The following is a 144,179-nucleotide window of genomic DNA, read 5'->3' as shown; positions in this document are numbered from 1 at the left end:
CCTTGTTAAAAGCATTGGAGGAAAGGTTGCAGCTGACAAAGGAAAGAAGATCATGATCATTTCAAAGAACGATCCTTCTGAAATCACAACATCAGAAGAATCAAGAGATCATGATATGGATGAAGTTCGCAAACGCAGACTGATGGCTAGATCAAATGTTCCACCTCCACGGAGCTACAAACGAGCAAATGAGGACCCCAACTAGATCATCTTACTAAGAAGACTGGAAAGCAAATTTCAGTCAAAGATCGGGGAAGAAACATCAGGAATCAAGAAGAATCTTCCTCACCAATCCAGGGAGAAGAAAGGCCACTTCAGTCAGAGACTGACATCAGTTCAGTTTCAGAAGGAAAAACATCCATGGAGACCAAGCAATGTTGAGTCCAGACGAGCCAAGCGACGTCCTCGACGACAAGCAACTGGACCTCAGTCAAGTCTCCATAAGTCTGCAAAGACTCGAGTATCTCTAGGAAGATACTTCGCCGAGCAAAGAAGACCTCAACCACTCATCAGACAGAACTGCTGCAAGAGTGAGGCCTTCAAAGGAATTTCTCAACAGAAGAATGCTCGTGTGCCAACTGAAGCGCTGATCTATGCTTAATTGTGCTAAATTTTGGGGTTTATATAAGCTTTATTTTAAGAGAATCTTCTGGAAATTGGTGCGTTTTATGGCTTGATTGATGCTTCGCAGGAGATTTAGGTTTTTAGATGGAAGAATATAATTTTGGAGATTTCGGGGCTAAAGAGGGTGTTTTTAGCATAACTCTGTAGCCAGACCAGAGAAGTCAGCCGAAGCCCCGCGTCAGCGAAATCACCAGTCAGAGCAGCGGAACCAATCGCCAGAGCAGCAGAGAAATGCCAGAGCAGAGAAGTCAGAGCAGCGAAATGGGAAGCCAGAGAAATCAACATATCACAAGTCAGAGCAGAGAAATCCGCGAAAGCGCCAGAGGAATCGAACTGCAGAGAAATCGAAGGCGCCAGAGAAATCAAAGCCAGAGAAATCAAGATGCCAGAGGAATCATAAGTGCCGGAGAGATCAAAAGCCAGAGCAGAGAAATCACCATTTCTCTTGAGCGACCCGTTCCCCTGGCGATAGCCATTTCTCTGGCGATGTCCGTTCCTCTGGCGAGAGCCGCGAATTCGGCCAGAATGGAGATGACTTGCAGCGCGCGTCACAGCTGGACTTACCTTCCTTTGCACGATTCTATTCCTTTTAGAGTCCGGCTTTGCATGGCAACTTCCATAGTGATCAAGAAGGATTTGAAGTCTATAAATAGGGCCTAGTTTTTCTTTCAGACACAATCTTTTGCCCTAATTTTCGTCCTTCCTGGAGATCAACTTTCCCTTAGCAGCCGCAAACTTTAGACTTAGATTTATTAGTTTACTTTGATTACGTTCATACTTTTGCTTTAGCTTTCAGTACCGACGATTTCTCTTTTCATTCCAGAGTAGTTATTTTATTGCGTTTTAATTTATTCTCTTGTTCTATGTTTACTTTTATTTCTTTGCTTGTTCTTAATTTAAGCATGAGTAGCTAAACTTGTAATTCGGCGAGAATAATGAAACTCTAGTTTAATTATCTGTGAGACCTAATTGGTTTAAAATTGATTCCGATTAATTCCTAGGTTCAATGATAATTCTGATTTTATTTAAGTCTGATCAACTTAGGTTTAATTGGATTATAGTCAATTAGCACCTCCAATCCGTAATTATTGGAATAGGGCTGATTAGTGACAAAACTACCATGTTTGTAGTAGGAATAAATTGGTGGATTAATTATTACTAGCGTATCTAGGATAATTGGTCTAAATTGGGTTCCTTCCTCTTAATGCTGTTAGAATATTAAATCTAAGACTGGCGTATCCAGCTAGGTTATATTTTAATAAGGGAAATAGACAAGACTAGCGTATCTAGCTGTTTATCGACATAGTAAGTAGGAATTGGGGTATGTCAGTGCGTATCACGGTATCCTATAACTGGTTGGTTGATAGGAATTGATTAATTATTGCGTCGAGGATCAGAGTTGAATCAGAGTGGATTTATTTGAGCCGAATTACCTTTTTATTGATTTACTTCAAGCGTATTTTATTTGATTTAATTATGCATTCTTAGTTTAATTAACTCCTCTTAAATTTAAGGCGTGGTGGCATCACCGAATTTATAGATTTAGGGATTTGAATGAGTTTTAACTGTTCTCTGTGGGATCGACCCTGCTTACCAATATACTAATTTATTTTGGTAATTCCGCAGGAATTATTTGGTGGTATACGACGTCCACCAAATTGGCGCCGTTGCCAGGGAGCGGTGTTAATCTAATTCTTTTCCCTTTGTCTATTTTTATTTTTTTTTATTTCTTTGTTTATGAGCAGATCGTCCAAGCCGAACCTCCTCTACGATAGTGAAATTGAGAAGACCGAGAAGAAGCTGAGAAAGGAGGCTAAGGCGAGGAAGTTGCTGGAACTGCTGGATTCGCAACTTGACCTGTCCGCCAACACGGAACAGTTCATTGAGGCGGAACCCAGTGCTGCTGCTGCTGACGAGACTCTGTTTGCCCAAACAGACCGTGAATCAGAGGCAGAAACTGATTGTGATGAGGAAGTTAACTCAAATTCCGACGAGAGCACCGGAGACGACATGGCTGACGATCCTAGACTATGTGACCTCTCCAGTCACGAGGCTGATGACCCACCCACCCCAATTCGTATGCCGGCAGCTGCTACCGGTATTGAGATTAAGCTTGGACTGCTTAATGTTCTCCCGAAGTACTATGGCAAGAAGGGAGAAGATCCGTACAATTTCTTGAGCGAATTCATAAAAACTTGCAAGGTCCAGAAGCGCCCTACTGATGTAACGGAGGAACACTTCAGATTAGCTGCTTTTCCCTTCACCATGACAGCAGAGGCGACTCTTGGTTCGCGAGTCTCCCACCTTATTCTATCGCTACGTGGGCGGAGATGAAGAGGCTATTCCTGGAGCACTTTTTCCCTCCCACCAAGACGAATGCGCTAAAGAAGGAGATCAGTGGTGCAAAGCAGGAGTATGATGAATCGTTAAGCGCCTACTGGACCAGATTTAGGAGATTGGTGGATAGTTGCCCGAACCATAAATTTTCCGAGGGAGATCTTCTGCAGTACTTCTACCAGGGGATGACAATAGAAAGCAGGAATTTGGTGAATTCAGCGAGTGGAGGAGGATTTTCCCAGAATACTGTAAGTGAAGCCAAACGATTGATTCAGCACTTGGTGGATGCAACGAGGGAGTATGATGAGCCACGCATTCAAATGCTCAAGAAAGCTGCGCAAACAAGCTCCTCAAATTTGGATGACAAGTTCGAAGAGAGATTGGGAAGGATAGAGAGAATGCTAAGCACTGTGGTGGAGAAGGTCGCAACGGCTGGACAACCATCAGAGAAGCCATGTGGAGCATGTGGTAATCCAAGCCACACCAGCCTGCAATGCACAGGAGATGAGGAAGAATATCAAGCCCAAGTGAATTCTTCCCATAATTTTTACAGCTGCGACGCGCCACTGCCCCCTTTGCCCAAACGGGACCAGTACTCAAACAATCACAATGCGCCATGGAGAAACCACCCCAACTTTGGTTGGAGGGATCCAGAGCAGAGGCAACAACAGCAGCAACCAGCGATGCAACCGCCGCAGCAGCAGAACTACCGTCCTTCTCATCAAAGGACGGGATATCAAGCTTCACAAGCTCAGCAACATCCTCCCGAGAAGCAAGGCAAGTCATTGGAGGAGATGATGGCGGACTTGATTGGTAATCAACAATTTTTGCAGAATAATGTGCAACAACTCCAACAATCCCAAGCCGAGCAGAAGGTGCAGATAGAGGGGTTAGCTCGCCAAGTGTCTCAGCTTGCAACGTCCGTGAATCAACTCAAGGGCCATAAAGGTAAATTGCCATCGCAAGTCCAATTGAATCCAATGGAGAACGTCAGTATGATTACTTTGAGGAGCGGTACAGAGGAATCGCCAGAGGAATCGCCAGAGAAATCAACAGTCAGAGCAGAGACGTGCTGCAGAGAAATGGATTCCCGCTCTAGCGACCTTCTCTTCTCTGCAGCGAACAGAGGTTCAACAGTTGAGCAGAAGGGCAAGTGAGCAGCACTTGAGTCCACCGAGGAGGAGCAAACCAAGGTCTCTAAACCTTCGAGCCTACCTGATCCTAAGGTTGCAATATCAGTTCCCTTCCCAGGACGATTAGCAAGGAAGAAGCCTGAGGAAGAGATCAATGACTTCATGAAGATATTTGGAAAGTTGGAGATTAATCATCCTTTCCTCCAAGCACTCAAACTCCCTCATCTGAGCAAGTTTTTGAAGGACTTCATCGATGGAAAGTCTAAGAAATCTGGAAAGATTGTGGTGGGCGAGAACGTGTCATTAGTGATACGAAAAGAGTTGCCGCCCAAATGCAAGGATCCAGGTATGTTTTCTCTGCCATGTTTCATCGGTGATACTAAGATTGAGCATGCTATGTGTGATCTAGGAGCTTCTATTAATGTCATGCCCTTAGCTGTTTATAATAACCTAATTGGTGTGAAGTTGGTGGCTACTAAAGTGGTGATTCAGTTGGCTGATGGGTCGCGTGTTCATCCTGAGGGTCTTCTAGAGAATGTCCTTGTGAAAGTGAATAATTTTGTTTATCCTGCTGATTTCTATGTGGTGAAAATGAGTGGTATGCAGTCGAAGGAGTCAGCTGGTGTTCTGTTAGGTCGTCCTTTCTTAAGACCACTAGGGCAGTCATTGATGTTTATAGTGGTACTATTTGTTTGGATTATCATGGAGAAAAGTTTACTTTCAACATTGATGATACCATGAAAAGTCCCCATGCTGTTAAAACTGTTTGTGCCACTGATGTTGCTGACCCTTTTGTCCAAGAACATCTTGAGACCAACTCTGTGCAGGACAAATTTCTTCATCTTGACCCAAAACTCGCAGGTTCTGGACATACGGACTGTTTGCCCAAACGGAAGCCACGCGACAGAAGGCTGCATTTTGATGTGGAACCACCCGACTTAAAAGATAAGTGTGTGGAGGAGCTTCGTCTTGAAGCTTATAACACCGAGATGTGGTATAAGGATCGCACCTCGAAGTGGCACGACAAGAACTTGCAAGGAAAAACATTTACAGTCGGCCAAAAAGTACTTTTGTTCCAGTCAAAGCTGCGATTGATGACCGGAAAATTGAAGATGAAATGGATTGGCCCCTTCGTAATACAGTCTGTTTGCCCAGACGGGGCGTTTGAGATTCGCAGTTTAGACACGGCTAAGATATTCACCGTGAATGGACAAAGTTTGAAGCCGTTTTATGATGCCTCTTCTTTAGTTCCAGCGGAGTCTGTTTCGCTGTTGGTTCCGGGCATTTTTTGACCTCGAAGATGCAGTCGAGCTGGCGACTTTCAAATCTAGCGCTTGGTGGGAGGCAACCCACCGTTGGTTTGTTTTTAGTTTTGTTCTTTGTTTTGTTTTTAGTTGGTGTTTTGTTCTTTGTCTTAAGTTAGGTTGCTATGCGGATACTATGCTTCTGGAGGTGTTCATGTTTCTGCAGCTCTCCTCTGCTATGCCAGCGCCACCACTCACTCCTCTGTCCTGCCAGCGCCGCCGTCTCTACTCTGCACCGACCACAAACTCCACTCTTCACCATCTCTCACGATGCTTCAGTTTCTCAAATGCCGATAATAAGGGACGTTTTCTCAACTCTTCCTATTTCTTTTGTGCCCTGAGGACATGGCATGCTTTAAGTGTGTGGGGGGGGGTGTTTTATTGTGTTTATGCTTTCAATTAGGCAAGATTAGTCTTTCTACGCTTAGTTTTTGGTCTCGAATCTTGCTAATTTTTATGAATTTGTGGAAGAGTAGATGATTTTTGATGCGCGTTTCGGGTTTGTGTTCGTTTGGTGGTTATTCTTGTTTTACCTTCGATATATTTTTCTTGATTGTGCAAAGAATTATGAGTTTTGTTGCAATATTTTTTGTAAGTTAGTAAAACGTGATTTGTCCGGTAGATGCTAGAAGGAGTGTTGTCATTGTGATTGCCTACGATCGTATCTTATTTGTGAAAATGTTGGACGAATTGCCAACTTTTGAATTGCCAGCTCTGAAACATCTGGCCTGCTCTGAAAATATGACAACTCTGAGTCTCTGCTCCTCTAGTTCAACTATGAGCATGGGAAACCACGTGAAAAAACTTTGGATTAAATCTAAATGGTTTTATTTCATGAATTATGGCTCAACCGTCGAAAATCTTAAGCACAAAAAGTGTGAAAAAATGGTGATATTGATTATAAAGGCGATCACATTAGGGAATTCACTTCTAGCGGAGAATTGGGTCTGATCGAATTACTTGCATTACACTTTTGTTGCTTCTTAAACTTTGAGTTACTTGCATGATCGAGAAGATGTGTGTTGATTGTAAAATCTTGAATTGACTTGTGAATGTTTGGATTGGAAATTAGCATTGTTGAAATCAATCTCTTCCTATGATTCATATGGATTTTGCTTGAGGACAACCAAAATGCTAAGTGTGGGGGGGTTGATCTAAGCTTTATTTTAAGAAAATCTTCTGGAAATTGGTGCGTTTTATGGCTTGTTTGATGCTTCGCAGGAGATTTAGGTTTTTAGATGAAAGAATATAATTTTGGAGATTTCGGGGCTAAAGAGGGTGTTTTTAGCATAACTCTGTAGCCAGACCAGAGAAGTCAGCCGAAGCCCCGCGTCAGCGAAATCACCAGTCAGAGCAGCGGAACCAATCGCCAGAGCAGCAGAGAAATGCCAGAGCAGAGAAATCAGAGCAGCGAAATGGGAAGCCAGAGAAATCAACATATCACAAGTCAGAGCAGAGAAATCCGCGAAAGCGCCAGAGGAATCGAACTGCAGAGAAATCGAAGGCGCCAGAGAAATCAAAGCCAGAGAAATCAAGATGCCAGAGGAATCATAAGTGCCGGAGAGATCAAAAGCCAGAGCAGAGAAATCACCATTTCTCTTGAGCGACCCGTTCCCCTGGCGATAGCCATTTCTCTGGCGAGGTTCGTTTCTCTGACGATAGCCGTTCCTCTGGCGAGAGCCGCGAATTCGGCCAGAATGGAGATGACTTGCAGCGCGCGTCACAGCTGGACTTACCTTCCTTTGCACGATTCTATTCCTTTTACAGTCCGGCTTTGCATGGCAACTTCCATAGTGATCAAGAAGGATTTGAAGTCTATAAATAGGGCCTAGTTTTTCTTTCAGACACAATCTTTTGCCCTAATTTTCGTCCTTCCTGGAGATCAACTTTCCCTTAGCAGCCGCAAACTTTAGACTTAGATTTATTAGTTTACTTTGATTACGTTCATACTTTTGCTTTAGCTTTCAGTACCGACGATTTCTCTTTTCATTCCAGAGTAGTTATTTTATTGCGTTTTAATTTATTCTCTTGTTCTATGTTTACTTTTATTTCTTTGCTTGTTCTTAATTTAAGCATGCGTAGCTAAACTTTTAATTCGGCGAGAATAATGAAACTCTAGTTTAATTATCTGTGAGACCTAATTGGTTTAAAATTGATTCCTATTGATTCCGATTAATTCCTAGGTTCAATGATAATTCTGATTTTATTTAAGTCTGATCAACTTAGGTTTAATTGGATTATAGTCAATTAGCACCTCCAATCCGTAATTATTGGAATAAGGCTGATTAGTGACAAAACTACCATGTTTGTAGTAGGAATAAATTGGTGGATTAATTATTACTAGCGTATCTAGGATAATTGGTCTAAATTGGGTTCCTTCCTCTTAATGCTGTTAGAATATTAAATCTAAGACTGGCGTATCCAGCTAGGTTATATTTTAATAAGGGAAATAGACAAGACTAGCGTATCTAGCTGTTTATCGACATAGTAAGTAGGAATTGGGGTATGTCAGTGCGTGTCACGGTATCCTATAACTGGCTGGTTGATAGGAATTGATTAATTATTGCGTCGAGGATCAGAGTTGAATCAGAGTGGATTTATTTGAGCCGAATTACCTTTTTATTGATTTACTTCAAGCATATTTTATTTGATTTAATTCTGCATTCTTAGTTTAATTAACTCCTCTTAAATTTAAGGCGTGGTGGCATCACCGAATTTATAGATTTAGGGATTTGAATGAGTTTTAACTGTTCTCTATGGGATCGACCCTGCTTACCAATATACTAATTTATTTTGGTAATTCCGCAGGAATTATTTGGTGGTATACGACGTCCACCAAATTGGCGCCGTTGCCAGGGAGCGGTGTTAATCTAATTCTTTTCTCTTTGTCTATTTTTATTTTTTTTTATTTCTTTGTTTATGAGCAGATCGTCCAAGCCGAACCTCCTCTACGATAGTGAAATTGAGAAGACCGAGAAGAAGCTGAGAAAGAAGGCTAAGGCGAGGAAGTTGCTGGAACTGCTGGATTCGCAACTTGACCTGTCCGCCAACACGGAACAGTTCATTGAGGCGGAACCCAGTGCTGCTGCTGTTGACGAGACTCTGTTTGCCCAAACAGACCGTGAATCAGAGGCAGAAACTGATTGTGATGAGGAAGTTAAGTCAAATTCCGACGAGAGCACCGGAGACGACATAGGCTGACGATCCTAGACTGTGTGACCTCTCCAGTCACGAGGCTGATGACCCACCCACCCTAATTCGTATGCCGGCAGCTGCTACCGGTATTGAGATTAAGCTTGGAATGCTTAATGTTCTCCCGAAGTACTATGGCAAGAAGGGAGAAGATCCATACAATTTCTTGAGCGAATTCATAAAAATTTGCAAGGTCCAGAAGCGCCCTACTGATGTAACGGAGGAACACTTCAGATTAGCTACTTTTCCCTTCACCATGACAGCAGAGGCGACTCTTGGTTCGCGAGTCTCCCACCTTATTCTATCGCTACGTGGGCGGAGATGAAGAGGCTATTCCTGGAGCACTTTTTCCCTCCCACCAAGACGAATGCGCTAAAGAAGGAGATCAGTGGTGCAAAGCAGGAGTATGATGAATCGTTAAGCGCCTACTGGACCAGATTTAGGAGATTGGTGGATAGTAAATGAAAAGAAGAGGTTAAACACCTTCGATAGCAAGGCTGATCCAGGTGTCTTCCTTGGATACTCTGGAACAGAACGTTCAAGCAAAGCCTATCGAGTGTTTAATTCTCAAACTCTTTGTGTTGAAGAAACACCTCATGTGATCTTTGATGAGTCTACAGATGATTTCAGGGAACAAGAAGCTGAAAAGTGCGTCCAAAACACTGAAGGTTCCAAAGCTGAAATCCACAACACCGAGCCCTCTACTGTCTTGGTGTGGGGACCAGGCAAAGATGAAGATACTGAGATGCTTCAGTATCAAAAGATCAGCCAAAGGTCTGAAGTTCAGACTGGAGCCAATGCAGATGGCGTCAGTCAAGGGGGAACTCCAGTTGCTGAAGATTGAGTTAAACGTGCAGAAGCAGCTCCAGCTCAACTCTCCCCTGCTCCAGAAGGTGCTCAACACCTCAGAACCATTCATGACCGAAGAAGCCCCACCATCTCCAGAAGAGATCAAGAAGTATCGAAGATGGTTTGAACTTCACTCAAAGGAGAACATCATTGGAGAACCATCAGATGGCGTCAAGACTCGGAGATCGATGTGCAACCTCGTCTTCGACATCAATCAGAACTGCATCAATGAAGATAAGATTTTCAGCTGTTTCTTATCATCTACAGAGCCCAAGGATATTGAAGAAGCTCTGAAGTCTACTCATTGGGTCATCGCAATGCTAGAAGAACTAAATGAATTCAACCGGAATTTAGTTTGGGAGCTTGTGGATCGACTAGACGATGCAAAGGTGATTGGCTTGAAATGGATTTTTAAGAACAAGGAAGACGAAGAAGGAAACGTTGTGAGAAACAAAGCAAGGCTTGTAGCTAAAGAATACAGTCAAGAAGAAGGAATCGACTACGACGAGACGTTCGCTCCAGTTGCCAGATTGGAAGCAGTCAGACTCTTCTTAGCCTTCGCAGCTCACAAAGGTTTCAAGGTACACCAAATGGATGTCAAGTGTGCATTTCTCAATGGAGTGCTCACAGATGAAGTCTATGTAGAACAACCTCCAGGGTTTGAGGTTGCTGGTCCAGAAAAGGTGTACAAGCTGAAGAAAGCGCTCTATGGATTGAAGCAAGCACCAAGAGCGTGGTATGATACTCTCTCGGAGTATCTTGTTGAACAAGGTTTCAAGAAAGGATCTGTGGAAAGAACTCTGTTCACTCTCAAAGAAGGAGAAGATCTCTTGCTTGTTCAGATTTATGTCGATGACATAATCTTCGGATCCAAATCCGAACGCATGTGCAAGAAGTTTGCTGACATCATGACCAACAAGTTTCAAATGTCCATGATGGGAGAAATAAATTTCTTTCTCGGATTGCAAGTCAAGCAGACCAACGAAGGAATACTGATCAGTCAGTCCAAGTATGCCAAGGAACTGATAGCCAAGTTCGGTATTCAGCACATGAAATCAGTCAAGATCCCAATGAACACAAACTGGAAAGTTGATCCAGGTTTAGAAGGAAAATCTGTCTCTTCGACGAAGTACAGAGAAAGCATTGGATCTTTGCTGTATTTGACTGCGAGCAGACCAGGCATCGCATTTGCAGTCGGGGTATATGCAAGATATCAATCAGATCCAAAGGAAGCTCATTTGGATGCAGCAAAGCGGATTCTAAGATATCTTAAAGGCACACCCAATCTAGGATTGTGGTATCCAGCAGACGACGACATCAAGCTCACCGGATATTCAGACTCAGACTTCGGTGGATGCAAGCTTGATCGCAAATCGACCTTCCGGAACATGTCAATTCATAGGCAACAAGCTCATCTCATGGTTTTCAAAGAAGCAGACTTCAGTCGCCACCTCTACAACTGAAGCTGAATATGTTGCTGCCGGAAGCTGCTGCTCATAAATCCTGTGGTTAGTCCATCAATTGAACGGACTATGGAATCGATGAAAAGGAAGTTCCTATCTATTGCGACAGCTCCAGTGCTATTGCAATCTCCCAGAATCCAGTTCATCACACCAGAGTTAAGCATATTGCTATTCGACATCACTTCATCCGTGATCATGTCGAAAAGAAGAATATCTCTGTGGAATGGATTCCCACTGCTATTCAGAGAGCGGACCTGCTGACCAAGGCTCTTCCAGATGAGAGGTTCAATGATCTATGTGGAAAGATCGGCCTCATCAACCCTGAAGAGTGATGCTGTGTTTGAAGACTTTCTCAAACAGTCATGCTGATTGGTGGTCAACCAACTGCTGATTCTACGATCGCCGATGTGGAAAGCAATAAAGTCTGAACGCTCATCTGAAGAAGAAGTCATCCTGATGAATCAACCAGGATCAAATGGTATCAACTGACTAAAATGTTCAGTTGATCAGTAAGTATTTTAAAAGCTTACTTTTTAAATCGGTTATTTCAGTTAAGAGTTTTGAGTTTCAGTTTAAAATCTTTCTCTAACTGATCAGTTTCTTTCAAAAACTTTAACTGATTGTTGGAAAATGGAATATCCGAGAAGGACAAGAGTTTTTAAAAGGGAAAATCTGTTTTGATGGAACTTGTCCTGATCTTTTACCAAAAATCTTTCCAACCTTTTTGCCTCTGTGATAAAATTTCTTGAGAAGCTCATTGACATGACAGAATGCAATGATGTCTCTCAACTTTTTGAAGTCTCAGTCCCTCGCAGTGACGGTGGACGTGAATTTTTCTTCAAATACATTTTAGGCACAGTTTTCGAAAAACCTTTTCATCTTCTTACATGGTTCACATCTTGTCTATTTGTACCATGTTGTCTTCACGATTTTTCTGCATCAACTAACAACTCTCCACAGCCTTCACTGTGAGAAAAATTTTCAATCTTTCCAAAGTTGCAGAGAAAATTTATTCCGACTAAAGGAGAAATCTATGACTGCAAAGTCATGGAGTGGAAGAATGACGCTCACATACCTGGTCTTCACCGGACCCTTCCACTGGATCTCAACGTCTCTCCGACGTCAAAGTTTGCTCTACCCTCACTTGTATCCAGCGAAGCGAGTGTCTTCCATCCTCATGCCCGGTACATCGGCTTGAAGTACCTGTCTGAAGAAGACAGACTTCACCTGGTCCTCAGGAAAGCCTCTCGCCTTTTGGTGAAGCTTCGATGTGGTGCAACAGCAATGAGCAGAAGCTCACTGCCATCCGGCGCAATATCGACAGTGCTAGTCCTCACGACTACCACTGATTCGATTGTTCATCTTCACCTCCTCCTTCCCCCATGTATGACGAGGCGCGCTTTGATATAATTCTTTCATCAAAGCCTCGCCATGCATTTCCTTCACTTCTTCTCCCCACTTCTCGCACTCTTATAATTCTTCTCTTCTCGTCTATCTATTCGCCCTCTGGATTGTATGCATAGCTGCATCTCATGTTTATCTCTAACATGCTATGCATACTTTCCTTTCCTTTACCCTACTCTTCTTCATCTCTCCGTCTCCATCGCTTCTCCGTCTCTCTTCTCATCTCTCCACCTCTCCACTGGCGTACTCTTCCTTCTGCATCTCGGGATCACTTTTCCATTTCCAAGCTCTCCCACGAATGCTTGGGAATCGGAATTGAAGTCCCATCCGATCATAGCTTTCCTCATCAGCTCTCTTTTTTATGTTGCCAAAAAGGGGGAAAGTCAGAAGTCAGAGAGAAACCTTCCCTAAGGTTGCTCCTGTCCTTTCTCTCTTGACTGATGATGGGACAGCAAAGGATCACCAGAAGTTGTAAGGACGACGTTCCAGTAAAGACCTCAAATCAACGGAACATAAGTGAGAGTGGAACAAGCTTAGGAACATGAAGACACGAAGACAGAAGATGAAGATCAAGAAGTTCAAGGCGCAGCCAAGCAGACTGCTGGAGTCCATGGGTTTCCCATGATGTTTTTGTTTTTTTTTACTCCAACGTAAGTCTTGCTCTGTACCTAGACTGATGGCTTATCAGTCTTTTATTAATGAAAAGAACTTCTTTTTGATCTCAACCTGAAGACAATGACTGTTTGTCCAGGCTCTGATTATGTTTTTCTGTCTTCTCCTTGTTCTGTTTAAGAACTGTTTCGTTCTTAACTCTAAGTACAAGCTTTTAGGTTCTATTGTTAAGGGGGAACTGTTTTCACCCCAGGTTTAGAACTTGTACTGTGAGTTCAGTCTTTTTGCTGTCTAGAACTGCTGTGTGGTTTTGGCATCATCAAAAAGGGGGAAATTGTTGGGAACCTTGTGGAATATCCTAATCCTTGTTTTGATGATACCAAAATTCATATAACTTAATTGTAATAGACTAGAATTATTTTGAACTCAAGTGTTAGAGTTCGGTTCTAGTTTAGCTTGCGGTGTCGAAGACTGAAGACTGAAGACTGAAGACTGCAAATACCAACTGAAGTATCAGTTGAAGAATCAGTTGAAGACTGATTACTTAATGCGCGCAATGGACTGATACTAAAGTCAAGTATCAGTTGAATATTCCTCCTCGGACTGATCTTCCAACGTTCAGAGGAAGCCACGTACTCACAAAGTACAGCCGCATTAAATGCAGAGATCTCAGGATCTTATCTCTGCAGAGGTCATTCCTATCTGGTGGTTACTTTTCAGAGACGTCACATCTCTTGTCCATCAAAGAGATCCGTTTCCACCCAGACAAGGAACCTCGAAGATTGAAGCCTCAGCCCAAATTCGAATTGCTCTCCAACGGAAGAAATCTTGAGGATGATTTACGCCAACGAATCTATTCAAGAGTTCTCCTACAAATAGCGCTCGAGGATCACTTCAACCTTCACCGATTCAACGACATAAGCTGAAGCTCTGCCGAAATTGCTACTCAGCCTTAAGCTTAAACTCCCCAAAACTTGAATCGAAGAAGAGAATTCCAAAGCCAAAATCAGTCACTGCTGATTACATACATTCTCTTAGACCTTAGGCAAAACTCTTTTTACCCAGAAGCCAAAGGTCAAACTTGTTTCAAAGAACTTGTTCTTTGTAAGTATAGTTGGCACTCGTTCAAACCTCCCCCCCCATAAGAGTGTTTTGAGTGATTCGGAGGTCAGAAGGGTTTTCTGTCTCTGAGAGTCTTAGTGCGTGTTGTGCTAAGCAAGAGAAATCCGACGCGAGTGAAGCGTGGGTACTAAAGAAGGGTTTTCTTCAGTGTACGGTTGTGTGCACCCGGCAAGCACACGGTTTGGTTTGCAGTGCACCTGTTAAGCACGTGCGGAGTGGATTGTTGGTCTGATCAACCAACCGTGGATGTAGGAAAGGGTTTTTCCGAACCACGTAAAAGTCTTTGTGTTGTTTACTGTTTTCAGTTTTACATTCTTACTTGTGTTATTTTAATTGATAAATTGAACACTGATTAACGGCAAAGAGAAACCATAACCAACAACTTGCTCCACCGAGGCTATTACGAAACTAAGTTTAATTTCCGCTGCGTATGATATCAGTCTGACTGATCTATCTTCTGATAGTCAGGAAGAGTGTTATCATCTCTGTTTTAGCAAACTCGACTGAAGCCCTTACTTGCATCAGTTAAGTTCCAGCAACTTAACTGATAACTCTTTACTGAAGAGCTTTCAGTATCAGTCGTCAACCCTGTTTGGTCAAAACTGATTTCAGTAAAACAGGCGTCTTTGTTTGCATGCAAAGTTTCGTTTTGATCTCTGACTGAGATCCCTCTGATTGAGGATTGTTGAAAAATAGCCCATAGGTGTATTCTCTCCCCCCCCCATACACCTATTCGAGACCATCAGGACCTAACAGATAGACAAAGATAACCTTGAACGCAGTGAAAATGTGTGTGTGTGTGTATTCAAAAATGATTTTATTTAAAAAAATATTACAAATATTTAAATTTAAATTCAAAAAAAATTATATGCTTATAGTAAGAAATATCAGTAAAAATTAAAAAAAAAATGAAAAATACTTAACGGTGTTAAATGTCCGTTAAGAGCATGAGGCATTTTGTACTCTTTATAATATGTTGAGGGGCTAACAGCCCAAAATCAAAAGATAGGGAGGTAAACGTGTTAGGGGGTTGTATGCTAGGGGCTATTTGCTACTTCTCTCTATATGAATAGATATAGTATATATCATCGCAGTCTGGCCTAAAACCGATATTAATACATATCCTCGAAGTCTGGCCTAAAATAGCTGGCTTTAGAGGTTATCTGGATAAATTTATATGAAATGATTAGTGTGTAAATCAGTTTAAATTTAATAGAGAATTAATTTACATCATTACATATAATAAATTTACGTTGTATTTATGATTATAATATATAAAATAGTTTATATATAAATTATTTTTTAATTAATTTGATTTGATAAAATTAATGTCATAGCCCGACGTCTAGCCAATGATAGCGTAGACCGCGTATCGGTACGACTAAATAAAATAATGGAGTAAAGAAGGAAGAACTAGCTAGATCTAACAACAAGCGGAAGCTGACAACAACACATGCAAAGGTGAACAGCTATTAACATTATTTCAAAGACACAAATATTATCGGTCTCATAAGTTCAAAAGTATTTGGATTCTCGACAGAGTTTACAAAGAGGACATAGTTAAATATTTATAAAGGTTTATAATTTACAGAGTCTCGCAAGAAAACGTGACCAGACTATATGTATGAAGACATATAACCGAGAGTGTATTTCCTGATTGAGTTCAAAATATAAACATCCAACCTCAAAAGCTACAGCATGAAAATAGAAATACGGTAAAAGAAACAATGACATCCAAATCAAGTCCCCACCAGCACCAGACCGATCTCCCTCCTCCTCGCTTATCCTACACGTTTAGAAATACATGCAGAGCTGAGTACAGAGTACCCAATGGACATATGCCGAAAAACAAAATAAAAGCTTGCTCTTAGAGCTATAAATTAAACTTGCCACGTTAAGCAACACACAGGGGTTTTAGTTAGAAAAGAACATGTGCATGCAATTTCGCAAATCATAACATCATAATAAAGTAACTGCGCAGTTTAAACATTCATCATGTATGTACCACATCCACTACTCATCATCAAAGGTACTGAGAAGTAGGCCTCCCTCTCAAATACCGTGACCGGCCGACCCGATAGATGGCTCACAGTCACCTCTGTGCACAAAATTCCACTCGTGGCAGGACCGAATTCGTCTCATCTCATTAGTAGAGGGTAACATACAAGCTCATTATCATAAAAATTGGCAAGTCAATTAGTTGAAACATAAAGTTAACTCAAGTCATAATCATACGTATCATATCATTTAAGAAAGCTCGTATAACAGGTATATCAAAATAGTGTCCACCTGACAAACTTAGCTTACTCTCGTAGTACTTGGGTGATCTTACTTCTGTCCTCTACTCGTATCTTCAGATGTCACAACATCGGAGTGGTTCATGAGATAAGATAAATGAAACTAGTTAGGAACTCCCTTATTATGTATATCATTCCTATTTCAATGCTATCCCATCACTCATCTTCTATATACTCCAACTATCTCAATCTACTCAGTATATATACATATATCCTGAGAAATAAAAAATCCTATTCTCGACTTATCACTCAAGTAGGGCTAGATTAATAACAATCAAGCAAATAGACATACATAGACACATAAGGCACATAGAATCACATATATAAGTTATCACATTCAAACACCATTCTGCACTGTCCTAACCCAAAAATTTAATTTGTTTCACCTCAGACCTCTCCTGGGTTTGAGACTCATATAATTGGAAATCTCTTTGAGTCTAGTTTCATTTAAAAAAAAAGTAGGTTGAAAAACTCCAAGTGGTTTAAGAGATATGGCTGTTCTCCTATAGTCTACCATATCCGGCAATTTTGGTCAACCGAAAGTTTTGATTATTTGAAAAATAGTAAACATTTCCCAAATGGCTTGAAATTTGGTGGATAGCTAGCTAACACAATAAATTCTTTACCATAAAAATTTGGAAGGTAAAACCTCATGGGAAGCTACTGAAAAGGGTGATTCTAGTGTCTGCCCATTAAAATTTTCGGTAGAAAGTTGCAGTTGGAGTTCTATATTTTGGAAAAATAGTAAATAAAATCCAAATAACTTTAAATTTTACAAGTATATTCAAGACTCTCATATATACTCACCATAAAAATTTTAAGACTTTTGGGTAACAAAATCCCGTCGAAAATAGTAGGTCAGTAGCTTTTGAAAAAGTTTTCAAATTTTCACATTAAGCTCTTATAGCATCTGCAATGGGCTTACTTGATAGCCTACTTGATAGCGTACTTGATAGTGGGGGACCACATTGAGTAAGTAGTGCTGCATTGGGGTTACCTGATAGCCTAGTTTTGATTTTTATGATTTTACATAAAAATAAAAACCACCTCTCGCTCGAGTATACCCGAAGACTTGAGCAACCCTCGAGTAACCCCTCCCCGCAGCGCCTTACTCGAGTGTAACACTCTACTCGAGTAAGTGATCGAGTAGAGCGTTGCAGGTGCTCTTATAATACCCAAGAACATAAATACATGATCAATCGACTCAAGAAAAATCAAACTCGACTTCCCCTTTCTCAACATCATTCTCGGTTCTCCACTAAAAGTTTTAAGGAATGTTCCGTTTCATCTCATATCACATATACATGATCAATTTCCTCAAATAGCCATATATGATCATATCTATCTCATAACTAAACACATTAGGGTTGTACATGCAAACTAAACTCGGGGAGAATCCACATATCAACGAAAATTCTCAATTCAAGTATTACATAATCTTATATAATATCCAATTAGCACATAGACATCCTTAAACCAAACATTGACCTCTAATCTAAGAATACCCAAAACCTATGTAAACTAAACTCAAGTAAATTCTCATATAGGCAACAATTAACCAATTTAATCATTAATAAACACTATTAACATGCTTAATATCATTTATCCTAAGTCAATTCAAACAATTAACACATAGACATGAAAGTCCTAATTTTTGTTAAACTAAACTTTTTGCAAATCTACAAGCATGACTAAATCATTAATCCAACCTTAGATCTATCAAATTAGGTTACTTAATTACATATATTATTAAAATAAGATTTTATTAAAGAAAAATGAAAAACCAAAACCCTTGAAAGCACAGCGAAGCAGACTAAGGGCCGAGCCTCATTAAAACCTCAACTTGGGGAAAAAAGAGTACTCGTCTATGGAAACAAACACAAACTGTGAGGGAGCGGAGTGAGACCACCTCAGAGACTCCGGCCTAACCATTGTCCCTAGATTGCCTCGGCTACCCATCACAGAAACAAAACAAAGAAAAATAAAGCGAAGAAAAAGCGTTAACAAAAACCAGCGAAAGCGCCAAAAGAAAACCCAACCCAAGCTGCGGCTAAAAAACATAAGGAACTCCAAACTACCAAGAAGCTTCATGCCACATCCATCCAAAGACCCATGCTCTAAAAAGAGCGAGACACAGTGTATCAACGACCAAAACTCACCGCACTCAAGAGCTCGACGCCAATCGGTTATGGACCCGCCGACGGAGCAACCAAAAGAGGCCGAACTCTCCGGCCCCAGCCTTGAGCTCACCCAAGAACTGAAAAAGAGCCTGAGAGCAGCCCACCAAACCCAACAAATCTTAAAGAAACCCGCAGCAAACCAAAACCCCCAACTATATGAAGAAAGACCCCAAAGAAATAACTCCTCGAAACGCAAAAGAAGCTTCTGCCACCTCTTCAAAACAACCAAACCATGCCAAGAACTCGCCCAATAAACTAGCCACATCCCCACCAACCTGAGCCAACCAAAAAGAGGCAACTTACCCAAAAACACCGACCAAGTGTAAGAAGAGAGGCCCATACTAAATAAAAACAGGAGGCTCTGCAGCCACTCCCTCGAGAAAACTGACTCAACTAGAAACACCTCTAAGTTGACTTGCAATAGAACAAGGACATCCTAGCGATGGTAAGTTGACCCAGTGTCATCTCTCAAGGAAAGTCTTTAAGGGCTTTTAGTAGTATCGTAAGAAAAAGCAATAAAAGAAAGCAGTAAAGGTTTTGATTTAAAAACTGAAACTTGAATTAAACTTGACTTGAATTTAAACTTAATCTAGGCAAGAATTTAAAGAACTTGAATTAAACCTACTTATGAAATTAAATACTTGTGAATTTAAAGACTTCTAATCTAGGCGTGAAACTAAAGTGCATAATTTAAAGTGCATGACTAAAAAGAAAACATAAACATAAACGAAAAGCATAAACATGATGAAACAAAGTAAATTGAATTTAAATACGAAATACCGTAATTGTCTTGAACGTATAATCGTGTCACTCGATCACAATCCAAGAACTAAACTAAAAACGAATTTAAAATCTAATTTAGAACAATAAAAACTTGAAACTATGAAAGCGAGTAAATTCCTAAGCTTCGGATGCCAACATATTGCAAAGATGGCGTCTAAAACTAGGGCAAGGGATTTGGATGATTTTTACAATGAAAACTATGGCCCTATTTATAGACTTTAACTCCTTCTGGATCACCATGGAAATTACCATGCAAAGCCGGATTCTAAAAGGAATAGAATCGTAGATGATAAGGTAACTCCAGCTAGGACGCGCTCAGCAAGTAATCTCCACTCGGGCGGAAATCGCAGCTCTCGCTAGAGGAATGGCTATCGCCAGAGGAACGAATGACTTCTCTGATCTTGTCCGCGGAATGGGTTCCGCTCTGGTATTGATTCCTCTGACGTATCTCTATCCTCTGGCATATTGACTCCTCCGGCGCCTTGATTCCTCTGGCGCGTCCTCCGCTCTGGCGCTTTTCTCTCCTCTGGCGGATTTCTCTGCTCTGGCGGATTTCGCTTCTCTGGCGGACTCCGCTGCTCTGTAGATCGACTTCTCTGGCGGATTTCTCCGCTCTGGCAAATTTCGCTTCTCTGGCGGGACTTCTCTGGCGCGACTTCTCTGGCGAGGCTTCTCTGACTTTGTAACTTCTCTGGCGAGACTTCTCTGTCACGACTTCTCTGACTTAGCGATTTCTCTGCTTTGGCCAGCGATTTCTCTGCTCTGGTCTGGTATGGCGTAAAAACGCCATTTTTAGCCAAAAATCCCCAAAATTATACTCTTCCACTATTAAAACCTAAATCTCCTGAAAAGCATCAAATACACCATAAAACGCACCAATTTCCAGAAGATTTAACTTACAATGAGCACATTCAAACCCCTAAAATTAGAACAATTAAGCATAAATCAACTCCCCCACACTTAGCCTTTTGCTTGTCCTCAAGCAAAATCCATATGAATCCTAGGAAGAGATTGATTTCAACAATGCTAATTTCCATCCAATCATTCTCAAAGTCAATTCAAAATTTTACAATCAATACACCTCTCTCGATCATGCAATTAACTCAAAGTTTAAGAAACAACAAAACAGTAATGTAAGCAATTCGATCAGACCCAATTCTCCGCTAGAAGTGAATTCCCTAATGTGATCGCCTTTATAATCAATATCACCATTTTTCACACTTTGTGTGCTTGAGATTTTCGACAGTTGAGCCCTAATTCGCGAAATAAAAACCATTTGGATGTAATCCAAAGTCTTTTCACGTGGTTTCCCATGCTCATAGTTAGACTAGAGGAGCAGAGACTCAGAGCTGTCACGTTTTAGAACAGGCCAGATGTTTCAGAGCTGGCAATTTTGAGGTTGGCAATTCGTCCAACATTTTTCACATTTCACAGATAAGATACGATCGTAGGCAATCACAATGACAACACTCCTTCTAGCATCTACCGGACAAATCACGTTTTACTTACTTACAATCATGTTGCAACAAAACTCAAATTCTTTGCACAATCAAGAAACATATATCAAGAGTAAAACAAGAATAACCACCATTCATTCACAAACCCGAAACTCGCATCGAAAACCATCTACTCTTCCACAAATTCATAAAAATTAGCAAGATTCGAAACCAAAACTAAGCATAGAAAGACTAATCTCGCCCAATTGAAAGCATAATCACAATAAAACACCCCCCCACACTTAAAGCATGCCATGTCCTCAGGGCACAAAAGAAATAAGAATAGAGGATATGTTCCTGATTATCGGCATGGAGACATTGAAGCAACGTGCGAGGTGGTGGCAGCAGCGCTGGCGGCTGTATAAGAGTTTCAGCGCTGAAAATAAGACATGCTCACAAAGCATCAAAGTATCCGCAAAGCATCCAAAACTTAGGAAAGACACGAAACAAACAACTAAAAACAAAGAAAAACAGAAACTAAAAACAAACCAACGGTGGGTTGCCTCCCACCAAGCGCTAGATTTAGAGTCTCCAGCCCGACTTCAGAGCTGAACTTCAGCTAGGGTTGTGCAGAGCTTGAGACTCCACCTCCAACGGCGAGCTCTGGTGCTCGTAGTACGGCTTCACTCGATGGCCATTCACTCGGAAACTCTCCTTTGTGTGCTCGTTTAATAGCTCGACCGCACCATGCTCGAACACTTCTTTGAGTAAAAATGGACCACTCCACCTAGATTTCAGCTTTCCCGGAAACAACTTCAATCGAGAATTGAACAAAAGTACCTTCATCCCAGGGCAAAGCTTCTTATGGCAGATACGGCTGTCATGGAGTCGCTTCACTTTGTCCTTATAAATCCTTGCATTCTCATACGCCTCATTACGTAGCTCATCTAACTCCTCTATTTGCAGCGTGCGCTGCTTCACAGCAGAGTCCAAGTCATAGTTGGCAGCTTTAATCGCCCAATAAGCTTTGTGCTCAATCTCCACCGGCAGATGGCAGGCCTTGCCATAGACGAGACGGTACGGACTCATCCCAAGCACGCCCTTGAAGGCAGTTCTGTACGCCCAGAGAGCATCATTCAACTTTACTGACCAATCCTTGCGCGAGGGCTGCACTGTTTTCTCCAAAATTCCTTTGATTTGCCGATTGCTTGTCTCGGCTTGTCCAGAGGTCTGTGGGTGGTATGGTGTGGCAACCTTGTGCGTGATCCCATTCTTCTTCATGAGTTTTGCAAACAACTTGTTGCAGAAGTGCCTGCCTCCATCGCTAATGATAGCTCTAGGAAATCCGAATCTAGAAAGAATGTTCTCTTGCACAAACTTAAGCACCACATTAGCATCACATGTCCGCGTGGGGATAGCCTCAACCCATTTGGACACGTAATCTACAGCAAGTAAAATATATTGAAACCCATGTGAAGTAGGGAATGGCCCCATGAAATCAATGCCCCACACATCGAAAATTTCAACAATTAAAATGCTTTGGAGAGGCATCTCATTCCTGCGGCCAATATTCCCTACTCTCTGGCACCGATCACATGCAAGAGTGAAAGTGTGTGCATCTTTAAAAATGGAAGGCCAAAACAAACCTGATTGAAGAATTTTGTGCGCTGTTTTCTGACCCCCAAAGTGTCCACCACAATGATCCTCATGACACATTTTCAACACTTGTTGTTGATCCTCTGCCGGCACACACCGTCGGATGACATCGTCCTTTCCAAGCTTGAAGAGGTAAGGAATCTCCCAATAGTAATGCCTGCACTGAGCTAAAAATCTCTTTCTCTCCTGCGACGTCAGCTCCGGCCGTAGAATACCACAAGCTAAGTAATTGACAATATCTGCATACCAGGGCTCGGCGCCCACAGAGCTGCACTGAGCAGCGCTGAATTCGGCAAGGCTGGCAGAGGTGATCTCGGTGGAACCGGCCAGAGGGAAGCTGGCTGCTCTGGAGTCGTCAGAGTGGACTTTGCCAGAGCAGGGCTCGGCAGAGCGGGCGGGGCTGCTCTGGCTGGGTAGAGATGGCTGGGCAGAGTGGACAAGAGAAGGGCTGAGCTCGGTAGCGCTGGAATCTTCAGTACTGCACTTGTCAAAAGTTAATGCATACGTTTGCTCAAAAGGGAAAGATTCAGGGATGCAATTAAGACTCGACTCTATCAGATTATTATCCAAGCGAGAAAGGTGGTCAGCTACATGATTCTCGCTCCCTTTCCTATCCTTGATCTCTACATCAAACTCTTGCAACAATAAGACCCAACGGATTAGACGAGCTTTAGCCTGAGGTTTAGTCATTAAATATCGCAGTGCAGCATGGTCACTATGAACAATAACCTTAGACCCAATGATGTATGCTCGAAATTTATCTAAGGCAAAGATCACAGCAAGCATCTCTTTTTCAGTAGTGGTGTAATTTACTTGTGCACTGTTCAGAGTTAAACTAGCATAGTAAATTACACGCAACATCCTATCCACACGCTGACCTAACACAGCTCCTACTGCAGAGTTAGACGCGTCACACATGATCTCAAAAGGTAATGACCAATCAGGCGCAATCACAACCGGGGCAGAGCTCAACTTAAGTTTCAATGTTTCAAAAGCATGCATGCAAGAGTCATCGAAATTAAAAGGAACATCCTGAGCTAGCAGTTTGCATAGAGGTTGACTAATTTTAGAAAAATCTTTAATGAAACGCCGGTAAAAACCGGCATGACCCAAGAAACTCCTAATTCCTTTGACATCGATAGGGGGCGGCAACTTTTGGATTACCTCTACCTTGGCTCTGTCGACCTCTAGTCCATGCTTAGACACCACATGACCTAAGACAATCCCGCTAGTAACCATGAAATGACTCTTTTCCCAACTCAAGGTTAGGCCACTTTTAATACACCTTTGCAACACTACATCAATCTTAGTCAAGCAATCATGAAAGGACTGCCCAAAAACCGAAAAATCATCCATAAAAACCTCCACGAATTTACCAATCATATCAGAGAATATGGACATCATGCATCGTTGAAACGTTCCAGGTGCATTGCACAATCCGAACGGCATCCTTTTCCATGCAAATGTCCCAAAAGGCGTGGTAAAGGCAGTCTTGACTTGATCTTCCGGTGTGATTGCGATTTGGTAGTATCCTGACAAACCATCTAAAAAACAATAAAAATCATGTCCTGCCAACCGATCTAATATTTGATCAACAAAAGGGAGGGGAAAATGATCCTTTTTGGTGACAGCATTGAGTTTCCTGTAGTCGACGCACATCCGCCATCCCGTGGTAGGACGTGTCGGCACCAACTCCATCTTTTCATTGCGCACAACTGTCATTCCTCCTTTCTTTGGCACGACATGCACCGGGCTCACCCACTCACTATCGGCGACAGAGTAGATAATCCCTTCGGCAAGAAGCTTGAGGATTTCCTTGCGCACAACCTCCATTAGCATAGGGTTCAAGCGTCGCTGGGCATCTCGCTTTGGTGCAGCTCCTTCCTCTAAGTTGATCCTGTGCATGCATGTGGCTGGACTAATGCCACGTATGTCACCTAGGCTCCATCCTAGCGCTGCTTTGTTTCTCTTCAAAACTTCAAGCAGCGCTGCTTCTTGCTCTATAGTCAGCGTAGATGAGATGATGACTGGCTTCTCCTTTCCTGCTTCTAAAAAGATGTACTTGAGGTTAGCAGGGAGTTCCTTTAGTTCCAGCGCTGGGCTCTTGGTTTCCATCTGATTATCGAGAGGTAGTTCGGTATGGCTGGACAACACTGAGCTCGGCATGGCTGTCTGAGCAGAACTGCAAGGCAGAGGAATGGGGATTTCTCTGGCGGGTCTAGAGCCGAAGTCTTCAGCTTCCCGAGCTAACTCCTCTATATAGGCTGATCCAGCGCAAGCTTCCACACGCTCTTGTTCCTGTATAAATACCTTCTCAACCAGGCCATTAATAGCATCTATATATGAACATTCATTTATGAAATTAGCAGAAGGCATAGCCCGATTTTCATGCACCGAGAAAGACACTGACTCCCCCAACACTGTCATCTTAATAGTTCCATTTTTGACATCAATCAACGTGTTAGTGGTCGCCATAAAGGGTCTTCCTAATAGCAGAGTGTGATCTCTACCATTCTCGTGCACATCCCCAATCTCAAGGACTACGAAGTCAACAGGCACAATCAAATCCCCGACTCGCACCAGAATATCCTCAACTATCCCACGGGGGTACCTGACGGACCTATCAGCGAGTTGTAGACACATGCGAGTGGATTTCAAATTACCTAACTCTAATTGTTGCAAAAATAGAGTAAGGCATCAAATTAATTCCCGCTCCCAGATCTAACATACCCGTGGCTTCCTTACCATTTCCTAAAGCAATATTAATCACAAAGCTACCTGGATCGCGCTGCTTTGGTGGTAAGGATTGCTGCATGATTGAGGTCGCTACTTCTGAGACTAGAATCTTCTCATTGTCCCCGAACTTCCGCTTGTTGGAGACCAATTCCTTGAAAAACTTCACATATGCTGGGACTTTTCTGATCACATCAAGGAGAGGAAGATTCACGTTTACCTTGGCAAGCATGTTGTAGAAGTCGGCGAACTGTTGGTCTTGCTTTCCGTTGCTCAATCTGCCCGGGAAGGGAATCGGTGGTCGATAAGGTGTAGAAGCTTTGTGGAGCTTGACCTCCTTCTCCTTCTCTTCTTCCTTTTGCTGGTCTCCCTTTTCTCCATCAGTCGAGTTGGGCAGATCTGAACTCGGCAGCTCTGGTCTGAACGGAGCAGAGTTCGGCAGCTCTGTTCTGATAAAGCCAGAGGGATCCGTTCTGCTCTGGCGGAACGGTTCCTCTGCTCTGACAAGGTCAGAGGAATCGGTTCTACTCTGACGGGACGGTTCCTCTGCTCTGGTTTGTGTTGGAACCTCCATTTTGTTATCCAGAATCTTACCACTGCGGAGAACAGTTACAGCAAGAGCTTGATGTGGCTGAGCAGGTTGGCCATGAAATTTCCCAGGCTGCTGTTGTTGTTGGATTTGATTCAAGGCACCAGAAAGTTGTCCAACTGTTGTCTCGAGCCTTTTGATTGTAGATGCTTGGGCCTCCATACTTTGTTTGCTGATCTCCATAAAGGTTTGCAGCGTTTCTTCGAGCGTGGATTTTTGTGGTGGAATCGGCTGTGCACTCTGTTGCGGAATGGATTGCTGCTGTTGGTATTGTGGTCTGTATGGTTGAGAAGACCCTTGCTGTGGTGGGAAATACTGTTGTTGTTGTTGATAGCCTATTTGGGGTGGTCGACGGAATTGATTCCCCCCAAAATTTTGATTTCCCCATCCAGCATTCGGCTGATTTCTCCATCCTCCAACGCCATGTTGTTGGCCTTGATTCATGTTCTGCCCATAAGGTCTGCTCGGCCCTTGATTATAGCCTTGAAATCCTTGTGCCGCATAGGCCTCAGCTTGTCCTTCTGGGGTAAATTCTCCCATACGATGGCACTCATTGGCTCCATGGTTGAAATCTCCACATATACCGCAAGGCTCAACGTATTGCATGGCGGGATTTGGCGGTGTTGACGTCGGTAGCGCTGGATTCTGCACCGCAGCTGAAGTTTCCATTTTTCCCATCTTAAGATGCTCCACTTGTCGCACAAGATCGGCAACTTGCTTCTGCAGCTCAAACTGGTTTGTCACGGCACTAGCCTCCACTCTCCGTCCACGGATTGACTTCTGTTGGGAGCTTTCGGCCAAGGTCTTGAAAATCTCTTTCAGATCTGCCGCAGTCTTCCGAGCTATGTTTCCTCCTGCCGTGCTGTCCACCATAAATTGGGCAGTTTGCACTAACCCATCGTAGAAGAACTGCATCAACATCACATTAGTGAACTGATGTTGAGGGCATTGACGGAGGAGTTCTTCATATCTTTCCCAAGCTTCGTGCAAAGGTTCGTCCGCTCCTTGGGTGAACTCCATTATTTTTGTTCTCAGCTCCTGTGTCTTGTGACTTGGGTAGTATTTCAGCATGAATTTTCCACAAGCATCTCCCCATGTAGTGATAGAGTTGGGCGGCAGAGATAGCATCCACGTCCTTGCCCGGTCTTTAAGTGCATAGGGGAAGCACTTGAGCTTGAGTTGGTCCTCCGTGAGAGTAAGCAGAGGGATCGTTTGCACTTGCGTGCAAAAATCTCGGATGAATTGCAGCGCATCCTCGCTTGGCATCCCGTGAAATACCGGCAGCAAATTCGAATCATTCGGCTTGAGATTATAGTTTCTCACAGCAGCAGGGAGCACTATCGCTGACGTGTTGGTATCACCGATAACCGGCCTGGTGTAGTCTCCCATGTATTCCATGTTCTGTGCCATGACTTCTTTCTCTTCGTGTGTGTTCTGCACTGGTTGGTCAAATTCAGAACCAGCGGCTTCCTCCTTCTTTTCTACCTTGTGATCTGCCGAGTCTAAAGTCTGCTCTATACGGTCAGAGCTGGCTTCAGAGTGCGCCTCAGAATCAGAGTCAGAGTATAACACGTCTGCTCTGGGAAGTGTGCGAGTGTTATCCAGCGGGGGAGTTAGTTTTCTTTTCAGACTACGTCGTCCCTGCATACACAACACTTAACACACGGATTACACGCACCGGGTGGAAGGGAAAGGAAAGTAGTAACGAGAAAAACAGAAATTAAATAAAGCAATTAAAAACGACACAACTAAAACGCCTAAAACTATCCCCGGCAACGGCGCCAAAATTTAACTCAACTAGAAACACCTCTAAGTTGACTTGCAATAGAACAAGGACATCCTAGCGATGGTAAGTTGACCCAGTGTCATCTCTCAAGGAAAGTCTTTAAGGGCTTTTAGTAGTATCGTAAGAAAAAGCAATAAAAGAAAGCAGTAAAGGTTTTGATTTAAAAACTGAAACTTGAATTAAACTTGACTTGAATTTAAACTTAATCTAGGCAAGAATTTAAAGAACTTGAATTAAACCTACTTATGAAATTAAATACTTGTGAATTTAAAGACTTCTAATCTAGGCGTGAAACTAAAGTGCATAATTTAAAGTGCATGACTAAAAAGAAAACATAAACATAAACGAAAAGCATAAACATGATGAAACAAAGTAAATTGAATTTAAATACGAAATACCGTAATTGTCTTGAACGTATAATCGTGTCACTCGATCACAATCCAAGAACTAAACTAAAAACGAATTTAAAATCTAATTTAGAACAATAAAAACTTGAAACTATGAAAGCGAGTAAATTCCTAAGCTTCGGATGCCAACATATTGCAAAGATGGCGTCTAAAACTAGGGCAAGGGATTTGGATGATTTTTACAATGAAAACTATGGCCCTATTTATAGACTTTAACTCCTTCTGGATCACCATGGAAATTACCATGCAAAGCCGGATTCTAAAAGGAATAGAATCGTAGATGATAAGGTAACTCCAGCTAGGACGCGCTCAGCAAGTAATCTCCACTCGGGCGGAAATCGCAGCTCTCGCTAGAGGAATGGCTATCGCCAGAGGAACGGATGACTTCTCTGATCTTGTCCGCGGAATGGGTTCCGCTCTGGTATTGATTCCTCTGACGTATCTCTATCCTCTGGCATATTGACTCCTCCGGCGCCTTGATTCCTCTGGCGCGTCCTCCGCTCTGGCGCTTTTCTCTCCTCTGGCGGATTTCTCTGCTCTGGCGGATTTCGCTTCTCTGGCGGACTCCGCTGCTCTGTAGATCGACTTCTCTGGCGGATTTCTCCGCTCTGGCAAATTTCGCTTCTCTGGCGGGACTTCTCTGGCGCGACTTCTCTGGCACGACTTCTCTGGCGAGGCTTCTCTGACTTTGTAACTTCTCTGGCGAGACTTCTCTGTCACGACTTCTCTGACTTAGCGATTTCTCTGCTTTGGCCAGCGATTTCTCTGCTCTGGTCTGGTATGGCGTAAAAACGCCATTTTTAGCCAAAAATCCCCAAAATTATACTCTTCCACTATTAAAACCTAAATCTCCTGAAAAGCATCAAATACACCATAAAACGCACCAATTTCCAGAAGATTTAACTTACAATGAGCACATTCAAACCCCTAAAATTAGAACAATTAAGCATAAATCAAAAACCAAACCCAGCCATCTCCAGCCAAAAATGTAATCACATTGCTCGTAAAAGAGCGAGATACAGCGTATCGATGACCAAAACTCGTTGTTCTAAAAAATCCAGCCAAAAAAAACATCCAGATCGTTGAAATCGAACTCAACACAATCAACCCGCCAAGTGTCTGATAAAATGCCTCGACGAACAGAGGCTAAAAAACCATAAAAATTAAACCACCCGTCGAAGATGGCTATGAGTCGAGATGTCCTTGCGAGCAGCATCTTTTATAATATCAATCTCAAACGGCCACCACCCCTCAGGCATCGAATTGTGCGCAAGAATGTCCGCCACTTTATTTCCCTCTCTATAAATATGCGTGGCATAAACATGAAAACTCTTAAGAATATCCAAAACATTAGACCACAAGGCTGCAAACCTCCAAGGGACCGTCGAGGATCTAGAATGCAGCAGCCGCACGATGTAGGTAGAGTCCGACTCTATCCACAAATGGTTCCAACCTCTAGCATTAGCAATTTGCACTGCAGTAATAACCACAAGAAGTTCAGCTTCAAAGGCATAACCGAGACCCCCTTTGATATGAAAACAGCCCTTGACCGAACAATATTTGTCTCTAAACACACCTCCTGCAGCAATTTGCCCCGGCGCTCCAGAAGCGGACCCATCTGAATTTACCTTAATCCAGTTATTGGTCGGAGGCCACCAATAAACATTAACAAAAGTAGTAGGAGGAGCCACCCGCGGCCTAACACCAATATTTCTAAGGACTAGCAAATCCGAGCAAGTGTTACTCATGTGGCCAAGACTTTTGAAATTGTTTTCCAACTCCGAAAAAGAAGATTTGATAAAAGCAAGAATACTCTTCGGATTAAAAGGCTTATCTTCAAAAATACACTTATTTCGGTGGGTCCAAATAACCCACAGCAAAGTAAGAATCCCCGCCTTCCAAAAACAATCAACTTGAGAACTAAAATTTTTGTTCCAAGCAAAAACTAAGAGGCTATGAATGTTCGGCGCCTCCAAATCCAAAGATTGGTCAAACCAGCCCAAGAACTCCCGCCAAACATGTTTAATCCGATCACACTGCCAAAAAATATGATCCATTGATTCAAAATCATTGAGGCAGAAAACGCAGTGATTAGGCATTATGAGACCATGCCTAATAAACCTATCAAACGTAGGCATCCTGTTATGAAAAATACGCCAACAAACCAAAGATCTTCGAGACGGAACATTACTCTCCCAAATCCACTTACCCCAGCTAACGCGAGGAAAGCTATGGCAATGGTGAGAAAACGCTAAGGCGGAGGTGACATTCCCATGCAAAGACGGCTTCCAATAACGAACATCCTCAGTCTCTCCCACCGGCAAAAGAAGAATATCACAAACCACGTCCGGAAAATTATCCAAAAAAGACTGCGTGAAGTGCCATATTCCCTCAAAGTAAAAATCCGCAACAGAGTTGGTCAAGAAATCGTGCATGTAGCCCGGAACCTCGCATTTCTCCGCAATCTTGTATCCAAGCCAATCATCAGTCCAGAAATTGGTGAACTCTCCCTTCCCAATAGCACAATAAGAATTCCTTACAAGCGGCATAATTTCGCTTCTAAGCCCAATCCAAACAGAGGAAGGAGTGACCACCGCTTTAGGTGACCCAAAAGCTTTAAGATAACGAGCTCTCATGATGTCAAAACCGAAATCTTGCCCTTTAATAACACTCCAAGCTCGTTTCATGAGAAAGCTTTTATTCATAGTAGAAAAAGATCGTATCCCAAGGCCACCCTCCTTCTTAGTAGCACACATCCTAGCCCAAGCAACAGTACAAGCCTATCGTTTGTCGGCATCCCCAGACCAAATGAAGTTTCTGCATTTGGAATCCAACTCTTTGAGGAGCGACTTCGGCCATCTGTAAATCATCATAGAGTGCGTGAGAGAACTTTGAATAACCGAAGTCACCAGACAAACTCTTCCAGCCATGGACAGATGCCGTCCCCGCCATTTAGAGAACTTTTGGACAATCCGGTCATGAATCTGCCTGAGGTACGAAGCACGGATACGTCCAATGAAAAGAGGAACACCCAGGTACAACCATCAATTAACAATTTAAAGCATAAAGACACATATACCTAATTCTCATTAAACTAACTCCCATCAAAATTTTACCATCAACTTCAATCATCCATCTACTCCATCAAATATCATGTTAGTCATCTCATAAGCTCATATTCATCATCAATTTATTATTTAATCCATAGACTCAAGAATTCCCATTTTTTTAGGCAAACTAACCTAAGAGAAAATTCACATCTCATGACAAAGCTTCTCAATACACATAGGAATCATCTCAAAACATCTCAATAAACATAAATCTCATGCCAATTTAAGAAAATAATAAGAAATTTTTTTGAAGGGGAGAACCCTATAATTTTCAAAAATTGTAAAGAAAATAGAGGGGGTGTTTTCTTGCTTCAATCATGCATATATATACACACATAACACCATAGGGTCTAGATCTATCAAAATTAAACACTTACTCAAAGGCTTTGAGTGAAATGAAAATTTCTTCTCTCTAAACTCCAAGCTCAATCTCTACCAATCTTCTTGAATTCAAGTATATAGAGTGTTTAGGGCTTGATTTTAATGGGGAATAATAACATAGAAAAGATTTATGAAGCTTTCAAGGTTTCAACAAGGGAGTTTCGTGGAGAAATTAGGGAGAGAGATGAGAGGCGGGGGGGGGGACGTGTGGTAGGGTTGAGAGAATGAGAGAATGTTTTGATTTTGTTTGATCCACTTGCTTCTAAGTATATTTTTATTTAATGCCTTGTCTCCTAATCCTCAAACATATTTAATGCATACTAATCCACTTGCCACTTGTTTATTTAGAACACATGTCATAATTAATAAAATAAAGTGTGTGAGTGTAGTATTATGAAATAAAAATTAAATCATGTATCTCACTCTCTAATTAAAATAAAGGGTTAAGGTACAGATACCCCCCTAAACATGACCCCCTAGAACATATACCCCCCATTCTCCAACTTGGTACAAATTGCCCCCCAAACTCGATGGAAAGTATACAACTAACCCCAGCCCACAGACGGACGTTAGATGCCGTCCATAAAATAATTTTTTTATTATTATTAAATGCGGGAGAGGTTGGCAGTCTCGTAGTCGAAGGAGTTGCGGTTGAAGATGGAGACGACCCATTTGATGTCGGCGAGGGAGGAGTCGAAGAGGGCGGCGAGCTTCTTGAAGTCGGCGGCGGTGGTGATGGAGAGGACGTGGTGGAGGACGTTGGTCTTGCAGTGGCGGCACTTGTGGGCAAGGGTGAGGGTGCGGTCAAGGGACTTAGTAAGGGAGGAGTTGCGGTTGAAGATGGAGATGACCCATTTGATGTCGGCGAGGGAGGAGTCGAGGAGGGTGGCGAGCTTCTTGAAGTCGGCGGCGGTGGTGATGCAGAGGACGTGGTGGAGGACGTTGGTCTTGCGGTGGCGGCGCTTGCGGACAAAGGTGAGGGCGCGGTCAAGGGACTTAGTGAGGTCGGCGGAGACGCGGCGGATGGGGCGGTCGTAGAGGGTGGCGGGGGAGGCGGAGATGAGGCGGGCGGTGGAACAGAGGAGCTGGGAGAGCTGGGTGACGTGGTGGGTGAGGTTAGAGTTCTCCGACTTGAAAGACTCAGCCTCCTGCGCCGATTTGATGACGCGGTCGGCCAGTAGGATTGGGAGGGACAACACTTCTTGGATCGGTTTTTCTTCTTCCGACGCCATACCCACACCCAACTTGGACGGATTCAAATTTGAGGCAGCAATTTTGGTGGGCCCCGCATTTAATAATAATAAAAAAAATATTTTCTGGACGACATCTAATGTCCGTCTGTGGGCTGGGGTTAGTTGTATACTTTTCATCGAGTTTGGGGGACAATTTGTACCAAGTTGGATAATGGGGGGTATACGATCTAGGGGGTCATGTTTAGGGGGGGTATCTGTACCTTAACCCTAAAATAAAACTATACTCTATGCACTTATGACAACAATAAAAAAAAAAAAAAAACAACACTAATAATTAGTGCACTCACTCAATCAGCTTCACGTCATTCTCAGGAAAATAAATCTCGAGAAATACTGTTAGGAAAATTTTCCAATATTAATGGTACTTTACTATTTCCCGATTAAAAATAATCTCGTTCATTAAAATCTCAAAATAAATCTCACGTGCTATCATTCTCAAGAAAAGTCATAGTCACATAATCATAAAGGCACACGTAACAAATAGTCACATAATTAGTTGATCAAATAATCTCAGATAATGTCACGTCAAAACAATCGACATTCATCATCAAACAGATCATCTCTCAAATCGACTCTTCTTTATATGATTCTCATTCATCTTCCTCAACTTTATTTCTAACCAGATGTTCCTACGGCCATAATAAGACAATCAGTCTCACTGATAACTAGGTATCCGTCATCAGAAATAATATAATCTCTTCTCAATTCAATCAGCATCTCTATTGAGAACTCATTCTATTAAAGATTCACCCACTAGTTCTATCATCAACTTCTAAAATACTCACATCTCAATCTTATTTAAAAAAAATTATTATCCCTAATAAGCTAATGCTAGAATCTCGATACTCTAATAGCGAATCCTCAAAATAAATAATACGGAAAACTGTGGGGTGTTACAATTAATCTGGTGGTACGATATTTGAAATGATATTAATCTCGATTATTTTCGTTAATTAAATGCTAATTTTTTATAGAATAGAAATATTCGTTTGAGCATCAGCTCTTTAGGAAAATTATGTTAAGTTGTGGGCTTCAATGTTGGGAAATTATGATTGTTTTGATTAGATTTCAAAACCCCGGAAACTGATGGTAACATGCCAAGCATCCATTTCGTAGAATGAAACACATGTTAAGGAGCGTGTTGTTTATGTTTACAGGATATCAATTTGGTGAGTAAGCTGGTAGATTAACGGGACAATCTTCAAGGTCTTAAGAAACGAAGTGTTCTTCAAGTGCTAGGAGATTAGTTGTTTGGGGATCAACTGAAGACATCATCCGGCTAAAGGCTTGGTGCAACCAATCCTGAAGTGTCACGTAAGTCTTAAAGTCTAAAAGCTTTAGTGCGGAATATTTGATATTAAATGCCTCTTCAGACTTGAGACACAACACCAATCAATTCAAGAAAATAATCAAACTTGGAGACTAGTAATGCTTTTTGTAAGCATATTAGCTGCATTTTCTTTGGTTGCTACCTTTTCCATATGCACATCAGCCCTTACAATAACATTTCGAACAAAATGTAACCTTATAGCAATGTGTTTGGAGAGCTCGTGAAATGTTTGATGTTTAACCAAATACAAAGCACTTTGGTTATCACAACTAACTTTCAAAAATCCTTAATAGATCCCAAAATCAGACACCATCCCCTTCAGCCAAATAACTCCCTTGACCACTTTTGTAACAGTCATGTATTCAACCTCTGTAGTAGAAAGAGCTACCACATGTTGCAAAGATGATTTCCAGCTAACTGTTAAGCCAAATAGTGTAAACACATAACTAGATTGTGATATTCTATTATCTAGATTCATAATAATCAGAGTCAGAATATCCAATCAATGGTAAACCTTTATACTTATCATTTCTCTTGAAAAGTATCCCTCTACCTGAGCTTCCCTTCAAATACCTGAGAATTTTCATCAAAACATCCTAAAGAGCTACAACATCATGTGATATATTTGGCCTTATACACATCATAGTGAACATCAAACTCCCAACAAAGTTGGAGTACGGAACATTCTGCAACATAGATCTGCTAACAACACTTATATCATGTGATATATTTCTATTTTCTCCTCTGTGGACTTTGGCTTTTGAGCATCTCAAACTTTAACATGTACAACTAATGGAACAGATACCGACTTTGCTTCATGCATGCATATTGAACTTCTTGAGTACCTTTTGAATATAGTCATGTTGACTTAGCCATAGTTCTCTACTAGCTCTGTTTCTACTCAGAACTTCCCTCTGCTCTCTTCGCGAAAGGGTGCGTTAACTACAAACCCGATTTCTCCAATCTTGGATGGCAATACTGGCATGGCTTCTCATGCCGCTGTGAGTCGTCCTGGCAGTTCGGCTCTGAAGGGTGTTTAGGGAAATCCTACGGCCGATGCTACCGTTCTCTAGGGGGCTTCTTTATCACCTAGGGCTAGGGTTTCTACAAGCCCTCACCGTGGAAATAATAGCAGGGACCCGAAGGCGGACACTTCGCAGTCTTATGCTGTAATTATTGTTGTAATTATATTCTGTTATTTTTCTGATAATATCAGTCCTTGCTTTGGATTCTGTTTGCAAAAAACTGAACAAGACTTGGTTGGAGCTAGTTTTCTTGTCGATTGAATGGAATTTCAAGTTAGGCAAAGTAATCTATTTGTTTATGCTTTTATATTATCGTTTTATTCAATTGCCTTTAGTTAGGTTAGTATGAATGATTAATGATTCTATTGTTGGACCAGGGTTGATCAATTGTATCCATTGTAGAAAAAAGGTGTTTAGATACTTCAAGATAGCCGTGGCATTGTACAAACCATCAAGGTAAGCTTACATATGGTGAAAATATGTTTTCTTTATCATAGAATACATCTGTATCTTTATACTTTGATCTAATTTCCAACATTAGTTGATATTGGCATTGGTTTTGCAATCTTTTTCATATTTTTTTTGTTTTCAGGGTGACAATTCTTCTTGTCGACAGATGGTACGAAGATGGTACATGATGCGAAGTTATTTCTTCTTTGATAAAGAAAGGATCTTGAGAAGGATAAGAAGTCAACTACTCATGGCTTTGGAAGAAGAGTGCAATGTGCATCACTAATAGAGTTATATATGTTTCTTCTTTAAAATCTTGTTTTTTTTTTTTAACCAAATAGGTTGTTCGATTAATGCTACTATAAGAATCAAAAACATGTTGTACATCTTGTTCCAAATTTTTTATATTTTGTTGATAATTTTTTTTCATCAGTGTATGAATTTAACATATTCTAGTTATCTTTTCATGGAATATTCTTCTTCTTTATTGGAAAAGTTTAATTGTCATTGTTTTTATATTCATATATTTCCAAATAGACTGAAACTCTAAAATGTAATAATATTAAATTATAATTATTAATACATGAAAAAATAACAAATTATTCTAATATTTTTTCGGTCAAATAAAGATGTCATAATAGATGGTCATTTGTTAGGTCCCTTGGGGTCTCGAATAGGTGTATGGGGGGGGATACACCTATAGGCTATTTTTTAAACGAAAACAAACTGACACAACCTTTTTCAGTAAAAAGAGTTTAGCAAGACTTAGGTTGGCGACTGATACTGAATACTCTTCAGTAAGGAGTTATCAGTTAAGTCAAAGACTTTAACGGATACACATTAGGCTTCAGTCGAGTTTGTATAATAGAGGAGTAATATGAATCTCACTGACTATCCAAAGATTTATCAGTTCGACTAATATTACTAGCAGCGGAAAACTTTTCTTTCGAAATAGCCTTTGTGATTAAACAAGTTGTCAAGGTTTATGTTTCACTTTGCTATTAATCAGTTTCAGTTGATAAAACGTTTGTGCACAGATAAGAAAGATAAATATTGAAAGTGATAAACAACAAAGAGATTTTTACGTGGTTCAGAAAACACTTTCTACATCCACGGTCACTTGATCAGACTGACAACTTCATTGGGCTTGTGCTTACGGGTGCACAACAAACCTAAACAACCGAAGATCTAATCTTCAGTACCAACACACTGGGTTGGATTTCTCAGTCTTAGCTTCACTGAGACAAAACTATGCCTTTCCGCAAAGACTAAGATCTCTTGGAGTCAGAACATTGGTCTGAACTCCTTACAACTCAAACTCTCAATTCGGTCGGTTGAAAAAAGGTTCGAAAACTTGCCAACTAGATTACAAAGAATAGGTTCTCTGTAATCAGTTACACCTAGCATTTGGATATACAATATTTGTCTAAGTTCTAAGAGAATGTATGTAATCAGCAGTGACTGATTTTTGGCTTCCTGATTCTCTTATTCGATTCAAACTTTGGAATGACTTTGAATTGCTGAGTGACAAATTCGGCAGCGTTTCAGCTTATGTAGTTGAATCGGTGAAGATTGAAGTGATCCACGAGCTTTATTTATAGGAGAGGTCTTGAATAGATCCATTGGCTGAAATGGTCTTCAAGAATTCATCCGTTGGAGATAAATTTGAACTTTGCTGAGGCTTCAATCTTCGAGGTTCCTTTGTTTGGTGAGAACGGCTACTTTAAGAGAAGGAGATACGACGTCTCTGAAAAAGGTAATCACCAAAAAGGAAGGCTCTGCAGAGAAAGAACGATCCTCGAAATCTCTGCATTTAATGCAGCTGTACTTCTGGAGTGCGTGGCTTCCTTTAAGCTGTGGAGCTTCAGTCCGAGGAAGAATGTTTAACTGATACTTGACTTTAGTATCAGTCCACTGAATCCACGTGGCTCGCATTTAATAATCAGTCATAACTGATTCTTAGACTGGTTAGTCAAATATCAGTATTTGACTCTGCCTTAAATCATCAACAGTCGGCAACTTCAGTCTTCACTCTTCAGTCCTCCGGCTTCAGTCTTCAGAACAGCAACTAAACTAGAAAAAGAACTCTAACACTTGAGTTCGAACAGTTCTAGTCTATTACAAGTGAAACCTATTGATTTTGGTATCATTAAAACTAGGATTAGGATATTTCATTAAGTTCCCAACATCTTTTGTCATACGTGCGCTGATTTTCGATCGATCCCACATGTGCCTCTCTCTCTATCTTCTACCGTCGCCGTAGCTTGAGGCCGGCGAGGGCCCGGCACGAGACGCCTTTAGCCGGTGAGCTCGTTGCCGTCTGGAGCCGCTGCTGCTCGCTCGGAGTTGCTGCCGCCTTCTGGAGCGGCTGTCATCGTCTGGAGCCGCCGTTTGGCGTCGCCGAGGCAACGCCGCCGACGGATCTGCTACTGCTTCGCCTGAGGTCGACGGATCTGACCTCCGGCAGCCCACCTCACTTGAAGCCACCGCCATTACCAGCTGGAGCTCCGGCAGCCTGAAGTCGAGATTGCCGCCCTGAGAAGCCGCCTGCCACTGCTGCCCGGATCGATTGATCTCGTGGCTCTGCTGCAGAGCAGATCTCGGACGTGAGCAGCCTTCTTGAGCTGGTAAAGGGACCAGATCTCGGCCACTCTCCAGCCCACCGACGCTGCAACAGGCCACCGTCCTTCTTCCACCTCCGGTCTCGGCCTTTCGCCCACCCAGCTCCGGCGCCGAGTTTCCGATAGTTTCGACGGAAGAGGTCTCCGGCAATGTTTCTCCACGAACATCGGGCGCGTCTCCCCAGCAGCGTCCCCCGACTGTTCTTTCTCCCCAGAAGTTCCCTCATCCTGCTGCTCTGCGTGAGGCTGAAGGCTCCAGCGCCGATTTTCGGGTTGCTGCGCCGATTGCTTCCGCTCCGACAGCAGACAGAGGAGCCCTCAATCTCCCCTCGGTTTCTGCAAATTTTGAACAACATTTGAAACCCTCGAATGGGGTTTCTAAGCAAAACTTTCAAGTTAATCTCAGGAGCACGGTGGATTTTCCTGCTGCACCTGTTTCTGTGAATTCGACTGAACAACAGAACGTTTCATACGCTAGGATTACTGCCCCTCCAACGGTTCGACAGCCGGATTTACCAGCGCATAATTTTCGTGCCCTCCGTCCGGTTAGGCATGGTGATCAGGGTACTCTTGTTATACCACGTGATATTCAGGATTCTCAATTGAAGAAGTTTAAGCATGCTCTTATAGGCAGACTTTTGTTAAATAAAGGCGATAAGCCGAGGCAATCTCGTGAGTTAAAGGCGGAACTTCAATTGCTTTGGAAAATTTCTTCTCCCTGGCACTTGATACCGATGGGAAAGGGTTACTATACTCTTAGATTTCAGTCGAAAGAGGATAAAGCCACTGCCAAGGCTAATCTTTTATGGAATTTATCTGTTGGATCGCTTCGTTTACGTGATTGGGTACGTTACTTTAATCCCTACAAGGAATTTTCTTCTCTCGCTTAGATGTGGGTTCGGATTTATTATTTGCCTGTGGAGTTTTGGCATCCTGAAGTTATTTCGGGTATTGGAAGTTGGCTTGGACAGCCGTTGAAAATTGATGGAAATTCTATGACTGAAGATGTAGGACACTTTGTGCGTATGTTGGTTGAAATTGATTTGGCACAGCCTTTGCCGCTGACGCTTAATATTGATGGAGGGGACCACGAGTTTTCGGTGGAGTTCAGTTATGAATATATACCTATTTTTTGTCATCGATGCAAGATTACGGGCCATTCGGTGGAGAAATGTCGCAAGGGTGACAAATCACAGGGAAAGACAACAGATGAGGTGGAAAAGAGGGACAACGGATCGGAATGGCACGCTATCGGGAAGGCGGTGGTACAAGCTTCGGTGTTGCATAACACTGAGGCTTTGGAAGCGGTTGATAATAATGATTCCTCGGATCATTTGCAAGTTACATCTGTTAAAGCTGTTGAGGTGAAGTCTGCTCTGACGGATCGTACTCAAGTGAAGCAGACCACGGGAGAACAGAAGTCTGGGAATTCCTTTGCCCCTTTGGTGACGGCGGAGCAATCAAGCGAGATGGCTGACCATACAGTTTACGGGCCGGATACGGCTGTTTTGAAGCAGATTATTCAGCCAGCTAATAGTGACGAGGAGGTGGACGAGGATCTTGAGATGGAGACCCCGTCTGGGAAGAATGTTAAAGACTCTCCTACTCCAGATTTTGCAAGTCGTATTAATCGGTTAGAGGAGCAGGTTAGCCAGGGAATGCAATTACTTGTTGATCAAGCACCACCTAAACGACGGGGACGTCCTCCAAAGGGTATGGAGCGTCCGCGCGTCCCACAACCTTTGGAAGATAGCATAAAGAATCGACTCCGTCATGTGGAGGATATGGGCTATAAGCCGAGGGAGTTTGTTATCGATAATAGCAGAAGTGCTAGTATCTGTGTTATGAATAATATCTCCAAAGGACGTTGGTCGGATGAAATGGAGATGGACGACTTCTGCAACAACATGGATCATTCTTGAGATTGAGTTTCTGTAAGCTGAAGTTTTTTGCTTCTTGCGTTTCCTCTTTTTGTTTTTTTTCTTTCTTTTGACGAGCTCCTTCTTGAGCCTCGGTCCTGCCCCTAGTTTGCGTCCTTGTGCTTTCAGTGGTTTTTCCTTTTTCTTTTTAATAAAACTTCAATTTAATAATACGTGCGCTGATTTTCCAAACACTTATAGCAACACTTATTTGTGTCTTTATATCTATTTAAGTTTTAGCTACACTCTAACACGCGACACTTGAAACCTGCGTGGGGATAGATGAAATGTAGCTATAGATATTCTATTATGACACATTTAGATGCCTTATAAAGCCTTTTTTCTTGTAGTATAACCTCTTTCTCTCTCAACATTTTCTTTCTCTCTCCATAGGTGTGCTGCCCTCCCACCTCCACCATTGCGCCACCTTTGCCGCCCTCCCACGTCCACCCTTGGAGCTCTTCCGCCATCTCGCTTCCAACCTTACGCCGCCATCGCCCTTCTACTACCTCAATCGTTTGAGCCGCCTCCATCCTCTCGCTTCCACCCTTGTGCCGCAGTCGCCGCCCTCCCACCTCCGCCCTTCGTGCTGCCTCCGCCAGCACCGCCTCTGCCACCCTCTCTTTCTTTTTGCCTATCGACATCGGTTGCCTCCCCTCTCCTTCTTCTTTTTTTAAAGAAATTAGGGGTCACCCGCCTTCATCCCTCTCCTCTGTTTCTCTCAACAATTGAAAGATTTCTATTTTTTTTTATTTTTGTTGTTATTCCTGGGTCTCTTTGTTTCTATGGTGGTGTTTCTCTGTGGTGGTGTCTCGTCGGTATTTCTCTGTAGTGGCCTCGTCGGTGTTAAGGTGTGGTGGTGTTTCTCTGTAGTATTTTTCACTGTTCCGGCGGGCTCGCCAGTGTTAAGTGCGGTGGCAGCAACAAATTTTAAAGGAGAGAGGGTTGCTTTATTAATAATACTTAAACTTAATTACCAATAATATAAATATGTGGGCCATACAACTTTTCTCCTAATACAACTCTCCTTAATACCCGTATCGAACAGAAACGGGACATGATTATTGGGACGGAGGGAGTATAATTTAAATTCTCAGATTTAATCCTAAATGCGTTCCACAGTACTGCTCAGCGTTGCTCTGCCCCGGAGCGCAGCTCTGCGCAGCCCTGCCCCGGAGCGCTGCGCAGCACATCTCTGCCCCGGAACGCTGCTCTGCAATGTCAGAAACTCAATGAGAGGACTTCGTTCTGGGCAGATATGCAGACCGGATAGGGGGGGTGTTTGCAGCGACGGCATATTACCGGCCGTGTAGCTACCCTTGCTGCTTTCCTGTGGTTAATGTCTCTTCGGTTTGCGAATTTGAGGATGGTTAGTTTCTGGCGACGGCGTCTCACCGACCAGTGGGGTGCTTACGACAACGGCGTATAACCGGCCGGATAGCTACCCTTTCTGCTTTCTTCGTGGGGTCGGTTGGGTTGTGGGTTGTGAGGTGCTTACGGCGACGGCGTATAACCTGTCGTGTAGCTTCCCTTCTTTGGGTCTGGGCTCGTTTGAGGTTGGCAATTTTTTGGCGATGGCGTCTCACCGGCCTTTCTGCCTTCCGAGCTTTTGGGTTTTGGTTTTCGTTGGGTTAGAGCCGAGATTGTTTGGGGACGATGGTTAGGCCGGAGTTCCAGAAACTTTCTCTTCCGCTCTTTCCTTCATGCTTTTCGTCTTGTAGACGAGTACTCTTTTTCCTTTTTACGGTTTTTTCCATTGGGTTTTCCGTAAAAAAGTTTTAATGAAGCTCGGCCCTTAGTCTGCTTTTCTTGTGCTGTCAAGGGTTTTTTTTAGGTTTTCTCTTTTCTTTTTTAATAAAATCGCAGTTTAATAATAAATGCGTTCCACAGTCAAAATAAATTCATTACTTATAATAAATAGAAATTAACATTTCTATCATATAAAATAAACAACCTGACCTTGTTACTTTAAAAATAATTAAATTATTGACTTGCTCAATGACGATTATTCCATGCGGAGCTAATATGCAAGATTAAATAATAAACTCTACAAAAAGATATCTTATCAGAATTATGAGTTGAATTTATCTGATAAATAATTACTGGATTACCATAACTACAAGATACAATAATTAATTATTGCATTACTAGTCTTTAATCGTAAATAAAAGAGCAAGTTATTACACATAACCCGTAACTTGTCCAATACTATGAGAAAAAGATAAAACAATGAAAAGTTGCAAGCTGGTGTATTCCCCCGAGTATATACTCGCTCCGGGACCAACAAATTTCACCAATTCGATTTGAGAAATTCAAAATTGAATCCCGATTTGATAAAATTGAATCTTAATTTGATGAAATGAGAATTGATGAGTTCACAATTGAATCACAATTCGATAAATATAGATTCCAATTTTAGCAAATTAGATCTCAAATTTATGAAATTATAATTTGATATTTCACTATTAAAATCTAACTAGTATGTGCCCAATCGCGCGATGCATGATCCTCATCGAAATTAAATGATAATTTAAATAAATAAATCTAAATATTAAATATAATTTATATATAAGTAAATACAAACATGAACTAATATAATTTCATCTTTGTAGTTGCATTAAGCTGTTATAGTAAAAAAATATAAATAGTAGTAATTTATAAAAAAATATAAATAGTAAAATATTAAAATAATATATAGTAAAAATCTAAAAAGTAAAATAGAATAAATATGAAAAAGTGAATCAAAGAGAAAGAAAGAAGTCAAGAACAGTGACTTTAAAAAAATGTGAAATGAGAGATAGAGAGAGAAAAAACTAACTTTAAACTATAATAACTTATTGGTTTTAAATTTATTTTTTATATTTTTTATATCAAATTAAATATATTGTCATTATCATTAATTTAACATCCATATTGAATATTTATTTATAAATTAAAGTTGATAATTTTTAAAAAGAATTAAAACTAAAACATATAATAAAATGATAGTAATATTATGTGAAGATAATTAGAAAATAGGATATATGAAAAATCATGGTCAAATCAGATGGCAGTTAGTGTATGTTTCAAATATTGTTGGCAGTTTTTTAAATACTTAATTTCACCCTCTTTAATTGAATTTATTTACAAAATTTCCATACAAATCAATTTGAAGTCAATTTGAATTTGGGATTACATTTCAAATTGTAAGAGCATCCATAGTGGGGGTGACCTGATAGAAGGGGGACCACATTGGGTTAATGAGGCCACAGTGAGGTGACTTTATAGCTAACCTGATCTTTTTAGTTTTGATTTTTGTATTTTTCATTTAATTTTAATTGCACACATTTAAATAACACAATTTACCTAAAATTAAACTTCATTAACGTTAAAAATCCTAAAAATTACATTTTAAAAAAAAATCTAAAGGCATAATTGATGAGCCCATGTTTGTGATTGTTTTTCGTGTCTGTTTTAGGTTTAGATAGAGTCTTTTTCCTTTGTTTTACTAGAGTCAGTCGCCTGGGAGGGCGTAGTTCCAGGGCAGGCCCATTCTTTGGGCAGAAGGTGCTTTTAAGGCATAATGCTGCTGCATTCCACGAAAGAGGCATGAGTTTGAAGCAGAGGAGTTTGGGACACTCAAAAGCTTGTTTTGAAGACCAAAAGTTCGAGAAGCAGGATGTTGGGCAAACCGACCCTTTTGCCCATAAGTACCGCGCGGGATCCAGTTGCATCAGAAGAAGGTTCTGGGCATAATGCGACTTCGGTTCGGGGAAGAAGTGTGAGCACAAATGCAAAACCGATTGGAGCTTGGAGCAGCAGGTTACAAAAGCTTGGATAAAGTTTGGAGTTGCTCAAGGCAAAACCGACTCTTTGCCCATAAGTACCGTTCGGGACCCAGTTGCACCAGAAGATAATCGTGGGCAGAAGGTACAGACGGGGCAGAGAAGAAGAGTGCAGAAGATGGAGTACATAAATTCGTGTTGAGGGCAAAAGGCACAATCTGATCAGGAGATGTAGATAAGGAAAGAAATCCAAAAACCTTATCCCTTGAGGTTTGGATAAGAACAAATCAGCCTCCAGATCTGGATGCAATCTCGGGCAGAAGGAGCCCTAATTCCAGCCCACTACTTTGGGCCCAGCCCTAACTCATGCCTATAAATACCACATAGCTGTGAACCATTCAAGGGGACGTAGAGAGGAGAGTAGAGAGGGAGGCACGAATTTTTAAGAGACCACTGCTGTAGTTTTACTTTCCATAGTTAGGTAGGAGTAGTCGCCCCTTATGGGCATAGCAGTTTAATTTTCTGTTCATGATTTCTGCGGCACTTTTGAACGTAAGTACCCATTTGCCTTAAGTAAGTTTCTATTTCAGTTTTTACTTTATGTTTTCCTTTATGTCTTTTGCCTTTGTTATTTATTTTATGTTTGGCTAAGTTTTATATTCTGATTTGGGCAAGATGATCTAAGCATGAACACTTAACTCGAGAGGTCTAATTTGGGCATAACAACTGTATGAGCATATTCCCGATACACTAGGTTTGATTCCAATATCGCTGTAACAATTTGGTTAATTAATTGATCACTAGTTAACTAGGGAGTTTTGGTCACAAGTAATACTTTGGGCATAAGGAGAAACGCCATCGACCTCCAAAATAGTACAACGAGTGTTGGAGCCGTGACTGCTGTGAAATATAGGCGTAAGAGTCAAGTGGGTCTATCTAAATCCTAAAGCATTCTGGGCAAAGCACAACTAGCGATAGGCCATCGCAGAGAGCGTGGATGTTGCCCGGGGTAGTTGATTTCCATTAGCTGACCCTTCTAAGGGATCATAAACTGAAAGGATAGATTGGGCAAGGGGTTTTGCGTGCGTGACGAGTGACAATAGGGGCGCAACAATTCTTATGCCTATAACCACTGGTATGCGAGTATAGTGATTTATCTTTGCACCAATGATCGAGTGTCCAGTTCATGTTTAGTGATTCAAACCCAAGTCAAAATTGTTTTGTTATTTGATTTGTTTACCTTGTTATTTCAGTTTTAGTTGGAAACCCTGTTCTGCCCATAAGCACGTTGTGGTCAGAACACTGCAGGATACAAAACCTTTTTAGTGACACCCTTGCAGGAGAAGTTACTGCTCAGTTCCATGTGGATTCGACTCTGGACTTACCACTAGCTAGTCTAGTTGTGGGCACAGGATATTTTATTTGCACAAAGCTCAAACGACAGCTTCGTCAAATTGGCGCCGTTGCCGGGGAACTGAGAGCGCTAGTAATTTCTTTTGCCTGTTTTGGTTGACCCCCTCTAAGCACCCACTTTGCCCAAAGCAAAGTGTGTGTGTGTGGGAGGGTCAACCCAATTTTCGTTTGTTGTTGGTAATCTTCCTTCTAACACCCTTTGCCTAAGGCAAAGTGTGTGAGTGGGGAGGAATACCTGTTTTTTATGTGTTTTGTTTGTGTTTCAGCATGGTTCTCCTGAAGGACGTACGTATTAAGGGCAAGAGAGTCAGATCCACCACCTCTGTAGAGGTTACGCCCACAACGAGCTTTCAGCCATCTACCCCAGCAAGTAAGAACAAGGAGAAGTCAGAGAGCCCTGCCCCTTTGAGTGCAAGTAATGACGCCCGTATGGGCATAACAGAAGCCATGATGATGGAGATCAAAAAAGCACTCTTTGCCTACTTTCCGAGCACTAGATTCAGGTGCCCACCTGAACTCTGTTCTGGGCATAACCCTCCCTAGGTCTTAGTTTCTTTTTAGTTTTCGTTTTGAGTCTGTTTTTCGACCTCCTCTACACACCTACTTTGCCCAAGGCAAAGTGTGTGTGTGGGGTGGGCCGAGCGTTGTTTCTTTGTCTTGTGGTTAACCTTTCGATTTGCAAATCAATTAAGCATGATTATATTCTAAGTTTGTTGTGCAAGTAGTCTGAGATTTGAATTTCAATGCATGCCGTATGTAGTTGAGGACGATGGATAGGGTTGTGGGCATACCATGTGAGGTTTTGAGCTTTGATATATGCTGTCTTATGCCCATAACAGTTTTTTTCTTTCTTGTGTGAAAATTGACATCTTGACTAGGATAATGCTAGAACTTGCCTTGATTCTTAGTCGAACCCTGTGTACATAGTATAGGTGTATTAAATGATTTAGGCAATTCTTTCTTTAGCCCACAAAGCCAAACTGACCAACCCTACATCTATCACTTGTGAACCCTTTTGAGCTTAATAATTCATTTGAATTCACTGATAAATTTGCCCAAATTTGAGCCGTCCTGGTCAAACTGAACTTAAGGGCAAAAGAAGGGAAGATAGTGTAGTAGATCCTATGGGCAGGACTAGTGCAAAAATTGCAAAATGGGACATCTAATTCCAAAATAAAGAAAAAGTCCAGAAAGAAATAAAAAAAAAGAAAAAAAAAAGAGAAAGATAAAAAAAAAAAAAAAAGAGTTAATGCCTTGGTTAGTATGTGCTTAGGCCCGCAAGAATAGGCAGGGATCTTAAAAATTTGGGAAGTCTGTTGCCCAGAATGAAGTTCAGAATGACCTTAGCCTCGTACCAAAAATTCTCACCTTATGCCTTAAGCCACGTTATAACCCATGAAAGACCTAATGAGATGCACCTAGAACTTTGACTAAAGGGGGAGACAATAGAAGATAGGCAAGCCTATGACAAAACCTAGCATGATGTCACGAGCGTAAACACTTCCCAAAAACACTTGAGAGAATGAGCGATGGGGAGGAACATCCTTACGCCCACAGACCCCTTCTTGACTCAACTGATGGCATTGCATGTTTTTTTTTTATCTCTGATAGCTTGCATGTTTTTGCTTAGATATTCTCTTGCATTTTTGTATTGCGTTTTGGTTGTGCTAACCCTTGTATCGAGTCTTGTCTGTTTTGTTTGTGTCTGTCTTTTGGGCATAATTGCATGTGCACGTTTGAGGACAATCATGTTTAAAGTGTGTGCGTGTGATGAGCCCATGTTTGTGCTTGTTTTTCGTGTCTGTTTTAGGTCTAAATAGAGTCTTTTTCCTTTGTTTTGCTAGAGTCAGTCGCCTGGGAGGGTGTAGTTCCAGGGCAGGCCCATTCTTTGGGCAGAACGTGCTTTTAAGGCATAATGCTGCTGCATTCCGCGACAGAGGCATGAGTTTGAAGCAGAGGAGTTTGGGACACTCAAAAGCTTGTTTTGAAGACCAAAAGTTCGAGAAGCACGATGTTGGGCAAACCGACCCTTTTGCCCATAAGTACCGCGCGGGATCCAGTTGCATCAGAAGAAGATTCTGGGCATAATGCGACTTCGATTCGGGGAAGAAGTGTGAGCACAAATGCAAAACCGATTGGAGCTTGGAGCAGCAGGTTACAAAAGCTTGGATAAAGTTTGGAGTTGCTCAAGGCAAAACCGACCCTTTGCCCATAAGTACCGTTCGGGACCCAGTTGCACCAGAAGATGATCGTGGGCAGAAGGTACAGACGGGGCAGAGAAGAAGAGTGCAGGAGATGGAGTACATAAATTCGTGTTGAGGGCAAAAGGCACAATCTGATCAGGAGATGTAGATAAGGAAATAAATCCAAAAACCTTATCCCTTGAGGTTTGGATAAGAACAAATCAGCCTCCAGATCTGGATGCAATCTCGGGCAGAAGGAGCCCTAATTCCAGCCCACTCCTTTGGGCCCAGCCCTAACTCATGCCTATAAATACCACATAGCAGTGAACCATTCAAGGGGACGTAGAGAGGAGAGTAGAGAGGGAGGCATGAATTTTTGAGAGACCACTGCTGTAGTTTTACTTTCCATAGTTAGGTAGGAGTAGTCGCCCCTTATGGGCATAGCAGTTTAATTTTCTGTTCATATTTTCTGCGGCACTTTTGGCCGTAAGTACCCTTTTGCCTTAAGTAAGTTTCAATTTTAGTTTTTACTTTATGTTTTCCTTTATGTCTTTTGCCTTTGTTATTTATTTTATGTTTGGCTAAGTTTTATATTCTGATTTGGGCAAGATGATCTAAGCATGAACACTTAACTCGAGAGGTCTAATTTGGGAATAACAACTGTATGAGCATATTCCCGATACACTAGGTTTGATTCCAATATGGCTGTAACAACTTGGTTAATTAATTGATCACTAGTTAACTAGGGAGTTTTGGTCACAAGTAATACTTTGGGCATAAGGCGAAACGCTATCGACCTCCAAAATAGTACAACGAGTGTTGGAGCCGTGACTGCTGTGAAATATAGGCGTAAGAGTCAAGTGGGTCTATCTAAATCCTAAAGCATTCTGGGCAAAGCACAACTAGCGATAGGCCATCGCAGAGAGCGTGGATGTTGCCCGGGGTAGTTGATTTCCATTAGCTGACCCTTCTAAGGGATCATAAACTGAAAGGATAGATTGGGCAAGGGGTTTTTGCGTGCGTGACGAGTGACAATAGGGGCGCAACAATTCTTATGCCTATAACCACTGGTATGCAAGTATAGTGATTTATCTTTGCACCAATGATCGAGTGTCTAGTTCATGTTTAGTGATTCAAACCCAAGTCAGAATTGTTTTGTTATTTGATTTGTTTACCTTGTTATTTCAGTTTTAGTTGGAAACCCTGTTCTGCCCATAAGCACGTTGTGGTCAGAACACTGCAGGATACAAAACCTTTTTAGTGACACCCTTGCAGGAGAAGTTACTGCTCAGTTCCCTGTGGATTCGACTCTGGACTTACCACTAGCTAGTCTAGTTGTGGGCACAGGATATTTTATTTGCACAAAGCTCAAATGACAGCTTCGTCAATAATTTAAAATTACTTAATTAAAACCTAAAAACATAATTAGAACCTATCTAGTCTCTACCGCTCCTTCGCCGAGCTAGGATCTCCGCCACCTATTGCTTGTGCCATTCTAGCTGCTCTAGAGTCATATCAGAAGTCTTCATGAATAAGATCCGATCGTCGTGGATCCCCCTCTTCAGATCGTTCTTCTTGGCGTACTTGTCGTTCATTTTTGTCAATTTGTCGTTCGATCTATCCAACCTCTCCTTGTATTGCGGTGGAGGCTCCGAGCTTTGCAACGCCTTCCCCTTCCCCTTCGCCGCTCTCGTCGCCGCCTTCTTTCCAATTAGCCGGGAATATGTGATGTCCTCGCCCGACACCGAGGTGGTGAAGTCGCCCGTCTCCGACGTCTTTGTCCTCTTGGAGGAATAGACGTCGCCCTCAAGGTAAATGGACTTGAACCTCTTGTTGATTCGGAGTGTTCTCTATGCATTCCAGTAGTTGAAGGGGCCAGAAGTGGGGCTCCTACCTTGAAAGATGACGTGGGCCTTCTGTTGGAGCATGTCGTCGGAATGGCCGGAAGGCCACTTTGCGCAAACCTCCACCCAAACATTCTCCCACAACTTCACCTCCGCAGCCACTAAGGTGAAGTGTCCCTTTATTTGGCGGAGTTTGAAGGCGACGCCGAGGATGGAGTTTACCCACTCTAGAATCCGGCCCTAATAGGCCTCTCCCTTTTGATCGACACCCCGTCGTTGGTCTCCTCTGTCCAAACACGAATAATAAGGTTCGTCTCCTCGAGGGTGTAGGTGTGCCGAGCGGCCCTTCCTTCCTCCGGCATAGGAGCCGGCACCTTCTCTTTGAAGGCCATAGCCTTCCACCGCCCTCCTTTCTTGGGCTTCCACGCACTGTGGGCGGGCGATGTCTCCTCCTCGCCGCTTTGACGAGGTTCATCCTCTAAGTTGATACTCACCAAATCAGGATGATAATCGTCTCCGCCGGAGAGATCGGGAACCCAATTTGAGTCGTACCAATTGGGATTGTGTGGATCCATGTTTTTTTTAGAGAAATTGAGAGGGAAGATAGAAGAAGATGGAAGAAGATAGAAGAGGGAGAAGAGTATATAAAGAAGAAATGAAGAAAAAATAAAAAAAATAAAACGGTCGAATGACCGAAACTAAAAAAAAAATTAAAAAAATTGGCAACAGCCGTTTTTTCAAATTTCTAATTTTTTTTTAATTCACGCGCAAGCACTGCACGCGTGCCCCCTAAAGCACATTAGGCCACACCTGATAAATCGGGGCAACCTCGAGTCATGGCCTTCTGCAGTGGGTGACCCAATGTGTGGGTGACTCGAGTGGGGGCTATCGGGTCACACAGTGCTCTAATACCCCGAACCATTGACTCCATGCCGATCCGGTCCAATTCAGCCGATTTCGGTTCGAACTGGACACTACTATCACGTTCATTTCTTACTAAATTTAAAATAATTTTGAATTTAAAATTTTAGAATGATTACGTTCGAAAAATGAAAGTGGTTTTAATTTTTAATTCCAACATAAAAATTTACAAAAGCTTTGTGAATATGTAAATTATTTAAATTTTTATACATTGCATATTTATTTTAAATTTAAATATTTAAGATTTTACACGGGTGCTTTTATTGAAAAAGTCCTATATAATTATACAAATCTATTTATTGATTCAAAAGGGTTTTAATGATCATATCTAGCCAATTCCTAGAGGTCTACATCATAGCTTTTGAATGATACTATTAGGTTTCTACAAAGTCACCCCTTTCCCCCATAATTTTATATAGCCGAATTTCTCTCCCAATTTATTACCTCCTCTTTAGGGGTGAGCATTGGGTCGGACCCGGACTGATTCGTCGAGATCCAAGATCTAATTTTTTTTAAATGGACCGATCCGAACTGAAATATAAGGGAGGACTGACCTTGGACCGGACCAAACCCAAACATCGGGTCCGATTTGGTTCGGGTCCGACCAGTCGAATTTCTAGATTTTTATTTTACTTGTTTTATATTCCATTTTTAAATTTAAAACGTAAAAAATTTCATACAATAAAATTTAAAACCTTCAATCTTATACACCATCCGTCCCACAAATCTTGACACATTTTCCTTTTTGGGCCGTCCCACGAATCTTGACACGTTTATATTTTGGTTAATAATTATTATCTTCTCTCTCCTACTTTATCACTTTTATTACCGTCTCTCTACTACTTTATCACTTTTATATTTTATTAATTACACACTTAAAACACTAATATACAATTCCTTAATTCCTACTTTATCACTTTTATATTTTATTAATTACACACTTAAAACACTAATCTACAATTCCTTAATTCTCGTGCTGAATCCAAACGTGTCAAGATTCGTGGGACGGAGGAAGTATATAATTTTATAAGTTAGGCCAGAATTTTCAATCTTGGAAAAAATTTAGATAAAATTTAGTTTATTTATTATAAAAATATAAATTAAATAATTATTTCTATTAGATACGGGTTGGTACAAATTTAATGGGTTCGAGCAGCTCTAGACGAGGACCTACTTAAAAATTAATTAGTCCCAAAAATCTTACTCGGAAAGGAGCTTATGTGTCTATTGGGTCCGTCTTATCCAGACCAAACCCGTCCGTTCGAGTTGGTTTAACGGGTTCAGTTGAGTTTGAGTTTTCTTCCCCCGACTCCTCTCAAACAAAACACTTTACTTTTCTCTCAAACTCAGACAGAAATCACAGCACCAGTCAATTAGAAACTCTTGAAAGGTAAATTCTAACTCAACTGATCATAGTTTACACTTTTCGACTTCAAACTTTCACACAAGTTTTCAACATCAAATTTTGAATCTTCACAACTAACCAATCGAAAACAGAGTTCAAATCCAAAATGCATTCATGGCTTTATCTCGGCATATATATATATACTTATTTGTCTGTCTGAGTTTGCATAGCATTAAGATGTAAATGTCTTACAAATGAGAACACAAGAAAATGGAAGACAGAACAAGACTAGAAGTTGAACTTGTGTGAGTGTTGTTGCCTAATCTGCCGGATAAGGGCCGACGGCGGCGGAACTCCTGCTATCATTGGTGTTCTGAGAAATGAAGGGGTAAGGAGGGGGGGCTTGTGGCTGTGTGAGTCGAGGGCGTCGACGGTGGCGGCGGTTTGCTACTGTTCTGCTGGAGATAAAGGGAGTCCACGCGGCGGCGGCCATCGCTGCTATGGTCTCCGGAAATCGAGAGTAGGTGCTAAGTATTTGGGGATCTAGGGTTTCCTTTTCGAGAGAGGAGGGAGATTAGGGGGCTGCGTTCGTGTGTCAGTGTGTGTGTATTTTCGAATCCGTGAGTGTAGTGTGTGTTCTCTTGAGGTCAGAGAGAGAAGGTAGGGCGAGAGGTGACCGGCGGCAGTCGTGCCGCAGGAGGAGGAATCGAGACGGTGGTGGTCTAAGTGAGGAACAAGGAGTTGTGTGCGGTGTGTGTAGGTTAGTTTGTGCGAAGGGATTGAGAAAGCTGGGAGTCAGCTTAGGTCTAGTCTAGGTAAAGAGAAGAAGATGGGCCAGGTTCAGTATTGGGCTTATTTTTATTTAATTAAGTTGGGCTTGGTTTGAATAGCTAGGCTCAATTTATAAAAGAATGTGGGCTGAGATTTAAAATGTTCCGAATCTATGATTTATTTATTTAATTGGACCATTGACATAGTTCAATTTGATTTTATGATTTAATTATTTAATTATATTCTCTATTTGTTTTCACTAATTATTTTAGAGAATTGAATTTTGCATAATAAATATATTATAATGTGGCATATGTGAAGTATAATTACTTAGGGGTAATTGTCTGTAAATCCATAATATTTACAAGGAATTGGTTTTTGCTCCTATTTTAAAAAATCTGCCTTTAAATACACAATGTTTCATTTTTGTCTCGTTTTTGTCCCATGATCGATTTTTTCTTACGCCAGCGTCGAAAATGACATGGTGGCAGCCAAAATTAATGCGGTGGTAGCCAGAATTTGACACGTAATCATATTATTAACATATGGAAAAAAAAAACCACATCATCATCTTCCCTAATCTTCCCCACTCCTAAACCCTAATCTCCCCCCCCATCTGCCACAGGCGACGGCGCCCGCTGTCCCCCTTCTCCTCCCCGCCTCGGCGCCCCCTCCCCTCCCCACATCTGGCAGCAGTGTTCTCAGAAGAGAACAAGTCAACGACGTGACGGACGAGAAATAATTCCTGTTGGGCAATAGAATTACTACTATCCTTCTTGCCAAAGAAATTATAGGCAAGAATTCGGTGACAGATTCTAAGTGCCCCATTCTTAAGCTCGTAGGCTTTTGTTGCCCCCAACTTGAATTCGCTGCACCTTCCGACGACGCTCCATTTTTCTGCCCATTCTGTAGGCGTCTGCTCCGGTGTTCTTCTCGCTGCTTGCTTATACCCCTCTGACTTCAACTCGACCAAAGTCGTCATGCCTAGGAACTAATTAAAATCGTTGATGGAGAGAGTGGTGCTCTACCCCATCAATTCGAACTTCTCCGCCTCCGTCTCGAGGCCCATCCTACCTGGATTCTTCACATCGAAAGTTTGAACAAACTCCTTCGCCAAACTCTCGTGTACCACTCCTGACCAGTCCAGAAATTTCTCCCACCTGATCGCCTTGAAGTAAGCCCTGACCTCGTTATCCACGTCTAGGTCTTTAAGGACCTTAAATTCGATGGACTTGGGCCCGACGATCACTCGAGTTGAAGGGTCCACAGTCATTGTGTTGGATTTGTATACTGAAAGTAAGAACGTTTTATGCTTGTATACAATGTTTCCTAAGTTCACTATCTAATCTCCTATCTGATTGTGTTCATGATTACATATGTATGTTCTTTATCTCTATATAAGTAGATTATATGGTGTGTTGTAGATCACAGAAGACCATATAATTGGAATAACCTTAAGAGATATAATATAATCACAGCCGAAATAACTCTAGGACAAGTTATTGGTTTAGGCTGCGGTATAGATGGAAGTAGTTTGTCTTGACTACTTATCCATACTGATACGTCATTACGTATTGATAGGACCACAGTGAGATATATTCTTCTATCTGACTTAAATGAAGAATTAAAGATCTCGATAACTTATAAGATCTTAATACTAATAAGATTTCAGATATATATGTTGATTCGTTTATCACTTTGACTTACTATGAGCGAGAGTTATATAGTAACTTGAGTACTCTGTATCTTGGGTGATAGCGGTTAATATATGATATCTGATTATCTGTATTAGTACTCGTATCCGGTATAGGATAATGACATCCCCTTAAGGAACTCAATAATGTTTATTGCGCTAAACCCTGCAGGTTGATTAAGTTCAGGCGCAATAATAAAGTTTGAGTGGTACTGCTTAAGGATTACAAAGAGATTAATTAATTTAGGTTGTCAGAGCTCTAATTAATTAATGAATGTCAGATATTTTAAATACGAGGATTTAATAAGTCTAAATACAAGCCCCGACTCATCACCGGCAATAAAGGGGTAAGTCAATATCGGTTCTCTAGTGGAATGAACTGATATTTATAAATTAATTATGGTCTGGGCTGACCATAGATAAATTAATTTATTTGAGGCCCATCTTTATTCCTTGTATCTGGTCCCTGGACTGGCCCAAAGTCTCCTAGCCCTAGAAGAAGAGAAAAACGCCTCCTACACTAATTCTGTGCCTATACGTATTTATTTTATTATAAATACAGCTGTCAGCTCTCAGGAAAACACACTAATTAATTAGGGTTTTGAGAGCTGTGTGGGGCGCAGGAAATCGTGTGGAGCATTCTCTCTTGGGACTTTCATAGAACGTTGTCCATCCAACGGTGAAAGCTGAGCCTGGATACAGTTCAGAAGATCTGAGCTGGAGTCAGATTTTCGCAGGAAATCAAGTTCTGGCAGTTTCGGGAGAACGGCCATAACTTCCTCTACAGAAGTCTGATTGAGGTGAATCAGGCGGCCACGGAAAGCTCTTTCGAGGACGAAGAAGTCGTATTTCTGCACAAAATACGATTGGAGGTCGTTTGAGGGGTCAAACAGAGCGTTGAAGTTGGCTGACCTGTTCAGCGATGCGACGGATTGACGAATTCTTAGGAATTCTTCAGGTATTTTCTAACTCCAATGTGCAGCTGTTAAATTCATAGGAGCATGTTAGGGATTAATCGTTGTATGATAAATTAATAATATTCCAAGAAACGATCTTCGGGGCAAATCGAGTATTAATTCAGTTTAATATTCCTTCAATTGGTATCAGAGCCCAGGATTAATTTCTTGGCTCTATTATTAATTTATGTACGATTAATAATATGCGTTGTTTTTACTGCTGCTGTTCTTCGTGGTCTGTTGTTTCGTGGGATACGTCGTTTTGACGTTGTAATCGTTTTTCCACCACGAGAAAATCTGTGGTTAGATTGGAATTTCAATTGTTTTTGTTTTTCGGTTGTAATCTGTAATTATGGAAAACGAGACGAAGTCGACGACGATCAGACCGGAATAACGAAGGACGGATATGAGATAATATCGACGGAGGTAAGTTTGCGCCGGGAGGCGGCGTGCGCCGTAGGCACGCCGGGCGGCGCTGCGTGCGTGCCCGTGCGCTGCTGCGCGCGCGCCTACAACTGCCGTAACTCATCAGATGCCGTGTTTTAGGCAAGGCGAGGCGAGGGAGGACAGGCGGTGAGCAGGGGTTGCGCGCGTCGAGGGCTGCGCGTGCGCGCGTTGTGCGCTGCGCGCCCGGTCTGGCGCCGCACGGCCGCTGCTGTTTGTGCGCTGAGACCGCCGAGACCAGAGGTTGCTGCTGCGCCCAGGAGGATGCTACTGCCGCGCCAGGTCGCTGCTGCTGGCGCTGGTGCTGCCGAGGCTGCGTGTCTGCTGGAGTCGGGCTGGGGCGTGAGGACCGGGCGTGCTGGGGCGACGTGCGCGCTGCGTGCTGCGCGCCCAGCGCTGCACTGCGCGGTCGTCCGGCCGCTGTCGATGTGCTGTGCGCGCCGAGGCTGCTGCTGCCGGAGCCGAGCTGGAGGAGGATGCTGCTCACGCTGGGAAGGTTGCTGCCGCGCCAGGCTACAGCGGCGCCGTCCGAGCTGTAGTCGTGGTAAGGGGCGGCGGCTGCTAGGGTTTCCAAACCCTAGCTGGCGTGCATTACTCAAACCCTAGGTGGGCGCGGGTTTCAAGAAACCCTAGGGGGCCCAAACCCTATTTTTCAAAGACGAGCCTGTTTGAAGCGTTTCGGGCCGAGTTTACGTTTTTGAGTTTTATTTTTATTTCTTTTCTGTTCTTTGTAATAGATTAGAAATATGGGGTTCCACGAATGGGTCACGAAGAACTTTATTGTTTTAATTCTGTTCTTTGCATGTCGTGGTGTTAATCATTTATGCTCTATGCATGCTGTTTTTGTCTTTACTTATTAATATGTGTTTATTAACTGCGCTTAGACAAGCATGCTAGGTTTATCGTTTTCTTAAGCATGTTTTAGAATTCTGCGAGCATGTTTTACATGTTGCGTTCTAGATAAGCATGTTTAGGGATTATGTGTTGAGCATGATCAAACCTTTTGAAAGAAAAAAGACTAAGCTGTATTGATAATTTTGTAGATGATTAAAAATTATTTAGTTTTTTTTCCACAAGCGGTCTCTAGACAAAATGATTGACAATGTGAGTAAACGTCCACCCCACGTGGCTTACTTCATATTTGTTTCTCATAAGTTTGTCAGATGAGTTTTCTATAAAAAATATTTAAACCATTAAAGTAGTGGGAGTTATGCAGTAAACGTCCACCCCACGTGGCTTACTCGTATAATTTTTCACGAGTACTTTAGATGATGGATTAAAATAAGATAACTAAGAAATTAAATTGAATGCGACATGGTCCGTGTGAGTATGTCAAATTCAAGACTTTAATTTCAAAGTTAAATTGTGGTTATTTCTTATTAATTTTTATTCTTAAAATTATGTAGACCTCCACATGCGGTCTCTAGACAAAGTGATTAGCAATGTGAGTAAACGTCCACCCAACGTGGCTTACTTCATATTTGTTTCTCATAAGTTTGTCAGAAGAGGTTTCTATAAAAATATTTAATCCATTGAAGTAGTGGGAGTTATGCAGTAAACGTCCACCCAACGTGGCTTACTTGTGTAATTTTCACAAGTACTTTGGAGAATGGAATTAAATAAGATAACCAAGAAAATTAAATTGAAAGCGGCATGGTCCGAGTGAGTATGTCAATTTCGAAAATTTAATTTTCAAGGTTAAAATGTGGTCATTGCTTAGATATCATATCAAGTACAATGTACAACTCCCAAAGGAGTCCCTTCTTGATGATGATATGGTCTAGTTAAGGTGCCAATTATTAATTTCTTTTGTCAAAAGGTTAAGTTGACATGGAAATTAAATGACTAGGTGAATAGTCTGGTTGAGGAGTTCGTGTGTAAACGTCCACCCAACGTGGCTTGCACATGGGATTCTTTGAGCGGTTGGAGGTTTCATTAATATTGTTTTATCAAAAGGTTACAATATTATTGTTACGAATTATGTGCTTTATGTTCGTTACTTTCAGATATGTCTATGTCTCTTATTGTTTATTTATTCTTGGACAAAGTCTTTTAACCGGTCCACATATATAAAATGGAAACGCAGTTTTGGATTTTTATCTTTATCACAAACTAAACACAATTTTTGTGTTGCTTACTACTCCATGTTCTTATGGTCCGAACAATAGTCAACTGATGAGAAAAATGAATTACATAAAAGGTGGCATGTGACGAATAATGTGGCTATATGCTATATTATGAGTATAATGTCACAAACTTTGTAGCTCCAACATCAGGGCATGGACGATGCTATTAGCATCATGCTGAATCTCAAGAAAGTGTTCGGAGAGTCGGACTAAGCTGCTCATTTAAATTTGATGAGAGTAATCTTGTTATTTTTATGAGTAAGCACAGCTCAGTGCACGAGCATGTCATGCAAATTTTTTGACGGACTTGACTTGCTCAGTGGGAGTATCGACCGTGAGGCAAAAGTCGATATTATCCTGAACTCTCTTCCCAAGTCTTTTAATTAAGAACTTCCGCCTCAATGCTGTTATGAGCAAGAAAAATAATACTTCTTTTGAGTTGTTGAATGCTCTAGTTACGGCTAAGGAAGTTGTGGGAAAGAGATGTGCAAGCACTTGTTATTGCCAAAGGAGAGCCATCTTCTTCGTCGAATGACATGAAGAAGAAGGGTCCAAGGGGCAAGAAAGATAAGGGAAATATTGGGAGTAGTGGTGTGATAAGATTGAGTATTGGAGATTTTTTCTTTCAATACTCAAGGGAAAGGGTTAAGGTACTTCACTTGCTGTAGTAACTGAAACATATCAGCTCATTTTCTACTCAGTTGTGAGTAGTGGATAACGAGAGAAACTGATAATGATTGTTACACCTTGCATGGCTTTTTATAAGCTGACTAGGAAGCTGAGAAGTGATGAGATGATTGTCTTCGTAGGCAACGTGACTAAAGTCGCAGTTGTTGCAATTGAAGACTTGTCTTTAAGTCCTAAAGATATAGTTTAGTTTTTTGAGAGTTCCTTATCATGTTCCAAAATTTTGAATAGATGGATCTTATGTCATTTTTGATAGTGGTGTTTCTATCATAAGAAATGACAAAGTTGTCTATTCTGGTATTTTGAACATCTCTCTTCATACTATAACTTATCTACAAAATACCTTTATATTGCATTTACATCATCGAACAAAAGAAAGAGAAAAGTTAAGGCTAATCTCTTATGAGGATCTTACACATATATTGATACCCTAGAAATAGGCCACATCTATCTTAACAGGATCCAAAGGCTCGTGTCTAAATAAGTACATTGGATTCAATCCAGGTTGTACTATTTCGAACCTGCGAATCCTGTATAGAGGAAAAGATGGAGACCAGGTCATTTATGACAAGAGGGATAAAGGGCCAATAATGTGTTAGGAATGAGCTTTTCTGATTCATTGTCAGTGTTTGGGATTTCAACCCAGTTTACTACACCGTGTAATCCCTATATAAGATGGTGTGGTGGAGAGAAGAAATAGGTCACTCTTGAAAAAATATGTCCGATGATGAGTTATGCATCTTTGCAATTAGTCCTAAAGAATCAGAAGGTGGTTATTAGCAATGACACACGATTCTTAGAAGTGGACTATGGGAGTAATCACTAATCCAAGTCAGATAGTGTGCTTCAAGAAATTGAAGACATTAGACAGGCGATTCAATCACCTAAGCCAAGTGTGCAAGAGTTTTGTACCACAAGACACTGCACGCACTGTTGACACACATGTGCCACCACAGATCCATTGTAGTGGGAGGGTTGTGGGATAACTTGATCGATTTATGTTCTTGGGAAGATCTTTGAATTCAGTCCCTGGTAGTGAATATAAGAGAATCGACCCAGATATCTACTTGAAATTAGTGGAAGACGAGAATGTAGATTCATGGCACGCCTCAATGGAGCAATCCATTAAGAATATGGGTGTATACTAGAAAAATCTTGCTACCAGGAGGCAGTAAAGCCTTAGGTTGTAACTGAGTATACAAGATAATGACAGGCCCGAATGAGCAAGGTCGTAGCTTTCGAAGCTAGACTGGTGGCGAAAGGTTATGCCTAGTGTAAGGGTATAGGTTATGATGATATTTTCGCCAGTGCCATGCTCAGAACATTCGGATCATTTTACTCATAGCAGCTCACTTAAACCATCGAGGTCTGGCAAATGGATGTCATTTATATTACCTTGAAAAAAGGTAAGGACAGCCATGTGCAACAACCTGGAGGTTACGTGAGGGAGGGAGAGAAGCATCTCGTATCAATCGCTCTCGTGTCATCGGTGATGTGGTTTATCTTGCATTTTATGTAGATAATATCCTCCTAATTGGCGACAATATGGAGCTATTGTCAAGACATAAAGTAATGGTTATCCGAACAGTCTCAGATGAAAGACTAAGGAGGTACAGTATACGTCTCTGTGATCAAGGTTATAAGGGATCACTAGAAAAAGATGTTGGGCTTATCTCGAGTGTCTTACATTGATACTGTGAATGCTCGTTTTAGTATGAATACCGCCAAGAAAGGATTGCTACCTTTTAGATATGGCGTTCCTTTATCTAAAGACTATGTCTTAAGATGCCTGTTGAGGTTGAGGAAATGAAGGCAGTATTCTACGTTTCCACAGTAGATAGCTTCATGTATGGATTACTATGTACGAGATCTTATATTTGCTATATAGTTAGCATAGTTGTAAGATATCAGTATAGTCCTAGTTAAGGACACTGAACTGTGGTAAATTATATTCTCAAGTCCATGACTAGAGAATAAGGATAGTTTACCAGTTAGACAGTTTAGTTCCTTTTTGGATTATACGATTTCGGATTTCCAGGCTGACCAGAACAAAAAATAATTACCCCGAGCTATGTGTTTTCCTTAGGAGGTAAAACCTTTTGGTTTGACCACTACCTCCGGATCTAAGGGTGATTCCTAGTTTGCGTGAGAGCATCACCTTCGTGATACCTCAAGTGCAGTTGCAAACTCTAAGGAATCCAAGAACCACAAGGGGTCAAACACATGGAGCAGTACCAAGTTATACGATTATTCGTAAATCGAGTTTTTTTTGTGCTCATAGAATAAATTCTCACATATTGGAGAAACATACCAATCTTTTCACAAAAGGCTTATCGCAAATGGTCGTTGAAGGATGGGAATGCGGTTGATGCCACCCACTTAGGAAACTTTAAGTATAAGTGGGAGAAGTGTTAGGTGATTGGTAAATAGACGCATTGTATACTAAAAGTTTGCTTTAGTATAAGTGGGAGATTGTTGGATTTGTATACTGAAAGCAAGAACGTTTTATGCTTGTATACAATGTTTCCTAAGTTCACTATCTAATCTCCTATCTGATTGTGTTCATGATTGCATATGTATGTTCTTTATCTCTATATAAGTAGATTATATGGTGTGTTGTAGATCACAGAAGACCATATAATTGGAATAACCTTAAGAGATATAATATAATCACAGCCGAAATAACTCTAGGACAAGTTATTGGTTTAGGCTGCGGTATAGATGGAAGTAGTTTGTCTTGACTACTTATCTATACTGGTACGTCATTACGTATTGATAGGACCACAGTGAGATATATTCATCTATCTGTCTTCAATGAATAATTAAAGATCTCGATAACTTAAAAGATCTTAATACTAATAAGATTTCAAATATATATGTTGATTCGTTTATCACTTTGACTTACTATGAGCGAGAGTTCTATAGTAACTTGAATACTCTGTATCTTGGGTGATAGCGGTTAATATATGATATCTGATTATCTGTATTAGTACTCGTATCCGGTATAGGATAATGACATCCCCTTAAGGAGCTCAATAATGTTTATTGCGCTAAACTCTGCAGGCTGATTAAGTTCAGGCGCAATAATAAAGTTTGAGTGGTACTGCTTAAGGATTACAAAGAGATTAATTAATTTAGGCTGTCAGAGCTCTAATTAATTAATGGATGTCGGATATTTTAAATACGAGGATTTAATAAGTCTAAATACAAGCCCCGACTCATCACCGGCAATAAAGGGGTAAGTCAATATCGGTTCTCTAGTGGAATGAACTGATATTTATAAATTAATTATGGTCTGGGCTGACCATAGATAAATTAATTTATTTGAGGCTCATCTTTATTCCTTGTATCTGGTCCCTGGACTGGCCCAAAGTCTCCTAGCCCTAGAAGAAGAGAAAAACGCATCCTACACTAATTCTGTGCCTACACGTATTTATTTTATTATAAATACAGCTGTCAGCTCTCAGGAAAACACACTAATTAATTAGGGTTTTGAGAGCTGTGTGGGGCGCAGGAAATCGTGTGGAGCATTCTCTCTTGGGACTTTCATAGAACGTTGTCCATCCAACGGTGAAAGCTGAGCGGGATACAGTTCAGAAGATCTGAGCTAGAGTCAGATTTTCGCAGGAAATCAAGTTCTGGCAGTTTCGGGAGAACGGCCATAACTTCCTCTACAGAAGTCCGATTGAGGTGAATCAGGCGGCCACGGAAAGCTCTTTCGAGGACGAAGAAGTCGTATTTCTGCACAAAATACGATTGGAGGTCGTTTGAGGGGTCAAACAGAGCGTTGAAGTTGGCTGACTTGTTCAGCGACGGATTGACGAATTCTTAGGAAGTCTTCAGGTATTTTCTAACTCCAATGTGCAGCTGTTAAATTCATAGGAGCATGTTAGGGATTAATCGTTGTATGATAAATTAATAATATTCCAAGAAACGATCTTCGGGGCAAATCGAGTATTAATTCAGTTTAATATTCCTTCACATTGCACCCCTCGGCCTTTTGTTGTGCTTGATCTCATTCCCCTTCTTCAAGGACCCTTCACCGTCGGTGGATTGGACTTTTGTTTTCTTTTCAACTGAGACAACTCGGACGTCGTCTTGGTGGTGTCGGATTCTATCTCGGTGGTTTTTTTCTCTGTCAACTGCTCTTCCTCCTGCCCTGCCTCATCTTCCTGCTCTCTTTCTTCTTACGCAGCCTCCCCCACAGCCGTCATCTCTTTGTCATTTTCTGTCTTCTCCTATTTTTCTTCCACCCTCTCCTCCTCCATGGGTGCAGGAGGAGTGGCGACCTTCTCCAGACTTTTCCCTGTAGAGGCAGATTCTGACTCCGACTCGATCAAAATAGGGCCTTTCTCTTTGATCTCCGCTACCTTGATGCGTTTTTCCCACTTTTTAACCGGCTCCGTCTTCGGCTGTTCTACGATAGGGGCTTCCTCGGTCGCCTTGTAGCAATGGCAGCCTCAGCTTCTTCTGGTTTCGCCGGTGAAGGTGATTTCTGGGCAGGTTCGGTTGGGGTTTTGGTAGAGAGAGAGGCTGACATCTTGCCTTTACCTTTTCCTTTGCCTTAAGTCTTCGGTGGTGAAGGAGTTGTTGTGATATTAATGGTGGTGCTCACCATTGTGGAAGAGAAGAGAGGAAATTATGGCTTTTAGTGAGAGAGAAGAGAGGGGAAGTTACCGGAGAACGAGAGAGGGAGGGCGGTTTTGATTTGAAATTGCCATGATGGCAACGATGGCTAACGTGGAGAAGGAAAGAGTCGCAGGCAGGTCGTGTCAGTTACATTTTTGAAAACTGACTTGACACGTCAGTTAGTTTGAAAACCGGCGGTTATGCATTATCCCCTGACATCACCGAGCCCACGCGCCCTTTTTCTACACACACGCATTTTCTCCTTCTTTCCTCTTGACTACCTATCCTGCCCTGCACACCCAAAAAAAAAAAAAAAAAAAACTTCTCCATGTACCAAAACAAAATAAAAGAAAAACTAAAACACTAAAAATGAAATAAAGCAATAAAATACCAGGTTGCCTCCTGGCAAACACTATAATTAGCGTTGTGAGCACGACGTCTTGCCTTCCTTCAATTTGGCTCATGATCAAGAAGCTATAGTTCTTATGGATCATCATCGATCTCTTGCCCATAGTAGACCTTCAAACGTTGACCATTCACCTTAAAAATGCTCCCTGATTTGAAATCCTTGATCTCCACTGCTCTATTCGGCTAGTAGGTTTGCACTTCATAAGGCTCAATCCATTTGCTTAATAGCTTTTCGGACATGAGTTTGAACCTCGATTGGTAAAGTAGAACCTTATGCCCATGTTCAAACGTCTTGACCTTGATGTGCAGGTCATGCGTTCTCTTCAATCTCTCTTTGTAAAGAACGTCATTTTCATAGGCTTCACGGCTTATCTCCTCTAACTCCTGCAATTGGAGTTTCCTCTCTTGCCTTGCAGCGTCCCATTCATAGTTCATCTTGCTAACTGCCCAATACACCTTGTGCTCGAGTTCCACTGGAAGATGGCACATCTTGCCAAAGACGGTCCGATAAGGTGAAATCCCCATCGGTTGTGCAATTTTGGCAAAGTCCTTGGCAATCCTCCGATAAAACCGAGCACGCCTAAGAACACCACGTAGTTGCTTGATTGAAGTTGGGTATAGCAATTTGGCAGTTATATCCACCTTGTCTTTATCTACCTCAATCCCTTTTTCAGAAACCACGTGCCCAAGAACAATGCGTTTCGTGACCATGAAGTGACACTTCTCATAATTCAATACCAAGCTTTTCTCCACGCACCTCTTTAGTACCATCTCCAAATTTTCAAGACAAAAATCAAATATTTTACCATACACGGTAAAATCGTCCATGAATACCTCAATGCATGTCTCAAGAAGATCCGAGAAAATACTCATCATACACCTCTGAAACGTGCCTGGGGCATTTCATAAAGCGAATGACATCTTCCTGTACGCAAATGTCCCAAAGGGACAAGTAAAGGTCGTCTTGTCCTGATCCTCTTGGGCAACCCAGATCTGCATGTATCCTGAGTATCCATCCAAGAAGCAAAAAAAGTTGTTTCTCGCAAGCCTTTCCAGCATCTCATCAATAAAGGGGAAAGGGAAGTGGTCCTTCCTTGTTACCTGATTGAGCTTCCTGTAGTCAATACACATCCTCTAGCCAATTTGTAATCTCATCGGGACAAGCTTCTTCTTTTCATTTTCTACCACCTGCAATCCTGATTTCTTGGGCAGAACATGGACCGGATTGACCCACATGATGTCTGAAACTGGGTAAATAATGCCCAAGTTAAGAAGTTTGAGTACTTCTTTCATCACGACTTCCTTCATGGCTGGATTCAACTTCATTTGCTGGTCCCGTACTGGGTTGGCTTCTTCCTCCATCAAGATGTGATGTATGCATAATGAAGGGCTGATTCTCTTGATGTCCACCAATGTCCATCATATTGCCTCCTTGTATTGCCCAATAATATCCTTCACCCTGTCCTCCTCTTCAATGGTTAATTCTGAACTAATGATCACGGGCAAGGTGTCTCATGTCCCAAGATAGATGTACTTGAGATGTTTAGGCAATGGTTTGAGCTCCAGCTTGGGTGCCTTCTGGAGAGATGGCACCAACCTATCTTCGAACTTCAGAATAGGTAAGTTGTCTGGCAACAAACGGCTTGGTCTTTCTTGACTCCTGAGATACATCAATGTGTGAAATATCTCCTCACTATACTCTCGTGGGCATTCCGTAATATTTTATTGAAAAATGAGATCCAACGAATCCTGCATTCCTATCATGGGCAAGATGTTCTCCACAATATCAATGTGTTCCACGATCTCGGTATCCATTAGGTGTATCATAGCTTGAAAAATATTAAACTTTACTTTCTCTCCATCAAACTCACATGTCAACGTACCCGAGTCACAATCAATACGAGTACGGGCAATCTTCATGAATAGTCTCGCAAGGAGAATGACCGATGTCTTCCTTAATGCCTTGCCCACGTCAAGCACATAAAAATCAACTGAAAATATGAGGTTCTCCACCTTGACCAGAACGTTCTCCAAAATACCTTTGGGATAAACTTGAGATCTGTCCGCCAAGTGTATCACGACACGTGTGGCTTTGAGTAGCCCAAAATTCAACTCCTTAAATAAGGCCAAGGGTATGACGTTAATCAATGCTCCTACTTCCAATCACGCAAGGGATCATGAACATCCCTGAGTCCCCACATTTCTTGGGCATTTTCCTCTTCAGTACGGCTGAAATATTTTCTCCAACAAAGAATCGGGCATTCTCATCATGCTTCACCTTCTTAGTAGTGATCTATTTCAAGAACTTTTCCCACTTGTGCATGTAGCGAATGGCTGAAAGGAGTGGTAGATTTACCTCCAGTTTTTTGAAAATTCACAATATTTCCATCCAATCCTCCTCCTTCCTGTTCTTGACCAATCTCCCTGGAAAATGGCGTTAGATCTTGGGCGGATTGGGCTTTTCGTATTTCTGCTCCTCTTCCTCATCTCCTCCAACTTCATATTCTTCATCTTGCTCTTCTTTGTCTTCCAAACTCTTCCTCATCAAGTTCTAGCACACATACAGAGCAACCATACATAGTAAATATAACAAGTTTTTGTGACACAAACATCCTAATCTTGTAAGAGTCCCATTCTTTCTCAAGCGACACCATATCATGTCCCATTGGTCACCCCAAGCGAAGACGTTCTCCTAACTGGCTTTTTTTCCATACATATCACCAGTGCAGCTACACTCGTCCTCCGAGCCATTAGATTCCTCCATGGGCGGGTACTTGTAAGTCGTCCAATGTCTGCTAGTCATGTTGGTTCTATAATAAGCATCCTTGTCGTCCTCGATTGGTGGATACGTTACTAGTTTTTTCTTCGGATCTTCCTCTTTGATTGAGATAATATAGTAAGAGATGAAATAGGCTTAGCTAGGAAATAGTTCGGTTCATTCCCGAGGAAGGACATATCAGACTCTGTGCGTGGCAGTAACGGGTAATCAACCAGAGCTTCGAAGTTATCATACGCCACGGTAAAGTCATACGGTGGCACGGGATACGCTTTCAGCTCAGGTGGGGTCATGGGGGGAACATGCACACTAGGAGCTAAGGGGGCCTGGTTAAGTACTGGTCTAACAAGGTTTTGCATGAAACGAATTGGGTCATATTAGGGTTGAAAATTAACTAGCCTGGTTTGAATGTCAATCAGTCATTCTACATCATTAAAGGGTCCAGGGGGTGGATCCTCATTGGAGTAATACTGGTGGCTGATGGTAGAAATAAACCTTCGAAAGTCCCCGTATAAAGTTCCTCCAATGATCTCCCCATCGATATGGTAAGGTATTAGGTGCGCCGCACAGGGTCTCCATTCTCGTGGCAACAACGGGATTAAGTTGATGATCCCTTCTACCCCATTGACTGCGTATTCATCTTCTTATAACCACAAGGCGTGATAATGACCTAAAAATTGGCCTAGGGTGTCATCTTCATCGCGCTGATAGGTCCCGAAGCCATCACAATTTCAGCTGGGCTTCCATCCTATAAGAAAATATTCCTCATCACCAATTGATACTCAAGGCTTAATGAGGTTCACTCACATATACCCAACTCCATAGAAAGAAAGAATGGTTAATCAAACTAATTCATTCATAAGGAATAACAAATAATGCTTACCTTGCTTAGAAGTCTATGCGAATTCCTAGCTATTTATAAATACAATCTTAACCCCAACCTTCCTTAAACAACAACTTGCACATTGGAACACATGTTGATGATATTAACTTCAGTACCCAGGTATAGGTCTATGCAAATTCTCGCGTCGTTAACATATAAGATCTAAAACGTACCTTGGCAAGCTAGAGGGATGAGAGGTTGAGATTCTATTACACTCTGATCATACCTCAAACCAAGATTTTAAATTAGGTCACAAACTCTATCATTTAGAAACATAGTCATGACTTTTCAAAACTTAAGACTTCGGAGCCAAAGACTGGCTTTGATACCACTTTGTCGCGGCCTGACTTCTAGTTAGTGATAGCGTAGACCGAGTATCACGAAACTAATTATGAAAAATGATCGACTCAACCACAGGAATAATATGATACTGAGTTCAACCATTTCTTAGTAGGGTTTTATCAATATAAAGATGACTTTCATAACAGACAATGTGCAAATCCATATTAGGCATCATTAGTCCAGTACTAGGTTAATTAAGTCATTAAACTTTTATTTAATTCATGATAATTTCAAAAGTAAATAGATAACTAGAGTCATGACACACAAGTTGTTTACATTACTACAAGCCAAAGATAACCAGTCATAAAGGTTCGCAGAGCAACACAACCAAAAGCATAATCGGATCACTCGTATGGAGACGTGTGATCTGTGAGGTCTAAATGGGAAATCATAGTTATACCATCACAAGCCAAGGCATACACCTTGAGGTTTGTGATGAAACAAAAGTGGAAACAGATAATAGACGTCATTCGGAAGTTTCGGGTGTAACAGAATCTCCGAACATATCGCCTTCTTCTCTCCATCCCAATTTAACGTATATTCGGAGAGTCTGTTAATAAACATGGCAAATCAAATTTCTAAATGTGCAGGTTAAGCTGAGATGGAGAGGAGAAGGCGATATGTTCGCAGAGTCTGTTGCACCCGGAACTTCTGAATGACGTCTATTATCTGTTTCCACTTTTGTTTCATCACAAACTTCAAGGTGTATGCCTTGGCTTGTGATGGTATAACTATGATTTCCCATTTAGACCTCACGGATCACACGTCTCCATACGAGTGATCCGATTTTGCTTTTGATTGTGTTTCTCTGCAAACCTTTATGACTGATTATATTTAGCTTGTAATAATGTAAACACCTTGTGTCATCATGAACTGAACAAAAGTTTAATGACTTAATTAACATAGTACTGGACTAATGATGCCTAATATTGATTTGCACATTGTCCATTATGAAAGTCATCTCTATATTGACAAAATCCTACTAAGAAATGGTTGAACTCGATCATTTTTCATAATTAGTTGCGTGATACTCGGTCTACGCTATCACTGACTAGAAGTCGGGCCGCGACAAAGTGGTATCAAAGGTAGTCTTTGGCTCTGAGGTTTTAATTTTTGAAAAGTCATGACTATGTTTCTAAATGATAGAGTTTGTAACCTAATTTAAAATCCTAGTTTGACTTATGATCAGAGTGTAACAGAATCTCAGCCTCTCCTCCCTCTAGCTTGCCAAGGTACATTTTAGATCTTATATGTTAATGACGTGAGAATTTGTACAGACCTATACATGGGTATTGATGTTAATATCTTCGACATGTGTTCCAATGTGCAAGTTGTTGATTAAGAACGGTACTTTAGGGTTAAGATTGCATTTATAAATAGCTAGGAATTCGCATAGACTTCTAAGCAAGGTATGCATTATTTGTTATTCCTTATTAATGAATTGATTTGATTAACCATTCTTTCTTTCTATGAAGTTGGGTATATGTGAGTGAACCTCATTAAACCTTGAGTATCAATTGGTGATAAGGAATATTTCCTTACAAGATGGGAAGCCCAACTAAAATTGTGATGGCCTTTAGAACCTATCAGCGCGATGAAGAGGACACCCTAGGCTAGTTTCTAGGTTATTATCCCGCCTTGTGGTTACAAGCAGAGGAATACAATATCGATGGGGTAGAAGGGATCATCAACTTAATCCCGTTGTTTCCACGAGAGTGGAGACCGTGGGCGGCGCACCTAATATCTTACCATATCGATGGGACGATCATTGGAGGGACTTTACACGGGGACTTTCGAGGGTTTATTGCGACCATCAGCCACCAATATTACTCCAATGAGGATCCACCCTCTGGACCCTTTAATGATGTAGAAGGACTGATTGACATTGAAACCAGGCTAGTTAATTTCCAACCTCAATATGACCCAATTCCTTTCATGCAAAACCTTGTTAGACCAGTACTTAACCAGGCCCCTTTAACTCCTAGTGTGCTTGTTTCCCCATGACCCCACCTGAGCCGAAAGCGTATCCCGCACCACCCTATGAATTTACCGTGGCGTACGATAACTTCGAAGCTCTGGGTGATTACCGGTTACTACCACACACAGAGTCTGATATGTCCTTCCCTAAGAATGAATCAAACTATTTCCCAGCTAAGCCTGTTTCACCTCTTACTGTGTTGTCTCAACTATTGGTGTACCCATACCTCAACATCTTTTTCGCCACCCATGACTACGAAGCAGGGCCATCACGACCACCAAATCATGTGAGCGAGACAGAAGAAGAAGATGAAGATCTGAAGGAAGAACTAGTAATGTATCCACCAATCGAGGATGACGAGGATGCTTATTATGGGACCATCATGACTGGCAGACACTGGACGACTTACAGGTACCCGCCCATGGAGGAAGCTAATAGCTCGAAGGACGAGTGTAGCTGCACTGGTGATATACATGGAAAAGAAAGTCAGTTAGGATAACACCTTCGCTTAGGGTGACCAATGGGACATGATATGGTGCCGGGTGAGAAAGAATGAGTCTCTTACAAGATTGGGATGTTTGTGTCACAAAAACTTGTTATATTTACTATGTATGTTTGCTATGTATATTTGCTAGAACTTGATGCATATGTATGTTGTAACAGTAAGTGATCAGATAGGTGCTTTTAATTAGTAGCTAAAGAATCTTTCAAAAAAAAATAGTAGCTAAAGAACGAGAAACTCGAAATCTTCCAATCACCGAATCCTGGTTGTAAAAGTCCTTGTAACTGAGGCACTTTTCCAATGGAATATGCGTCGTGGCCAAATCTGTCACTATTATTAATGATCTGCTCCAATAATAATCTTTATAGTTGGAATAAGGATTTGTATGTAAGATCACAACGGTTAAGTTATCTCTACAACTAGAAATTATGATTGAGATTATACCATGCATAATTGTACTTGTGGGGTGATTTGAGTAGGATAAACCTTGATGTTATACTTACGAAAGAAGCTTGAGAAGTTCATGATATGTTATCATCAGAAAGAGGCCAAGAGCGCCCATTAGTTGTAGTAGTATCTCTATTTTGTGTACTAATACTCTTAGAGGGTTAATCGTGTTAGAAGTATAAGATAGATCGATTTATTACATGTTGTCATTTTGTTATCTTGTCTTCAATAGAGAATCGTGTACAGAAGCCAATATATCCCCAAGGAGAAAACCCCAAGACCGTGAAGAAGAAAAGCGGAAACTCATGCCACCACCACCTCCTCCCTAAGAAATGAGAGTCAAGGAACTCTTTCTGCGCCAGAACCCACCAATAGTTGATGGGAAAGGCGATCCTTTGGTAACAGAAGAGTGGATTCGCTCCATGGAACAGATTTTCCGATTCTTGCGTTGCAATGATGAAGAGCGAATTTTGTGCATGTCATAGTAGTTGAAGGGTTCGGTAGACTTTTGATGGGAGGCACGACAGAAGGCCATAACTCCCTAATAACTAGACAATCACAGTTGGGAGGAATTCAAAACGACACTATGTGAGAAATACATTCCTCGAAGCTACATGAGAAAGAAGGAAATAGAATTCGTAAACCTCCACCAAGGAAATAAATCAGTGGCCGAGTATGATCAAGAATTTTGTGACCTAGCTAGATATGCCCTATACCGGGTAGACACGGACGAGAAGATGTCCGAACTATTCTGTGCTGGTCTTCGCCAAGAGATTTGAGTGGTGTTAGCCTGCCAACATGTACTGACCTACACGGATGCTTTGAACCGAGCATTAGACATGGAACTGGCCATCCAACTAGAACAAAGGCACACAACTCCAGCGACACACAAACTCCAGCGACACACAACTCTCAATTAGGGCATACGCAGCCCAATGACCATCATGTGAACAAAGGCAAGAGGAAATAGGAGCTAATTGGACCACCGCCAAAGAAATCGTGGCACAGTATGTCGTGACCTCCTCAACCAAATGGAGGAGATAAACGACCAATAAGCGGACCGAACATATCACCCCAAAATGCTCAGCGCGCTCTGTTTTGTCCAAAATGTCGGAAGCCACACTACGGTGCGTGCAAACCAGGAGGCAACGCTTGATATACTTGCAGAAAAGTGGGCCATTACTCGCCACAATGCTCCAATTGCTAAAACAATGGAGGAAAGCAAAATCCACAACCTCAGCCTCAACTACGAGCGGTAGAAGAAGTTCCAACGTTCCCTTAGCCTAAACGGTATTTTCGACCATGCCGTCAGAATCGCACTGATCGTCGTCCATCTACCTTCCAAACCGATCAGCCGCCACACCACCCAAGGATACTAAAAGAAAATAAAAAATACCAGTTGTACGTGAGTACAAGGATGTTTTTCCAGGCACTTTTCTGGGATTGCCACTAGATCTCAACTAGAGTTTACCATCGATCTCGAACCAGGATCTGCACCTATTTCCAAAGCGCCATACCACATGGCGCCAGCTGAATTACAAGAATTGAAGATACAACAACAAGACTTATTGGATTTGGGATTCATACGACCTAACATATCACCGTGGGGAGCGCCAGTTTTGTTTGTGAAAAAGAAAGACGGTAGTCTCAGACTGTGTATAGATTATCGCGAATTGAATAAGGTGACGTTAAAGAATAAGTATCCTTTACCCAGGATTGACGATTTGTTCGATCAACTAAGAGGAGCTACCATGTTTCCAAAAATAGATGTGAGAACAGGGTACCATCAATTGAAGATTCGAAATGAGGATATACCCAAGACATCATTAAGAACCAGATATAGTCATTATGAGTATATTGTAATGCCATTTGGTTCAACAAATGTGCCAGCCGTGTTCATGGATTTAATGAACCAAGTATTCCATGAATTCTTAGACCAATTCGTCATTCTGATCTACTCCAATAGTGAACGAGAAGACGAACAATACCTACGAAAGGTATTGGAAAAGCTACGATCAGAAAAGCTTTACGCCAAATTTTTGAAATGTGAATTTTGGCTTAAACAAGTGAATTTCTTGGGACACGACATTTCATCCGATTGAATCAAAGTCGATTCTGCTAAAGTAAAATTAGTACAAGAATGGAAGTCACCATCCACACCCCACGAAGTTCGCAGTTTTCTTGGCTTGGCAGGATATTACCGGAGATTCATCGAGGGATTTTCGAAGGTTGCTAAGCAGATGACTCAACTTCTAAAGAAGGACATGAAGTTTAAATGGACAGAATAGTGTGAATGATGTTTCCAAGAGCTGAAGGGAAGATTGACAACTACTCCAGTACTTGCGGTACCTGATGCCAACAAAGGATACACTATTTACACCAATGCCTCCAAGAATGGGCTAGGATGCGTACTCATGCAAGATGGAAAAGTGTTTGCCTACGCTTCACGTCAATTACAACCACATGAGCACAATTACCTACACATGACCTGGAATTGGCAGTAGTGGTACATGCATTGAAAATATGGAGACATCATCCGTATGGTGTCCGCTGTGAAATATACATAAACCACAAGAGTCTTAAGTACTTCTTCGAGCAAAAAGATCTCAATATGACACAAAGAAGATGGCTCGAATTGGTAAAAGATTATGACTGTGGAATTAATTTCCACCTAGGGAAGGTCAATGTAGTTGTAGATGCATTGAGCCGAAAAGGACATGCCAAACTCGAATGTCTCTTCACCCAAGAAGAAGGTCTCATTAGAGAATTCGAGAGAATGAAAATAGAGACCATTTCTCCTCCCTTGATCGCGGATTTAATCGTCGCCACTTTCATTGTTGTCTTCTCCTTGAAGTAGGACCCTATCTTCATCATCCATTTGATAGTCACCCATTTCATTCTTTTTTAAATTATGAAGTAAACAATATGTGAGGATGATCCGATTGTAAAACTTTATTGGATAGAATGAAGAAAATCTAAGGATACCCCAACGGTTCTGTAATAAGTCAAACATTCTTTCTATCACATTTCTAGCTGAAGAATGCTTCATATTAAAGAATTCTTCGGCAGATGTAGGTTGGTGTCTATCACCAATCATTATTCAAATGGTATCTTTGACGTCGAAATCGTGCAAGAAATTCTTCACCATTTGTGTAGTAACCCGCTCTTTTAATTTATTAAAACCAGCAATGCAATAATTAATTATTGCATCTTTCAGTATTGATCTTTGATTAATTTCGACTTATATAGTATTTGAAGCAGAGTTATTATTTTATTTCACGTGAGAAACCACGATAAGGATGATTGAGCAGTCAATAATTATTATTTCAGATTATAACTGACTTAGCAAAGTCATGTTATTTATTAAGTGCAATAGAAATATTATTTATATTATTAGTTGTTATTATTTTTGTACTTACTTAAGTCGTGAATTTATTCCGGCTTGTGAGGAGAATTAAATCTTCGGATTTAATTTAGATATTAGATGAGCAAACGAATTAAATCTACGGATTTAATTTAGATTTATTTTACAGTCCATCGATGCTAGCAAGCAAGAAATCAAATATCGTGCGAGTATATATATATATATATATATATATATATATATATATATATATATATATATATATATATATATAGGAATGGGATCATATAGATCCCAATGCTTATAATAGATCCTTAGATCCAAATCTTGACCACACATTTATGACATGTGGCACATCAAGATGGTGACATGTGGCAAGGATTCCAAGGCAAAATCTGGAGGGGTAAAATTAGAATGTAATTTTCGGATTTAATAATTAAAAAAAAATATATTTTTTTTAGATTTTCTCAAAATAGATATATTTTAGATGCATATAGTTTCACACAAAGATTGCATAAAGTTTTCACATGAAATGCATAACTTTGAACAGAAAAATGCATTTAATTTTTCCAATTTTGGTATTTTCACCACCCCACCCCATACCACCCCCCAATCCAGCCCACACCACCCCCCAACCCTCCCCATTACCACCCCCCAAAAATATGCATGTTTCACATGCATATAAAATCAAACAAAAATGCAAAAAGTTTTCACATAAAAATGCATTAAATTATACAAAAAATGCATTTCATTTTAATAAATCTGGTAGTTTCGCCACCCCACCCCTGCCCCTGCCCCCCCCACCCCCCCCACCCCCCCCCCCCCAAAAAAAATTTTTTTTTTTTCAAAAACTGATTTTCTAATTGCTGGCCCCCCCCCCCACCCCCCACCCCCCCCAAAATTTTTTTTTTTTTTTTTTTTAAAAAAACTGATTTTCAAAAAAAAAAATTTTGGGTGGGGGGTGGGTGGGTGGGGGGGTCAGTGGTCAGAAAATCAGTTTTTGAGAAAATAAAAAAATAAAAAAAAAATTTTTGGTGGGGGGGGGTGGGTGGGTGGGGGGTGGGGGTAGGGGTGGGTCAGTGGTCAGAAAATCAGTTTTTAAAAAAATAAAAAAAAAAAATTTTTTTGGGAGGGGGGGGTGGGTGGGGGGGTGGGGGGGTAGGGGGTGGGGTTCTGGGGTGGGGTGGGGTTCTGGGGTGTGGGGGGTGGGGTGAAATCTTATGCATATTTATATGAAACTTTATGCATTTTTATATGAAAGTTCATGCATTCTCGTATGAAACTTTATGCATCTAAAATATACCTATTTTGAGAAAATCTAATTTTTTTTTTTTTTTGAATTTCGAAAATTACATTCCAATTTTACCCCTCTCCAGATTTTGCCTTGAAATGCTTTGCCACGTGTCACCATCTTGATGCGCCACATGTCATAAATGTGTGGTCTAGATTTAGATCTACGGATCTATTATAAGCATAGGGATCCACCGGAATCCAACCCTATATATATATATATATATATACACGCTACATTAGTAAGAATTCAAGATTAGTATTTCATTAAGCGCGTTACTGTACTACAAGTTTAGAATTCCCAAGAGGCAAGAGCTTTACTTCAGCCATATCCCACATTACTACGCATCAAATGCAACACCATTCTTGTGTTTAACACCATCAGCCAACAAGGAAGCAAAAGAGAAAAAAAAAAAAAAAAGAGTTAAAGGGGGCAGGCGCATGTGGCTGAAACAGCCCAGCTGCCAGCCGCCCAACTCCACCAATTCCCTTCTCCCTACACCCTACCACCTATTCCTTAGATTGCTCCAGCAGCCCCAACTCCCCCAATCACCTTCACTCTACCCTACACCTATTCTTGCTAGCATACTCAAGTATGCACCAATGAACTCTTAGTATCAACCCCAGCCAACAAACAACTCTCACTCTCACTTTATTTCCCCGAAAGATATCGAAGAGCAGCCCCAATTCATTCTGCCAAGATCTCAAGGTAAGGCTTGGCTTCAATGTTTTCATTTCACCTGCATTAACACAAGAACCATAGTTCATTCAGTTATTCCTCAATTAAAACCATTCAACTACAGCGAACAAATCATCAATCAAACCAAACAACTGCAAGGTGAGCTTGCTCTTAACTTTACTATTCTCTGCCCAAAAGTCTCCTTCATTCGTTTAAACAATGGCACCTTCAATTCATTTCAGCTATTACACATTTCATTCAACTCCAACAGCCACCAATCAGTTCGAACACATTCAAGGTATTATACTATCTCAAATTTCAATCCAATCAAGCATTCATGTCAACATGTTCAAGCTATGGCATTACAACTATATTATGATTCACTCATTGTTACTTTACGCTCTAGAACGACAAACCATGAGTATTCTGCCCTTAACAACTAGAAACTAGGATATAAGGAAGTAGGACTTAGCTTTAGGGAAAAAGGGCGCAGCCTGTTCGGTCGAGCCAAGAAGCGATGACCGGGCGATGGCTCATGGGGATCCAAGCGCCAACCGCGAATCACGGCGATGTGCAGAGGCACGCCGGACTCGTGCGCAGCAGCGGCGGTTCCAAGGACAACAGCGTCGACGACATCGAGCGGTGAAAGGCAGACGACTCCCTATCACAGCGATGGCCCCGCGCCGATTCTAGAGTAACAGCAGCGGCGGCGTACCCATCGCCCGAATCCAGCAGTAGTGCGGCCGCTAGAACCGCCGACCCGGAGAAAGCAGCAACGACAGACGCTTGTCTACTCGCCGGAGGGACGTAAAGGCGACAAGGTTGCCGGATTCTAGAAGAGGAAGAGGGAGTGTGGCCGGTTCTTTTTGGGGGAAGGATAGGGCTCAATTCTTGAGCGGCCTCCCCTGAAGCTGAGAGACAGCAGGAGCGGCTCGGTGCACGGCGGCGGTGGCGATTTCAGGCGAAGCAACGCCAGCTTGAGACGATAACGTCGTCGGAGATTTCAGGAGCGGCGGCGGCGATTTCTGATTTTGGGAGAGAACAGGACTCCTCAGTTTATCTTCTTCGGTGGACTTTTGAGAGAGAAATTGAGGGAGGAAGGACGACAGATGAAGGAGGGGTGGCCTCACCCACCGGCAATGGCCGTTCGCCGGATTTCGAAAGTGGTGGTAGCGGATTCAGTTGATGGAGGAATTAGGGCTCACCCTATTTGCCTTGAGCATGTATTATGAGAGAGAGGCGTCTGCTTTGAGAAGAGAGGGAGAAGAGGCGAAGCGCCGACTCGCCAGGTTGCGGAGCGGCGGCGCAGGCGCCTCGGCTGAGGCCGGATCGAGAGGAAGAGAGAGGGAGATGACCGAAGGGAGCATCTAATTGAGAGAGAGAGAGAGAGACGAGCTGGGGGTGAATAAGAAGAGTTGGGCCATTTCCTTGGGCCTCACCATTTTATTTGATTCTGGACCCAGATTCAATTACTTTTTCTTCTTTTGGGCTGAAAGCTGGGCTTTTGTTTTTATTTTCAGTTAGGCTATTACTATTTCTTTTGGCCCAGATTTATTTAATTATTTGAGCCCAATAATCTTATCTTAGTTAGGCCTTCTATTTTAATAATTCAGCTCCAGATTTATATATGGATTGCAATTATTTATTTTAATTTGAGCCAAACTCTTAATTAATTATTTGGCTACCTTATGTTTGGGCCTTTTAATTATTGGATTATTATTATTACTTCCCTCATATTTATATAAGCCTGATTCATGATCAGTCCTTATTAATCGGTTAATTGGACTCATATAGTTTTAATTACAGATTTCGTATTACGGAATTATTAAGCGAATAATTCGATTGAGCTATTTCCTTTTGATCTATTACAGAGCGAGACCTATTATAATTATCAAGTGGGTTAGAACACTCTAGATGAGCGGATTAATTATAGTTATTATCCGACCTCATGCGACGAGCCTTATTTAAGTTATTTATTTTATTTAATCCGAGAGTTAGGATTAATAGTAGATTTCCCAGACTATTAAGCCGGAATAACGAATCATGCATAAGAGAGTCATGCATATTTATTTTCGCATTCTCATTAATCGTGGATTCTCTTCGAGCACATATTTTATTTAAATTCCCGCAATAAAGGTCAAGTGCACGAGCAATAACTAGATTGAGAGCTGCTGCACCACAGCAGGAGTGCTGTCAGGTGGGCATTACTTCCATATATATCAAATGAGTTTCAAATTACAGTTGAACAGTTATTTCATTGCAAAATCCTTGAACTGAAAGTTATTTCAAGTATTGTCTTGCCATAAAATGTTTCAATTTCAGTATGATATCTATCTGATGTGGCTTTGCCAAGTTATGTATTCGAATTCGGGTCCTGAGCAGTTGATAGCTATCCTGCCAGGGCTAGTGTACACCGGTGACTGTGAGTCATCTAGCGGGTTGGCCGGTCAAGTGACCGTGAGAGGTGGCCACCTCTCCAGCACGTAGTTCCAGATATGATAGATTACAAGAGAACTTAGTCTGCAGACGAACTTTAAGAATCACAAATGAATTTAGTAAGCTTGGGCCTTTTTAGCGAAAAACTCCCTTGCTGTACTGTTTATTATGGCATGACAATTTACAGTTTTGAAGCATGTATTTTTATACTTAGGCATACGTGCCCACTGAGTACTTTTGTACTCAGCCCTGCATATATTTCTAAATGTGCAGGTTGAGCAGCTGCTGGTGGTGATGAAGTGACGAGCGGAGTCCTTTTGTTTTATCCTTATGTATTAATGAACTCTGGGGATACATGTCTTCATACATGTAATCAGAACCTTATTCCGCTGCGTACTCAGAAGTCTTATATTATTTTGGCTAAGTCGGAATCATCCGAACTTACTAGTTTATTTGAGTCAATATGACTAAACCTCCGTTATATTATAAATATTCCTTTTGTTAACAATGATTAGATACTATCCTTCCTTGTTTAATTATCCCCCTTTCTACCCCGCTTCAAATCTCCCTGGCTTAATTATCCTTAATTAAGGGCCGGTCGTGACAATTTGTGTATCCAGCATCCACCACATAATATGAACCTTATCAATCATAGTCATGTGCTAGTTTTGATTATTTTTTTGCACAATCCTTTTACATTTTTTAAAGTGCGATCATAAATTTTACCACGAGGAACGACCAAACCATTTCTCCCAGTGATTGCATCTCTTAACACTCTCCCATCAACCGTTGATCCTTCTCATCCAGATAAAACATAGATAAACTGCATATCCGGGGAGCATACTCCTAACATATTGGTAGCAATTTCATTTTTTCGTGTTCGATAATATGGGTACCATCTAATACTCCTAAGCACCCCTACCAAAAACCTAAAATAAGTATATTTATTTTACATATAAGCTAATTTAGAAATTAAAAGTAAATGAATATATATCTTAAACCATTTCCATCTCTCGTCTTTACAACCATCAAGTATTGGTTCGGGTCTTTTAAGTAACTCTCCTTGAAGTGAAATTATAGAGTTTATCATTTGTCTAAAATTTCTAGAAATTGTTTCCCCAGAACGTTCAAAATTAACTCTTATCGTTCTTTGCTTTTGGTGATGAGCTAAAATATGCAAAGTTATAGTTGTTCATCAACCAACATATTTTTGGTACGATGTACTATACCAGTGGCTTCAAATCTTGAGCATAAACGAACAAATGTTCGCCTGTTCATCCTAGTAATACTTTTGCATACATTATCACTAACATAGATATTTTTGTTCATATATTTTGTTCTCTCAAAAAAGTTATATTGATATTAATCTCTTAAGCTAATCCGCCTGACATGATTTTCTAGGTGTTTGAAAACAATCCAAAACCAATTAACCAATTGTATTATGCCCAACCATAATGAGCACATTGTAATATATCTCTTTCTCCTCAGCGATTCATTTAATCTGGTCATTGCTGCAAACAAATTAAGCAACCATCACTAATCTCAAAACTAAGATCAAGATTATTACTAACTATAACTATTATGCACGAAGGACTATTCTAGTTTTATTTGTGTGCTTACAAATATATAAGGACGAAACTGGTTCATGTTGTATTTTTTTTTTTTGAAAGCGGTTCATGTTGTATTTTTGTGTAACTTTTACCTTGAAATAATGCGAAATGGGATAGGGTTCAGGAAGAGTTAAGGCTCAACATCTATGAAAATGGGAGATTAAAACCCGACAACTGGGGATGATAGAGGGAGTGACGGCAGTCGGTTGAGGAGAGAAAGATAGGGGCGGGGGGAAGAGGGAACAATTAGGAAAGAATAAGGGAGGAACATCCGTAGCGGCTCAATAAATCGAAAAATGCCGATGAACTGTAGCCGTCTGTTGAAGCTCCATCGCCTTCTCTGTCGGTCACAACGTCACCTACTCGCGGTACAACTGATGGTCGGTAGTCCGCCAATGATTCGTCAGAGATCGCCGGTGGCGTGGAGTTCGCGGGCGATTCTGTCGGCTTCCGGTGAGTGTTCTTGTAGTGATAGAAGCACTTTAATTTATTTAAAACCTTCTAAGTCATATTTTAAATGATAGGATAAACTGTCTTTACGAAAATATGAAATATTTTAGAAAATGCATGTCCGCTGAGTACATTAGTACTAATTAACCCAAATATTTTCAAATGTTCCTCAAGTTGATTGGCTAGTGCACACGGGACATATATTCAATTTCCTATTTCCACTTCTGTTGTAGCCCTAGCTAACTAATATCTTATTTTTCGTTTTCATCACTTAAAACTTTCATGTTATATTTCAAATGACATCTTTGATTGAGCTTAGATTCTTAACTCTAAGTTTCATGCTAATTAATGTTGGTTATAAGAAGCATAAAACAAGACTTGTGATCAAAAGGAGTGTAGCCCGACTTGTTATCATATTATCCGGATTTCAACAAAAAAAATTACTTTTTTATTTCTATGAATTGGTCGCACCTCGATTATAGTTGTTTTTTTTGGTTTTTTTTTTTTTTTGAGGTAAACTTGATTATAGTTATTCATTGAAGAATTGGGGTGACATAAAATAAGAAATTTTTTTGTGAACGTACAATAAAAAAGGTAGAAATTTTTATTATGGACGAAGAATTAAAGTATATATTTGCGGGTGCATATAGTGTAATTTTCAGGTTGTAATATGGCATTTATTCACATGTATAATAGAAGATGAAATACGTATACACAACAGAGGATCCAGCCTGCACACGGAGACTCGCTCAATGATTCCAAATTTGGCCACAGAAGCTAAACGGATTATGTCAACATATGTACAAATAAACACACGCACACACATTGTTTAATGAATTTTATTTTATAATAATGTTGAACAAATTGAGACACAAAGAACCACTCAACGAGTGCCTCTCCTCATTTCTCTCATCTCAACAATGCCACACTCTCTAACTCTCCCAAACAAAAATCATTTCCCAAATCCGAAAGCAATTCTTGTTCGTCATCATCCATCTCCACCTCTAGAAAAATGCAGATCATAATCATTCACATTCATCCAAACCCAAACAATACTGCAATCCTGTAGCAGCCCTGCGTTTCCCCCCAATTCCAACCGGGGCAATGGCCACAGGCGTCGCCGAACCCTTGCCGCCATCGTCCTCCACCGCGCCGACCTACTCGTACCCTCCGGTGATCATCATCCTCACCATCGTCCTTCTCATATTCTTCTTCGCCGGATTCTTCTCCATATATTTCTGCCGCTGCTTCATGCAGAACCTCCTCTGCACGTGGCACCTCCGCCGCAGCACCGCCAGCGCCCCCGCGGGGGGCGGGGCCTCCACCGGCACCGTGGCTAGGGGCGCCGGCCTCGACCCCTCGATCGTCGAGTCCTTCCCGAGCTTCACCTACTCGACCGTGAAGGATTACACGAGGGAGAAATACGGCCTCGAGTGCGCCATCTGCCTTGTGGAATTCCGCAGCAGCGACGTGCTCCGCCTCCTCACCGCCTGCTGCCACGTCTTCCACCAGGAATGCATCGACCTCTGGCTCGAGTCGCACAAGACCTGCCCCGTCTGCCGCCGGAACCTCAACTCCCCGCCGCCGTCGCCCCTCAAATCGCCGCGTTTGTCCGTCCATGAAAACGAGGGGAGTCACCGAAACGATAGCTGCAGCATCACCATCAAGGAGGAAGAGGAAGAGGAAGAGGATAATCGGAGTCGAGGAAGGGGAGAGGGCGAGGAGGCCTCGTGCGCGGCGGAGCAGAATGAGAAGGAAAAGTTCTCGAGATCGCACTCGACAGGGCACTCCATAGCGAGGAATAGGGAAGGGGAGGAGAGGTTTACCCTAATTTTGCCTGAGGAGGTGAAGTCGCGGATCATTAGGGGACATAACTCCAGCAAGAGTTGGACGAGTTTCGGTGAGTATAAAGTTAAGAACAGGACTGCAAATGATCAGAGTGTTGCGGAGGCTTCTGGGATGGCTGCAGCAGACGACAAAGTATAGCGACTTGGGATCTTCTTTTAGTTTTTTTTATTTTCTTATCTATCATTTTCTGTCTTAGGTTTCGGTAGCATTAGTTGAAGAGGTTTGTCATATTTTTAGTAACGTAGTGCACGTAGTGTAAAAGAGATATAATTCAGAGTAGAACTTCAAAATTGATCCCGCGCTAGTGCTATATTTGACTCACTCACGCAGACTGCAGACCAACATATATATAAGCATGCAGCATGCAATGGTTGCGTGATGCCAGTTTACGTCCATTTTGTTTAGAAAGTGAACAACGAAGAAAATTTAAATAGGGGTGATCAAAATATTCTAAGTCTAAATATTTGATCCGAATTAAATTGAAATTTAAAATTTAATTCTGATTTTTTTAATATTTGGTTCAAAGCGGATTAAATTTTAGGTAAATTTCGATTTTTCGAATTGGATCAGATTAATATTGAGAATCTGAAAAAAAATCCAAATTAAATTTACTATACATAAATATAATATGGACTAAAATAAAAACACCTCTTAGAATATAAATATGAACCATTTTCAGTCCTTAGATCATTAAGATCTACAATTGATTCATCACCTTGTTGAATGAATTCATGGTCCTGAGTTCAAATATCATAGATAGCAAAAAATTTATTTTTAACAATTCATACAGTTACACAGCGAATTCATACGTGTTCTACATAGAATTCATACATTTTAGTTAGTTCGTATTTTATATGTTAAGAATTGTTTATATATATAGGGGTGAGCTACCATGAAAATACTTTTAAGTGTATAAAATAGGAACAAATCATGTCCATTAGATCATAGTGAATTAATGGCCCATATCAAATTATATGGAGATCCGAAATTTGTAACTGTTTTTCTTGCAATTCATACGTTTTTCTTATTACAAATTGAAAGTACTTTTGTTACGAATTATATTCTATGCACGAATTTGAAGTTCTTTTGTGGCGAATTATGTTCTAGTTAGACAAATTTCAAGCCACAAGATCAACTAAGATCTAATGGACATGATTTATTCCTATCTTATTTTAGTCCACCCCATATATATATATATATGGAGTGGTTCAATTGAGAAGCTCAAATGTGTTGAGAAGTTGAGAAGCAATCTATTAGATGAACATGTCAGTACATTTTGATGACATGACAATTAGACCCTAGATCAATACTGACGAATATATGAATCTATTTAATTTGTTAAAAAATACGCCACCGCCAAGGATCGAACCCCAAATCAAACCCACGTTCATAAAAACTAATTGACATGTTCATCTATTAGATTGCTTCTCAACACATCTGAGCTTCTCAATAAAACCTAATCTTATATATATATATATATATATATATATATATATATATATATATAGTTAGGTTCTATGGAGAAATTAATTTTTTTCTGAAAGTTAGGAACGTTGAACATGTCAATAGTTTTTTATGAACATAGCAATAATTTTATTGAATGTTTGGGGTTCGAATCCTAAAGTGCGAAATTTTAAACAAATACATCTTTTCAACAAATATGTCCGTTCATAAAAACTACTCACATGTTCATCACAATTGTTGATATATTCATCAAAATCTGGACACTAGATTTATTCTTAATTCTTGACCGTTTGATGGATCATGATCAATGGATGAGATTGTTTCTCACTTATTTAAAATTGTCTTTCTCAATAGAATTTTTCCTTATATATATAAGGTTGGGATCTATACAGAATCCCCTTAGTGTAGAGATTAAAGAACAAATCATAACCACTAATTTAGTGGTGATGGACAGTTACGATGAGTGGTTTCCATTTTATTTTTTTATTTTTTAAATTCTTAAAAATAATATAAAATTACTGAAAATACGATTGAGGGGTATACTGATATACTTCATTTTAATCAACAACTATACCAAAATTTACTCCAATAATTAAGGAGTTACCCACTAACATTAACCCCACTTTTCAACCATGCATCAACCCTACCCATTCACCTCCTTGGATCGTTTCTTGTCGGCGACTGAAAAATCTTTCATCAATTTTCCTTCCGTTTCATCGGCGGCTCATTGTTCGGTCACCATTACTCACTTCGGTTTTCGCCGTCGACTGGGAAAAAATTGTTCATTTTTTGTTTTGTATATTCGTTATAAATTCGGTACTTATATTATGTAGTTTATTCTTAAATTTTCCATGTATATTTATTCATTAACTTTTGTAGTTTATTAATTCAAATAAGTTTGATCTTCATTCATTTAATAATTCTAGTGTATATAAATTATGTGTGGTCATGTCATATTTGTTTATTTATTATTTATATAATTTAATTTGAGGCAGATACAATTTAACTAGGATTATGTTTTTGTATAAAAATTAATATATGACTATAGGTTATTCGGTATGTTATGTAGTTTATTCAAATAAATTTGATCTATATTCATTAATTTACTCTATAATGTATAAATTATGTGTGGTTACGTCATATTTGTTCATTCATGGGTGATGGCATGCAGGACTGAAAATGCAACATATCTAGTAAACGACCGCAACAATTCTCAAGGATGTGCACACAGTATTGTCGATCCATTTTGGCATGAGAGGAAAATGAGGTGAAAAGGGCCGTTGTGGACAAAGCTTCACATACTTTTGGAGAAATGTGCAAGGATCCAAGATTCAATGTAAATTCGATGCTACTAGGGTGATATTTGGACACGGAAGAGTCCAATAAAATAAATTTTTTTTAGATGATTAAAGTCATTTGAAACATATGTTTTGGATAATACAATATAATAAAGTATGGATTTTGTGACAATTGATTTTGTTTGACTTGCATTGGTTTGTGATGTGAAATTGTAGGAATATAATCTATCAGTAAAATATATGCTAGTGGACATTGTTTTAGTTGGTGTTTGTGATTCAAAATAATTTTATTTAGAAGAGTTGCTTCACCGAACAATATAAATATTGTGGAGAATAACGGTCATTATTAAACTACGATTTTATTAGAAAAAGAAAAAAGAAAAAACCTAAGAAAACCCTTGAAAGCACAAGAAAAACAGACTAAGGGCCGAGCCTCATTAAAACCTTTTTACGGAAAACCCAGTGGGAAAAACCGTAAAAAGGAAAAAGAGTACCCGTCTAGAAGACGAATACACAAGAGGGGAGGAGCGGAAGAGAAAGTTTTCGGAACTCCGGCCTAACCATCGTCCCCAAACAATCTCGGCTCAAACCCCACGAAAAACAACAGCTCGGAAGGCAATAGGCTGGTGAGACGTCGTCGCCAAACTGCCAACCAACAAACAAGCCCAAACCAAAAAAAGCAAAGCTACACAGCCGGTTATACGCCGTCGCCGTGAGCACGAACACGAAAGAACCCAAATAAACGAAAGAAAGCTACACGACCGGTTATACGACGTCCCCGTAGGCACTCCACAACCCCCAACCCAACAAATCGCACAAAAACGGTAGCTACCCGACCGGTTATACGCCGTCGCCGGAAGCACCCCACGATCAAGAACACCCCAAAGGGACGAGAGGCTAAAAGTTTCGGCCAGTGAGACGCCGTCGCCAAAACTAACCAGCCTCGTAGAGCAATGCTGAAAAGAGTTGCCAAAAAGAACAACACCGTGCCAAAACTGTGTAGAGCAGCGCACCGGGGCAAGATCAGCACCACTGAGCGACACTCTAGGAGGAAAAACTCAATGCCAACAAAGACAACGTCGCAAAGCAACCGACGAGCAGCTTTCTCAACCCCGATCCAGAGCAAAGAAAGTAAAAAGAAAGAGGAAAAGCCCCACACCACCACTAAAAACAACCAATCAGCATCCATCCACACACCACACTCTCAACCAGCGAGAATAATTAAAGCCCAGCAGATGCTTGAAGAAAAGCCTCTACGAAAAGATGCAATGCTCCCATCGCGCTTTCCGCCAACAATCATAGCAACCCCAAAGACAGCCACCAAAAACCGACAGCAAACCCAACGAGCAGCCAAAAACAAGCTGCCCAGCAAACAGCAGCCAAGAACAGGAACACCCGCCATGTGTTCGAAGAAACGCCAAAACCAAACTCTCATCAAAACTTAACGCGAACACGACTATGCATCGACATATCCAAAGAGACAGCATTCTTGATGACATCAATAGCATACCCCACCAGCCCTCATCTCTATCATGATTAGCCATAATATCAGCTGCACTATTCCCTTCTCTATAAATATGAGAAACCTGCAAACAAAAATCAAGGAGAAGACGAATCGTGCGTTTCCACAAAGCCATGAAACGCCACGGAACATTGTGAGAAAGGGAGTTCAAGAGATTAACAATATAAATAGAATCAGCCTCAATCCAAAGCCATCGCCACCCTCTATAATGAGCAATATTCACCACAAGAAGCTCGGCCTCGAAAGCAAAACCCATACCACCTTTGAAATGGAAACATCCACGAACCCAACTCCAATTATCCCGATAAACACCGCCAGCAGCGATACTACCAGGGGCGCCCAAAGCCGAACCGTCCGTATTGACTTTCATCCACTGTCCAGCCGGCGGCCACCAATGGACCTCAAGCATAGTGGGAGGAGGAGCCGCCCTCGTAGAAACCCCCACTACTACAAAATTTCACATACATAACACTCAATACATAACGGTTTTTTTAAAAAACCGTTATGTATGAGCGCACTTTTAGGTATAGATAACGGTTTGACAAAAAACCGTTATCTATGTAGTGTTATCCATACTCATAGACAACGGTTTAAGTTAATCCGTTATCTTTGTGTGTTATCTATTAGTCCCATAGATAACGGTACTACAAAACCGTTAAGCCGACCGTTATCTATGAGCATGTTTTTATAACGGTTTTTTGGACGTTAAGAAAAACGTTATATAAGTGTTATGTATAATCATATTTATTTTTATTAATTTTTTTTTAATTTTTTTTAAACCCATATTATTTTATATTAAAATATAATTCCCCCAAATCCTTTCTTTCTCTCTCTCGTCTAATTCCCCCAAAACGTCACTCTCTCTCTCGTCCTCCCCCTAACCAGCGGCGCCACCCAAAACCACCAAACCCTAACTCTCTCTCTCGGCCTTCCCCAAGTCTGCCATGCCTCTGCGGGTCAGCCAAGGATGATGGCACCGTCGAACTCGCGTGCAACGCGGATGAGGCGGTTCCATCAAGGGAACACCGAAGGCTAGGGCACATCGATGCGAAGCAAGGAAAAGGAGGATGTTATCGGCGGCAGCTGGTCGCTGGCTTCACGAAGATGACGGCTATGCCTTGTCAGCCTCGTCGGAGTTAGAGGCGGCGGTGGCAGCGGATTTGAAATTTTGGGGAAAAAATTAGGGCTCATGTGTGTGCGTAAGTACGTTCTGGAGATACGGGGGTAGAGACGATGGGAGGCGCGATGATGGCGGTGACCGTGGCAGCCGGCAGCGGCTGATGCCACCGGAGAAGAGGGAGAGGCGACCATGGTTTGGGGTAATTCAATATTTTTTTTTCTTCCTTTTGTTACCAGTTAATTGGAGCTTCTAGATTCCTCGCTGTTCAGCAGCGCCGTGCCCTCGCTTATGCCCGCCTCAAACGGTATTCTTTCTCTCTCTCCGAATTATCCTCGATTGTATTTGCACTCAGTTTGTGTGTGCAAGTAGTATACTGGAGTGTGAAGGAGCAAACATCCATGGATGAGTGGTTATGTGTCTAAGAAAGAAATTGAGTTCTCAATGTTTCTAATCTCTGATTCCTAGATTGTGAATTTTTCCTTATTCTAGTTTGGTCCAGAAGTCAATATTTGCCCTGCAACTATTAACTTAGATATGCTTTGGTTTGCTCCAGTTGTTTATAGCATTTCTATTTCACCTCAAATTCTTTGTTTTGTACGCAGGGGTTTTGAAGACTATAGGGTTTCAGGAGGTGAATTAGCTTATCAGCAGCTTTGTTTTGTGTATCAGTTATGAACGTAATTGACCTTAATTTTTTCTTTAGATTCTAATGGTTGGTGTTGTACAAAGTGAATTTTGTGGTGGGGAGTGGGAGATATTATTTGTTGAGAATTTGAAGGTTTGATGAGGGAGCTGGAAAACACTTCACGTAATTTGGATCTGTGAGCTGGTTGTTTTGTTGTAGATTTAACTTTGCTTCAAAATGAAATAAGGAACCGAGCCCTAAGTTTCTTCTTCACTGCAGACTATTGCTGCTGCCGCGGGTATAACCAATTTGCCATGGGTATAAATTTCTTCTTCACTGGAGTGAATATAAGAGTAAGACTCAATCTCCTCATATAACCAATTTGCCATGGGTATAAATTTCACTCAAATTGCATAATCTCTTCATTATGTTGTTTTCTTTCCTGAAAGTTCTATATTGTCTGTTTTCCATGTTTCCCCTATTAGGTAGAATTGATATTGATTGTCGTATTGTGTGATCAATAATTAAATAATTAAGAAAGAAGAGACATATACATTAAATTACTTGGTCAATGGTGCAATTGCTTACTTTTATGTGTTCAATTTAGAATTTTATTTGGCATTGACATCTTGTATTGGCTTGATTGACCATGTTTCCTTTTCCGGTGACATTTATATTGGAACTCTCATGTATTAGTCAAAACTATGTGGTACTTGAATACCGTGCTTAATATAAATAGACCCATATGAGAGTTTTTAGTATTGAAGCTGATATCTTGGAGTTTTTAATAAATTAGAGATATTTTGGTTTTTACTCACTGAGTTTGTATTCAGGTCTGTCAACTCAAAAGGTTTAGGTCCATAAAAGGTTAGTTTATATAATAAAGTGTTTCATTATGTGTGGATGTATGGTTGGTAAAATCATGATTTGTTCATCTGAAATTTATACTGGTATGCATATGGGACTACTTCAATAAGAAGAAGCAAACTATATCAATTCCATGGAGAAGATGGAGAAGATGCCGCTATTCTTGCCCCTGGTGATGTAGTTAGTAAAAAATTGGGCGATATTAAGAATATAGTGCTTATATGGTGGGAGAATTGTTAGACAGAATTGCTTTATATTCGATCAACTTTTCTAACTTGTCTCTACTGTCAACTGTCAACTATAGTCTCATCAACTTTCGCCATGTGCCGAGTGCAGGTTGACAGCATACTTAGCGCCTGTGGCGATGCTTTTGAGCATGAGGTAACTAGAAGAATGCGTAATGAATTTATGGTAGCTTGGGATGGCTTGAGGTCAAAAGACAACCAGAGAATCATAGCAGGTTGATTAATTAGTTCTTGAGGACTTGGTGCTAGAAACATTGTATGATAGATTTTTGTTTTAGCTATAAGGTTGTTGGTATTTTCAATTTTGAATCGGAATATGCAATGATGATGTATACTTGATATTTGGTTCATTTGTATAATAATGTATGAATTTCTTGGATGATATATAATATTGTTATCGTTGATTTTATCATTTTGTCGTTTTATAAAAATTGCAAAATTTAAAAATATACTACAATTATATAAAGTGCAAAAAACTGTTATAAAAGGTGCAAAAAATCGTTATGTATTCTAATTAAAGATAACGGTTAAAATCGTTATAAAAACTGCAAAAATCGTTATAAAAAGTGCAAAAAATCGTTATAAAAAGTGCAAAAAACCGTTATGTATTCTATCAAAGATAACGGTTAAAACCGTTATAAAAAGTGCAAAAAACTGTTAACTATGATAAAAAAAAAAAAAAAATTAATACATAACGGAAAAATCTTAATACATAACGGTGAAAAACTGTAACACCCCGCTTTTTCTTATATTTGAGATTCGCTATAGAGAGCACTGAGGTGTTAACACTAGCATATAATGAGATGAAATATCTCAATAAAATGAGATATGAATAGTTAGAATTTCGATGATGGAGCTAGAGAGTGAATCACTTAGAGTAAGTGAGTTTGATAGAGATACTGATTGAATTGAGAAGAGACGACAATTTTTGTTTCTGAGTTAGGGAGTATAATTATTATCCGAGATGGATTATTTTATTAAGATTTAAGAGGATGCTCGGCTAGAAATAAAGTCGATGTGTGTAAGTGAGAATCATTTATAGAGAAAGAGTTGAAATAGTGAGATGATTGAGTTGACGTTAGAGTTTCATTTTGACGTTAGACTTTGAGCGATTTTGATGATACACCTTAAGTGAGATTATTTGAATGAATACTATGTGACCTACTTGTTACATGTGTGATTATGATTTTCTTGAATATTATTGCACGAGATTAATTTTCAAACGAGTAATGAACGAGTTTATTTTTCAATCGATGAATAAAATTTTATATCAATCGAGTTATATATTTTTTTTTTTCCTAACGGAACTTCTCGAAGTTTATTTTTTTCCGAGATGGATGTGAAGTGAATTATGTGAGCAATAATTATGTTATAATTATTGTTGGTCACTTAAGTGTATAATGTGTAGTTTTGATTTAATTAGTGAGTGTTATAATGAATCAAATTGTTACTACACAATTACTACACTTTTTACTATATAATTTTACATTTACACTAATTGTTACTTTTAACCTAAGGTTAATTATTTTTAACTTAAGGTAAATTATGCAAGTGGCCAAGTGGATTATCCAACATGTGAGGATTATCCTAAATATACTTAGTGAGCAAGTTTGAGGTTATTCATTCCCTCATTTCTCACCCATAGAACCGTCCCCTCCCTCTCTCTCTTCTCTCCCAATTTTCTTCATCATCCTCCATTGATGATCATATACAAAGCTTCATAGATCATTTCTATACCATAAGCTTCCATTAAAACAAGATCTAAACATCTATACACTTCAAATCAAGAGCAACTATGGAAGGTTTTTAAAGCTTGAAGTCAAGAGGAGATTTTCATTTTCTACTCAAAAATCATTGAGTAAGTGTTAGATTTATCTAAATCTAATCATATTTGAGATATATAAGCATGAATATGGATGATTATAGCATGAAAACAACTTCTAATTCAAGTTTGTAATTTTCGAAAACTTTAGGGTTGGAAGCCTTCAAATTGTTTTTTTCATCTTCTTATCTTATTTTGAGAATATATTCATGCTATTGAGATCCTATTTAGTCCATTTCTACATGCAAAGGATGGATTTAAATCGATATGTGAATTTTTTTAGATGGGTTAGTTTACATGATTTTGAGAAGTTTGAAGTTCATGGATGGATTGTTGATTTGGTTATGAATATGAGCTATTGAGATTATTGAGATGATATTTGATGGATTAGAATGATGATTAAAGGTGTTTGATGAATATTGAAGTGAGTTAGTTTGATGAAAAATAGGGTATAGTTGGCTATATGCTTAAAGTTGGCAAGTTTATGAGTTATTTTGAAAACCTTTAAAAAGCTACTGACTTGATGAATTTCGACAGGGTTCTTGATTCAAAAAAAATCTTGAAAATTTTATAGTGCGTATATCAGAGTGTTATGAGCGTCCATGTAAAATTTCAAGTCATTTGGACTTTATTTACTACCCTTTTAAAATGAAAAACCCCAACTGCAACTTTCTACCGAAAGTTTGGAAGAACAGACCTTAGAGTCACCATTTTCAGTAGCTTACCCTGAGTTTTTGCTTTCCACATTTTTATGGTAAATATATTAATGTGTTATATAGCTACCCACAAAATTTCAATTCATTTCGGCAATGTTTACTATTTTTCAAAATTCGAAACTTCCAGTTGCACGAAACTGCCGAATATGGTAGACTGTGGGAGAACGGTCATATCTCTTAAACCACTTGGAGTTTTTCAACCTACTTTTTTTTAAATAAAACTAGACTCAAAGAGGTTTCCAATAGTATGAGTCTCTAACTCAGGAGAGTTCCAAGGAGAAACAGTTTATTCTCTTAAGTTAAGGCAGTGCAGAAAGAGTGAATTGAATAAGATTTTGATTATTGAGATGAGATATGAATTAAAGATGTCTATATGTGGCTTAGTGAAGATGAATTGAGCTTATACATGAAAAATGTAATAAAATAGCATAACTTGTTTATGTGAGTTAATTTTTGAATAATTGGTTTAAGAATGTTTTATAAAATAGATTTTTGGGAAATTTCCCCGACTAAAACTATTTTATTTTTCAAAAATGAGTTTGTTTATGTGATTGCTATGTGCTTATGGATTGTTTATCTATGAGTTGTTCCTTGACAGAGTTTAGACCTACATTAAGAGATAAGTCAAGAATAAAGTAGTGATTACTTAGAAAGTGTTTACGATATGAGATCGAGTAAGACGGAGTGTAGAAATGAGAAGTAATGTAATATTACTAAGATAGAATGATATTCTTAGTAAGGAAGTTTCTGACCGATTCCTTTTGTTTTACCCCATGAACTATATTCGATGTTATGATATCTGAAGATGCGAGCAGAGGACGGAAGTGAGTCCACCCCGAACGCTACGAGAGTAAGCTAGGACATCAGGTGGGCATTATTTTTACTATACGTGTATAGAGATCCCCTGCGTATCGTAGGCCTCTTATACGAAATGAAGTAAATGATATGATTTAACTGTCAATTTCAGTTTGATGAAAATTATTATTGTTGATGATGTTTATGAGTCTGATAAATATTTTGAGATTTATTGATGTTGAACAAATTGACTTGCCAAGTTTTGATGACGACGAGCCTGTATGTCACCCTCTACTGATGAGACGAATTCGGGTCCTGCCACAAGCGGGATTGTGTACACAGAGGTGACCGTGAGCTGTCCTTCGGGTCGGCCGGTCACGGTACTTGAGAAGGAGGCCTACTTCTCAGTACCTTAAATGATGATGATTTGTAGATGTGGTACATACATAACGAGAATTTTGACCGGTCATTTATTTATGATGTTTATGATGATTGTTAACTGCTTACACGGGTTCTTTTGAGTAAAATCCCCGTGTATTGCTTATGTGGCAAGTTCAATCTATAGCTCTAAGAGCTAGTTTTCATTGATTTTCGGCATATGTCCACTGAGTATTCTGTACTCAGCCCTGCATGTATTTCTAAACGTGCAGGATAAGCGAGGAGGGAGATTGGACTGGTGCTGGCAGGGATTTTGTTTCGGATGATCGTCATTATACCGTAATTATATTCCTTGCGGTAACATCAAGATGTTGAAGTTTATTTTGAACTTAATCAAGGAATTTACTCCCGGCTATATGTCTTCATACATATAGTCTGTTCGCATTTTGCTGCGATGCTCTATATATCCCGAGTCATCTTGAGTAATTAGCTATGTCTACTTTGTAAAGGTTGACAAGAATCTCGATGATTTAAAAGTTATAAATCAAATAATATTTTTATTGATGATGATGTCATCTTTCTTGGTTTATCACGTTTTAGTGATTGCTTCCGCTTGACGTTCGATCTAGTTTTCTCTTTTTACCTTATTAATTTATTTAGTCGTATCGATACCCGGTCTACGCTATCACTGGCTAGGCGTCGGGCTGCGACAAAAACCGTTATGTATTCTATCAAAGATAACGGTTAAAACCGTTATAAAAAGTGCAAAAAACTGTTAACTATGATAAAAAAAAATAAAAAAAAAATTAATACATAACGGAAAAATCTTAATACATAACGGTGAAAAACCGTTATGTATTCTATCAAAGATAACGGTTAAAACCGTTATAAAAAGTGCAAAAAACTGTTAACTATGATAAAAAAAAAAAAAAATTAATACATAACGGAAAAATGTTAATACATAACGGTGAAAAACCGTTATAGATAACGGATTGGAACCGTTATGTATGATACATCGTACCGTTATCTATGCTACTATACATAACGGTTTTGAAACCGTTGTCTATGACGTATAGAATAGATAACACCACTATACACAACGGTTTTTTTGCTCATAGATAACGGATAAAATCCGTTATCTATGAGCGTTTTTCTAGTAGTGCCCAATTCTCCTAAGCACCAGATAATCCGACCAAGAATTATTCGAACACCCAAGCTTAGGAAAATTAGAATCCATCTCCTTAAACATCACCTTCAAAAAGCCCGTAATGATTTTAGGATGAAAAGTAACATCATTGAAAGTCGTTTGATTGCGGCAATCCCAGATTTTCCACAAAAGATTAATAACCCCTGCTTTCCAAAAAGAGCGAACTTGAGAGCTGAAATGCTCATTCCAAGCAGCAACAAGGACACTATGAATATCCAAGCAATGAGAAAACTCCTCTTTACCAAACCAAGCCAAGAATTCAGACCAAACCGGTTGAAGGCAGTGCAACTCCAAAACAAGTGATCAATGGACTCCACATATAAACCACACATAATGCAATGATTTGGACCAATAATGCCACGTCTAATAAGATTATCAAGCGTGGGCATCTTCTTATGAATAATTCGCCAGCAAATCAACGATCGACGTTCCGGAATAAAATTTTCCCAAATCCAATATCCCCAAACCACCTTAGGAAAATTATGATTCTGAGTAACATAAGCTAAGGAAGCAGTCACATTCCCACTAACCGAGTGTTTCCAAACTAAATAACGTATATGATATTGAATAACGTATATAATGTACTCCCTCCGTCCCAAACGAAATGTCCTGTTTTCCTTTTTGGACTGTCCCAAACGAAATGTCCTGTTTCCTTTTTTGGCAATACACTCTCTCTATATACTTAATATTTAAATAATTTTCACCAACCCACTTTATACACATTTCTTAATCTCCGTGCCGAAAAGAAATAGGATATTTCGTTTGGGACGGAGGGAGTACTGAATAACCAAACTAAATAAATTAAAAATATTGTTCAGACTTGAACATATGACAGAATAACTTGTATATCACTCTCTCTCTTTCTCAATGGAACTCTCTTTCTCTCTCCTCTTCAACCTCCTTCGCACCAGCCTCCATTACCCTCTTCACCTTCAACCTTCAGCCGCCATCTCCACCATCCACCCGCCACCCCGCCGCCGAGCATCGGCTGAGGACGACAGCAGCAGCAGCTGCTCACCACCGCCTTCGAGGCTCTCTCTCCCTCTCGTACGGACTGTTGCCGCCGCCTCACGCCGTCGACGTCATTCGTCACACCACCTCCGGACAGCAGCGGCAGCACCACGCCACTAGCAGCGGCAACAGCAACTGCACCGCCGCTTCACCCTCCGTTCTCCATTTCGTCAAGCTCCAACTCCCCCTCCCCTAGCTCACGCAGTCGCTCGCCACCACCGCGAACCACCAGCACCTCTTCCTCCTCGCACTGAACGCATCCTCTCAAGCTTGCCCCCTCCGTCGCTTTGACTCCCCTCATTCAACCACTGCAACTCCAGTCGGAGCTCCCGTAAGCTCTCTTCGCTGCCTCGTTTCACCCGGCAGCCGAAGGCCAGGCCTTGTACCGCCGACCTCCGCCTGACCTCTTTTTTCCTCCGTCTGTGACGACCGAGGCCTCCGATCTCTCGCTCTCTCTTTCCCTCTGAATCGGCAGCCGTAAGCTCTATCCATGAAACGTCGCCGATCTTGTCGAAGCCGAATAAAATTGAAATTGGGAGTAATTAATATCCTCATAAAAAAAAATCAGAATCTTTAAGAAACTAAATCCATCAGCCGAAATAATAAACAGAAATTATGAGATACACAAGATCTTACCATACATATTAAAGATATTTTCGGTTATTACTAGAAGTCTATTGACAAATCTAACCTTTTCGGAATTAATTAAGTAAATAAATTTGAAAAATGCAGATCCGTTGGATTGCTTCAAATCAACGACTCTGATCCTTTCTCCATTCTTCACAAAGATGCCTTTCTCTATTGATCACTTTCCTATATATATATATATATATATATGTGTGTGGAGGGGTTCTAATAAAAATCTATTTTATCCTATGAGCTAAGAACCTATATCAACCATTAGATTATGCAAATGGACGCATGAGATTAAGAGCTATTTTAATATCAGCCTTCCAATTTTAATAATATACGGTTAAGATTTATTTTGATATATTGTGCGCTTTTTTATGGCTGATAACAGTAGAGGTTACTAATGTAATTTTTAATCTCTCTCTGCATGGTAATGTCTGGAAAATATGGGATTCTCCATATCTTCAATAGGTTAGTTACTTTTTTCTTTATTTTTTATTTAATTTACTTTCTTTTGTTGTTTTCTTTTTTTCTTTTATTATCTTTCGTTTGCTGAGCACTCTTAGTTACTATTAAGAACCTGAAATCTCTGATTACTCACCGCTGTCTACTGAAATCACCGTCGCTGCCTCAAAATCGCAACTCACAATTTTGCACAAATGAGCATTGTGCAAAGATGGAGTCATTTTTTAAACCCTAGAAAGTGAAATTGGAGAAGTAAATTCAAGAACGTGATTTTAGGGACAATTATATATTAATTCATTTTTCCTTTCACAATTCCACCCTGTTAAATTCTCTATAATTTTAAATGAAAGGAACCGTGCATAAATTGAAGGATAAATCTCAACCCTTTATTTTCTTCTAATCAAAGGTTATTATTGGTTCTTAGTTTTCATCTTAAAGAGGATTTCTATGTTAACCCCACCATATATATATATATATATATATATATATATATATGGGAAGGCTAAAATAAGAACGTTTCTTAAAATATAAATTAGGAACCATTTTCAGCCCTTAGATCATCAAGATCTACGGTTGATTCATCACCTTGTTGGATAAATTCATGGTCCTGAGTTCGAATCCCAAAGGTAGCAAAAAATTATTTTTCGCAATTCATGCCTTTATACAGTTTATTCATGTGTGTTATACATAAAATTCATGCATTTTTGCTGGTTCGTAATTCTTAAAATAAGGGTGGTTTATTGAATAACCGCCCTATATATATATATATATATATATATATATATATATATATATGTGGGTGAGCTAAAATAAATACACCTTTTATAATATAAAATATGAACTATTTTAAGCCCTTAGATTATGAAGATCTACGGTTGATTCATCATCTTGTTGGATGAATTCATTGTCCCGAGTTCGAATTTCATAAGTAGCAAAAAATTTATTTTTCGCAATTCATAAATTTACACAGTGAATGCATACGTATTCTACACAGAAGAATAATTTGGTTCTAAATAGATTTCACTTTCTTTTAAGAGGTAATATATAAATATGGCCACTTTCCTATAGTAAAATTAAAATTTGGCCTATGAAATAAAAACATTAAAATTTGGCCAGTTTTTTGTGTAAAAGTACAAAATTACCCCTTACATTAAAATTTAAAAAAATGGCCACTTTTCTCACCCTCTCTCTTCTCTCTCTATTACACTCATTTTCTCTCTCTTCTATCTCTCTTCTCTCCCTCTCCCTCTCCGGCTCTCCCTCTCTCTCTCGTCCTCGCCACCGCTCCACAGTCGCCGGCCACCGCCTCCGCCTCCGTCGCGAACCACCACCACCGCGACGCACAGCGGCAGAGGATCTCTGGAGGCGGTGGAGGATTTCGAATGCACCCATGGCGGCTGCGCGCTGACGCACTCTTCCTACGCTGCTCTCGACGGGATCCTCTACTGCAAGCACCACTTCCAGCAGCTTTTCATGGAGAAAGGCAACTACCAGCATGTTATCGAGGCTGCGAGGAAAAGCACCGTCGATAACGACGCCAACGTCGCTGCCGCCGCCACTGCTGCCGCCGCCGCCGCCGAGGAAGGGGAGGCGGCGGGTGAAGAGGATGGGGAGGCCAAGGCGGATCCGGATGAGCCGGAGTCTGAGGCCAAGGCGGAAGACTAGTCCTAGAGAGAGAAACAGAGAGAGAGAGAGAGAGAGAGAGAGAGAGAGAGGTGATCTCTCTCTTCTATTAATTAATTTTTGGTTGAGTAATTATACAGCAAGATTTTGATTTTCCGAGTTGCTTGGCATTGGTTTTCGACATTTTGGTTTAGGTTTTCAAGCTATAATTATGTTGTTTGTTTTGTTGTAATTCGAATTAACACACATTTTGTGTGGGGATTTTTCCAAGTTTTTGCAGGAATATAAATTGTGTATGCCTTATTCATAAGGAATTATAGTACTCTTTGTATAACTTTTTTTCAAAATAATTAAGTGAGTGACAAGTATATATATGTTGTTTGCTGCTGCTGAAGTAGAAATTTATTGTATTTTGATTGTTGATTTGGAGGAATTGATGTATTTTGATGGTAGATTGAGTTGTTGTATTTTGGTGTTGTACAACAATTTTTTTAATGTTCTTAAATTCACAACCAAATTTATGAATTCACAATTTAATGTTCTTGAATTCACGACCACATTTATGAATTCACAACTAGATTTAAGAATACATTTATGAATTCACAACTAGATTTAAGAATTCACAACCAGGTCGATGAATTCACAATTTAATGTTCTTGAATTCACAACTAGCTCGATGAATTCACAACTTAATATTCTTAAATTTACAACCAAATCTATAAATTCACAATCAAAATAAATTACAGTTTTAATTGTGAATTCAAACTTTAAAAACTCAAATTCACAACTACTTGAATTCATAACCAAAATAAATTCTAGTTGTGAATTAAATTCAGGTTGTGAATTCGACTGATTGTGAATTCTCAACCAACATAAATCTGGTTGTGAATTAAATTTTGGTTGTGAATTCACAACCAAAAAATTCTAGTTGTGAATTAAATTTTGATTGTGAATTCGACTAGTTGTGAATTAAATTTTGGCTGTGAATTCGACTAGTTGTGAATTAAATTTTGGCTGTGAATTCGACTAGTTGTGAATTCACAAACAAAAAATTTTGGTTGTGAATTCGACAGGTTGTGAATTCTCAATTCACAACCAGTGTGAATTCACAACCAAAATTGGTTGTGAATTCACACTGGTTGTGAATTGCGGGATTTTTTAAATGGGTGATGTAAAGTGGACATTTTTTTAATTTTTAATGTAGAAGGGTATTTTGGTAACAATGGCCATTTTTTTATGTTTTTATCTTAGTGGACAATTTTTAAGTTTACTATTTCAAAGTGGCTATTTTCAAAATCCACTCTTCTTTTAAATTCAAATATTCGGATCGCATCGAATTAGTTAAAATCTGATCTGAAATCTGAATATTTTACCCCTAGAAGCAAGGATAAGATATTTAATGATTCTTGAGAGTTCTTGCTCCCATAAGTCAGAGAATGTTGGATTAATTATACAAACAATGAATTCAACAAGTATTGTAAAAGTAACAAATGCAATGAAAAATAAATTACGGACACTATGTATAATTTTATATTTTAATTTATTAATTAAATAACGGTGTAAATCCACTATAAGAATACTTCTTACAATGAATTACAATCTACTAAATAAGGATTTCTCTTAATTAAGTAGACGAGGATAGGCGCAAGAAATCTCTTATAACCTATCGACAAATGTTGGCACCTAGATAATCTGAAGCTAACTTTAACTAATACATGTCCACTCTGTTAGGTGATTGGTAAATAGACGCATTGTATACTAAAAGTTTGCTTTAGTATAAGTGGGAGATTGTTGGATTTGTATACTGTAAAGCAAGAACGTTTTATGCTTGTATACAATGTTTCCTGTTACCACTATCCAATCTCCTATCTGATTGTGTTCATGATTGCACATGTATGTTCCTTATCTCTTTATAAGTAGATTATATGGTGTGTTGTAGATCACAGAAGATCATATAATTGGAATAACCTTAAGAGATATAAAATGATCACAACCGAGATGACTTTAGGACGAGTCATTGGTTTAGGCTGCGGTATAGATGGAAATAGTTTGTCTTGACTACTTGTCTATACTGGTACGTCATAACGTATTGATAGGACCACAGTGAGATGTATTCTTCTATCTGACTTAAGTGAAGAATCAAGATCTCGGTGACTTAATAAAATCTTAATACTAATAAGATTTCAGATATATATGTTAATTTGTGTATCACTTTGATTTACTATGAGTGAGAGTTATATAGTAACTTGAGTACTCTGTATCTTGGGTGATAGCGGTTAATATATGATATTTGATTATATGTATTGGTACCCGTATCCGATATAGGATAATGACATCTCCTTAACGAGCTCAATAAAGTTTATTGCGCTAAACCCTGCAGGTTGATTAAGTTCAGGCGCAATAATAAGGTTTGAGTGGTACTGCTTAAGGATTACAAAGAGATTAATTAATTAAAGCTGTCAGAGCTATAATTAATTAATGGATGTCGGATATTTTAAATACGGATATTTAATAAGTCTAAATACAAGCCCCGACTCATCACCGCCAATAAAGGGGTAAGTCGGTATTGGTTCTCTAGTGGAATGAACTAATATTTATAAATTAATTATGGTCTGGGCTGGCTATGGAGAATTAATTTATTTGAGGCCCATCTTTATTCCTTGTATCTGGTCCCTGAACTGGCCCAAAGTCTCCTTGCCCTAGCAGAGACCGAAGTCGCCCATCACAAGGTTTCTGGCGTCCCATAGCTTGTTTTTATTTATTTAAATGCAGCTGCCTGCTCTCAGGAAACACACACACTAATTAATTAGGGTTTTGAGAGAGCAGAGAGGCGCCAGACGTGAAAGGCACAATTCTCTTTTGGCACTTTCATAGCTCGTTGTCCATCCAACGGTGAAAGCTGAGCGGGATACAGTTCAAAAGATCTGAGCTGGAGTCAGATTTTCGCAGGAAATCAAGTTCTGGCAGTTTCGGGAGAACGGCCATAACTTCCTCCACAGAACTCCGATTCAGTTAAAATAGGTGGCCACGAAAAGCTCTCTCGAAGACGAAGAAGTCGTATTTCTGGGTAAAATACGATTTGAGAACGGTTGAGGCTTCAAACGAAGGCTTGAAGCTGACTAGTCTGTTCAGCTGCGAGTTTGACGAATTCTTCTGAATTCTTCAGGTATTTCTGAACTCCAACGTGCAACACTTAAATTCATAGGGGCATGTTAGGGATTAATCGTTGTATGATAAATTAATAATAATCCAAGAAACGATCTTCGGGGCAAATCGAGTATTAATTCAGTTTAATATTCCTTCAATTGGTATCAAAGCCCAGGATTAATTTATTGGCTCTATTATTAATTTATGTACGATTAATAATGTGCGTTGTTTTTACTGCTGTTGTTCTTCGTGGTCTGTTGATTCTTGGGATACGTCGTTTTAACGTTGTAATCGTTTTTCCACCATGAGAAAATCCGTGGTTAGATTAGGATTTCAATTTGTTTTTCCTTTGTAATCTGTAATTGTGGAAAATGAGACGAAGACGACGACGATCAGACTGGATTAAACGGAGGACGGGTTGGTTGGCTGCGATTGAATTAGGGCATGCGGTGGCCGCGCACGCCGAGGGCTGCGCGCGCTTGTGCGCTGAGCGCTGCGCGTCCGGTCGAGCGCTGCCGTACCGCCGCTGCTGCCCTTGTTCTGCTGCACGCCGGGGGCTGCCAAGGCTGGTCATGCAAGGTAGGGCGAGGGAGGACAGGCGACTGGCAGGGGCGGTGCGCGCCGAGGGTTGCGCGACGCGCGGCCGCTGCTGCCGTTGCTGCTGTCCTCGCGTTGGATCTGCCGAGGTTGCCGTGACCAGGAGCCGAGGCTGCCAAGCCTTGCTGGTGCTGCGGTGCTACTACTGCTCGCGGAGGAAGGCTGCTGCCGAGCCAGGCAGCTGTCGCGCCGGGCTGCTGCCGCGCGCTGGGAGCTGCTGTTAATGGAAGGTAGCGGCGCCGCCTAGGGGTCCCAAACCCTAGGTGGCGCATTTTTCCAAACCCTAGGGGGCCCAAACCCTAGTTTCAAAGACGGGCCTGTTTGAAGCGTTTCGGGCCGAGTTTATGTTTTTGAGTTTTATTTCTTTTTCTTTTCTGTTCTTTGTAATAGATTAGAAATATGGGATTCCACGAATGGGTCACGAAGAACTTTATTGTTTTAATTTTGTTCTTTGCATGTCGTGGTGTTAATCATTTATGTTCTTTACCGGCTGTCTTTGTCTTTGCTTATTAATATGTGTTTATTAACTGCGCTTAGACAAGCATGTTAGGTTTATCGTTTTCTTAAGCATGTTTTAGAATTCTGCGAGCATGTTTTACATGTTGCGTTCTAGATGAGCATGTTTAGGATTATGTGTTGAGCATGATCAAACCTTTTGAAAGAAAAAGACTAAGTTGTACTAATAATTTTATAGATGATTAAAAATTATTTAGATTTCCACAAGCGGTCTCTAGACAAAGTGATTGGCGATGTGAGTAAACGTCCACACAGCGTGGCTTACTTCATGTTTGTTCTTTCATAAGTTTGTCAGATGAGGTTTCTATAAAAATATTTAAATCCATTAAAGTAGTGGGAGTTATGCAGTAAACGTCCACACAGTGTGGCTTACTTGTATAATTTTCACAAGTACTTTAGAGGATGGAATTAAATAAGATAACTAAGAAATTAAATTGAATGTGGCATGGTCCGAGTGAGTATGTCAAATTCGAGAATTTAATTTCAAAGTTAAATTGTGGTTATTACTTAATAATCTTTATTCTTAAAATTATGTAGATCTCCACAAGCGGTCTCTAGACAAAGTGATTGACAATGTGAGTAAACGTCCACACAACGTGGCTTACTTCATGTTTGTTCTTTCATAAGTTTGTCAGATGAGGTTTCTATTAAAAATATTTAAATCCATTAAAGTAGTGGGAGTTATGCAGTAAACGTCCACACAGAGTGGCTTACTTGTATAATTTTCACAAGTACTTTGGAGAATGGAATTAAATAAGATAACCAAGAAAATTAAATTGAAATCGGCATGGTCCGAGTGAGTATGTCAATTTCGAGAATTTAATTTTCAAGGTTAAATTGTGGTCATTGCTTAGATATCATATCAAGTACAATGTACAACTCCCCGAGGAGTCCCTTCTTGATGATGATATGGTCTAGTTAAGGTGCCAACTATTAATTTCCTTTGTCAAAAGGTTAAGTTGACATGGATGGAAATTAAATGACTAGGTGAATAGTCTGGTTGAGGAGTTCATGTGTAAACGTCCACACAGCGTGGCTTGCACATGGGATTCCTTGAGCGGTTGGAGGTTTCATTAATATTGTTTTATCAAAAGGTTACAATATTATTGTTACGAATTATGTGTTTTATGTTCGTTACTTTCAGATATGTCTATGTCTCTTATTGTTTATTTATTCTTGCACAAAGTCTTTTAACCGGTTCACATATATAAAATGGAAACGCAGTTTTGGATTTTTATCTTTATCACAAACTAAACACAATTTTTGTGTTGCCTACTACTCAACGTTCTTATGGTCTGAACAATGAGTCAACTGATGAGAAAAAGGAATTACATAAAAGGTGGCACAAAACGAATAATGTGGCTATATGCTATATTATGAGTATAATGTCACAAACCTTGTAGCTCCAACATCAGGGCATGGACGATGCTATTAGCATCATGCTGAATCTCAAGAAAGTGTTCGGAGAGTCGGACTGAGCTGCTCATTTAAATTTGATGAGAGTAATCTTGTTATTTTTATGAGTGAGCATAGCTCAGTACACGAGCATGTCATGCAAATTTTGACGGACTTGACTTGCTCAGTGGGAGTATCGACGGTGAGGCAAAAGTCAATATTATCCTGAACTCTTTTCCCAAGTATTTTAATTAAGAACTTTCGCCTCAACGCTGTTATGAGCAAGAAAGATAATACTCTTTTTGAGTTGTTGAATGCTCTAGTTACAGCTAAGGAAGTTGTGGGAAAAAGATGTGCAAACACTTGTTATTGCCAACGGATGGCTATCTTCTTCGTCAAAAGACGGGAAGAAGAAGGGTCCAAGGGGCAAGAAAGACAAGGGAAATAGTGGGAGTAGTGGTGTGATAAGATTGAGTATTGGAGATTTTTTCTTTCAATGCTCAAGGCAAATGGTTAAGGTACTTCACTTGCTGTAGCAACTGAGACATGTCAGCTCATTTTCTACTCAGTTGTGAGTAGTGGAAAACGAGAGAAACTCATAATGATTGTTACACCTTGCATGACTTTTTATAAGCTGACAAGGAAGCTGAGTAGTGATGAGCTAAAGACATAGTTTAGTTTTTTGAGAGTTCCTTATCATGTTCCAAAATTTTGAATAGATGGATCTTATGTCATTTTTGATAGTGGTGTTTCTATCATAAGAAATGACAAAGTTATCTATTCTGGTATTTTTGAACATCTCTCTTCATACTATAACTTGTCGACAAAATACATTTATATTGCATTTACATCATCGAACAAAAGAAAGAGAAAAGTTAAGGCTAATCTCTCATGAGGATCTTACACATATATTGATACCCTAGATTAGGTCACATCTATCTTAACAGGATCCAAAGGCTCGTGTCTAAATAGTACATTGGATTCAATCCAGGTTGTACCATTTGGAACCTGTGAATCCTGTATAGAGGAAAAGATAGAGACCGGGTCATTCATGGCAAAGGGGATAAAGGGCCAATAATGTGTTAGGAATGATCTTTGCTGATTCATTGCCAGTGTTTGGGATTACAACCCAGTTTACTACACCGTGTAATCCCTATATAAGATGGTGTAGTGGAGAGAAGAAATAGGTCACTCTTGGAAAAATATGTCCGATGATGAGTTATGCATCTTTGCAATTAGTCCTAAAGAATCAGAAGGTGGTTATTAGCAATGACACACGATTCTTAGAAGTGGACTATGGGAATAATCAATAATTCAAGTCAGATAGTGTGCTTCAAGAAATTGAAGACATTAGACAGGCGATTCCATCACCCAAGCCAAAGTGTGCAAGAGTTTTGTACCACAGGACACTGCACGCACTGTTGACACACATGTGGCACCACAGATCCATTATAGTGGGAGGGTTGTGGGACAACCCGATCGATTTATGTTCTTGGAAGAATCTTTGGATTCAGTCCCTGGTAGTGAATATAAGAGAATCAACCTAGATATCTACTTGGAATTAGTGGAAAATGAGAATGTAGATTCCTGGCACGTCTCAATGGAGAAATCTATTAAGAATATGGGTGTATATTAGAAAATCTTGCTACCAAAAGGCAGTAAAGCCTTAGGTTGTAAGTGAGTATACAAGATAATGACAGGTCCGAATGAGCAAGATCGTAGCTTTCGAAGCTAGACTGGTGGCAAAAGGTTATGCCCAGTGTAAGGGTATAGGTTACGATGATTTTTTCGCTAGTGCCATGCTCAGAACATTCGGATCATTTTATCCATAGCAGCTCACTTAAACCATCGAGGTCTGGCAAATGGATGTCATATATATTACCTTGGAAAAGGTAAGGACATCCATGTGCAACAACCTGAAGGTTACATGAGGGAGGGAGAGAAGCATCTCGTGTCAATCGCTCTCGTGTCATCGGTGATGTGGTTTATCTTGCATTTTATGTAGATAATATCCTCCTAATTGGCGACAATATGGAGCTATTGTCAAGACATAAAGTAATGGTTATCCGAACAGTCTCAAATGAAAGACTAAGGAGGTACAGTATACGTCTCTGTGATCAAGGTTATAAGGGATCACTAGAAAAGGATGTTGGGCTTATCTCGAGTGTCTTACATTGATACTGTGAATGCTCATTTTAGTATGAATACTGCCAAGAAAGGATTGCAACCTTTGAGCTATGGCGTTCCTTGATCTAAAGACTAAGTCTTAAGATGCCTGTTGAGGTTGAGGAAATGAAGGCATATCCTACGTTTCCGCAATGGATGGCCTCATGTATGGATTGCTATGTACGAGATCTTATATTTGCTATGCAGTTAGCATGGTTGTAACATATCAGTATAGTCCTAGTTAAGGACATTGAACTGTGGTAAATTATATTCTCAAGTCCATGACTAGAGAATAAGGATAGTTTACCAGTTAGACAGTTTAGTTCCTATTTGGATTATATGATTTCGGATTCCCAGGCTGACCGGAACAAAGAATAATTACCTCGAGCTATGTGTTTTCCTTGGGAGGTATAACCTTTTGGTTTGACCACTACCTCCAAGATCTAAGGGTGATTCCTAGTTTGCGTCAGAGCATCACCTTAGTGATACTTCAAATGCAGTTGCAAACTCTAAGGAATCCAAGAACCACAAGGGGTCAAACACATGGAGAGTAAGTACCAAAGTTATACGATTATTCGTAAATCGAGGTTTTTGTGCTCATAGAATAAATTCTCACATATTGGAGAAACCTACTAATCTTTTCACAAAAGGCTTATCGCAAATGGTCATTGAAAGATGAGAATGTGATTGATGCCACCCACTTAGAAAACTTTAAGTATAAGTGGGAGAAGTGTTAGGTGATTGGTAAATAGACACATTGTATACTAAAAGTTTGCTTTAGTATAAGTGGGAGATTGTTGGATTTGTATACTGTAAAGCAAGAATGTTTTATGCTTGTATACAATGTTTCCTGTTACCACTATCCAATCTCCTATCTGATTGTGTTCATGATTGCACATGTATGTTACTTATCTCTTTATAAGTAGATTATATGGTGTGTTGTAGATCACAGAAGATCATATAATTGGAATAACCTTAAGAGATATAAAATGATCACAGCCGAGATGACTTTAGGACGAGTCATTGGTTTAGGCTGCGGTATAGATGGAAGTAGTTTGTCTTGACTACTTGTCTATACTGGTACGTCATAACGTATTGATAGGACCACAGTGAGATGTATTCTTCTATCTGACTTAAGTGAAGAATCAAGATCTCGGTGACTTAATAAAATCTTAATACTAATAAGATTTCAGATATATATGTTAATTCGTGTATCACTTTGATTTACTATGAGTGAGAGTTATATAGTAACTTGAGTACTCTGTATCTTGGGTGATAGCGGTTAATATATGATATTTGATTATATGTATTAGTACCCGTATCCGATATAGGATAATGACATCCCCTTAAGGAGCTCAATAAAGTTTATTGCGCTAAACCCTGCAGGTTGATTAAGTTCAGGCGCAATAATAAGGTTTGAGTGGTACCCGATATAGGATAATGACATCCCCTTAAGGAGCTCAATAAAGTTTATTGCGCTAAACCCTGCAGGTTGATTAAGTTCAGGCGCAATAATAAGGTTTGAGTGGTACTGCTTAAGGATTACAAAGAGATTAATTAATTAAAGCTGTCAGAGCTATAATTAATTAATGGATGTCAGATATTTTAAATACGGATATTTAATAAGTCTAAATACAAGCCCCAACTCATCACCGTCATCACCGGCAATAAAGGGGTAAGTCGGTATTTTTAATTAATTAATGGATGTCAGATATTTTAAATACGGATATTTAATAAGTCTAAATACAAGCCCCGACTCATCACCGTCATCACCGGCAATAAAGGGGTAAGTCGGTATTTTTTTTTTGATCGGGCAAAGTCATGTTAGATGTTAGTAATTAGTTCCCCATCCACTCCAAGAACCACCTTATCTCTCCATTTACCAAATCCACCTTATATCTCCAATCTCCAATTCGCTCCCAAGAGGGATCGAACCCGGGTCACTTCACTTAAGTGAGGACCTGGTGGCCAGTGGGCTAAGCCCCCTGGTTCTCTAGTGGAATGAACTAATATTTATAAATTAATTATGGTCTGGGCTGGCCATGGAGAATTAATTTATTTGAGGCCCATCTTTATTCCTTGTATCTGGTCCCTGGACTGGCCCAAAGTCTCCTTGCCCTAGGAGAGACAGAATTCGCCCATCACAAGGTTTTTGGCGTCCCACAGCTTGTTTTTATTTATTTAAATACAGCTGTCTACTATCAGGAAACACACACACTAATTAATTAGGGTTTTGAGAGAGCAGAGAGGCGCCAGACGTGAAAGGCACAATTCTCTCTTGGGACTTTCACAGCTCGTTGTCCATCCAACGGTGAAATCTGAGCGGGATACAGTTCAGAAGATCTGAGCTGGAGTCCGATTTTCGCAGGAAATCAAGTTCTGGCAGTTTCGGGAGAACGGCCATAACTTCCTCCACAGAACTCCGATTCAGGCGAAATAGGTGGCCACGAAAAGTTCTCTCGAAGACGAAGAAGTCGTATTTCTGGGAAAAATACGATTTGAGGACGGTTGAGGCTTCAAACGAAGGCTTGAAGCTGACTGGTCTGTTCAGCTGCGAGTTTGACGAATTCTTCTGAATTCTTCAGGTATTTCTGAACTCCAACGTGCAGCACTTAAATTCATAGGGGCATGTTAGGGATTAATCGTTGTATGATAAATTAATAATAATCCAAGAAATGATCTTCGGGGCAAATCGAGTATTAATTCAGTTTAATATTCCTTCACACTCATCATCTCAATCAATCAATTAAAGGATTATGTACTGAAAGCAAATCTTTTATGCTTGTATACATTATCTGTAATTCACTACGATTATCCTATCTGAATTATTGTTATTGTATAATCTTATTATAGTCCAATTTATCTCATACTATAGATTATATGGTGTGTTGTAGATCACAAAAGATCATATAATTGAAAAAGATTGAGATATAAATTGTGTTCACAATCGAGACAACTTTGGATGAGTTGTCGGTTTAGATTGTAGCATAAATGGATAAATAGTTTGTCTTGGCTATTTATTTGTGCTAGTACACTTGTGTATTGAACAAGATCACAGTGAGATGAATTCTTATATTCTGACTAATTAAGAATCAAGCTTTCGGTGAAATAAATAGTATTAACCTTAATTGAATTACTCGGTGTGAATAATTAATTGACTATTGCTTTGATTTATCAAGGGTGAGAGCTCTGTTGAAGCTCAATATACTCAATACTTTGGGCGACAATAATTATTATTTGATATGCGATTACATTGCAATAAGGATCTGTGTACTCCTAATAACAGGATGATAATATCCTCTCGATGAACTTAATAAGTTTATCGTATTAAACCCTGCATGTGGAATTACTTCCGATACGATATTAAGTTTAAGTGGTAGCACTCGAGATGTCGCTTATAATCAACGACTAATTAATTAATTGATCGTAAGAGGAATTAATTAATTAATGAATATTCGATATCTTAAACATGAGGATTAATTAAGTCTAATGCTAGCCCCGACTCACCTAAAGAATAAAGAGGTAATTCAGTATTAATTTATTAATTTTCTAGTGGAATAAATTAATACTTGTGTCTAGATTTATATTATGGGCTGAATAAGAAAATCGAGCACTGGGAGGCCCAACTTTATTCGAGCTAGTAGATCCCCGCTTGGCCCAATAAAATCCTTGCTCTAAGTGGGTTGGCTGCCCCTTCTCACTCTCAACTTAAGCCTTTGGGCTTTGTCTTAGTTTAATTAGATGATGGGCTTATTATTTAGGTAGTATAAATAATAAGTTAACCCTAATTCTAAATAGTTCTGACATTATGTAAGACCAAAAAGAGATAAATTTGTGAGAGTACAGAGAGAGGGAGATCGATGCTACCTAGAAGTGGGAGAGGACTTGAAGATCGTTGTCATCCAACATCAAGTCTTGCCGTGGGAACAAGTCGGAAGATCAACTCTGGAGTCGATCATTGCCGGATTCGCAAGTAATACTCTATTCTCTTATTATAGGCACGTGGTTTTGTATGTATTTATTTGATATTCGAAATGAATCATGAACACGTGAATCATACGTCAAAATATGGTTCCTCCATCAATCAAACTCTAGAATTCTTGAGTCTTCTGCTCAAGGTAAATTATAATGATTGTTATTATGAATATTCGACCAAGCGCAATTGCAATTGTTGTTCACCAAAGACAAATATTGCACTTGTAATTGGTACTGAATGCAGCTGTTAGCTGACTTCTCCACTATTCAAAGAGGTCTTCGATTATGAGGCTTAGATGGTGTTTGGCTAAACTTATTTTAAAGAACTTATAAGCTCTTGCAACTTATAAGATGTTTCAAGAGCTTATAAGTTGTAAAAGTGTTTGGGTAAATGAGCTTATAAGCTATAGAGAGAATTTTTAATTATTGAGAGAAAATCTTTGTTAGAGAGAGAAAATCGAAGAAAAATAAAATTAGAATGATATATGATGAAAATAAAAAATTATAGTTGAGTTACTTTTGTAAAATGAGTGTTGCTTAAAAGATAATGAGAAAATAAGTTGGGGTAGAATAACTTATTTTTTGGGAGCTTATAAGCTCTTGGAGCTTATTTTTACATTTTAAAAGCTTATTTTACCAAACACTTTGAAAGAGCTTATAAGCTGCTAAATAACTTATAAGTTGTTTTGAAGAGCTTATAAGCTCAGCCAAACACCCTCTTAGAATATGATTATGAGCTAAAGTCCATGCTTGAGCTCAGAGTAAACCTGATCATTATCAAGCACTAACCAAGTCACCAAGTTTCTAACTATTTGACTAAGTCTCTTTCTTAACCCCAAACCTATGATGCACAGATTCTTCAAAAATTAGCATGTACGGAGAATCGGATTATTTTAGGCTGCGATTCTCTCGGATTCTCGTCTGATTCGCACCCGATTCGCCCCGTGGCGTATCTTTTAAAACAATTTATAAAAATAAACCGGATTCGCAAATTCCATAGGCGAAATTCACGTATCTCATGCACGAAAGGCCTACACAAGATTATTTTGATAATTTTATTTTCAGTTATGACTTATATATTGGACTAATAATATTTGAATCGTTATATTGTTGCTCAATTAACTTATATAATTGAAAATGCTTAACTTTTGGGTAAAATAAAATGTAAATTACATATAATTAATTTAAGAAAATTTAAATTGTATATATTTTATAAGCATTATATATCATAAAATTTTAATAATTAAATGTATCCTTGTCAAATCGCACCCTATAATTTTTAAAAACCCGTATCCCCGTACTCGTATCGTATCGCCCCCGCATCCGCACCTCCGTACCTATGCAACATAGCCCCAAACTCATGAATCAAATTTATTATATTATTATGAATTATATTTAATATTTATTTAATTTTTTTTAAAAAATTATACTCAGAACTTTGAATTTATCAACCAATTATTAACTAATAAAAGTAAAAAAAAAAAAATCAAATGATGAAAAACAATCACAAAATTAAGTTAAAGCTTATAAATTAATATTGATTAAACAGTAATATGCAATCATATATAAAAAATTTAAAATTGAAACATATTATCAAATATGATACTGAATGAACTAAACATGAACGTTTGGTCATTGGTTCAAATATATTTTCCACATTCGTACATCAATCGGTTATAGGTACAAGACAGATACGGCCCCAATTGTCACGCGTCACGCACGCAATAGTCATATGCCCAATCTATCCTTTCAATTTATAACCCCAAAAATTATCAATTAATGGGATTAACTATCCTGGTCATAAGCATTCCCTAAGTTGGTAAAAAATTTATGATTTATCAACTAATTATTAACTACTAATATTTAGCAAAATAAAACGATAAAAAAATAATCAGAAAATTAAATTAAAGCTTATAAATTAATATTAAACAGTAATATGCAATAAAATATAAATAAAAAAATTTGAAACATCAAATATGATATTACTTATATCTGAATTTCGAGTGCACTTATGATGGAGGGTAGAGTGTTATTTTCTAAAGACTTTTTCCTCTTTATAAAATCCTACTTGAAAATAACCTTATATGAGTATTTTGTCTTTTTTTTTTTTTTTGAAGAGGTATGAGTATTTTGTCTTATTCACCATAATAGGATTGTATGGAATTTTCTAGTGTATATATTTGGGCACACAATACACAATTGATAAATTTGGAAAAATTGAAGCGATGAGTGCTCCCTCCGTACAGTTAAATAAGCAACTTTTCTCGCAGCGTGTCCGCGTGGCTTTGCCTTGAGATCACGTTTTGTGTGTGAGTCGTGACACATGGGCCCGACCCCTTTCCCGCCGCTTGCCCAGCCCACCACGTGCGATACCTCCACGCGTCACCCAATCCTACGCCCCACATCTCAAACCTCATCTAATTCTTTTTCCCTATATATACTTCTCAAATTAACACTCCAAATCTCACTCGCCTTTCCACTTTCTTGTGAACTCAAAAAGCAAACAATCTTGACTTCCTACACCACCAAAGCAAACCACATGAAGTCCATGCTTTTCCGAACCGGTTCCGGTCCCATCCCGGTCCAAGCCCCGCCAGCCTCCGCTTCACCGCGCCTCTCCGTCTCTGTGTCCCTGCATGCGGAGGCAAGCATCCGCCGCTCCGCTTCAGAATCGAACATCATCCGCTCGGAGATGCGGACGCTGAGCAGGCACCGCTCGCGCTCCTTCAGTTCGTTGCGGATACCCGAGATGGAGAACGAACACTGCGGCAGCGACGCCGGCGGAGGAATGAATAAGAACCGCAAGTCCGGCGGCAGCGGCAGTGGCAGTGGTGGCGGGGCTGAGCGGAGCGACGTCGGAGCTTATTACCGGGAAATGATTAAGTCCAATCCGACCAACTCTCTGCTCTTGAGAAACTACGGCAGATACTTGCATGAGGTACGTGATATATTACAAGTCGCAAAATTGATCAAAATATTTAAACAATGAGTTGCGAAACACAAATTCTACATATCGAGTGAAATTGAAATAGAATCATGAAAATATTATTATGAATGTACTTGTTAATTTAGTGATCAAAATCCGGTAAAATTACAAAATATATATGGCGTTGAATATAAGCTAGTGTGAGACGTGAGAGATGTATGTATGAATGATATAGGTGGAGGGAAATGTGGTGAAAGCGGAAGAATATTACGGGAGGGCGATATTGGCGAGCCCAGGAGATGGAGAAGTGCTTTCGCTATATGGGAAATTAATATGGGAGACTCAGAGAGATGAAGGCAGAGCCAAATCTTATTTCACTCAAGCCATTCAGGCTTCCCCTCACGACAGGTATGCTCCCTCCTTCCCCCTCTTTCTCTCTCTCTACACACAAAATATTAATAATATTAAATAAAAAAAATTTAAGGATTAATATGGGGTAATATAAGATGAACTTTATATTATAAGAAATTGTTAAAATATTAAAAATATAAAAAAATTTGTTTACAGAAGATGAAGTTTATATTATAAGAAATTGTTAAACTATTAGAAATCTGGGGAAATATGGGTTATAAAGAAGATGAACTTTTTGTTATAAGCAATTGTAAAAATATTACAAATGTGGGGAAATATGGGTTATAGAAGATGAACTTTATTAATTCAAAAAAAAGATGAACTTTATGTTATAAGAAATAGTAAAAATATTGAAATAAATATTAAAAATATAATATGAAATATAAACAAGATGAACTTTATGTTACAAGAAATAGTAAATGAACTTTATGTTATAAGAAATAGTAAAAATATTGAAATAAATATTAAAAATATAATATGAAATATAAACAAGATGAACTTTATGTTACAAGAAATAGTAAAAATATTAAAAGTATAAATATGAAATATAAACAAGATGAACTTTATGTTATAAGAAATAGTAAAAATATTAAAATAAATATTAAAAATATAATATGGGGTGAGAGAGGCTCGAACTCTCGACCTCAGGATTACTCAGAAGCTATGAGACCTACGCGCTAACCAACTGCGCCACCACCCCTTTATTAATTAATTCAATTTGTTATCATTAAAAGTATTAGTTCTTTATTTTAATGAAATACTATATATAATCTAAATAAATTTAACTTAAATAATAGAAATAATTAAAAGGCATTTGGATATTTCAAAGTTTAATCCAAATAAGAAATTAGTCTTTCATTTGAGAATTCTAATTTCAGATTGTTAGATAATGTTCGTCTATAAATATAATAGAACGTGCCATTGAAATGATTCTTTTTTTTTTTTTTTTTTTGGAGGAAGCCATTCAAATGATTTTGATAGTTGACAATTCTAAATGTAGATTGCTAAATAATATTGTTCATCTGTACAATAAATATAATAGAACACATGCCATTTAAACGACAATAAGAGGATCTTAAATGTCTTTTCAGGCCAAAATTCAAGAGTGAACCTTTAAAAGTAATGTTTAAATGTGAACGGACCATGAAAATACATGTATAGATCTATATATTCCTTCCTGTCTCCATCCCATAAGAGTGTGCATGATTATCGGTAGTACGAGTTTAATAAATGTGAGGTGAATGTGTTATTAATGAAAAATGAAACACTTTTATTAGTGGAAGAAGGAGTCCAGAAAGAAAAGTGCACACTTTGTGAAAAGTCTCAAAATGGCAAAAGGTGCACACTCTTATGGGACGAACGAAGTATATATTTATTTTTTATAAAGTGTATATTAAAAACATAAATTCTTATGCACATTCATATGCATCGTACATCTAGATATTAGGAAGGCGGTGTATATATTCACAAGCTGTGATTTATTACCAATTGAGCTCAATTGGTGTGCGTACCTTGTATCTAGAGATGTCAATCGGGCCAGTCCACCGGGTTTCGGGCCAGCCCTATCGGGTTTCGGGTTAATTGGGTGCAGGCTGATCGGGCTGGGGATTTTGTCGGGTTATAAATTTTCAACCCTAACCCTAAACGTTCGGGTTTCGGGCTAGCCCATCGGGCTAGTCGGCTTAAATGCGTAAAATAAAATAATCATTTGTATTTTGCTATTTTTAATGATCTAATGTATAATGTATAAAATATTCATAGAAATCAAAGATATAAATTATATAGCAAGCATGAAATGCAAAAATATAAGATATTGAAAAAAATATCAAGATTGCATAACATATAAAATAAGTTGGTATCAATAAAATGTTCAACTTTGTTAACGAAAAAATAATAAAATATCCAACAATCTTTTGAATTCATAAAAGCAAAGCATCTCAAAAATACAGATAAGTGAAATGATGAGACTTTATAATATTTTGTCATTTTTTATTTTTATATCTAAATATTTAATATTCAGTGTTCGAGTTTCGAGCTAGCCCATCGGGTTAGTCGGGCCGGCCCTATCGGGTGTCGGGCTATTCGATTACGGGCTAATCGGGTTGTAACATTTATCGGGTTGAAAATATTCAACCCTAACCCTCTCGGGTGGCGGGTTAATCGGGCCAGCCCACGGGTTTCGGGCTAGATTGACATCCCTACTTGTATCTATAAGGTCATGAGTTTGATTCTCACAAAGCACACTGCATATTCTTACCATTCTTTCAGTCTGCTTTGTCTGGTTCGTCCGGACCAGTTTTTATATATATAATTTGATTAATTTGACTATTTATTTAATTTTTTTTACCCCGACTCTTCTCAGTCCCATTCAAAAATATTATTTGAATGCATCAAAATTGTCTTTTGCATGCATTAAAAGTGTCATTAATGACATTAATTATTTTTATACAAAATATCATTTGACTTTATATTACTATTTTTTGTTGTTAAAAGTATCATTTGTAATATATTCTTTTCGAAAATATCATTTATCGATCATTCGAAAGTATCATTTAAATGCATTAAAAATATCATTTGTAATATATCATTTGGTTTTATAAAAATATAATTTACAAAGTATCATTTGTCTACGTAAAAAGTATCATTTTTGTTATTAAAATTATCATTAAAAGTGTCATTAGTTTTGTATTATTGGTGAACCATCATTTCCTACTCCATTTGAAAATATTATTGGTACGCAATAAAAGTATTATTTTTTATTATTAAAAATATCATTTGTAATATATCATTTATTTTTATAAAATATATCATTTGATTTTATAAAAATGTCATTTACAAAGTATCATTGAACAAAGTATCATTTTCTATTATTAAAAATGTCATTATAATATATCATTTATTTTTATAAAAACGATGTTATTTGTAATGTATCATTTGATAAAAAATCTACGTGCTTTGTAGGATTCAAACCAACGACCTTGTCAACACAAGGCACACACATTTACGTGCTTTGTAGGATTCAAACCAACGACCTTGTCAACACAAGGCGCACACATTTTTCAACTAAACTAGATGCTCAATTGATGGTTATTTATAGTCATTTAATACATGTATATGCATTCCTTGCATATTTGGATGCATCAGGCATTCAAATTCAAATGTATAAGAGACTAGCTATATTAATTAAAAATATCCATTCACATCGAAATATGTGAATCTATCTGACGGTAGGTGAGGGGTAAAAAAATCCTTTCGTTATTGACTTATGTGCTAGAAAATTTGACTGTCAGACAATTCATTAATTCAATCAGCTTTTAAAGCGAATTCGAAATCGGATTTTTATTTGTTTGATCCAATTAAAAATTGACTTATGTACCAGAAAATTGAATTGTCCGAAAGGACAATTCAATAAGTCGATCGGATTTTCAAAACGAATTTCAAATCGGATTTTCAATTGCCTGATTCAATTAAAAAATTTAGTGAGATACTCCAACTAAGTTAATCAACTTTTTTTCAGCATGACATTTAAGAAAATAGTGTTTTAAATGTGTTTGATAATAAAGTGAATAAGTGATTAGATGTTTCTTTATTTATATTTATTTTATATAAGGAAATTGATCAACTTAGTTGGGACGGCCCAAAAAAAAAAAAATATTGATCAAGTTAGTTGGGGATGGAGTATTTAAATTGTTCAATTGAATTATTCAATTCACAAATCCAATTAATATTCTAACTATTCGACAAATTAAATACTCCCTCCGTCCCAGCTTTTTGTATCAACTTTTAGTTGTATTTACAAGTAAAAGTGGATACAAAAAGCTGGGACGGAGGGAGTATTTAACAATTTTGCAGTGATCGGATCATTGCATTGACCAATTCAATAATTCAATTGTTCGATTAACAAATTTTCAGTGGCATGATTGGGAGAATTTTAATTAATTTGAAGAAATTCTACGTATTATTATATTGGGTATTTTTTAGTAAATTTGTAGATATATTCTACAAGTTATTATACCATGGAGTATTTTCTAAATGAGTTGAAAAAATATGAGCCAAAAGAAATATCCTCTTATACTGAAGGGTATTTTTTAGTAAATTTGTAGATATATTCTACAAGTTATTATACCATGGAGTATTTTCTAAATGAGTTGAAAAAATATCAGCCAAAAGAAATATCCTCTTATACTGAAAAAGAAATTGATAATCTCTTCTAGATATCACTCATTGTCTTTGGGGCCAGATGTAAACGCCCATACACAAAAATACACCATTCGTCACATAAGAGAATATCACATATGTGATGGTACATGACTAAGAAAAGTTTGATAGATAATATGTTGAGTGAAAATGAGTGGTTGCGGTTAAAAGAGATAGTGCGATCATATTCCAAAATGGAAGTTATACTTTTTTATAGTACAAAAGAAAATGAAAAATGTGATACTTTATTATGGGACAGAGTGGTATATATGTAGGTGTCATTGTGTTGATGGTTGTGGAGATTTTCTATTGACTAATTGCGAGCACACTCTTGAATTATTACAGTATGGTTTTGGGTTCTTATGCACATTTCTTGTGGGAAGCCGATGAGGAAGAATGCGAAGATGATGAAGAAACAGAGACTGGAGTAGCACCAGTACTTCCAACAATGGTCAAAGCATTCTGACTTTGGAGAGAGAGAGAGAGAGAGAGAGTTTTTATAACGATTACTATGTTGTATGTTAAATATAATAAATAAGAATCTGACTAGCAAAAGGGAGAAAACGAAACAAGAGCCTTAACGAGTGATCACTTGATGAGGGTTGATCATATTTGTGTAAATTAATATAATATTATTAAGTATTCTAACTGATCTAGTTAAATTTGATGTTCCTTTTGTTATTAATATATTTTCAATCACAACTCTATGAAGTAGAGATGAGCGTCAACTCGGGATTAGGAAATTTTGGGAGTTTTTCTCTTGTTTTTCATAAGTGAGAAATTTGCAAAGTCCTATGATATAATTGTATAATTATGAGTTAGGTATGTTATTATATAAGTCAACTTGTGAAATAGCCATATTGAGCAATGAAACCTAATATTTGGCCACTCATCTAAAAAACACAAATTTGGCCATTTTCTACGTTTTATGACTATTTTGTCCTTAATTAGGCGGATTGAGTTTCGGTTACGCTCGCGGGTTGGGCTTAGGGTCGGGTTGGGCTCACGGGTTATGATAGTACAAATGGCACTATTAGTTTCAATTGTGTCATTCATTAGGTATATTTGGCATAATTAGTGCCAATTGTGCCAACAGAAAGGGTGCGGCCGCAGAGAGAGGCGCGACCGCTGACTTTTCCGCGGCCACTGGCAGTTGGTACAAATTGCACTATTAGTGCCAATTGTATCATTCTTTAAGTACAGTTGGCATGACTAGTGCCAATTGTGGCAAGAGAAAGGGCGCGACCGCAGAGAGAGGCACGGCCGCTGACAATTGGTACAATTCATTAGGTACACTTGACACAATTATTGCCAATTATTTTCGCGGTCGCCCAGCGTGGCAGTGAGGGAGGGAGAGAAGGAGCATGCAGGCAAGGGTATTTTGGACCAAAATTATTTTAAAAAATGGCCATAATTTGTGTTTTTCAGATGGGTGACGAAAATTTTCTCAACATGGCTATATATTCTCTTATTATATTATGTATTATGTATAACGTCTATGATATTGTGATATTCTTTAATGATAAACCATAAATGAATTTAGAGCTTATCCTCTTTTAACTTTCGACAATTATTCATCATATGGTGTGATTTGATATGATTATAGCAATTCCCTTCAAATTTTCGAACAACTTATTTTCCATTGTCATTGTCTTTATCACTCACGTGAACACGTTTGTCGGAGGGATCATTCTTTCTAAAAAGTTAGACTTCGATATCCACCGATTTGAAATCTTGCTTTTTCATGCCAGACTCATTACAAAGTCTGACGATCAAGTTTTCAAAAGTTATCTTTTTCACTTGTATTTGAGGTAGCTCTTTAAAATTGTTCATTTGGAGGAAAGTTTTTCAATCATCGTCCAAACGATGAAAGCTTCCGACAATTTTATCCCCACGGATGTAACCTCATGCAAGAGGAATTCAAACACTTAATTTTTTTTTTGATAAATTACATAAGAGCATCCACAGCGGCAGCGTCGAAGCCGGTGTCGATCCGGGGCGAAGGAGGCGGCCGCGCGCTGGAGGGGCGCCCAGATGCGAGGCGGGGTCGAGGCTTCAACACGGGGCGAGAGAGGAGAGGAGATGGCGCGTCCGGACGCGCCCAATTTAAAAAAAAATACAAAAATCGGTAATTTTGGCAAAATTCGACCGTTTTCAATTTTTGTTTTTGTTTTTTTTTTATTTTTAAAACGACCGTCGCAAATTCAACGGCTATTTTGATTTTTTATTTTTTTTTCTTTTTTCCCCTTCTATAAATACCACTCTTCCTTCCATTCTTTCAAATTTACCAACATCTTCAACTACAATTCTCTCCCAAAAACAATTCTCTCTTCTACATTTCGAAAGATAGATTGTGAATTCGATGAATACATGGAGCAACAAGGCGGATCGAGGGTTCCAATGATGGGGTTTGCTCCATTTTCACAAGCCTCGAATGTCTTGGCTACGGGAAATGTTCCTACGCCGGCGGCGAACGCCAACGTTCAAGAAGAGCTGGAGGAGGTGAAGCCGAAAGCCAAGGGCACCCGCGCTGCATATTCTAGCGAGGAGACCGAGCTCGTGGAAATATTGTGGGCGGAGGCAACCCACAATCCTATTTTGGGGACCTCCCAAAAGTTGCTCCAATATTGGGGAGCAATCGCCGAGAAGTTCAACGCGCTCAATACGTCGGGAGCGCCGCCGCGAAAGCCGGATCATCTCAAGTCCCACTTCGCCCGTGTCCAAAAGGAGACAAAATTCTTCAAGGGCTTCTACAACACCTGCAAGGACAATTGGGGGAGTGGTATGAGCGACGATCAAATCTTCCAACAAGCCCAGACGATGTTCGTGGCGAATTTCAAGAAGCAATTCTCCTACGTCAAAGCTTGGAAAGTGCTTCGTGACTGCCAAAGATTCACGTCGCAAGCCGGGGATGTCCACTCCGCCAAAAAGTCGAAGGGCTCCGATGGTGAAGCAACCACTACTTCTTCGGAGCCGAGTGTCACAGCGAGACCCCAAGGCCAAAAAGCGGCAAAGCGAGACAAGGGCAAGGCGGAGAAGGGAGAAGGGTCTTCGGGAGAAGGATCAGCGTTCTCCGACGCCCTCGAGAAGGTGGCCGAAAGCATGAAGGAGCATGCTCTAAAAACGGGGGTAATCGCCGAGGCCAAAAAAATGCAAGCCGAGATGAAACGAGAGGAGATGGATATGAAGCTATTGAACAAGGATACGACGGGTATGACAGGATGCACAATTGGCTTTGCACAACCACCTAGTCCAGGAAGTGCTCAAGCGTCGAGGGCTTATTTAAATTAGGAAATTATGTTATTTTTTATTTTATTAGCGTATTTTAATTATGTTTTTAATTTTATTTAAATTATTGTAATGTAGAATTTTAATTTTAATGAAATTTGAATTTTAAAAATAAAAGTGTAGAAATATGAATTTTTTGGAAATGGGGATCTAAGCACCCACCTAAGACACAATGCATTGGAGAGGGGTGTGTCTTAGGTGGGGCCCACTCCTAAGACACCACCATTGTGGATGCTCTAATTAAATAAAGAAATTCAAAGACTACGTGATGTAGGACTCAAACCCAAGACCTTAGATCTTGGGCATTAACCTTCTACCGCTGAGCCAACACACACACACTCAAACTCTTACACTTGATCCATGATAGGTTGATTATTGACCATCTTATAGTAAAAAATACTTCGATATAACAAACTTTTTATGCCTGCATCAACACTGCGATATTTCTTATCTAGTGTCTCCCATATTTCTTTAGAGGTCCTTACATTGACATATACATTGTACAAACTATTTCCTAAATCAACTAGAAGAAAATTTTCACAAAGATAATCGTCATTACACGAATTGTTACAAGAAACTCAAACCACTAATCTCGTCTTTTTCTTTTGGTAAGCTAGCTCAATTTTAGTCAAGAAGTTTGCAAGTTCCAACGTTGTGAAGTAAAACATCTTGTGTTGCCATTTGTTCAAGTCAGAGCCTTCAAACTTTTGTGAGCGACACTATTCTCATGGAATGAAGTGGTGCTTAGACCATTTCGTTTGCGGAAAACCAACAACTCCTCCAAAGTTGAATTGGCTCCCACTAAATGTGTCACAATTTCAATCGAGTTGTTGATAGCCACTATATTCGACACTTTGCATTGTTCATGAGAATATCTGAAGAGGATTGTTGAACCATTGGGTTTCAAGATAGTCGATCTAATGGTGGCCAAGACAACAACGACGACGACAATAGTGGTGGCACCAATTGTGTCTGATGCAGTACTAGATGATGATGACATTCTCCGATTGAAAATATATATACTAATAATATGAACAATACAATGAAAGTTTAAAATACAAACTATATAATATATAAACCAAATATACTCTTTAATATTATTTGATTATATTTACCCCAATAATTTATCTTTCCAAGACCTACTTAAAAATATAATTATTTTAATATCATTGTAAATTCTTATATAAGTTTGATGCAACTTATTTATAATTATAATAATAACTATAATTATACATATTAACTCTTTCTTTATATTCAATGATCCAAATGTAGGTTATATATACATCTTTCTATAATATTAGTTAATACTTTCAAAAATATATAATGTATATTACTCCATTCGTCCTATTACAAATGTCTCACTTTCCATAATGGATGTCTCATTATAATTGTTCCATTCTTTTTTTTTGGTAACATATTCTCTCTCTATACCTAATATTTAAATAATTTTCATCAACCCACTTTATCTACTAATTACACATTTCTTAATCTCCATGCCCAAAAGTAATGGGACGAAAGAAGTATAAAATATGGATTTTGAGATAATATACGAGTATATACCAAAAATTACAGTATACCAAAAGAAGGTATGAAACTGCATCACAAGTATATGGCTATATGCCGGCGATGCGGTATCATACCTTGCCTCGGTATAATACACTGTTGAAAAATAGAAGAAATATCAAATTCTAATTTTGATGGTCTCAAAACCCTTAGATTTATTTTCTTTAAACTAGACTTCTCGCTTGAACTCAACTGTTAGAGTTTAATCTCTTAGCTAGAATGAAGGTAACTGATAGCTGAAGTTTCTTGATGACGAAGACCGAAGAAATTGAAGACTGAAGACCTTCAAGATCAAAGCTCGATTGAAGACTGAACAACTGAGGAAAGATACCGGTGATACAAAGGACAACTTAACTGAAGTCAACGACTGGTCAAGCAAAGGACAAAAGCACAACTGATTCTTGAAAGTTATATCAGTCGATCTTCTTCATCGGACTGAAGCTCAGACATCCACATTAAATGCTCCTGCAACAACACTAAATGCATCAGATATGAAGATCGTCCTTTCTAGTACACCAACTTTCCTTTTTGGTGCTAAAGTTCAGACGCACCATACTCATAGGACAAAGATGATTCAAACTCTTAACCAAATATGAGCTAAGAAGATTGAAGCCTCAGCCCAAAGCACAGAATGTCTCACAACGGAAGAAATCCTGAAGACCATCTCTCCAACGCATATATATTCGGGACTTCACCTATAAATAGAGCTCGAGGAACATCTTCAATCAGAGGACCGATTCGAAGACATACGTTGCAGCTATGTCAAATTCACGAGCCAGCATTTCCATAGATAGAATTTCGAATCGAAGAAAAGAGTAATTAATTGTTGTAAAATCAGTCTAGCTGATTATCTAAACTCTCTTAGTGATATAGGCATTTCTTGTTTTATCTTTAGCCTAAAATAGATTACTTGAGAGCCCGTTCTCAATAGTCTTAGTTGGAAGAGGCCAAACCTCTTTTCAATCGAGAGAAAAAGTGTTTGAGTGGGTGTTTAGTACCAGGTAAACTAAATAATTAGGTTCTTTGGTACCCGGTAAGCCAATAGTGGTTGTATAGTACCGGGAAAACTAAACAGATCGGTTCATTGGCACCCGGTAAGCCAAGTGTGGTAGTTTAGTACCGGAAAAACTAAACAGATTGGTTCTTTGGCACCTAGTAAGCCAAGAGGGAAATCCAACTCAGAGTGGGTTGGTAGGTTTGCTGTGCACCTTTATGCATTAGCCCAGAGTGTTTGTCAGACTAATCATCTGATCGTGGAGTAGGAATGTTGTTTCTGAACCACGTAAAAATTCTTGTGTTCTTTATCTGCTTTCAGTTATTTCTTTCTTTGTGCTAAAACTGTTTTCAACTTAACTGAATTAATTGAAAAGTGTAACTAAGGATTTTACCGGTGATAAACCTTTTCTAAAGGCTATTCGCACTAAGTTTAAATTACGCTGCTAAGTTATTAATCCAACTGATGATTCAACTGATAGTCAGAAAGACTAATAACTCTACTATATTTTACAAACTCTAGACTGAAGCCTTACGTGGATATCAGTTAAGCTTTACGCTCAATTGATGTCAAAATTACTGAAGTCATTTCAGTATCAGTCTACAACCTATTTTCAACTGAAATTTGGTTAAGTTTATTTTATTTTGCGAAAAATAGCCTACAGGTGTATTCCCCCCCCGCCCATACATCTGTCCAGTCAACCCTCCGGGATCCCAACAATTGGTATCAGAACATGTTGTTCGCAAGAACAAACTGTTCTGACCTAGTTCTTACTGAACTAGATCCTTCAAGAAGGTTGTCAAAACTTTCCAAAATTATTTTTCTTCCAACGTGCTAAATGCTTCCCTTTTCTGTCCTCTATGGTTATGGCTTCTAACCCTTGTAGGATTCTGAAGAAAATTCATACATTCTTCAAGGATCCAATCAATGACTCGTTGAAAGAAGATCTTCAACGTCAGAAGATTGGTCACAAGCACAGAGGAGAAAATCTTCTGTTTAATCATTAGTAATCTCAATTGAACATAATGGTTCTTAAAGGAAGAAAAAGATTTTCACTAAAATCTTGACTATTAATGACCAGTCTACTAAAGCCTCTCTAACTGATGACGTGGCACTCAAAGAAGAGGAGTCTCTATTCGAAGGGGAGCAAAACTCAACAGTTTAACTGAACTTGTGGTATTGACTGACTGCAATGATAGTCGACTAGTAAGTATCTTCTATTCACAAAATACCCATTTTAGTTAAATTGCGTCATCTGCTCCCGCTTTTCAAAAACTTGTTTGGCTGACTGATCAGTCGCCTCAAATGTTTTAAATAGATGTTGGAAACATGAATTGAATTTTTCTTGAGGAGCGAGCTAATTCAGTTACATTTAAATTACTCCTTAATTTGTCCCGCCTTTTTTAATTCAGTAGCAGTATTTCCTTTTCTAACCATTTATCAAAATATGCCTTTTGATTGAAATCCCATATTTTAAGGCATTAGTCTGACGGACATTTATTGCGAATTTCAAATCTTATTAAATACACCTTGGCGTGAGGAACTCAACTGTCGGTGTCTTATCAAAGCCCAAAAAAGGAACTGCCCATATCCCATGACCGATCACCACTTCCTAGAACTCCTTCTCTTTCATCATTAGAATCTTTTCGTCATCATCTCCAGCAATCTAACCCTTGTTCTACAGCTAGCCACTGTGAGAAAATTTCTCCATCCCTTTTCCCCAAAAATCATAGGAACAATGGTGAAAATCGATTGCAGCAGGAAACAAGTCTGTCACGAATAGTCACTGCACTTACCCTCCTTTCTACTAAAAGATGGGTATGAGGAAGCTGATGAAATTTTGACAAGAAATCAGTGGCACAACTTTCTCACCGCAGAAGCCCCTTTCTTTCTCAAAGATCCGATCAAAAAGTTCTATAAAGAACTGACGATCAACGACTCTGGTGATCTCGTCACCAAGGTGAATGTCTTCACCACACTGGATTTCAGTGAGCTGTAAGAAATCCACATCAAAGTTACAGAGAATGTTTAGGAGCTATTCAGTCTACCGAACACAGGATCGAAACCCTCCACCATCTCTGACGAGAAAGCAAACAAAATATTGAAGACAACGTTGCAACAGAAAAGTACTCCCACTGAAGAGACTATTAAACTCGCCAACTACAAACCAGGCCACAATCTGTTGGGAAAGATCATTCAAAAATACTGGTTTGGCGCTAGAGGCTTCCCAGACAAAGCTTCGCAGCCACAGAAGAACATCTTAGCTGCATTACTGAAATCAGACTCTTTCAACTGGGAAGCAGCTTATCTCGATTTGCTTTGTAGTGAACCTTCCAATACCAAGCCAGCAAACATGCTTCGACAAGGAAACAGGATGTCCATGATCATCATCAAAGGCACCAGTCATATTCAAGTCTACTGGCCAGAACAACTGGAGGTGACTGATCACTATCGCCTATTCAAGCAAACGAAGGGAGGTTCTAAATCCTCCAAGTCAAAGGAGGTCGCTGAACCTTCTACAGAAGAGACTGAAAGGTTCTAAGTCATCTCTCAAACCCTCCTCCAAGCCTTCAGCAACCCAATCAGAAATTCCTTCTGATATTTCTCGTCGGCCTCGCTCCACTTCAAAAGAGACCATCTTCAAGCACAAATCAAAAACCAAAACCAAATCCGGCAGGATATCTGTCCAAGCACCTGCCAAAGGCAAAGAGATCCAACTCTCCTCATCAGAACAAGCTCTTTCTGGAACAAAAGAGCAACAACAGGCTGTTCAAGCCTTAAGGTTTGAATCAGCTAGGGGAGCCTATCTTTATCTTTCTCATCACTTCCCTGGCCTCGACTCTTCACTAAAGGAATACCAAAACCTCCATCGTCTTCTTGCCTATACCTTCATAAAAAATGCCCCTTGCTCCTAGATCGACGACCTCAATTTTATCGAGTCAGATTATTATTTTGCTATCGAGGAAGCAAGACTTTACAACATCTTCAACATCCCAAGAATGTGGGATGTCATTCATGACTTCAACAAATTCGCTCGAGACTATTTGAAGTGTCAGTGGTACACTCAAGGTCCCATCGACACTGATCATGATGCAGGGACCTCATCATCCAAGTTTGCTGAAGAGCTTCTCTCTCTTCAATTCCATCAGGCTGCACCTTTAGAAACTGGTGTTTCTACAGCTCCTACTCCACAGGAACCAATCTCAACTGAAGTCATCAGTCAAGGAGATCAAGAAGAGCCACAACTGATGGATGTTGATCGTCCAGAAGCTACAGTTAGAACCTCAGAACCACCAAATAATGTTCCACATACTGAATCGAGAGAAGATACTCCAGCTTCAGAAAAGATAACATCTGCTGAACCAAATACCCTAGAAGGTCAAATTGTTGACTTAACTGATAAGTAAGCTACATCGCCACAACCTGAAGATACAGAGGTTGATGATGCAATGAAAGTGGCTGCTAACACTGGAGAAATAGCTGCGGAGGGATTCATTCCCAACTTCCAAGTCTCTCCCGTTGATGAGGAACAGGTCGCTCCAGCTGGAGAAGCCTCTGCTCAAGAAATTTCTGAAGCACCGGTGATCAGTGCTTCAACTGAAGAACTTCCTCCCCCACCAGTGTGCGTTACAACCACTGAGCTGACTGTTGACCTTCCAGTTGATCGATCCAAATCAACTGATGAAACAACTGATTAGGCATCAACTATATATGCTAAGGATGCACCACTCTGATATCTCCCGCTTCTTTTGCCAAAAAGCCTACTGAGGGCACCTCTTCTGAAACTCCAGTCCAACCAAAAGAGACAATTGAAGCCACACATACACCAATGCCTTCTGATTCTCCGAAAGATACTTCATCGAATAAGGCTATTGACTTGACTGATGAGAAACCTGAAGGATTATAGCCCCAATGAGATCGTTTCTTGGATATCTTAATTCACCATACAACGATTAATTCCTAACATGCTCCTATGAATTTAAGTGCTGCACATAGGAGTTAGAATTACTTACTTGAGAACTGTATGCAAAGGCTGTCGATGATCGAGTTGAACGACTCCAGCTCTGACCTTCTGAACTGTATCCCGCTCAGCTTTCACCGTTGGATGGACAACGAGTTGTGAAAGTGTTGGATTTGTATACTGAAAGCAAGAACGTTTTATGCTTGTATACAATGATTCCTGTTTTCACCTTTTAATCTCCTATCTGATTGGATTCATGATTGCATATGTATGTTCTTTATCTCTATATAAGTAGATTATATGATGTGTTGTAGATCACAGAAGACCATATAATTGGATTAACCTTAAGAGATATAATATGATCACAACCGAAATAACTCTAGGACAAGTTATTGGTTTAGGTTGCGGTATAGATTGAAGTAGTTTGTCTTGACTGCTTATCTATACTGGTACGTAATACGTATTGATAGGACCACAGTGAGATATATTCTTCTATCTGACTTAAGTGAAGAATTAGAGATCTCGGTGACTTATAAGAAGAAGAGAGGCGATCGGCACACACCCAGCCACCGCAGAGAGACGATCTGCACGAAGCCTGCAAGCAGAGAGAGATCTGATCGTGATTTGAAGATACCGCGATCTCTCTCTATCGCCCAATCTGTCTCCTCGCGAGTTCCTCCGCCATCCACCAGATCGGTTTTATACCAGCGGAGCTCCGCCGCCATCCACCATATCGGCTTCCAGCAGATCTGTAGTCCTGCAGATTTGAGGCTGCAGCAGACCGGCGCCTCTCCTCCGCCACCCAGCAGATCAATCGGACGCCGTTCCTACTCCACCCAGCAGACCGGCTCCCATTGAACAAATTTTGAGGCAGCAGACCGACGCCTCTCCTCCGCCACCTAGCAGATCGATCGGCGCCGCTCCTCCTCCACCCAGCAGACCGGCTCCCAGCAGACCTCCGACGCTTACGAGACAGAGTCGTAGCTGCAGTCGCAGCCACCGGAGCCTGCCGACGCAGAGTGCAATTCTCCCAGCAGACATCCCACCTCTGCGCAAGATCGGTCAACGCCGGTAGTCACGACGCTATGCTCTGAATCTCGCCAACCAGCCACCTATCTCAACGCCTGCAGTCTCTCTAGGCCGATTCCTCCCGCTCTGGCCAGCGTCATCTGCTGTCATTGTACCCAAGTTCCGACGCCAATGTAAGCTATCTAGTAATGGTTGAAAGCTCTGTCGTTGTACCGTCCTTCATCCTTATCGTAGTCTCTTCTCTACTATGAAAATGGCGTATGGTTTGGAGTTTGGGATTTGGATTTCACAACACTTCGAATAGAGGCAGTTTAAGGATTCATCTTCTTCAAACTTTTTTCCTTGGATATGAATGCTTCTGGAATGGATATTTGCAATAATGGATTACCTTGAATGTTTTGAACTGACCAGTGGCTGTTGAGTTGAATCTATTGTGGAGTTACTTGAAGTTGCTTGGTTGAGAGTTTTTCCTATTTCATTGACCGGAGAGAATGAGTCGCGAGGAGGTTTGGAGGGTGGTGAGGAGAAGGGGGCACGAGAGGACCAGAGCAGAAGGCAATGAGGTGTATCAACGGAGCAATAACTTTCATAGACAGCCGAAGACTTGGAGGACTGGAGCTGGTCGATCCACTGGAGAGGTTAAACCTTCCCTGAGATCACAGAGAGTCACCTTCTTCTTCAACAACATCCCCGAACATTGCAGCTTTGATTTCTTAAGAAGGAAGTTTGGTGCCGTCCGCGTTCCGACTGACATTTTCTGTCCCAATAAGAGAGATAAAAAAGGGAAGCCTTTCGGCTTTGTCCGATTCGAAGGTGTCGAGGATACGGAAGGTTTGCTTGAACAGTTGAATCAACTTTGGATTGGAAGCTATAAAATTAGAGTTTTTAAACCAAGGTTTGAGAGGGTGGTGAGGGATGCAGAAAAAAAGGGGTTCGACGCCAAAAGAGATATTGGAAAGAAACCGGACTATTTCCATTTTTTGGATTCTGCAAAGAAGAAGTCGGGAGTTTCCTTTAAAGAAGTTCTCACTGGAGTCTCTGAAGGAGAACCCAGCACAAGAGAAAAGCTACAATTCAAAACTTCGGAGGAGGATTCAAAGTGGCTTGAAGGAACATTCACAGGTTACATCAAAGATGATTTCTTCTGGGATGAAATCAAAGAAGAAATCAACAGCGAATGTGCCGGGAAACTGAAAGTTTCGACGATGGGGGGAAGTTTGGTGCTCATCCGAAGTATTTGCGAACTGACAACACAAGAAGTTCTCACGGAGTTAGATGAATGGAGTGACTTCTGGTTTCTTTGGAAGAGGAAATGGAACTTCGTGGATGTTCACCAGCAGCGATCTATTTGGACGAAATGGATTGGGATCCCGCTTCATGCATGGAACTCTCGTTTCTTTGATTCGGTGACGGCAAAATTTGGGCGGGTTTTGAAAATTCACGAACTCACGAAAGAAAGAGAGAAATTGGACGAAGCTTTGATCCAAATCTCTATAGGTCTCAAATCCATTGAGCAAGTAGTGGAGTGCTGCATTGATGGAGCTAGTTTCACACTTCGCATTGAAGAAATTCAGGATAACCCACTCTCGTCCTTATTCGGAGTACCGGATTTAGACGAGTCGGAATCGGAATCGGATCCAGGATGGTCGGATGGAGTGGAATCCATGGATCAGGCTATCGCTACCATTGGAATGATGGATGGCATCGGTGTGGAAGATGGAGACGTTTCGGTTCTCCAAGAATTGAACTCTTCGATTCCTTCGCAAGACGTCTCAATTCTCCAAGAATTGAACTCTCTGATTCCTTCGCAACAAACCGTTGCAGATACGTCAGTCGAGGTTACCAATCATGAGGAGACAACGTTGGGAGGCTCGAGACTGCTTTTGAATGCGATTGCTGCCGCAGTTTTAAGCCAGTCTTCTTGCAGGGCAGAGCAGGCCACTCTTTGCGAGGTACCTAATTCCTTGCCCATGGTTCCTGCTGTGAGAGAAAAGAGAGAAAAGGAACCCATTCTTCTACAAGGGGGTATTGATGATCTGGAAGATAACAGTGAGAGTCTCGACGTGAATGTTTTTGTAGAAGAAAACAACCATTCTGAGGGAGTGTCTAGGACCGAAAAGGATGATTCTTCGGGCTCCCAAGCAAGGGAAGTTAGGCTGTCTTCCAACAACAAAAGGTCTGATCACCGATGCACAAAAGGAAAAAAAGGTAAAAGGAAAAAGAAGAATAGAGCGAGGGAGAAGGAGAATTGGGGGCGTTTCATCTCTGAAATAGAACCACTAAATGGAAGAGAGGAGGAGGCCGCAGAGGAGGAAGACATTGGGGAGAGACAAAAAGGGTTGCTTTTGACAGAGGAGGGGGGAATTTCAGGTCAGAAAATCTGGGACTTTGGGAAGAAGTTAGGTCTTTCAAGTCAGACTGAAGAAGAGGTGATTGTCCGCCAAATCGAGATGCAAGGTAACTTCCTTTCCTTCAATAATGCTGGGAGTCAGATAAATTGTCCATGAATTTACTGTCATACAACATTAGGGGCTTGGGGAGTATTGCGAAACAGCGAGATGTTATGGAACTTGTAAGAGGGCATAAGATTGATATTTGTTGTTTACAAGAGACAAAAATGGAGACTTTTAGTGATGTTTTTTGTAATTCTTGGTGGGGGTTTAATAACACAGATAAGGCAATCAGGAACTCTGAGGGGAGAGCTGGGGGAATTGCGTGTTTTTGGAATAGGGAGGTGTTCGAAGCATCTAGTTCTTGGGATTTACCGGGGGCCGTGGTTGTTAACGGTAGGTACAAGGAGGACGGTCTCTTGTGTTGCATTATCAATGTTTATGCGCCAACTGAATCAAAGGAAAAGAGGATTCTCTGGGATGCAATTGGTTCTATTGTTGAACAGAATGCGGATCGAAGTGTGTGTATTTTGGGAGATTTTAACGCAGTCAGGAGAAGAGAAGAGAGGGTGGGCAGCGGGGAGACGTTTCGAGCGTCGGATGCGAGGTTTTTCGAGGATTTTATTAGGGGGAACGATCTGAAGGAAATTCATACACAAGGTCGAAAGTACACTTGGTACAAGCCCAATGGCAAATGTAAGAGCAAGATCGATCGTTTCCTTGTTAACGAAACTTGGATGCTTACTTGGGAAGGAAGTTCTGCACGCGGTCTTCAGCGTTCGATCTCGGATCACTGCCCAATTGTTCTCACTACTAGAACGGAGGATTGGGGACCAAGACCTTTTAGGTTCCTAAATGCTTGGACGAATCACCCGGAGTTTGAAGATGTTGTAAAGAAAGTGTGGACGGGGACTGACTGTCAGGGATGGAGCTTTTTCGTGGTTAAGGAGAAATTGAAGAAACTTCGCGAGGCTTTAAAAGTTTGGAATCGTACTTCCTTTGGTGAGATTGATTCTAAAATTCACGAATTAAAGAAGGATTTACAACAGAAAGATGAGCTTGACGAGCAGAGTTGTTTAGGCGAAGTGGATGTTATCAGGAGAAATGAGCTTCAAGCTCTCATTTCCCTTCAGATGAAGCATAAGCAGATGACTTTACAACAGAAGGCTAAACTGAAATGGCTTAAGGAGGGAGATGTGAATTCCGGCTTCTTCCATAAGGCGATTAAAGGGAGGCGGTTGAAGAATGACATAGGCGGACTGATCTTAGATAACTCATGGATCTCCAAACCGGAAGAGGTAAAAGCTAGGGTGAGAAATCATTTTGAAACCTTTTTCAAGCGGAAAGATAGACAGATGCCTGTTATTCCCATTGACTTTGTGAGAAGGAAAATCTCTGATGACGAGAGAAATTGGCTGATTAGAGGTTTCGAACCCGAAGAAGTTAAAGAAGCGGTCTGGAGCTGCTCTGGCGATAAGAGTCCAGGACTTGATGGCTTTAACTTTTCATTCTGGAGATCGGCTTGGCATGTGGTTAAGGAGGATATCCTCCAGGTCTTGAAGGACTTCCACGCGAACGGTAAAATTCCTAAAGGAGGTAATGCTTCTTTCATCGTTTTAATACCGAAGAAAGAAGGGGCTGATTCGTTGAACGAATTTCGTCCAATCTCGCTCATTACCAGCTTGTATAAAATCATTGCAAAGATCTTGGCGGGGAGACTGACGAAGGTGATGGGGTCGATCATCTCTGATAATCAAAGCGCTTTCGTTAAAGGGCGGTTCATTCTCGATGGTGCGGTCATTTTGAATGAAGTTGTTGTTGAGTCAAAAAAGAAGCGACGAAGCCGGATATTCTTTAAGATTGACTTTGCCAAAGCTTTCGACTCAGTTCAATGGGATTTTTTGGATACTTTGCTGGATAGAATGAACTTCGATGGGATTTGGAGGAAATGGATTCAAGGGTGTCTTCAGTCAGCCACGGCAAGTGTCCTTGTTAACGGGTCATCAACGGGAGATTTCAAAATGGAGAGAGGCTTGAGACAGGGTGATCCGATGTCTCCCTTCTTATTCCTCATTGTTGCGGAAGGGTTGAATGCGCTTGTTGAGAGAGCAGTGGAACGACAGTTATTGTTTCCTGTTAAGATTGGTAAGGATGAAGTGCCGATTACACATCTCCAGTACGCGGATGACACCATCTTTATTTTAGAGGCTGATGAGCGTAATGTGGAATCACTGAAAAGTCTGTTGCTTCTCTTTCATTTTGTCTCGGGTCTTGCTGTCAACTTCGCGAAGAGCAGCCTGATGACGGTGGGAGTGAATGTGTCAGTCGAGAGGACATGGGCTTCGTTTCTCCATTGCAAGATTGCTTACTTCCCGTGTCTTTACTTGGGAACCAAAATTGGAGGCCGAAGCAATGGTGTTAGCGAATGGAAGTTCTTGGTGGATAAAGTCTCAAACAAAATTGCAAGCTGGAGAAAAAGACCTGTTTCGTTGGCAGGGAGAATCACTCTTGTCAAAGCGGTGCTTCAATCTATTCCGGTATATCAACTGGCCTACGCTTTCATTCCCAAGAATGTGCTCAAGAACCTCAATTCCTTGTTCTCCAGATTTCTGTGGGGTGGAGACTCTCAGTCGAGAAGAATCACCTGGTTTAAATGGAGCTCCTTGTGTTCCAATAAGAAAACAGGAGGTCTTGGGTTTCGGGATGTGGAATTGTTTAATCATGTTCTGTTAATTAAATGGCTTTGGAGATTTTTGGTGGATGGGGGAGCTTTGTGGGCGAGAGTGATCAAATCGATTTATGGGGAACTTGTCTGGGGCGAAGAGGGGGATTGCTCGATGGTGGGAAGAAGCGGGCAGTTGGGGTGGTGGGCGAAAATTGTGGAGAAAGGGGGAGGAAGAGACGATAGATGGTTCATTGATCACCTTCAACACAGTCTCGGGGATGGGATGGATACAATGTTCTGGGAGGACGTGTGGGCTGTTAACAAACCTCTCAAGTTCTCTTTCCCGAGATTGTATAACTTGCGCTCGAATAAGAAAGCCCTTGTCGGAGAGAGTGGGTTTTGGGAAGGAGAAGAGTGGGTGTGGTCGGTGAATTGGAGGAGGGATTTGAGGGAAAGAGAGAATGGACAGGTGGAGGAACTTTTGAGACTTGTTGCTGCTTTTGTCCCTTCTACAGGTTTAACTGATGGATGGAGTTGGAGGGCAACTACGGACGGTAAATTCTCAACAAAGTCGGCTTATGATTTGGTGGCGGCTTCCAGAGAGGCGCAACAAACTCAACCGACTGAGATGGCTATGGTTTGGGAGGCTCCAACATCGCACAAAGCCAAGGTGACAGCGTGGAGATGTCTTAGAAATCGTTTGGCTACCTGTGACAACTTAAGAAGACGACAAATTCAAATTAGCTGGGAAGAGAGAGGATGCAACGCCTGCGTCGCTGGAGAGGAGACGACGGAACATCTGTTTCTTCATTGCCCGAAAGCTGCGGCGGTGTGGGACCAAATCTTCCAATGGTTACACATCAAAACGGCAAATCCTAGAGGTATTCTCCATCATTTCACTTCCTTCATCTCTGCTGCCAAAAAGAAGAAAGGAAGAAGATTGCTAAATGCGTTATGGGTGGGAACGGTTTGGACACTATGGGAAAAAAGAAACGAGAGTCGTTTTCAAGGAAAGATTTGGGATATTGAGAGACTTGTTTTACAGATCAAGGGTAGACTTTGGAGTTGGAATGAGGTCTATAAAGTTTTGGAGTTGAGAATCCCTTTCACCATGTGGTGCTCAAAGGGTTTCAATCTTTCCTTCTTGTTTTGATTGGCATCCCTGGTGCCTTGCTTTTTATCTTAATAAAATTTTAATTTTACCGATAAAAAAAAAATAAGATCTTAATACTAATAAGATGTCAGATATATATATTGATTCGTCTATCACTTTGACTTACTATGAGCAAGAGTTATATAGTAACTTGAGTACTCTGTATCTTGGGTGATAGCGGTTAATATATGATATCTGATTATCTGTATTGGTACTCGTATGCGTATAGGATAATGACATCCCCTTAAGGAGCTCAATAATGTTTATTGCGCTAAACCCTGCAGGTTGATTTAGTTCAGGCGCAATAATAAGGTTTGAGTGGTACTGCTTAAGGATTACAAAGAGATTAATTAATTTAGGCTGTCAGAGCTCTAATTAATTAATGGATGTCAGATATTTTAAATACGAGGATTTAATAAGTCTAAATACAAGCCCCGACTCATCACCGGTAATAAAGGGGTAAGTCAATATTGGTTCTCTAGTGGAATGAACTAATATTTATAAATTAATTATGGTCTGGGCTGACCATAGATAATTAATTTATTTGAGGCCCATCTTTATTCCTTGTATTTGGTCCCTGGACTGGCCCAAAGTCTCCTAGCCCAGAAAGAGCTAGAAAACGCCCCATAACCTAAATCTGGCGCCTCCTCCTTTTTCTGTATTATAAAATACAGCTGTCAGCTCTCAGGAAATACACTGATAAAAATATTAGGGTTTGAGAACTGAGAAGGGGCGCAGGAAACGTGGGAGTTCTTTAGCTTGGGATTTCTCACAGTTCGTTGTCCATCCAACGGTGAGACTTGAGCGGGATACAGTCCAGAAGATCAGAACTGGAGTTGTTCGATACGATCATCCACTACGCCAAAAACGCACATACATAACGCCTCATAGATAATGGATATTTAAAATATCCGTTATCTATGTGCGCCTTTTCTGCATAGATAACGGATATTTCAAAAATCCGTTATGAGGAAACTGTTATCTATGATCTTTATAACTGCTTTTGAGTCTTACGTTATCTATGAGTGTTACTTATGTTCATTTTTAATAACGCATTTTTAATACCGTTATGCTTTGTGTTATGTATGAGCACGCTTTAATAACAGTAAATATTACCGTTATTAATCTATGTTATGTATTAGATCTAAAAATGTTAATATTATTTTTTATTTGTTCAAGTAATATTTAAAAAATCAAAATATTGAATTAACTCCTACCAAACTAAATCAGCCCCAAATTCTTCCTGAAAAAATCAGCACCATCGCGAAACCCCTCTCTCTCTTCTTCACTAGTTGCCACCTGCCGTCGTGCGTCGCGACTCGCACCTCCTGCTACACGCCGCCTGCCAGTCGCCGCGAACCCTAGGAGCCTTGACTCGCGCCGCCTTCAAAAGTCGCCGGCCGTCTGCTCACCGTCGTTATGAACCCTAGGCGTCGCGCCTCCACCATTTCTCTTCCTCTTCCTCTTTCCACTTTTATTCTCTCTCTCATCTCCTCTGGTAACTCCTTCTCCAACCCCCAAATTCATTTTTTTATTTTTATTTTTTTAGTTGATTAATCGCGTTCAGTTTTACTACTTTGGTTACTTGGTGAATTTTTATTTTTTGTGCTTTTGTTGTTGGTGGAATTGTTAGGTGTGTTGTATGTTAGTTCGTGATTCATATGATTCTTTGTTATTTGAAGAGGAAATAGTTGTGTGAGACTTTTCCTGAGAAAAAGGAAAAAGAAAAATGATGTATGCAGTTATTGTGGGGAACTTAAGGTTACTGATGCTGGATTGTTGTAATTTACTCGGGAGATTACTCAAATTTGATGAACTAGCCGAACTGGACCCTAGATAATTAATTGAATATGGTCCGGGCTGCATTGGGAGATCTCATATTAGTTATTTGTATCAAATTGTTGATTTTCTAGAACTGCTTCAAAACTTGATGGAGGCTGTAACTTGGTCTACCTGTACGACCTCAAGGCTGTAACTTGGTCTGCCCCTATTGTGATGGAGGCTTTATACATGAGCTGCCCGAAGTTATGGGTGCTCACTCCGGTGATGGTTTCGGACTGGGTTTTCATTTTGGATATCAAACAACCAGTTATGGGTGCTCACTCTAGTTGAAAAGGTTCGTTCTTCACTTCTCATCTCTTCTCATCTGCTATCTCTTTATCTATATGCATATATTTATATGTATATTTGTATTTTGTATTTATGTACTATCAACTATGTTTGTGGAACCGAGGTGCTAATTATGTACTCTGCTACTTTAGGTTGGTTTAATAATTGGGAAGGGTGGAGAAACCAGAAAATTGCAGACAAGATCTGGGGCACGTATTCAGGTAATAGATACAGTACTACGTTGATAATTTTGGTTTTCTTTTTATGACTAAAAGTTTAAGTTTCTTTTTGTCTCTGGCTGATACAACCAAATGGTGCTGAAGACCAATCTAGTTAGAAGATGGTCCGTGTGACTGGTAACAAGAAGCAGATTGAGACTGCAAGAGAAATGATCAAAGAAGTTATGAATCAGGTTTGTGTAGATGTTTTCCCTTCTTTTATGAGCTTTCATGTAGACTGTTGCTCATTGGTTTCTTGTTGCAGTTCACTTTCTATTTATACTTGATTAACTGGTTTATCAAAATGGAAATATGCATGTCATTTACCTACTGTGTAAATTTTGGAATAACTTTATGTTGCTTTGAATTGATTTCTCGTATAATTTATCTTGACTGGCAGATAAAAATCACAAGTCTCAATTTTCTTGCAACATCTGCAGCAAGACCTTCAATAGATAAAATAACATGCTGGTATGCTTAATTAAGTACTACCGAAATTTATTCACAAGTAATTTTGTTATGAGGTAATTAAAATTATATTCATGAATCTTTAATGTTTGGTTTGTTCAATTTGGCGTAAAATGTGTAAGGATTTTTGAAGCTATATATGACTATTAAGTTTATAGGATCAAGATTAGTATAGTAGCTTCTTTGAGAATCTTTAATCTTTAAGGGTTTAAACATGTTTGTTCTTGACTTGGGCTAATATTAGTATATACAGGGAAGAGGCCATAGATGCTCTTATTTCCTAGTAAGACAATTTCTTCTGCTCATTGACAGCTCATTAACATAAAAAACACTACCATTTCCCATTGCTTCTTGGTAAGACAATATTGAAGATATTGAAGAAATTGTCTTACTAAGAAGCTGTGATATTTTGTATAGGTTTTAGTTCTGCCCATTGCTCTATATTCTTGCAAAAAACTAGGAGGAATAATTTCATTGCTAGATGAAGCTTGGTATGTTTTTTAAATGTTTATCTCCTTATTTATGATGCTCTACATTGTGATTCTTGGTTGGCTCTTTGTATGATTTTGTGGCAGGTTTGTGGTGGATTAAATGAGCTGTACGTTGAGCTGAAGAGGCTTGTGAATTCAGAAGAAAAGTTGTACCAGATGGCTAGCTAGTTGCATATTTAATATGTTTAGTATTTTTGTAAGGCATAATAGTATTAGGGTTGTAACCGAATCGAATACTGACGAATATCTCAATATTCGATTCGTATTCGTGAAATAATTCGTATATTCGATTCGGTATTCGTTTAGGTTTCGAATACAAAATGTGATTCGATATTCGATTCGAATTGATTTTTAAATTATTCGCTTCGATTCGTGTATTCGATTCGTTTTCTGAAATGACTTTAAATTAAAAAAAATTGAATATTCGATTCGAATATTCGATTCATTTTCCCTTCTATTCGATTCGATTCGAACTATTCGATTCGAAATTGTAAAGAAAAAAATATGTGAAATAATAATCTAAAAAATATAATGATATATTTCAATACATCTAAACAGATCAAAAAAAGCTCATTTGATGATTCCACGCTTTTATCTTCTTCCTTATCTCCATCTTTATCATCTTCACCATTATTACCTTCTTATCTTTCTCCACATCATATCACTTATCTTTTTCCTCACCACCGCTCTCTCTTGTATCATCACCTTTATCATCATATTGATCACTTCTTTCACTTATCTTTTTCCTCACCACCGCTCTCTCTTGTATCATCACCTTTATCATCATATTGATCACTTCTTTCTCCACTTCACTGGGGACGAGCGATGTTAGCTGCTGGCGAGTGGTGACGGGCAGCGCCGCGGCGGAGAAGAGATGCAACCTGCAGGCGCGGCGTGCGTGGAGAAGAAAGAGAGAGGTTTTTTTTTTTTCAGATTTGAAAGTGGAGACTGGAGGAGCAGCGCGGCGCCTTAGTTAGAAGTTTAGAATTAGGGTTAGATTTTTTTATTTTTTTTAAGAAGGGTTAAAAAGTTACTATTATAAAAATTATAATTAAAATATAATATTATATATATAGTATATATATATATATAATTAGGGTTAGAATTAGATATTTTTTTGAAAGGAGTGTTACAATTAGAAGTTAGATATTATAAAATTATAATTAAAATATTATATAATATGTATAAATATCTAATCGAATATCTACGAATATCGAATCGAATATCATAATTTCATATTCGTATTTGAATAATAATCGAATCGAATCGAATATCTGTTATCGAATACGAATCGAATAATTTCGAATACGAATAGGGCAATTTCGAATCGAATCTCGAATCGAACTAAAATATTCGATTCATTTACAACCCTAAATAGTATTAGATAGAGTAGTTCTTAAATTTTGACTATATAGGCTATGGTGTGTGAATTCTTTTTTATGATAATAATATATGGATTTTGATTATTTTGTTTTAGAATCATTTCTATTTATTGAAATAGAAAATAAGAAAAATTGTGAAAAATAAAAAATATGTTGAAATCTAAGAAAGCATACATAACGGTAAAGAATTGTTATGTATAAGTGTAAAGATAACGTATAAAAATTGACTTTTATAACAGTCAGAGCTGTTATGTAAAACAAGATAGATAACGTATAGAAATTGACTTTTATAACGGTCAGAACTGTTATGTAAAACAAGATAGATAACATAAATAACAGTGTTATGTATTTGGATCATACCGTTATGTAAAATACTATAGATAACGGATTTTCTCTGTTATGTATGCGCGCCGCATACATAACACCACTATACTTAACGCAAGTTTTTCCGCATAGATAACGGATAAAATCCGTTATGTATGCGCGTTTTTGGCGTAGTGATCAATCATCTGTGCATCCGATTCACAAGTAAGTAAATCCTAACACCTGTGTGCAGCTGTTAAATTCATAGGAGCATGTTAGGATTAATCGTTGTATGGTAAATTAATAATAACCAAGAAACGATCATCGGGCAAAGTGGAACGTTAATTCAATTTAATATTCCTTCAATTGGTATCAGAGCCCAGGATTAATTTCTTGGCTCTATTATTAATTTATGTACGATTAATAATGTGCGTTGTTTTACTGCTGTTGTTCTTCGTGGTCTGTTGATTCGTGGGATACGTCGTTTTGACGTTGTAATCATTTTTCACCACGAGAAAATCCGTGGTTAGATTAGAATTTCAATTTGTTTTTGTTTTTCCGTTGTAATCTGTAAAATCTGAGGAGTGAGACGAGGACGGTGACGAATCAACAACGACAGAACGGTGTTTGGAGTAACGGAGGCGCGTCGGGCACGGAGCGAACAAGGCTGCCGGCGCCGAGGGCCGCGCGCGCACGAGCACTTGCGCGCTGGGCGCCGCGCGCCTGGGCAGGTGCCGTGTGCCCTTGCTGCTGCTGCTCGTGCGGATCAGACGGGCGGAAAGGAGGCGGGCAACGGGGCTGTGCGCGCCCGGGGCAGCGCCTGCGCGCTTTGCGCACTGCGCGCCCAGCGGGCGGCGCACTGCCGCTGATGCCGCTGCTGTCCAGTCCACGCCGGAGTCTGCTGCTGCTGCGCCCGCGCTGGAGGCCGCACTGGAAGCTGCTGCGCCGAGGGTCACCTGCTGCTGCTGCCGACCGCGCGCTGGGCAGTGCACCGCGTGGCTGCTGTGCGGCGGTGGAGGCTGCCAAGGGCGGCGGCGGCTAGGGTTTCCAAGCCCTAGCTGTGTTTCAAACCCTAGGGGGCCCAAACCCTAGTTTTTCGTAGACTGGCCCATGTGTTCGGGCCAAGTTTTATTTTGTTTTGGGCTTGTTTTTATTTTATTTTTTCTTTAAAAATAGAATAGTTTTGGGATTCCACGAATGGGTCTCGAAGAATTTTAATTCTTTTATTTATGTTCTTTGCATGCCGTGGTGTTAATCCCTTATGCTCTTAACTTGCTTTTGTTCGTCTTTGCTTGTTAATATGCTTTATTAACTGCGCTTAGACAAGCATGATAGTAGGTTTATCGTTTTCTTAAGCATGTTTTAGAATTCTGCGAGCATGTTTTACATGTTGCGTTCTAGAAAAGCAAGATTAGGATTATGTGCTTGAGCATGTACAAACCTTTTGAAAGAAAAAAAGACTAAGCTTAATATTTTTATGGATGATTAAAAATTATTTAGATTTCCACAAGCGGTCTCTAGACAAAGTGATTGGCGATGTGAGTAAACGTCCGCCCCACGTGGCTTACTTCATGTTTGTTCTTTCATAAGTTTGTCAGATAAGGAAACGAATTGTGGTTATTTTGAAATAATTTTTATTCTTAAAATTATGTAGACCTCCACATGCGGCCTCTAGACAAAGTGATTGACAATGTGAGTAAACGTCCACCCCACGTGGCTTACTTCATATTTGTTTCTCATAAGTTTGTCAGAAGAGGTTTCTATAAAAAATATTTAAACCATTAAAGTAGTGGGAGTTATGCAGTAAACGTCCACCCCACGTGGCTTACTTGTGTAATTTTCACAAGTACTTTGGAGAATGGAATTAAATAAGATAACCAAGAAAATTAAATTGAAAGCGGCATGGTCCTAGTGAGTATGTTAATTTCGAGAATTTAATTTTCAAGGTTAAAATGTGGTCATTGCTTAGATATCATATCAAGTACAATGTACAACTCCCCCACGGAGTCCCTTCTTGATGATGATATGGTCTAGTCAAGGTGCCAACTATTAATTTCTTTTGTCAAAAGGTTAAGTTGACATGGAAATTAAATGACTAGGTGAATAGTCTGGTTGAGGAGTTCGTGTGTAAACGTCCACCCCACGTGGCTTGCACATGGGATTCTTTGAGCGGTTGGAGGTTTCATTAATATTGTTTTATCAAAAGGTTACAATATTATTGTTACGAACTATATGCGTTCAAGTTCTTACATGTTTAAATTGTTTACTTTCAGATATGTCTATGTCTCCGATTATTAACATTCTAGCTAGCAATCCTCTCACCGGTCCTAACTATACCGAATGGAAATGCCACATAATGTACATTCTTGACGCTGACGAGCACAGTTTTGTGCTTACCACTCCACGTCCCGCGGCCTTAACTGATCAGTCAACTGATGCGGAACGTGAGACGCATAGGAGGTGGCACAAGTCGAATAATATGGCCAAGTGCTATATTATGATGACTATGTCGCAAACTTTGCAACTCCAGCATCAGGGCATGGACGATGCGACTACGATCATGTTAAATCTCTCTGAGGTTTATGGAGATTCCGAAAGATCTGCCCGCTTTAACATCATGAGAGAAATCTTAGCATGTGTTATGAGCGAGGGCAGTTCTGTGCACGATCATGTCATGCATATGATAAATTTGTTTGACAGGCTTGATCTGCTAGGAGGGGGTATCGAAGGCGAAGCCAAAGTCGATATCATCCTCAACACTCTCCCCAAATTCTATGAGAACTTCCGTCTCAACATCGTTATGAGCAAGGCCAACTATACTCTCAATGAGTTGTTGAATGCTCTAGTTACGGCGGAGGGAGTCATGGGCTCGCGAAAAGGGAAAGAGGTTCTTGTCGTTGCCAAGGGATCTACTTCTTCGTCGAAAGGCGGGAGAAAGAAGTGGAAGGGTCCAAAAGGCAAGAATGACAACGAAGCTAGTGGGAGTGGCAAAGCCAAAGTGGACGGCCCTAGCGGCGGCGTGAAGAAGCCGACGGGAAAAGGGAAGTGCTTCAAGTGCGGCAAGACTGGGCATTGGAAGAAAGATTGTCCGATGCTCAAGGCAAAGGGACAAGGTACGTCACAAGTTTTAGTAACTGAGACATGTTTAGCTTCGTTTTCTACTCATTCATGGGTAGTGGATACGGGGGCAACTGATCATGTTTGTTACACCTTGCAGGGCTTTAAGCCGACAAGGGAGCTGGAAAGTGATGAGATCACCATCTCCATGGGTAATGCGTCGAAGGTCGCAGCTGTTGCTATTGGAGATTTATCCTTATGTTTTGGTGATAACATTTTAGTTTTGAGAGATATTTTGTATGTGCCGGATTTTCGGCGGAACATAATTTCTGTTTCAAAATTATTTTTGGATGGATATTCTGTTACTTTTGATAGAGGCGTCTCTATCATGAAAAATAACATGACTATTTGTTCTGGAATTTTGAATAACTCTCTCTATACTATTACATGTCCAATTAAAAATTCTGTCCATGTTGCATCTACATCACAAATCTGTCCTAATCCGAATAAGAGGAAGTATTATTCTCATGAATAATATACGCATGCGTGGCACCTAAGGTTAGGCCACATCAATCTAAATAGGATCCAAAGGCTCGTTTCAAATGGAGTCTTGAAAGATTTTCAAGCTGTTCCATTTAGAACCTGCGAATCCTGTATAGAAGGAAAGATGACGGCAAGGCCTTTTAAAGCCAAGGGAAATAGGGCCTCGCATGTGTTAGAATTGATTCACTCTGACCTGTGTGGACCGATGTCCACAAAGGCTCGTGGAGGGTATGAGTATTTCGTCACTTTCATTGACGATTACTCAAGACATGGGTATATTTACCTACTTCAACGCAAGTCTGAATGCTTTGAGAAATTCAAAGAATTCAAGGCAGAAGTGGAGAAGAGAAGGGGTAAATCTATCAAGTCATTGCGGTCTGATCGCGGTGGCGAATACCTTGGAAACGATTTCTTGCAATACTTGTCAGAATGTGGGATTACATCCCAGTTGACTGCACCGGGTACTCCCCAACAGAATGGTGTAGCAGAGAGAAGAAACAGAACTCTTATGGAAATGGTACGATCTATGATGAGCTATGCATCATTGCCTATTTCATTTTGGGGATATGCCTTAGAAACAACGGTTTATTTGCTAAATAGGGTACCGTCCAAATTGGTTCCTAAAACTCCTATCGAGTTATGGTCAGGGCGTCAGCCCAGCTTGAACCATATAAAGGTATGAGGTTGTCCTGCATACGTGCTAGACAAGGAAGCGAAGAAATTGGAGCCTAGATGCGAGTTAATGCTGTTTATACGATATCCTAAGGAAACGAAATGTGGTTATTTTTATAATCCTAAGGATCAGAAAGTGGTTGTTAGCACCAACGCACGATTCTTGGAACATGATTATATAAATGAACACAAGTCGAGGTCCGAGATTGTCCTTCAAGAAATCGAAGGCAATGGACAGGCGATTCCATCACCCCAGCCAAGTGTGCAAGTGAATGCACCACAGGATACTGCACAAACCATTGTCACAGCTGTACCACCACCGCTTCGTCGTAGTGGGAGGGTTGTAGTTCAACCCGATCGATTTATGTTCTTGGGAGAATCTTCGGATCTTCTTCCTGTTGATGAACAAAAGGATGTCGACCCTGATAACTATAGACAAGCGATGAAAGATCTAGATGCAGATTCTTGGTACGACGCCATGGTTTCTGAAATAGAATCCATGACTGCTATGGGTGTATACGAGAAAACTGAACTACCTGATGGCTTTGAAGCTATAGGTAGTAGGTGGGTATACAAGAGAAAGCGAGATTCGGATGGCGAAGTCGCAGCTTTTAAAGCTAGACTGGTGGCGAAAGGCTATACCCAGGAACATGGTATAGATTATGATGAAACTTTTTCGCCGGTTGCCATGCTTAAGTCTATTCGAATACTCCTTGCCATAGCAGCCCACATGAACCTTGAGATTTGGCAAATGGATGTCAAAACCGCTTTTCTAAACGGTTTCCTTGAAGAAGGAAGGGACATCTATATGCAGCAACCCGAAGGGTTTGTGAAGAAGGGCGAAGAGCATTTTGTTTGGAAGTTGAAGAAGTCCATTTATGGACTTAAGCAAGCTTCGAGGTCATGGAACAAACGTTTTGACGAGGTGATTAAATCCTATGGATTTACTCGCTGTGAAAACGAGAGTTGCGTGTACCGTTTAGATGCCGA

General features: G+C 39.9%; 2 protein-coding genes, 4 long non-coding RNA genes and 1 other non-coding gene across 12 annotated transcripts; 6 read left to right on the top strand and 1 right to left on the bottom strand.

Moving 5' to 3' along the window:
* The first annotated feature begins 51,273 nt into the window (after window positions 1–51,273).
* Window positions 51,274–78,385, top strand: LOC130996282 (uncharacterized). Its single transcript, XR_009092478.1, has 3 exons — window positions 51,274–51,511; window positions 77,578–77,638; window positions 78,151–78,385. It is a non-coding gene; the product is annotated as an uncharacterized LOC130996282 (long non-coding RNA).
* Window positions 78,386–80,689: 2,304 nt separating this feature from the next.
* LOC130994254 (RING-H2 finger protein ATL29) lies at window positions 80,690–82,214 on the top strand. The gene is made up of 2 exons (XM_057919294.1): window positions 80,690–80,737; window positions 80,946–82,214. The coding sequence occupies exons 1-2, from the start codon at window positions 80,690–80,692 to the stop codon at window positions 81,921–81,923; spliced, it is 1,026 nt and encodes a 341-aa protein (XP_057775277.1). The 3' UTR covers window positions 81,924–82,214.
* A 5,747-nt stretch (window positions 82,215–87,961) lies between these two features.
* On the top strand, window positions 87,962–89,338 carry LOC130996285 (uncharacterized). Its single transcript, XR_009092481.1, has 2 exons — window positions 87,962–88,167; window positions 89,018–89,338. It is a non-coding gene; the product is annotated as an uncharacterized LOC130996285 (long non-coding RNA).
* Window positions 89,339–90,530: 1,192 nt separating this feature from the next.
* On the top strand, window positions 90,531–93,201 carry LOC130996265 (uncharacterized). Its single transcript, XR_009092472.1, has 3 exons — window positions 90,531–90,784; window positions 92,270–92,331; window positions 92,910–93,201. It is a non-coding gene; the product is annotated as an uncharacterized LOC130996265 (long non-coding RNA).
* An 18,635-nt stretch (window positions 93,202–111,836) lies between these two features.
* Window positions 111,837–117,565, top strand: LOC130996264 (uncharacterized). Of its 3 annotated transcripts, none has more exons than XM_057921771.1 (3): window positions 111,837–112,307; window positions 112,531–112,703; window positions 117,249–117,565. In XM_057921771.1, the coding sequence occupies exons 1-3, from the start codon at window positions 111,909–111,911 to the stop codon at window positions 117,367–117,369; spliced, it is 693 nt and encodes a 230-aa protein (XP_057777754.1). In that variant the 5' UTR covers window positions 111,837–111,908; the 3' UTR covers window positions 117,370–117,565. The 3 variants fall into 3 exon arrangements, with proteins under 3 accessions (XP_057777754.1, XP_057777755.1, XP_057777756.1); XM_057921772.1 differs by lacking the exon at window positions 117,249–117,565 and adding an exon at window positions 115,668–116,030 and having other exon boundaries at window positions 111,839–112,307; XM_057921773.1 differs by lacking the exon at window positions 117,249–117,565 and adding an exon at window positions 113,984–114,406 and having other exon boundaries at window positions 111,839–112,307.
* TRNAM-CAU (transfer RNA methionine (anticodon CAU)) lies at window positions 113,322–113,406 on the bottom strand. Its single transcript is given in 2 exon segments — window positions 113,322–113,357; window positions 113,369–113,406. It is a non-coding gene; the product is annotated as a tRNA-Met (tRNA).
* Window positions 117,566–135,155: 17,590 nt separating the features above from the next.
* Window positions 135,156–137,453, top strand: LOC130996263 (uncharacterized). Of its 4 annotated transcripts, none has more exons than XR_009092468.1 (6): window positions 135,156–135,444; window positions 135,860–136,062; window positions 136,208–136,276; window positions 136,379–136,467; window positions 136,674–136,744; window positions 137,317–137,453. It is a non-coding gene; the product is annotated as an uncharacterized LOC130996263 (long non-coding RNA). The 4 variants fall into 4 exon arrangements; XR_009092471.1 differs by having other exon boundaries at window positions 136,674–137,232; window positions 137,317–137,443; XR_009092469.1 differs by lacking the exon at window positions 136,674–136,744 and having other exon boundaries at window positions 137,317–137,452.
* Window positions 137,454–144,179: the final 6,726 nt, after the last annotated feature.

Source organism: Salvia miltiorrhiza, chromosome 7 (assembly GCF_028751815.1).
Source record: "Salvia miltiorrhiza cultivar Shanhuang (shh) chromosome 7, IMPLAD_Smil_shh, whole genome shotgun sequence".
Lineage (NCBI taxonomy): Eukaryota > Viridiplantae > Streptophyta > Magnoliopsida > Lamiales > Lamiaceae > Salvia > Salvia miltiorrhiza.
This window is presented reverse-complemented; position numbering and strand designations above follow the sequence as displayed.

What these genes read in the sequence shown, in the direction of transcription:
- LOC130994254 (XM_057919294.1), top strand. Translation starts at nt 80,690, where the DNA reads ATGATTCCAAATTTGGCCACAGAAGCTAAACGGATTATGTCAACATAT. An exon ending in AACGGATTATGTCAACATAT is followed by an intron (nt 80,738 to 80,945) that starts GTACAAATAAAC and finishes CTCCACCTCTAG; the next exon opens with AAAAATGCAGATCATAATCA.
- LOC130996264 (XM_057921771.1), top strand. Translation starts at nt 111,909, where the DNA reads ATGAAGTCCATGCTTTTCCGAACCGGTTCCGGTCCCATCCCGGTCCAA. An exon ending in ACGGCAGATACTTGCATGAG is followed by an intron (nt 112,308 to 112,530) that starts GTACGTGATATA and finishes TGAATGATATAG; the next exon opens with GTGGAGGGAAATGTGGTGAA. An exon ending in CAGGCTTCCCCTCACGACAG is followed by an intron (nt 112,704 to 117,248) that starts GTATGCTCCCTC and finishes GAATTATTACAG; the next exon opens with TATGGTTTTGGGTTCTTATG.